The 125754-nt window shown below is 44.8% G+C and overlaps 1 protein-coding gene and 1 long non-coding RNA gene across 8 annotated transcripts; one reads left to right on the forward strand and one right to left on the reverse strand.

Annotated features, from left to right (window-relative positions):
- Positions 1–81277: 81277 nt before the first annotated feature.
- LOC112305868 (uncharacterized) lies at positions 81278–82998 on the reverse strand. 4 transcript variants are annotated; one of them, XR_008425326.1, is made up of 4 exons: positions 82918–82994; positions 82543–82767; positions 82189–82299; positions 81278–81939 (listed from the first exon to the last, which is right to left on the reverse strand). It is a non-coding gene; the product is annotated as an uncharacterized lncRNA (long non-coding RNA). The 4 variants fall into 4 exon arrangements; XR_006655639.3 differs by having other exon boundaries at positions 81278–82299; positions 82895–82998; XR_008425325.2 differs by lacking the exon at positions 82189–82299 and having other exon boundaries at positions 82918–82991.
- A 67-nt stretch (positions 82999–83065) lies between these two features.
- TUBGCP5 (tubulin gamma complex component 5) lies at positions 83066–120074 on the forward strand. 4 transcript variants are annotated; one of them, XM_053912961.2, is made up of 23 exons: positions 83066–83238; positions 87553–87606; positions 87698–87806; positions 93091–93187; positions 93557–93636; positions 94229–94364; positions 95405–95522; positions 99153–99242; positions 100608–100701; positions 101286–101532; positions 103847–104049; positions 105014–105129; positions 106612–106880; positions 108631–108829; positions 109933–110121; positions 111233–111415; positions 112822–112906; positions 113267–113387; positions 113987–114132; positions 115071–115196; positions 116016–116104; positions 116786–116886; positions 118439–120074. In XM_053912961.2, exons 1-23 carry the CDS (start codon positions 83093–83095, stop codon positions 118483–118485), a joined length of 3045 nt encoding a protein of 1014 aa, XP_053768936.1. In that variant the 5' UTR covers positions 83066–83092; the 3' UTR covers positions 118486–120074. The 4 variants fall into 4 exon arrangements, with proteins under 4 accessions (XP_053768936.1, XP_053768938.1, XP_053768937.1 ...); XM_053912962.1 differs by lacking the exon at positions 115071–115196 and having other exon boundaries at positions 83093–83238; XM_053912964.1 differs by lacking the exons at positions 83066–83238; positions 93091–93187 and adding an exon at positions 83595–83767.
- Positions 120075–125754: the final 5680 nt, after the last annotated feature.

A 125754-nucleotide genomic window follows, 5' to 3' on the forward strand; every position in this document is an offset into this window, starting at 1 on the left:
TTTAAGGGTACCTGGGATTTATTTTAATCAGATATTGTAAGGCACGTAGACCCAGAAATGATTGTCATGAAGAGGGAAATTATTTATACTCACTGATCTCTAGAAATAGGAGGTCCAGGAGGCCACGCATATAGGGAAACAGTGAAGAAGGTCGCGAGCGAGGGAAGAACGTGGGCCTTTACCGTGGTTTCTTCGGGAAGGAATGGGCGCAACAAGCGAAGTGTTTAGGATTGACTAGTTTGAATAATTTCAGTGGGCTCTGGGGCCCAGCCGTCTGGTACCTGGCGGTGGGTGATTAGGGCAGGTAGACAGTAGTAGCCTGACAGAGGAGGTCGTTGGGGTTGCCAGGGGAAATATGGAATGCCCAATTAAACTTCAATTGCACAAAAACAACAAAAATGTTTACTATATGTATGTCCCCCAAAATTATTCATCATTTTCCTAAAATTCAAATTTAAACAGATAGCCCATACTTTTTGCTTCTGAGTCTGATACCTTAATATGGTAGGCAGAATTATAAAAAGATCTCCCTCCCTCCACGACTCCACACTATAATCGCTGGGATCTGTGACTATGGTGAAGTTCCACTCCCATTTTTATGCTTCTCTATACTGTTCTGTGGAACAGAGCTGCCCTTCAGGTGGGAAGGTTTTCCGGTGGGACTGGTCTAGGGAAATAAGGCTTTAAAAGCAGAGGGCTTTCTCTGGCTGACAGAAAAGAGGGCACAGGAGGACATCAGAGAGTTTCAAAGTGTGAGAACCTGACCTTGTGGCTGACTTCAAAGAGGGAAGAGGCCATAGAAGAAGGACTGTGGGCAGCTTCAAGGAACTAAGGATGTCCTTAGCTGCCAGCCAGCCAGCAAGGAAATAGGGACTTTGGCATAAAAACTGCAAAGACTGTAACTTAATTTTCAAATAGAGTAACAGACTGAGTCTTATCGCAAAATTGTGTATAAATCCACTGATATTCAGAAAACCTAAATGAGTTCCTTAAAGTCCACTGCCTTTGGAGCCACAAATAGAAACCAGGTTTCAGTAAGGGTTGGTTTGTTTGTTTTTATTTTTAAACAACAAATGTTGCAATAAAATATCCGAAATGAGGCATGGGGATTTGCGAACACCTAGATCTTTTCGCTCTTTGCTTTCTTTGTCTCTCCCTTCTCTTTTCAGGTATGGAAACCTTTTGGAGAGGGTTTTTCTCTCTCTTAGTGCCATGGAAGAGTTTTTAGAAGAAGAGAGCTTTAACAGGGGATTGAAAACTAACAGGAGAGTCAGTTTGGAGGCCTACAGTCCAAGAGATATTAGGGGTTAAGGGCCTATGTACAAAATACCAGGAGAATATATCCAAAATCCTTCTGTCATGTTGGTGGGAGAGATAACCCAAGGCTTTGCGTGTGTTCAATAGACTCCTATCTCAGCATTAACTCGAAAGCAGGCGGCTCCACTCTTCATTCCCTATCTGCACACGGCTGAGGAGCAGGATGTGGGGGGTAGGAAGGGGCTGGGGCTAATCCTCTGACCTATGGGCTCTGAGAACATGATCTGTGCTTTCACAGAGGGAGACTGCCCATGGGAGGCCTGCCTGTGCTGGCCGAAGGACTCAGGCTGCCTCCACACACTGTGTTCTGGCCACACCAGCCACTTGTCTCTAGGCTCACCCCAAGTGGCTTCTCAGAAGGAGGGGCACAGCAATTATCCCACCCCAGCTGCCTCCCATTCTGAGCAAATTCCCTCTGATTTCCAGGATCTAGAAAATCTATAGTTTCTTTTCTTCTGTGCTTCCTTTAACCCAGTAATTAAGATCATAAGCCCTAGAGGCAGAGGAACTTGAATCCAAATGCTGGATCTAGAATTAACTGTCTCTGTGACCGTTTGGCAAGTTGCTTAACTCCTTCGAGTCTCGGTTTTCACATCTGTAAAGTCAGAATAATAATTGAACTCCTAGGGTGTTGTAAGAATCAAATAATGTATAAGTGAGGTGAACACTATGCCTGGTACGTGTTATATTTTTAGTAATTGCTGCCCTCTGTCTTTACTGATGTTATTATTGTTTTGTTATTTTGTCATTAACGGTTCGTTTATATCCCTGGCCTTTCAGGCTACGATCAAGCCTGGAGAGCAGTCATATCTTATTTGCACTAATTTCCCTGAGCGTCTGTCATGGTGTCTGGCACGTGATAGGCGCTCAGTGAGTATGTGCTGAATGAACAGACTGATGAATCAGCAGTCGCTTTGAAGTGTCCCTGTTGGAAAATGTGTTTGGCTGCTTTTTTAAAAAATGGAAAGTATGCAATGGGTTTGGGGCAAGGCCAGGGGTTTTTCCTTACCGGGTCTGGGACAACACATTGTCAGCATCTTCGCAAACTTGGACAGAGAGAACTGGACAGCGTACCTTCCAGATATAGCACATTAAGTGACAAAAGGCCAGCTTTGTCCAGTCTTATCCTCCATGGCCTTTTTTTTTTTTTAATGGACCAGCTGTGGCAACTGCCGTATCCAATGCTTTGCCTTCTCTCTGCCCACAGTCTGTTTCCCTAATTTTATCTCCACCATCGAAGCGAGAAAACTGCTCCCAAACTCATGGCCATGTGGAGTTTGGTGTTGGTTCATATTTTGCATGAGGTGTTAGAACCATGTGGATGCACTGGAATACGAGGAAAGGCAAAACGATTCCCAAAGGGTTCCAGAAATTACTTTTGGAGGCACATTTTTAAAAATCCCTAAATGGATGTGCCCAGTGTAGAAACAAAAGCCAGCGGCAAGCGTATATGTCCACCTTCGAAGCTGAAGTCCCTGTGTCTCCACTGCAAGCTTGTGGGCTCGCTGTTTCCAGGTGTCTGGTAAGATGCCTTAAACTGTGTGCGTAGTGTCACACATATCTATGTATTTAAGTGCAATTTTCTATTTTAAAATATTCCACATTTCCCCATGGAAATACTGCAGTTTTCCTATATCCACAAGTACCCATTACCCCCAGAAAGGAAGTATATTTGTGTCCCTGTGTACATGTGTGTGTGCACACCGGCATGGGTGTAAGGTGGAAAGGTAGTGCTGTGGGTGAATTTTCAATGAGTCTCACTGACTTTTTAATCTCATTTCTAGAAGAAGTATGTCCTCTTTCACAGATATGTTCATGCTGCAAAGGTTCATCTGGTCCCAGACTGATCAATCACTTATGCCTTAGGGGTATTGATTTGTCCAACAAAAATTCATTGAACACTTCTGTGCACGGAACCCTGATTAGAATTCTGAAAGAATGCAAAGGGATACTACAAAGAATTCTGTATAATTACCTAGCATACAAGCAAAAGCAGGAATTATATAGGCTGTGGAGTTCAGCAGAGAGTGATTATTTCTGGCTTCATTGAGCTGGAAAGGCTTCAGAGGGGGTGAAATTTGAACTTGAAGTATGCGCAGGATTTTGGTTGGTGGCCTAGAAGAAGTGTGGCATAAGAACATTCCAGGAAGGTAGAACAACAAAGGACAGACAGAGCTGGCGGGCTACAAGGGTGCCCAGGGACCCATGCAGGCCTGTTTATCCAAAGTAGAGCTTTTGTGTTGGGAAGAAATAGGGCGAATACTTGCAAAGTGGGCAAGGGTCACTAGAAAAGTCAGGAATGGAATTAATCAGGATTCGTTCGTTTATAAGTGACTAAATATAAAATAAATTAAGTAATGGCTTACAGCCCTTCAGAAAAACAGGAAACAATACAAAACAACAACAACACAACTCCAAACTTATGGAAAATAAGGTGTGTGTGAGGGGAGCTGGGAAAGAAGAATCTTCATTTAGCTTGGAAACACCCTACAGCACTTTAAAGAATCAAGAGAAGAGCACAGGAACCAGGAGAGTATAACATGGATTCAGTGGCTATAGGACTCCAAATTCCCTTTTTTTTTTTTTTAACTTTCTTTCCTTTGTTTAATTGCATTTTCTTCTATAATACAAATTTTTGCAAATCAGAGTTGAAAGCAATGCCCCCCCCCCACCGCCCGTAGCCCCAACTACACACTCCTCTTTTACTGCTCTTTTAGAGGCAAAGCTGCCTCTTCTCCTTCCTTAAATGAAGAAACAAAGAGCCCTGGCTGGTGTGGCTCAGTGGGTTGAGTGCCAGCCTGCCAAGCAAAGGGTCACTGGTTCAATTCCCAGTCTGGGCACATGCCTGGGTTGCGGGCCAGGTTCCCCCCAATAGGGGGTGCCCAAGAGGCAACTGCACATTGATGTTTCTCTTCCTATCTTTCTCCCTCCCTCCCCCTCTCTCTAAAAATAAATAAATAAATAAAATCTTTAAAAAAAGAAAAGAAACAAAGGGACTGGGCTCTGATTTACTTGGCTGCAGTCATGTGGCCACCCTAGTCCAACCACATGGTAATGGGAGACATCAAACAAGCTTCCTGGACTGGCAAGTGCAACAACAGCCACAATTTATTGCACCAGCCTAAGAATCTTATTCTTTCTTTTTTAAAAATAATATATTTATTGATTATGCTATTACAGTTGTCCCATTTCCCCCCTTTCACTCCACTCCATCCTGTCCAACCCCTCCCTCCCACATTCCCCTACTATAGTTCATGTCCACAGGTCATACTTGTAAGTTCTTTGGCTTCTACATTTCCTATACTGTTCTTACCCTCCCCTGTCTATTTTCTACCTACCATTTATGCTACTTATTTTCTGTACCTTTCCCCCCTCTCTCCCCCTCCCACTCCCCTGTTGATAACCCTCCATGTGATCTCCATTTCTGTGGTTCTCTTCCTGTTCTAGTTGTTGGCTTAGTTTGCTTTTGTTTTGGTTTTAGGTGTGGTTGTTAATAACTGTGAGTTTGCTGTCATTTTTTACTGTTCATATTTTTTATCTTCTTTTTATTAGATAAATCCCTTTAACATTTCATATAATAAGGGCTTGGTGATGATGAACTCTTTTAACTTGACCTTATCTGAGAAGCACTTTATCTGCCCTTCCATTCTAAATAATAGCTTTGCTGGGTAGAGTAATCTTGGATGGAGGTCCTTGCCTTTCATGGCTTCAAATACTTCTTTCCAGCCCCTTCTTGCCTATAAGGTCTCTTTTGAGAAGTCAGCTGACAGTCTTATGGGAACTCCTTTGTAGGTAACTGTGTCCTTTTCTCTTGCTGCTTCTAAGATTCTCACCTTATGTTTAATCTTGGGTAATGTAATTATGATGTGCCTTGGTGTGTTCCTCCTTGGGTCCAGCTTCTTTGGGACTCTCTGAGCTTCCTGGACTTCCTGGAAATCTATTTCCTTTGCCAGATCAGGGAAGTTCTCCTTCATTATTTGTTCAAATAAATTTTCAATTTTGTGCTCTTCCTCTTCTCCTTCTGGTACCCCTACAATTTGGATGTTGGAACGTTTCAAGCTGTCCTGGAGGTTCCTAAGCCTCTCCTCATTTTTCTGAATTCTTGTTTCTTCATTCTTTTCTGCTTGGATGTTTCTTTCTTCCTTCTGGTCCACACCGTTGATTTGAGTTCCAGTTTCCTTCGCATCACTATTGGTTCCCTGTACATTTTCCTTTGTTTCTCTTAGCATAGGCTTCATTTTTTCATCTGGTTTTTGAACAGATTCAACCAATTCTGTGAGCATCTTGATAACCAGTGTTTTGAACTGTGCATCCCATAGGTTGGCTATCTCTTCCTCGCTTAGTTGTATTTTTTCTGGAGCTTTGATCTGTTCTTTCATTTGGGCCATTTTTTTTTGTTTTGGAGCTCCTGTTATGTAGTAAGGGGCGGGGCCTTAGGTGTTCACGGGGCGGGGCCATGGTGGTCGCTGCGCTGTGACGCTGTATGTGGGGGAGGGACCGATAGGGAGCAATGGCACTTGCTCCGCTCTCTGCTGGTTTTCAGTTACTTCTCCCACTACCCACAACCGAATTGGGCCCCTCTGGTGCTGATTCCCAAGTGGGTGGGCTTGTGTATGTTCTGGGACCCTGTGGGTCTCTCCAACAACCTCTCCTGTGAGGCTGGGGGTTTCTCCTGCTGCCGCCTCAACCCCCATGGGTGTTTTCAATCAGAGGTTTGAGGCTTTATTTCCCCAAGCTGGAGCCCTGGGTTGCATGGTCTGTCGCCCAGTCCACCAGCTGCTGCCTCGCTGTCCAGCTGCATCTTTGCCCGCCCTGCTCCACAATCCACCACCTCGCTGGGTCTGGCAGCCACCACCTTGCCACAAGTCCTCTCCAGCCAGCTGCCCGTCTCCACCCCTCCTACCGGTCTGGGTGAGTGTTTCTTCTTTATCTTCCTGGTTGTCGGACTTCCATACAGTTTGATTTTCTGTCAGTTATGGTTTTTTGTTTTTAAATTGTTGTTGTCCTTCTCTTGGTTGTGTGAAGAGGCACAGTGTGTCTACCTAAGCCACCATCTTGGCCGGAAGTCAGAATCTTATTCTTTCATGAGTATATTCACTCATTCATGTATTCATTTATTTGATTTCATCATATAGAAAATGGGAAATTATGAAAGATATTTTACTTAGTAAGTAACCCAATCAAAGTAAAAATTGTAGTGATCTCCTATCATACAAAAAGTAATGCAACCCAAACCAGGATCCAGTCATACAAAAGAAGAGGAAGAAAGCAACAAATTGGATAATTAAGAGATAAATCGCCACAGAAGAGATGAGAACACTGGGACCGAAAATGTGAGAAACAAAGGAATCAAAGACGACTCTTTAGTGGCCAGAATAAGGGGGATGATTAAGGCAGTATTAACTAAAATCAGAAAGTCAAAATAAAAATTAGATTGCAAAAAATAACATTTCAGGATAATAGTACTCTGGAAATAAGGGGTTTGAAGTGGCAATGAGTCACCTAGGAGATATTTCTCACAGGTAGTTTACCAAGTGCACAGGAGGGAAGTTGAGCTGAGAATTCACACTGGTCATCTGAATGGAGGTGCACGTCGACGGGAGGGAACTCAAGTTCCATACTTTCCTTTTTGTCTCTCCTGCATGTGGGCTCTCTGACTCTCTCATATGTGGGGTTCCCATACCTATGTATGTGTTAAATTTGGTTCTTTCCTCTAGCTAATCTCTCTCGTATCCATTTGATTAGTAGACCAGCCAGAAGAACCCTGAGGGGGAAGCGCGTTCCTCCCTCACAGCTGGTGCTGTGAGCAGGATAAACTCTTCCCCATGAGGCTGCTGCAAATGAGGAGGCTTCTGACACAGGCTGGCCGTAGGTAAAGATTTTTCCCAAGTTAGCACATCCCAAGATCTCTGTGGCAAAATCCAGTGGAAGCAGAAAGTGGTGAGAATCTTTTTCTCTGTTCTAAATTTAGATTGGCAGCAGAAAGTATTTGTGAAATGAGTTTCTTGGGTTAGTGACTCTTGGTTACTTGGTTGGAGTGCTCATGGGTTTTATTTTTTATTTTTTCTGTATCTGTCTGATTTCTTCCCTTTCATCTTATTACATGTCCCAAGAGCTCAGCCTTACGACCACTGAGAATATTTTCTCTTTGGTCTCCACTACCCAGAGGGTGCACCTGCCAAGGTGCACCTTGCTCTCTATCCACCATGACGAGCTTTCAAAGGAGTTTTCTGTGTCTGTGCTATTCTTCCCAGAGATGGCCTATTATCTCCACCAGGTGGAGGATGCTTGTGCATCTGGTGGGAAACCAAATAGGCTGTGGACCCAAATTTAGGGAATCTGAAATTTTACTCTGTTCGAGGGGGGAAAAGTCCAGGATACTCTGAGTTTTGGAACAGCTGTCTCATTTTCCTTAATTTTAAAATTTTTTTCTATTAAAACTTTTTTAAAATTACAGTTTACATTCAATATGATTTTGTATTAGTTTCAGGTGTTGGGCATAGTGGTTAGAGAGTCATGTACTTTACAAAGTGCTCCCCTGATATTTCCAGTACCCACCCGACACCATGCATAGTTATTACAATGTTATTGACTGTATTTTCTATGCTCTAATTTACATCCCCATGGAACAGCTGTTTTTAAAGGCAGATTCCCCATCTTTCGTACGCTAATTGTGGATTGTTGTTTTTTTTTTCATTTCCCTCGGGGATTTCTCTTGAGTCCATCATATTAGAAAAGAAATTTTTTTAGAGGGCTCGCATATTGTTATAATAGCTGGTCATTAAGATTCCCTTAATAAGATGGAAGAACAAAAATTACGCATAAACAAAAATCAAAGTCCACTCAGACCCCTCCCTATTTGCCTTCAGACATTTGCAGGCATGTAAAAAAAAACAAAAATCAGGACATTGGACGCACCATCGCCCTGCACTTCACTTACGAAGAAAAATTGCAAAATCTTACTTAAAGACAACCCAAAATTTTGTAATTTTATGTCCTAAGAATTTGGCTTGGTGTAACTGTCAGGTTGGAAACCCAAAAATAAAGCCAGACAGAAACAAGGGCTAACTTCATTTATGGCTAATCCAATTAGAGAAAAAATATTGGAATAAATATGAAAGGCATTGAAGGGGTTAAAGCAAAGGTTTTAGCACAGTGCTACCATAGGTCAAATGAGCAAAATTGACCCTCTATTGTCGTTCACCATTGTGGGGTGCCCCAGGTTACGGTATTTACCCCAGTGTGGAGAATTTAAAAGACTGGAAGGCCGAGATTACAATGACAAACCTGACCTACAATCATTTGGTGCCAGGGTCAGGCATGTTCAATCAAGTCAAGACTGGTAACAGGACCAGGATCTGTGGCTTCAACTCTTGCTTCAAACCCAAAGCCTTTTTTCTTGAGTGGATAGAATGGTCAGGGGATAAAAAAAAAAAAGACATTTTCAGAACTCCTTGATATGGGGATTCAAGGACCGAAAGTCATTGGTGAATTTCTGACTCAGGCTACAATTAGATGAAAAGAAAATGGAAAAGTAATTAAGCAGCAGAAATTATAAATAATAGGAAAAATAACTGTGCATGCAGAAGAATAAGATAAGTTTTGGCTAAAAAAAGGTTTGAAGTACACGGAGATGTTTTTGTTAAGGGAAGGGAGGTGATTTTGTCACGATCGTTTCTGAATGAATGAGAGACCAACTAGAGTGTGTTCTAAAAAAGACACAGAAAGCTGTAGTAAGTTTATTTAAAAAAAGAAATTCTGAGAAAGGAAATTTTATGTGAGGTCAAGCTGAATTAAGATCCCAATAAATTTAATCAAGTAAGTTTAACTAGCACCAGTAAGCTGATGCCAAATTAGACTTTGGTTTTCTCTCCCTGCTAAAAGGACTGTTGGTCTGCCGCTGACAACATGAAACATTTTCCGACTAGAAAGCAAAGACTGTATTTTATTGAAATAATTTTCTGTGTTTTACGTTGTCATCATCAGGTCCTCAATTACTTAAGAAAACTGATATCCTCAGTATTAGAGAGTAAGTTTTGCTAAAAATTATGTAAAGTTCTATATTTGTGTATGAAATCTTCTATTGTCACTTTGGTTAACTAGATAATCAAGTATTGTTTCATAATGAATTATGATTCTATTTAGTCAAAAGTAAAAGCCTTTAATATATTTCAACAAACTTCCCCAAATTTAAGTTATAAATAAAATTTTGAGCTGGGGATAACTTAGGGATATTCTGGAAGGGCCTCTGGAACATCTCAAATGGTTAGTTTCCTCTTCTTACAAAAGAGAAATAGTAAGTTAATTCGGCTTCTTTTGGTGTATGAAAATTACGGGGGAAGTACTGTCAAAGAAAAAAGTACCATTGAGCCTCCTTTGTGTTGTAAGTGTTCCCAGAATTGTGTGGAATTCCCCAAAAATCTGAGACGTCCTGGCGTAAGATGTCTGTCATCAAAACTGTGGCACGTGTGGCTAAAGTTCATTCTATTTTTGCAAAAATGACCCCTATTGCCAGATTTTTGCCATTCTGATGTCCTTATTACATGGGAACAGTCTGCTCCTGAATCGGAGAAATGAAGATGTGTAAACAAGGGCTGTAAAGTACAAGACTAATCTGCGCTACAGGAAACCTAAGACAGCTGCTCCATTCCTCCCAGCTCCTGGCATTTCTTCAGTTGCTGCTTTTCTTCATCCACCATAGTCCTTTTGCACCGGACTTCATTCAACTGCCACTTACTTTTTATCAATATGTTCTTGTTGTATGTATGTTTTCTGGATGCACTGAAGCTTTCTCCTGCCACAAGGCAGTCAATGCCTTTACGATGACACAAAAATCTATTACAACATGTGTTTCCTGCTTGGGGTACACCTTCCAAAATCTCCAGTGGGTGGGGAACCCCCTTCACTGAGCAAATGATGCAAATCTTACCAACAACGTTGCAAACTTCTTCGAATTATCACTGACCCGACACCCTGAATTATCAGGCAAGCTCTCGAGAACTCATAGAAAATCTGGATTGAAGCTGTATACGTTTAATCACACAGGACTAAGAACTGATGAGAAGGACTACAATGCTACAATTGGATGACTTTTGATTTGAACTGTTGCTGATTTGAAAACCTTTTGTCTTTTGGATATAAGGAATTTTTCTTTCTCTTAAGCTATGACTTAGAGACATTTGGTACATTATACCTTCACAAGCAGAATTGAAACATGTATTTTTCTCTCAACCTGATCCCTCCAGAATTTGAAAACTCACAAGGACTAGTTTTATTTTTATAACAATATGTGTGTGTCCATAAGTTCGATAAAAATTGCTTCTCTTTATAGCAGGGCATAAATAGAACCTGGAGTTTTACCAAGGCTTTGACTAGAATTCGTATTTGAGAGAGACATGCAGAGATTCGGATATGACCACAAAGCCTAAGGAATTAAGCCATTAATAGCCACTTGGGAAAATGGCCTGGTACCTAACTTACTGGTTCATAGCAGTCTTTCTGGGTAAAGGGCAAAGGTTGCTTCCTGGGAGATGCAGAGGAAGAACTTCAGGATACATGGGGCACCTCAAGAAGAGAGGAGTTACCCCAGATCTAGAGGGGCTGCAGACGAAGCCTGAGGCCAAGCGTGTGACTTGGCTTCTGGGCCCAGAGAGGCCTTTTTTTAGTTCAGTCTGATGATTTGCTATGAAAAATTCCAATAAAATGAATTTAAAGGAGCTTATGTGGTTATTATTCTTGCTGGTCTTGCATAAATTACCAAGCCAATTTTATCAGTCAAAACTAGACTTACTTTACAAATAAATGAGTCTCAATTTGACTATCTTTGGTAAAAATGGGGGTGCTTTTAGAGAGAAACATTGTTTCAGTGAAGACCATAATATATATGTGTGGATATTAGATTCTAGTGCTAGTCATTGTATTTTAAGTATTTAAAAATTTTTTACCTGTAAACTGGATCCTCAATGTTCCTAGTTTTCTTAAATATTTGTCTGCAACACCTCGAAACCAGCATGTTCACTTTCCCATCCTTTGACTTGGGATCATTGAGAGCTGAAACTGCCCTTTCCCAGACCAGGCTCGCTCCAGCTGGTCAACTTGATGTAGACTTCAGATAACTCACAGCAGCTCATCTGCGGGCAGTCTTCGCACCTGTTGCAGAGAGTTCACCAGACACATTCAAACGGCAGACCAGGAGACTATCGGACTGCGAAAGCCTGCTCCCACTCCGTCTGGAAGTAATTCCAGGCAGACCTCTAGAACCCTTCTTGACTACCTGCTCTTCAAACTCAGAAACTGAGATCATAGTCTGCTCCGATCATTAACCTTTTTTTTTCCCTTTATTTCTTATTAAATCCAACACCTAATTGTTTGCACCCTAGACTTAGCTTCGGGAGCCCATTGGCATCACCACATCCTAAAATGAGACACAACCGGTAACCGAACTAAACTTTGAGCAAGCCAGACTGGTTTAATGGTAGAATGATTAATGTGAAATTTCCAGGGAAGTTTCGGAGAAGGGGACTGTGCGGGTTCAGAGTGGGCCACTCGGTGCCTCAGCGGTACGCGGGTTACTTGGAACCAGAGGCAATTTTAGCTTCAGGATCAGGAGAAACTTTGGACTCTCTGGCAACTGCTATCTATAGGGCAGGGCAAACGCCTGTTTACTAGATGTCTGTTCTAATTATCATCCTGCAGTGACCCTCTGAAGCACCCCCACCCCCACCCTGCCCCGCCCCAGGCATATTGTATTACCTGTCCCTAGCTCACCATCTCTTAGGTACTTCAATCCCCATTTCTCTCTCTGAACCCCTCCTGTGTGTGGGGGTCTCTGACTCTCTCATGTGTGTGGCGTCCCCACACATATGTGTGTGTTAAATTTGGTTATTTCCTCTTGCTGATCTGTCCCATGTCTCTTTGATTATTAGACCAGCCAGAAGAACCCCAAGGGTAGAGGAAAGGCTGTCCCTCCCCGAAACCAGGAATAGGCTCACTCCAGCCTGCACCCAGGCTGAAAGCCCCCCCACCCCCGCCCCCCGCAGGATGCCCAGATGGTCAGTTTTACTTGAGAGGGAGCCAATATCAGGGTCAAATCAGGATGTTTCCTCTCGGATATATGCATTTCCTTAATGAATGAAGGAATCCGTCTATAGCTCAAGCCTCAGGAAACAGATTACTCTCTTGGAAGTGTTTTCCTTAAGTTTTTACTCAAGAAGTTTAAGAATTTCATGGTAGGAAAGTGAAAGATTTCTTCTGAGACTGATAGGGGACTCAAGAGTTGGAAAATTTTGGTTTAAGTAATAGCTAGTAAGCTTAGTAATCAAGGCATGTAAAAGCTTTTGTTCCAGGAACTGAAGGTAGGACCCACCCTGACTCCAGGAGACCCTAAGCAGTCCCACCTTTGTGCCTCTGGAGGACTGCAAGCAATTCAAGATGATATCTGAGCCATTGTGCCCCAGGGTGAGATGACCTCCACCCAGGACACAGCTAAAGGCCACCGCCTGGGGCACCACTTAAGACCACTCACTGCCCAGGACAGGAATGCTGAAGTTGTTTTTTTAATCCAATTAACTTTCCTCTGAATTTCAAAACCCCTCACCTCACCTTGTTTATTCCCTGCTATAAAAACCTTGGCCTGGAAAGGAAAGACAACGTGGTCTGTTAGGGTATGAACCTGCCATCTTCTCAAATCTCCGGCATTTGAATAAAGCACCAGAAAGACTCAATCCCTGCCTCTGCTTATTGGGTTTGGTAGTGACAGGCAGCCCGAACTCCGGTGTCTTTTCCGGTTTCAAGACCTCAGCAGAAAGGAAAGGTCATGCTGCCATTTGGAATGAAAACCATTCTTTGATTTGAGAAACGTCTGTTGAAGCACCCCTGCATGTATTAGCTGTGTGACTTTGGGCAGGTCTGTTCCCTGCTCCTGGCCAGCTGTTCCCCATCTGTAAATTCCTGAGCAGGTCGATTGTACAATTCACTTTGTAGAGTAAAAGGGGAAGTTACAGCAGGACCACGGGTATCAGCTGGGGCTCCCCTGAGGGAACTAGAACATCTGGTCCTGCCTTGCTAGGCAGTTTTGAAGCTTTATAACTGTACAGTTCTCAGGTTCGCTGTCTGCGCCCAAGTCTAACTGCTAGAATGGCCTTTACGTTACAATGTTCCTGCGCGCAATGTACGTCCCTTGTCCTTTGGAGAATAGTTCCACTTGATGGAAGTGCTATCTGTTAAGGTGCTTGGTGACTCAGGCTGTGAAAGAATTCACAAGGAGGAGAAAGTGTAGAGAATGGAGCTTTTATTCTCTTCCACGCCCCTCTCCAAGAAAGGAGAGGGGCATGGTGTGGAGAGAGATATACCAGCTTTGAGGGGTGGGGGGGGCTTTGAGCTTTTATTGGATTATAACTGGATTAAAAAGAGTGGGGGGTTGCTGCTGTGTGGCCCCTGGGCTTTTAAGGGTTGTAACAGTTTGTTCCAACATTATCTTCTGCCTGTGGCTGTGGGGAGACCGTTAGTTCTGTTCCTGCTTCCAGTCTTTCCAGTCCTTTCCAGTCCTTTCCGGTCCTGGGGACAAGCTCAGAAGAAGGCAGTCACGTTTAACAAGGTCATAGGCCTGCTAGGCAAATGGTGCCACGATAGCAAACGGGGCTGGCTTTGTTCTTTCATTACCCGTCTTTTACAGCAACAGCAGAAGTAAATGCTCAGACTTGGGTGTTGCTGGGGAAGAGTCAGCTCTCTTCTGTCTTATCTGAGCAAAGCCCAACTCTCTCAAGTTGATATATCCCAAGAGAGAATGTTCTTTTTCACAACCTGGGAGCTGGGTGATTGTGAGCCAGTCCTAATACTTCGCTGTTCTGAGAGTGAAGTTCAAAACCATCACAGTTAGGACTGTGTGCATGTCATTGTTTTTTATTTGTGGTGAGGATGGTGATTCTTGCTCTCCTGTGCTTATCATTGGAGGAAGCACTGGGGTGGAAAGGAAAGGGGAGTCTTAGTTTATCACCTGATGCGGGAGGCTGGAATTGCAAGTTTCCGCCAAGAACTACCCTACTTCACTTACTATTCATTCATTCATTCAGCAAATCATACTTAATGAGCATAACTATGTACCAAACATTGTATAGGAGACCCTGTACAGGCTGGGATGTAGGTCAGTGAAATAAGTGGTAAATTGATAATTACAGCATCATAATTGACGGGACAGAACTCTCAACAAAATGTTGAAAGACCACATACTTTGTGAAATGGTTTTTCTTTGTCCTTGATGTGCTTTTTCCAGTCCACAGTATTTAAATTACCTCAGTTGCCCCAGGTCTAGTATCCTTCACAATCCAGAGGAGTTTGGTTGAATTAAGAACAAACTTCTTGTCAGTGGCATTGAGCTGACATTCAATGAAGTTACACTAAAGTGATGTCATATATATACTAATTCCCTCTTGCTGGGAAGAACCTCGATGTCATTCATATTTTTTCTCTTTTCTCATTGCTTTCACGTCTCTTCCTTCTGTTCTTTCACACAATCGGTCACACATATGGTGCCACTCTGGGACCCGTAACCATCCTTGTCTCATTCGCTCTCTCACACTCACTGGCCTGGGCACACACATCCTCTTCTCTCATTCTGCCAAAGACTCTCCCTGCTGCATTTCTCACTCACTTAAAATACACATGATCTCAAACTTGTAATTTCCCACAGATGCTCTCTGTCCCTGGAGACACATTCTCCTTCTTTCGAGTTCAAGGCCTTTCTGCAGCAGCCTTGCCCTGGTCGGCACACACCCACATCCGTAGGCGGTCAGGCTTTTGCTGCCTGCCTGCCCCTCCCTCACCTCAGGCTGCTGCTCGCTGGGGACCAGCACGGGACGAGAGACCGGAAGGGCGGAGGAGATACCAATGTCATCTGCCCTCCTCCCATATTTTCTGATTTATTTGCTTGCTTTGTTTTTCTGCCTCTCTGGTGGGCAGAGAGAGAGAACTCTCTGAGTTGTGTGGTATGGCTTTTTTCCAAATGCACCTGTGGTACTGAGGAAGGATGGAGGTAAAAAGGCAGTTGAGGACCTTGCAGGGGTGTCCAACCCACGGCCCAGGATGGCTATGAATGCAGCCCAACACAAAATCATAAATTCACTTAAGACCTTTTTTTTGCTTAGTTTTCATTAGTGTTTATGTATTGAATGCGTGGCCCAAGACAAACCTTCTTCTTCCAATGTGGCCCAGAGATGGCAAAAGGTTGCACACCCCTGGTAGAGTGACGTCACCGGAGGGGCAGGGTACCATCTCCCTGTTCCCAAGGAGGGAGACCTGGCTCACTACATGGTTACTTTCCTAAGGGTGCTTGTCTCTACAAAACTACTGTAACTCTAGGACAGCACTCATCAAATTATTCCAATTGTCAGAAGTCATTACTGAATATTGATCTATGTCCGGGACTGGCAAACCTTTTATGCAGTAAAGGACCAGAGAGTAAACATTTCATTATGTTCAGCTGCAACTACCCAACTCTGCCCTCATAGACAGAGAGCAGCCATAGACGATACATAAGTGAACGTGTATGGCTGCATGTCAATGGACCTGTACTTATAAAACAGGCAGTGGGCTGGATTAGGACCATGGTCCGTCATAGGCAGGTCCCTGATCTATATAAGTAACATCCTGTATAGCTCTATTTCCCCCTTTCTTTTCCTCTTTCTGTTTCTTTTTCCTTCCCTCTCCCCCTCCCTCCCTTCCTTTCTTTCTTGTTACCATGTAACTTGCAAATGGCTAGAAGAAATTTTTTTAACAAACTTGCAAGATTTATTTAGATGGTCAGATATCAAAAACCGGTACCTTTTTGAAAAATTCTCTTCTGGTGGCCCTAGAGCATGCTAAAGAGATGAGATCATTTGCTACAGTGGTGACTATATCATACAACCAGAAAAGAGAAATAATTGGTTCACTAGAATCCCCACCTGGGTTTTCATCCAAATCAGGCTGTTTCTCCTTAGGTAGGCAACATTGTAGGATGCTCTGGTGTGTGAGGCAACATGGTATGGATGGCACAAGCCCTAGGATAGAGAAGCTGGGACATCGGGAGGGGGTGGCTTCAGGACTGCGTGTGTCTAGGAGGGGCACACCCCAGAAGTGGAATTGGGGAGTAGAGCAACGTGAGGTATGCAGTGTATCAGGGTGGGAGCGTAAAGAGTGGGGCCAGCAAAAGCCGGGTTCAGGCGCACCTCAGGGCCTACCTCTGACTCCAGGGATGGGTGGTCCAAGTAAGGTCTTTCTTATTTTTTTTTCTCCTCCAGTAAGATCTCATCTGAAAGTGTCTGGTCCTTAAGCCAACTCGCTGTTGAGTAGTGGCAGGTTTGCATGTTGCTACACTCCTCATTAGCTTTCTTTTGCTCTTGAAACGCTATTGAAATTTGGCAAACACATCTGAATAACAGATACAGTAAAACTTGCAAAGAATTTGGTGGATGTGTGCCTATGGGCACGTTCACACAATATATTGTCAAAGGAAGAGAAAAGCAGGTTGAGTGGAAGTCCTTGTGGGAAAATCTCACTTGCGTGTGTCTCTGTGTGTGTACATACACACACACATTTGTGCAGGAGAAAGTTCATACAATTATGTGCAAATTTTCAACAATGGTAATTTCCGGGCAGCATGGGACTACCCAAGTACTGTACTTTCTCCTTGTCCACGTGTCTGTCTGTCTGTCTCTGTTTCTGTCTCTTTCCCTCTGCATAAGCAAGGGTTAGACATAAATCATAAGGACAACGAGGATACTTCCATTTAGAATATTTTTAAAGTTTAATAGGCGTGACCTCATTTCTAAAAGGAGGGAGTATTCATACATGGAGAATGGGGAGAGAAAGCCTTGCTCTTTTTCACCCCACTAGTTCTGCGCTGCCTTTCCCACGTGGGTTGTTGGAGCACAGCTCACTTCCAGAGAAGGCGCACCTGTCCGTGCAGTTCCCACTGTCCGTGTTGACAGCTGACTGGTCCGAGGAAGGGGGAGATAGGTTTGGAAAGCAGCGCCCTGTGCAGTTTTAGGCAAATCGCTTCTCCAAAACGCTGTTTCTTCATTTCTGTAAGAGGGTTCATAACCACAGCGTGCAAGCATTTGAGCATTAAATGACAATAGAAGAAAAACACCTATAAAATGTTAACTTTTCCCCCTTTCTCACATTTTCCTTCTCCTCTTGCAACAGCTTTCCCAAATGAAAAGAGAAAGAACTAGGCGATGCTACCATCTTTAGTAAATCCTATTGTATCTTCTTCCCCCAAACCCAGGCCATTTGCTTCCTCTGTCTCTTTCCTCTCAAGAGGCAAACACCCAGACAGCAGAGTCCACCAGAGCAGAAAACAGACGGCGATCCAGTCTGGGCTTTGCGTGGCCAATATAATTTTATTTTAAAACGAAACTCTAGAAATAACATTCGAAACAATCCAATTACGCCTGATAATATCGTGTTTGAAAAAAAAAAGAAACTCGATTCAGGCAGGTTTTATTTTAAGTCACAGATTTGGCTCACTACATGTTAACATCACGCTCCCTCCTTCCCCAGTTCCCGCTGAGTCACCGTCCCCAGGCCCCACCCCCACCCCATACCCAGAGCCCTCCAGGGCTGGCATACGATCCAGTTTCTTTCTACCGATGACAGACTGTCATTCAAATGTGTTCATGTTTTCTGATCTTTAGTGCCCTACACATCACTGCCTCATGGTGTGAACTGGTCTGTTACATGTCTTTATGGGGGGGCGGGGTTAACTGTACACAAAGATATTAATACTAATGATATGATGCTTCATATAAAAGCAAAGCAGTTTCAGTTTCAACATATGCCAAGCTGAACTCAGACATTTCCCTTACAATCCTTTTCTTCTTCTGCCTATGCTTTCTCTTGTGGAGGTATCACGTTTCATCACATCATCCAGTTACAGAGTTATGGGGCTGTGCATCCATTCTTTCCCCCTTTGCTTTTCTCCAAACCATCCTCTGCCAGGGGAGTCCAACCTTTTGGTGTTTCTGGGCCACACTGGAAGCAGAAGAGTTGTCTTGGGCCCCACATTCAGTAAACAAACATTAACGAAAACTGATGAGCAAAATAAAAAAAAGGTTTTAAGTAAATTTATGATTTTGTGTTGGGCCTCCTTCATAGCTATTCTGGGCCACATGCGGCACTCAGGCTGGGGATTGGACATCCCTGCTAGTCCCCCTCGGCATCCCTGACACCAATGCCGAATTGAGGCCCTGTCAACTCTTATCTGACAACTGCAGGACCAGCGTCTCAACTAATGTCCTTGCTGCCAGCCCTTTTGTCCTCAAACCCATCCTTCATCTTACTGTTGCCCACTGTAAATCTGATGACGTTTTGGTTTTGTTGAAAACTTGTGTTTTTGAATACGAATACGTTTGTGTTTATAAATATTGGTCCTTAAGCTCTGTCAGATAAACGGTAACAACCCTTTGTGAGTTTGTCGGCCCATCCACTGAATACTTCTTGCCATTTTCTGCTTCCAATGTTCCACTCCAGGAGCGTGAAACTGATCCCAAATCCCTGAACACTCCCTGCTATCTCACGAATTCCACATTTGGCTCATTTCTGCTCCTTCTTTGGAATGCGTAGTTTTTTCTCTGTTGGCTAACGTTTACTTGTTCTTTAAGACATTATTCAAGTATAACAATTCTATGAAGCTTTACCAAACTCTGCTGGGCAAGTCTCTCTTTTTGCGTGCGTTCTTCTGTAGCTTTTCCATTGCTCTCATCAACTTGAATTACAACTATCTGTGCTTCCACATTCCACATGATTCTATTAGCTCCTTGAGGGCGGATGCCTTGTTTCCTTATGTCTCTGAAGTGCCTGTCACAGAGATGGAAAGACCGTGGATGTCAGCAGATACCAGTTGAGTCAATGAGTCAAATCATGGGTAGTATATTAGTTATCTGTTGCTTCTTAACAAATTACTTCAAAACTTAGAGGCTTTGAACAGCAGACGTTCATTATCTCCTATAGTTTCTGAGAGTTGGGAATTCAGGAGTGGCTTAGCTGGATGGTTTTGACTCAAGGTGTTCCATGGAGTTGTGGTCAAGATGTCAGCTGGTGCTGCAGTACCCTGAAGGCTTGGCTGGCGCTGGGGCACCCAGTTCCAAGCTCACCCATGTGGCTGTTGGCAGGAGGCTGTAGCGTGTCCTTACATGGGCCTCTCCATAGGGACCCTCATGGCAGGGCTTCTGGTTTCCCCAGAGCGAGTGATCTGAAAGAGAGAGACAGCACAATCTAGATGAAGTCTTGACCTTGTCTTATAACCTAACTTCAGAAGTGCCATACCATATAGGCTGCTGAACACAGACCGACCTCAGTACAACGTGGGAGGGAGCTACACGTGGTGTGAATATCAGGGGTCATCGGGTCATTTGGGAGCTGGCTCCCACGGGCAGCAAGTATTTGAAATGCTCCTAACATTTTCATTCATAGGACTTTGCTCTTTTGCCTACTAGTAAGGCCATTTCTGGACATAGATATCATTCCAAGTGTGAATCATACTGAGTAAAGCTTCTGTAAGTTCTCGAAACTTTATTTTGTAATTAGAGAGAGAGAGATTTGGGGAGGAAGAAAAATTTCTATTGATATTATTAATTCAGAAGCACTGTTCAAGTTTATTAGTCCAACAATAAGGTATTTATTACTATTGGTTCTAAAGGCTCATGGTTGATATTTATGCATTTTTTTTCCTCAATTTATGCTCACGAGACATAATCCCAGAATGCCCTGAATGGATGGACATTAAGGAATGGCCCAATGGAACTGGATTGACTGCTATAAGCAGGAGGCAGGACTAGTAATAGAAATGACAACAAAGATGGGCCAGCGAGGTTCCTAATTAAAGGATGCTCAGGTCAGGGCTACAGAGAGTTAGTCAAGAGTATAGCAAAGGATGCAATTTATAACACCCTCTGTAGACAGCAGGTCAGCTCGCCAAGCTGGAATCTGCTTGTTTAAGATATGAATGTATCTACGTCACATATAACCACATGATGAAGGTTGAAATAGTTTCCTAGAGAAAGATACACTCCCATTCTTGTTCTTGGAAAAACTTTTTTTTTTTTTTTTAATAAAAAGGCAAGATGGCATCTAGCCCTGCAGGGGGAGTATGGCTAAGTTCGCGGCTCAAGCCCACCTTTCTCCCCGAGACGTTCATTCTCTCTAGTCCCATCTTCCCCTTCAGGTTTATCTGTATTTTTCCAATTCCTTCCTTAATCTCAGTCTCATGACCGACCAAGATTCTCCCTACAATGTTGTAGTGAGATAATAAATGCCTTTGATTAGATAAGGTTGAAAACGTTTGGACATCTAAACGTTTGCTTGTCTCAAATTGTTTTATTTTCCCAAACAGTTTGGATTTGGGAAAACACATCTCAGCTCTTGTCAAATAGTTTTCCCTTGAACTCAAAACCTCTGGTTATTTTTTTTTATAATTTATTTACCTAAATAATTTACATTTTTAATCGGTATTTGCTCACAATGAGTAACTCAAGGATAACATTGGAGAATATTTCATAATAGATGATTCTTTTTAGAATATATAAATAATTGCTTCTTTGCGTCTTCTTCTCTTCAACGATACCTTAATTTACAAACACAGTTTCTACTAAGGCACAATTTCAGGTAGAATCTAGGAAACAGATAAGTGAGGCATGATTTTTGTTTTTAATTATGGAATATCTTTTTCCTTTTCTTTCTTTTTCCATGATGCTTTGAAGTATACATTTCTCACCATTTACTCACAAGGTTTATCTGAAAAGAATGTATCACAACAAATATCATTGAATAGAATCAGGTTTTAAACATAGCATGCTTCTGATTATCAGAGGGGCCCCAAGTCTTCCCTCCGCCCCCCATGAGGTTAATTCTGCTGTATCTCCCAGCGATCAGCCTATAGGTTGCTATTCTCCTGGTAGACGCTGAGTTCCATGCCTCACATTTCCAGCAAGGAGTGGGTGGAGCTGTCTTCCCGGAAGGAGTGGTATTTTCCATTCATGTTCCTTCCTAGCTTCCCGCCACAGGAGCAGTAACTTCCCTGGCTGGAAACTTTGGGGAAACAGTGGCCCCGTGTGCAGCTCTCCATCTCTCTGGCTTTCTCTGGTGATCCAGTGAATCATGCCTTCAGTCACATTCTTTTAACATCAACCCAATAAAGTGAGCCACAGGGCTATGGATTTTTAGGTGATATCGCTGACGAGAGTGAAGTGTGTCATCCATTGGACCAGAGGTCAAGGTGATACAGTTCAGAATCCCATCTTCTGTCTGGTGTGCTTCCACAAAGGGGTGAATTTCAGAGCAACCAGACAAATGATTGCACACATTATCTTAAAACCATCTCCCCATTCTGCAAAGTATTTCTCTCTGCACTTGTTTCTAGATCTTGGGGGGCAATAAGCTGAGATCAGTGATGTAGTACCCAGTGACTAGGGACTATATGCTGGTTTCTACATCGTCACTATGAGGACTTCCCTGCCACCAGCTCAGTTTAGACCCACCACCTCGCACCTGCTTGATTGCATCAGCCTTCTCATGGGTACCTCTGCCAGCAAACTGTCTTGCACATTCTCCCAGACTAATCTTTTAACACTTGCCTCTGATCACTCTACTCTCTGTTTATAAAGCTTAAGTAGTTTCCCTATTGCTTGAAGATTGGGGCTCGTAAATCTCTCAGCAGGTAAGACCTCTCATAAACTCGCTGTTACAGACTTATTCATTGCATCTCTCTGCACAAAGGCTTGCATTGCCTGTGACTATAGGCCATTGCGAAAAGCTTTTTTCTTGCATTGCAGTCTTATTCACAGCCTCTTACATTCACCACTGAACCCACAGAAAATGTATCACTTCTTCACATTTCATTTTACATAACAACAGCTCATCCATGGTATTTTGTGGATACTGCTTCCTCTCTTGTTCTCTACATTCTCACGGGGCTTGCACCTCTCAAAGGCCTGATATGGCTGCCCTTTGCCCTTTCCCCTCACGGCAAGTGGCCCACCCCATCCGTGCTTGCTGTAACCCAGCCACGCCGGCTGTCCTGCAGTCCCCAGGACTGTTGTATTCTTTCCTGCCTTGGGAGGCTTTTCCCTGGCTCTCCTGTCTGCTGGGCCGTGTGGCTCTTGATTCTTCACAGGGTGGGAGCGGCCCCAGTTCTCAAGATATCCTTCCCACAGCCCTTCCTTAACAAGGCTCATATAAGTGAGGTCCCTCTTTATTCTCTGTTTTACTGAATGATGCACTTCCCACAATGGAATTACAGCTGTGTTTCCGGGGGGGGGGGGGGGTCCTATTAATTATCTTTCTTCTTCCACCAGGATTGTGAACTTCAAAGGATAGGTTTGTAACAAAATTTTCTTCAGTGAATGAATAACATATATCATGTATACTACTCAGTGAATAAGATGTCTCATGCATGTTATTATATTGAAATATTGGATCTTGTTTTTATTAAATCCCACAATGCCCCTGTGCCTCGTACAGTATTAAAAATAGAAGGCGGTTAATAAAGATATTTGTTGAACTCAGGCGAACGTGTGATTTTTACTCCTTCATGGTTTATGAAACTTTTGGGGGCAACAGTGTCATTCCTGTGTCCCCTACTTCCTATAAAAGGTTACACATATGCATTATAGTGCTTATTGTTTTTATATGTCAACTGATGGTTGTTGACACCAAGTCAACGCCAACAGGAACCCCCAATCTGGAGTGTGTGAAGAAGGAAATTTTACTCAGTGCAAACAGCTCGGTTCTGATACAGCAGGGCTGTGGACCAGTTCAATGGTGTTATAGTTGAATAATAACGCTGCATGACTGGGAGGTGACCCTCGGGGGAGGTGGCCCTCAGGTGAGGCCTGTATCCTGCTAGACAGCTCTGCTCCACTCTGGTTCGGTGCACTCCCATCTCCCTGCTTTGATCTGCTCCACACACTCTACTCCCACCTGATCTGGTCTGGTCCTGCGAGACATCTTCAGTATTTCAGCTAAGGCTGGGGAATTGTGGTCATCAGTCTTCAGTGAAAAAGAAAGTGTGCTCCCTGAGCCAAATGAGGACTCCAAATCCTCACAGTTTGATTGGTCCAAAATACACTGTCCTGGTTGGTTGGACTGGAGCTGCTCTGATTGGTCAGTGAAGATTCTATTGGTGATACAGCTGCACAGCTCTAATTGGATCAGGGAAAGTCTCAGTCTTATTGTTTGAAGCACAATCCTCCTTTATAAGCTTTGGCTCAGGCAGCGGGAACACAGTAGGTAGGAGGTTCAATGAAGGCTTTTCCCTAAAGTGTGGGGCATCAGAGGCCTTTAGAAATGTCCGCTAGGCTCTGTTTTTAAATCTGAGCCCAGTTAACTACTAGCAACCCTTCTGGGTGTCTTTTTTCTTGGGGTTAACATGTGGAATCAATGGATAGAATGTTGGATAATATTTGGTAAAATGGTGTAGTGGGAAGAGTTTTGGCTTGTACATATCTAAAGCAATTTTAAGTTGTGTCTTTAGCCCTGGCTGGTGTGGCTTAGTGGATTGAGTGCTAGCCTGAGAAAAGAAAGGTCACTGGTTCGATTCCCAATCAGGGCACATGCCTAAGTTGTGTGCCCGGTCCCCAGTGTGAGAAGCAACCAACTGATGTATCTCTTGCACATCAGTGTTTCTCTCTCTCTCTCTTTCTCCCTCCCTCCCCAATTTCTCCAAAATAAATACATTTAAAAAATTTATAAATTGTGGCTTTACAATAAACAAGTTTGACGCCCCCAAATAATTTGTCTCTTTTCAACCAGTATTCTTTGTTCCTCTCTTTTAGACTTGCACACAAAAAGGCATCTTGCATATTGCCTAGCACACAGTAAGTGTTCATTAAGTATTATTTTCCAAATAATAAATGGGAAAATGAATGATTTTTTTATAATAAAAAACTAGCTAATTTACAAGGCTCAAGATAAACCTCCATTTTATGTATGTCAATATTTCTGTTTAAAGATATATTATCTGCTTTGGGCTTTTTTCTCAAACTTCGTCTCTGGCAACACTCTTTAGCATAATTGCTTCATTTCCGGGCAAATCATGAGAGAAATCTCTATCTATGTATCTAATCTATATCTAATCTATATCAAGTTCTCAACACCTCTGTTGTCACATCAGATGAAGTCCATTCTGAGCCCAGCAATTGCCCCGGAGTAATGATTTGATCTGCAAACCGAAAAATCCACTTGATTTTTAAAAATCTGTCCTCTTGATGTGATCAATGATTCAGAATGGCCTGAAAATGTCAGCTGTGTGGTCCCAGCTCCAGTCAAATGAAGTGAGTAATTTTCAGTCACTTGTCCGTTGGTTGAGCCAAGAAGATAGTAAATATTTATGGGCTTATTTTAGGGCCCTGGCTAACAGAGGGCCTGGACTGCTTCTTCGAGTGAATAAACAAAAATCCCCTGTGGTATTTAAGCTCGTCCAGTGTTTCTCAGCCAGCTTCTCTCTTTCCTCTTCACAGTAATTATATACCACTCGTTTCCAACCGCGTTTTAATTGTTCTGCTGCTGCATTTTGACAAGTATTTGAGAGGAGATAGAGTTGTTTTTCTTATTTTTTGACCACATATTTAGATTCTCTGAGCCATTGTGTTTATCCAACATTTTTAATCCTTAGTTTGCTTATTTCGTCTCAATAGGCGACAACGATGTTTGCTTTTGCTCATTGAGCTTTTGAACATCACACAAAGTATTACAACAGAAAAGTATTTAAACAGTAGAACATATAAACTTATCAAGTAACTTCATCTGAAATCAAATATCTAACTTTTCAGTTAACGACTTGCTAACTAAGAGACTTGAAATTGAGAAACAACTGATCTTATTCAATTCCAAGAACTCACAGAGCCTCATTTCCTGTTTAAATATTTAATTGATTGTGTTAATAAAATCATGTTTGTTGCAAGGGTTTTCTAACCATGTGATTTGTTGATTTATTTAAAGAGAGTTTGTATGTGAATCTTCATGACTTGTCCTAAAATTTCATAGCTGGGAGAAGTCTTAGAACTCATCCATCTCTTCCAAACTCCTCATTTTACAGATAAGGCCACTGAAGCCCTGGGACATTAGGAAGAGACAGAACTGCAGACCCAGAGATTATTAGTGATAATATGGTATGTTTTTCTGAGATGAGCCTCCTGGCCTTCCTAATAACAGTTTGATTATTGTTTTATCGGCGTTACATTCATCATTTCAAATTTTTTTTTTAAAAGCTTGCTATCAAAATATTTTTTTTAAAGCCCCTACAAATGGGCCTGGCTGGTGTGGCTCAGTGATTTGAGCCCTGGCCTGTGAACCAAAGAGCCACCATCTTGATTCCCAGTCAGAGCACGTGCCTGGGTTGCGGGCCAGGTCCCCAGTAGGGGGAGCTCCAGAGGCAACCACACATTGATATTTCTCTCCCTCTCTCCCACCCTTCCCCTCTTAAAAATAAATACATAAAATCTTTTTTTAAAAAAGGCCCTAGACATGGTTTTTAACCTACTTGTGTTCACGAATCCCTCTGAGAATCTGCTGAAAACTCTGGACCTTCTGGGTAGAAAAACTCACATGCACATAGGAATTCACATCCCATTTTATGAAATTCATAGACTCCTGAAACCTTAATTCTACATTTATTTATTTTTTAACAAATGTTTATGAGAATGATGGTACAGGCCTAATTATATATAGTCCTGTATTTGAATCCATTTAGATACTAAATGCAATTTGAAATATTGTGATGTTTATTCATTAAATGATAGTTATGATTACTAATAAGAGCAAATGAACACACTCAGCAAAAAAAAATTGTTTTCTCTCCCTATGAACAAAGTCATAAATAATACAACTATTTCCTATCAATTTCAACTCATTCAAGTAAATAGGTATATTGTTTGACACAGTGGGATGCTTTATACAGTGGGTGACACATAAGAAAGATTCTAGAGCTTCCCTAATACATATTAAGAGATGTCAACAGCAAACACTATTGGTCGGCGTTCAGGAGCGCACCGGAGAGGAGCTGTGCATCACAGCAGTGTGTGCTATCTGATATTCAGCGGCCAGAGAGTGAGGACGCTTGTTTGGAGTGGGGGAGGCTGGCCTGACTCTCTTACAGTGAGGCTGGTCATATCATCTCCAGAGCGGTACCGCTCCAAGATTCATGCCTCAGAGCTGAGCCACGGCCGTGTCAGGGAAGCTTCCGGAAAGACATTCACACTTAAAGACGTGAAGAGAGGCCCAAAGTTACAAGGGCATCCGGTTAGCAGCTGCTAATCCAGCCTCTCCTAATGAACCTCTCAGCAAGATACCAAAGAAAACAAGAAAACCAGCCTATGGAAAATACATAAATCTGCATGAAATTTCTGCTACGTGAAAAATCTACGGAATTCAGTTAATTTAAAAAATGCCTCATTACAAATATGCAGGTGCCAGTGTTATTCCACCAAACAGAGCAAGACTGCTTGCCTGAAATTAGGTGGGGAAACAATTCGGCTTGCCCCAACTGTTTTGCCCCTAGTTTTCTGTAACAACTAGACAACTTGCCTGTATTTTGCTCTCGAAGGCAGGCTCATACTCCCCGTGCCTTTCCTCACAGTTCTTCTCCTGCACCCAGTCGGAGGCTAACTCCAGAATGGAAGAAGCAGGAGGAGGAAGGGGGAGGAGGCAGCAGTGTATTGTTGCCCCAGACAGGTGGACTTGCTGAGAACTGCGTTCGCCCAGAGCTGAGTCCACTCCCAAGTGAGAGAGAAAATCCAGCTCCATGCCAGCTGCGTGAGACTAGATGGAAGAAAGCCTCCCAGACTTTCGCAGTTGGTTGAGGGGCTTTGCACATCAACCTGCTTTTGTTCAATGACTAGAAAGAGTGGATTTGACCTGAGCCGACACGAGTGCAGCGAGCCAAGAGTCATCCGGGTAGGCTGCTGAGTGTGAAGTGGTGAGAGTCGCTGTCATTCTGGGATGAAGGGAGAAGGGTGGACGTGATAAAATACTGCAGGGCCAGGGAACAGAACTCTCAGCCTCCCGAAGAATCCCAGTAAAAGAGCAAACGTCTGACCATGATTTAACCCAGATACAGGAAACGTCTTTGGCAAACCACTAAATAGTTTGGCAAGAGGTTAGAAGACAGAACCTTATATAACAGAAGGGGAAAGCCATAACGATGGAGGGGTTTGAAATAAAAGGTGCTGGGCAGGATTAAAAAGTAGCCTGGGTGAGAGAGAGGAAGCAAGAGACTCCAGATCCCATTCGGACGTATAATTCACATGGGACGTAGAAAAACTGAAATGACACACCAGAGAAAAACAACGTGGAAGACAAACTTTTCCCTCTCCAGAAGACAGAGGAAAATAAAATATGTGAAAATAACGAGAGTGAAGATGGAGTGAGGCAGGGAAGAGGGGATAATCTGAGGTTTTGCGTATCCTTGAGGAAAACACCCCCCCAAATTGTAAGCAGCACCCAAAAATGTATTTAGGGAAAACATCTGACCTGATTAAAATCTGTGTATGTATGTAGACTGAAAGGCTGACAATATTTCTGAGAAAAAAATGAATAAATGGTAAGAGAAATACCCTAGGCAAAATAAGGTAAATTGTTTGAAAATGATAATGTTCCAGAAAAATGCTTAAAAGTATTCGAATGGAGATAGTAAATCTTTACTTTGAAATGTACATATATCAGGCTGATCTCAAACTTCTCTATGCAGTGGAGGGACTTATAAATGTTGGATTAAAAAATGCTGTGATTTAGAATTTTATTACAAGCCACGTTGATTTTTATATGGGAGGGAACCAGAAATACATTATCAAATATACTGTGGGTAAGCTTGGAAAATACTTGAAAACCGTGAAGAAGTTAAAGCATGCATGGCCTAAAAGACTTTAAAGTATGTATTAAAAATGATTTAAGTCTAAAAAACTATTATATATTCAGTTACAAATCAAAATTATAAGTGCTGAAGGAAGAAAATGTCTTGTTAAAATAATCATTTAAAAAATTATCTTCCCTTGGTGCCTTTAGGGTTATTCTGAACAGACTCTGTGGACAAGACAAAAAACTGCCACCAAGCAAATGGTCTTTGTTACAAACACACACACACACACAATTAAACAGCAAAAAAGCATTAAAAAACCCATAGAATGTTAAATTACATATGAATGTGTCCATGATATGATATTAAGTGTAAAAATCAGGGCACAAATCTGTATACACTGTGAACTCGATTTCATTTTAAAATTCTATACACCTACATACTCAAATATACGCCCAGATATTACATGGTAAAATTGCAGATTATTTTTAGTTTTATTATAGTTTCCTATATGTTTTTCTATAATAAACATGTATTATATTTCTATCCCCCCCCCAAAAAAAACCCAGAATAGGTTTCTAAGAACATTGGCAATGAGGAATTTAAGAATTGACTTTTAAAAAAAAAAGAGCTCTCCAACCCTGTGTCCGCTCTTCGGGCTAAAGAGAGCGCAAGAAGACTGACTATCCTGTGCTTGACATCTTGCCCTTGACTGCGGTGAGTTTCAGACCCAGGGGTGAATACCTCAGTGCTTACTTCTTCTGAGTCCCCAGCACTAAATAGTTAGAAATTCACTTTCAAAGCACGACTCATTTTTGGTAACAAATATTTTTCTAACAAATCAACAGTTCGTTAAGTGTGTTTCGTTGCTTCACACAATGCTACGTAGGCCTGTGTTTTACGGTTTGAGCGTTTTTTTCATGAAGCCCACTGCTCTGGGATTCCTGTGGCGTGCTGTTCCGCGTCTTAAATTCCGTGCTTTGGCCAAAGCGTCAGATTCCACTGAGGAACATTGGGTCTATTATCAGCAATAATCTTTCTCAGGCGTTCATGATGGGCACACTTCGACTTCGAATGGAGATGGTTGCGATATTTGTGGTACCATTCAGTCTTTCCTACCCAAAGAACCTAGCAGGGATAATGGGACTTTCTCGTTCCCTGCAGAAAGAGATCCAAGCTAATGGTGTACTACTGGGTTTCATTGGCTTGCAGGCAGTTCAGTATTTGCACTTATTAGAAACAATTGGATGCTTCCAGATAAATCAGGGAATTCTCAGACACAATACAAGCCATGAGAATAGATCCAAAATTTTGGTTTGCATTTTTCCAGACCCATGGGCTTATGTTAACATAACTAATCTCTGTGCATGTGAGATATCAATTTTCATCCCGCTTTAGAACAATAACCCTTCTGATCAGATTTAAAAGTCGGCAACACTGAAGTCTGTCCTGCTGACTTGTCCAACTCGTTTATTTTCCAACGGTTGTTTAGAACTACAAAAAAAAAAAAATCCTTATACATTGAATCTCTTTTCTATTATTGAGAAAAAAACTGATTAAAAACTGAAAATAAATCTGTGTTAAGTGATGTATATGTGGAATATAAAAACGACTAGTAAACTTGCAAAACAGAGATTAGCATGATGGTTACCAGGGGCAGGGGTGGGGGACCTGGGGCGATGTGTTTTAAGGGTACAGACGTATAACTAGCAGGTACGGGCTAGAGATCTAATGCACAGCATGGTGCTTATAGTCAACATGCTGTATTACACACTTCAAAGTCTAAGAGACTGGACCTTAATTGCTCTCAACACACACACGAAAGATAAAGACCATGGTAATGGTACTAGAATAGTCAGATCGCAATACATACATGCACCAAGCCAACACGTTGCACACCATAAACTTACACACTGTCATACGTCAATCATATCTCAGTTTTTTTAAAAAGCCCGTGTATTTGTATCTTCAAATTCTATTTGCGAAAAAGTAGATGATGTTTTTCAGTCTATATAGAGAGAGGGAGACAGCGGGGGGATTGTTAAATTGAGTAGGGAGTTATCAAACTTCCACGGTCCCTTAGCCCCACTGTCCCACTTCCAAATGTGATCGCGTGTTCACAGGAAGCTGATTGTGCTGTAGGTGAAGGGAAGGAAATTACAAACTACTTAAAAGAAAGTCAATAATGCTACATACATTATCAATATCTTAACAACCATAATGATTTATTTTCAAGGGTGCTGGGTGGCTAGGGCTCCGCTGTTTGTGGCTGAACTGCTTCTTGAGTCTGTGACTGGGGGCCTTCCTTCCTCTCCTTCCTTCCTTCCTTCCTCTCCTTCCTTCCTTCCTTCCTTCCTTCCATCCTTCCTTCCTTCCTTCCTTCCTCCCTTCCTCCCTCCCTCCCTCCCTCCCTCTCCTTCTTTCTCTCTCTCTCTTATTTTTCAATTGCAGTTTGCTTTCAAGATTACTCTATATTAGTTTCAGATGTACAGATCAGAAAATGACATACTTTACAGAGTGGTCCCCCTGATGTTTTAAGCACCCACCTGGCTCCATACAGAGACATCATGGTGTCACTGGCCACATTTCCCCTGCTGTAGTCTACATCTCTGTGACCATTCTGTAGCTACCTATCTGTACTGCTTCATCCTCTCACCTTTGTCACTCAGTCCCCCAAAGCCCTTCCCCTCTGTCAACTGTCAGTGTGTTCTCTGTATCTATGAATCTGTTCCTAGTTTGTTTGTTTATTTTGTCTTTAGATTCCACATATAAGCGAGATCATATGGTGTTTGTCTTTCTCTGACTGATTTATTTCACTGAGCATAATACCTGCCTGATCCGGGGCACAGAGGGGCAGCTCTGCTTTCAGCTGCAGGCCTGTGCGAGCTCAGCAGGCCAGGGAGGCGACTCCTTCTGACTGTATAGCAGGGGTCTGAGAGGGTTTGCTTCATCAAGTGAACACATCTCAAGCCTCTGCTTGCATCATGCCTGCCAATAGCCCAATAGCCAAAGAGAATCACAAGGCCAAACCCAAGGCCAGCCTCAGAAAGGAAAGCAAATTTCTCCCAAAGCAGATAGCAGGGGAAGTAGAATGTTTTGAACAATACTAAAATCCATCACACTTTGGTAGAAAGAAACCTGTTTCTGGCCACAGCAAAGTAGCTTCTATAAAACTAAGTCTCTCACTGGGAGTTACTATAAAACTAGATAAAATATAAAAGCAGCTGTTTGAAAACATCTATAAGCAACTAAGGCAGCCAGGACTCAAGAGGCCAAAGTCCCAAAGACATGAGAAGCACGCTGAGCTGAGCAACGTGCTTACCTTTGCCTTCTCTCCCTGGAGCACATGCTCATTGGCAGCCCAGTGGAGAGCAGGGTGTGGTCTTGCCTGGCGGTGCCTGGGCTGGACGGACAGAGATCTGAGGTCACTGCTTCCAAGGCCTCTGGTTCTTATGGAACCACATGTTGGAGAGAAGGAAATGGAACTTCAGATACTTGAACTTAAAATTCTGTATGAACTTTTTCCTCAAGTGTTTTGTTGATGCTTAACATGTGCACAGATGTGGAAAGGAACTCCTGGGACATTCAGGAGCTAAGCAAAGACATTGGCAGTGTTGGGAAGACAGAAGTAAGGAGTGGGAGTTTAGGGTGTGCCAGGGAGAAGGAGCTTCAGTGAATACTTAGAGTCTTGAGTCCTCTGGTAAAAAAACTAGAAAGTCCATAAAGATTTGGAATGAGGCAGTACATTCTAAATGACCCATGGGTTAAAGATGACATCAAACAGGAATTAGAGTATCAATGAGTAAGGAAATATTTGAAATGAATGATAATGACAAATAATATATAACTTGTGAGATGTGGTTAAGCAGGGTCTAGAGGAAAACATAAATGCTTATGTTAAAACAGAAGAAATATCAAAAGGAATTAATCATTAATTCATCAAATGGGCAAGGTAAGGATAGCAAATCAAACCCAAAGAAAGGATAATTACATAAGAAAGCTAATGGAAAATAGCGGTGAAATAGCGAACATAATTTAGAGAAAAATCAATAAAGCCAAAAGTTGGTTTTTTTGAACAACCCAATAAAATAAATAAACTACTAGAAAGACTGATATCATCAAATACCCCCACAAAGTACCAGCATAACCGTACATCCTACAGATATTAAGGAGATTAGTAAAAAGATACATAATGAACAACGTATGGCAAAATTTGGAGAGTTGTGGTTAAACGGACAAAATCCTTCACACAAAAAGAGCAATTCACTAAAACCAAAGCAGAAAACACAGAAATTCTAAATTGTGTACTACCTAGTAAAAATTGAATCTGTAATTATAAACCTTTCCACATGCCCACACAAAAACACAAACATCAACAACAAAAACAAATCTAGGCCCAGATGTTCTCATGGTAAATTCTTCTGAGATCGAAGGAGGAAATAATGCCGATGCTTCGGAAGCTCCCCCAGAGCATAGGAAGTGTGCGCACGCTTCCTAACTCATTTTCAGAGACCACTGTAACCTTACTTACCGAGACAAGACATAAGAAAGTGAAAGCCAATCTCTCCCACGAACAGATATGAAAATATTGTCACCAAAGTAGCAGTGAGTTGATTTCAGTAACATATCAACTGGCTAATAGATCATGACCGAGTTCACTGGATTCCAGGACTAAAAGCTTGTTAAATATTTAGAAAATAATGTAATTCACTTCATTAATAGAATAAAGGGAAAAAGTCATCTCAAAGATTCAATGAAATATTTGGTAAATTTAACATTTCTTAGCAATTAGGAATACAATTGAATATAAATGAGTTTTCTACATGTAACTGACAGAAATTTTGAAAGGTCAAAATAAATAGAGACATGAATCATGTCCATCTCAGAAAGCTATAAATTGATCCCAAATTTGCTAATAGACTGAATATAATCTCTGCAAGATCCCTGTACTATTATTATTATTATTGTTTTGTTGCATACAGGGAAAGTGACAAACTGACTTTAAAGTTCATTCCCAAATGAAAAGGGCAAGGATAGTTAAGTCAGTTTTGAAGGAAAAAACCACAGTCGAAGGACGGGAAGCATACCAACAGATATCAAGAATTATTTAAAGCTACAGTAATTAAAATAGTGTGGTACTGGTAGAAACAGAAAGAGACCAGAGTAATTGTATAGAGTCCAAAAGCAGAACTCCTCCTACACAATTAGCTAATTTGCAAAAAGTGCTATTGCAACGCTGTAGAGAAAAACTAGTCTTTCAAGTAGGTGCTGCTGAATAAATCGGATGTATATTTCATTCCTATTTCACGTAATATAAAAGCCAAATCCAAGTGGATCAAAGACATACACTTTGCTAAAAGACAAATATTTCTTGTTATCAAATAGCTATAAGAGATTGATAACTAGAGTTTATTAAAATTAAAAACTTCTGCTCATCAACAGACATCATTAAGAAAATTTTAAGGCAAGCCAGTGTGGGAGAAGACATGTGTAATACCTATAAAGGATTCATTGTCAGCCTATATAATAAACTTTTACAAAGAAATAAGAAAAAAACAGACAATTTGTTGGATGAATGGAGAAAAGATTTAAACAGCCACTTCACAAAAGAAGATACTCATGTGGACAACTTTGAAAATATTCCCTACATTATTATAGATGAGGGAGAAGCAAATGAAACCAAGAAGCAAATGGAACCAAGAGGCAATTCCACTACAAACCTGTAAGAATGCTAAAATAAAACTACTGGCACCAAGCGTTGGCAAGGATTTGGAGCAACTGAAAATATCACACCTGCTGAAGAGAATAGAGAGATTATCAATTGGTGTGATCGCTTTGTATCTACTAAGGTGGGATCTATGAATATGCTATGACACAGTAATTTCCCTTCTAGGTACAGAAACGTTCATTGTGTCCCTATTTTGAATTGTTCAGAACTAGAACAAAAACAAGAACCCATAAATTGTGTTATACTCATACGATGGAATACTAGACAGCAATGAAAAATACACATGTGCCATTCACAAACAAGATCATCAAATTTACAGACAAAATATTAAGTGAAAGAAGAATTCATTTACACAAAGTTTTTAAAGAGACGAATTTGATCTATGGAGCTAGAAATAAAATATTTACTGTTTTCAGTAAGATAATAATGGTGAACTGACATGGAAGAGGCACCAGGGTTGTTGTTAATATTCTGTCTTGATAGTTCACAAGTGTATTCACTTTTTAAAATCCACTGAGATGCACACGCGGCTTAATATCTGTGTGCTTTGCGTGTGTTACATTTCTATAAAAAGTTTCATCAAAATATGAGTGTGATATAATTTTATATATATGAAAAACTTCTTATAAGGAGGAACCAATGACATTTTCTCTCTTATGCTACCGGTGTGATTTTTATTGCCTAGTATGACAGCATTTTTAATTAAGAGCCAGTGCCTTAATTAAAAACAGGACTCTTCCTTTAATCGTTGCGTGATATGATGAATACCATGCCTTTATAGTAACAAATATTCTCTAGAAATATTTCTTAATTATACTCTGAACATAAAAATTTGATCCAACGTTCCTAGAGATAACGGAAATCAGTGATGACTGTGACTGTAACTTGCTCGTCCACGTAAATGATCCCGTATACAGATCGGCCACGTGTAGGTAAAGCCTGTTGCGTGGAAATTAGCTTCGAGATAGTGCCAGTAACAATCAATGCACGGAGGGCAGCAGGAAAACAAGTTGTTCTTGCTTACGGCTTCACTGGAAGACAGAAGAATGACAGGAATTGGTTTTTGATCATCAAAAACTTCACGCCCCTTTGCAATCAAAGGCATCATTGGTTGATACCTGAAGCGTTCATTCACCTCTTTAAAAAAGCAGTCACAGTTTAATTATAGTTTTGACAAGCCCCCAAAGGACACTAAGTTTTCTAATTGCTGATCACTTTTGCACTTTTGAAATAAGGATGGGACAAAGAAGTCTCTCTCACACACAAAGGGACATCCAGGGCTAAAATGATGTCCTTGTTTGACTTTGCAATGAACCAAAACGGAAAAAGCCTCCAGTCTCGTGGTACAGGCCTTTGGACTTCAGACCAAGTGCCTTGCACTTGGACGCTTTAGACCTCTCATGATAGACTGGATTTTGACAACCTCGAGTCTATTACAATTTTTAGCTGGCACCAGGAGAAAAGACTGCGAAATGCCTCAGTTGGCTGTCAGAACAGGTATTGGAATTGGTCTGAAGGCCACGCTTTCTCCAATTTCCAGCAAAATAAAAGAGGTTTTTGGCTTTTTAATTTTGTAAGTCATTTCAGGTAACAGCTCTCCAGACCTATGATGCTCCCCTGGAACTAGCCTTTGTCCTTGGTTTTAACTTGACCAAGTGCCAACAAGGAAACAGACACAGTTTGTCTGGTTGTAGTTTCCACGTGAAATCTCTGCCCACAATTCCCACGTAAATCGCTGTTCCGCGAGCTGTGCTGAATCTATTTGTCCACGCGCAAATGGTAAGCACTCGGGCCTAGTGTCCATTCTTGTGTCAAACAGCCCTGCTTGGCCCGGGTAAGAGAAAAAGATGGTGTTTCTGCTCGACTGTTATTTAGCTATTTGGGGTCAAAAGCTCGGAGCATCCACACGCTGATGTTAAATTGGCGAAGCAGATCATTTTAGCGGATTTCCCTTTGCTTCTCAGGAACCCAATATGTCAAGAAGAACTCCATTAATTAAAGAGAGATGAAGCTTCAACTGTTTTCAAGGCTTTGGAGGCTGCCATTGAATGCACAGGCTGCAAAGTCAACCCCGCTACCTTTTTGTTCTGAGGTTTTGACTCATTTAAATTTTTTATCCTCACCTGAGGACTTAGGACCTACTTACTGATTTTAGAGAAGGGGAGAAAGAGGGAGAGAAACATCAGTGGGAGAAACATTGACCGGTTGCCTGTCACACAGACCCTGAGCTGGGATCAAACCTGCAGCCCAGGTATGTGCCCTGACCAGGAATTGAACCTGCAACCTTTCAGTTTATGGGACTATGCTCCAACCCACTGAGCTACACCAGCCAGAGCTGTATGTTTTGGCTTTAAATAGGAGGCATGTCATAGCAGAAAAACAGAAGAGTGTTGCTGAGTAGTAAGTCAGTTAAAAACTAAGGGGTTCTTGAGGCTGTTGCTGCTTTGCATGAAATTTGCAACTAGGAAACCCTGGATAAGTGCCTCAGGCACCACACGTGTTTCCTATTTGCCAGATAGACTTGTGATACCACCGTTGACTCTTGTTCACTGGCTTCCTGCCTGTGAGGTGCATCTCTTCCTTCTTCTCTGAACGACAGTGGTAAATCCTTGTGCTCTTTCCCCTGAGATTAGAATCTTAAAGTGACTGGGACTTGGCTTTGAAAGGGCTTCTCTCCCGCTCCTGCCTCTGGAATGTGACCAGACACCTAGACCACTCCCACTGGAAACTATGATTGAGAATGTCTGAATGCCTGGGAGATGCTGTTGACAGGTGACTGCCTTAGGCAAGAGGCAGGAAGAGTGACACCACCATGCAATGCTTCTTAGAGATCTGAATGACTCAAAGCAAAGCTACCAGTAAGTAGAGGCAGAAGGAAAGTGCCCAAATGCTTAAGTGCCCGTTTGCATTGACGAGCATTTGAAATTCCCCACTTCTTGTTAATGCATGTGTTCTCTTAGTCTATTTACCTAGTTTTCCTTTAAGGCAAGATAGAAATAAAGGGCCCATCATTATTAGTTCTGTAGGACACAGTCGATCACTCCCTCTCTCTCTCCAATAACCTTGCCTCGCCCTACCTTCTCAAGGATTTGCAAAACTCATTTTGAAAAAAGAAGACTCTGGTGTGTGCAGGAGTTATTAACCTGTATGTGCAAGAGAATGATAGTGTCAGTGAGACTTAGCGGACTGGAATCCAAGTCAGGCATAGATGCAAACATTTCTATTCCTGGGAAGAGGATGCTTAGCTTTCTTCAGATTCTCCCACACGGTTAAGAGCCTCTGCAATTGGAATTGCTTCTTTCTTCAAGCACACCCAGTGTCTGGGGTTTACATAAAGTCTTGAAGTTGTAGGCCTCTGCTTCTTGCCTGAGCTACCGGCATTTCTTTTTATTTTCTGAACTATTTAGAGTAAAGGGATCATATGGTTTCACACTTTGTGCTTTCTGTTTTATTCCTGTTCATGTCTGGGTGACTTTCACAAAAGCAGAAATCTGTGCTGGCCTCTCGTCTGGCTATTTTAGGGCTTTCAGAATGGTGACAGCCCGCCCTGGTTGTCACAGGACTTTGTCGGTGTTGTTATTAACTCCTATCTGTTTCTGGGAAGCTTTTAAACTCGTCATATGTTCTCCTTTTCTCTCAAATATTATCAGCTTCCCTGGCTCACAGGAATTCATATAAGTTGTATGTTCTCTGGGGATTTTATGCCAATAGATTCGAGTAAGTTCTTATCTGGCTTCATCTCTCCATTCTCAGATACAATGATCACTTCAGGCTTATCTTAAGGGGCTTTCTGCGTCCATAATTCACTTCAGTGAAACTTCCAAATCTGTAGGGATTTGCCGTCCAGCTCCGGGAGGTCAGAGAGTAAAACTGCTGTATTCCATTTAGTAAAGAAAGATGGAGGCCCCTTCATCTACCCTGGCTTTGCTAAGCTCACTGACCACAACGCCCACAGCCTGGCAATATTTTCCAAGTTCGTGCTTGATTTAGGCAAAGATACCAGCTTAGGGCCACCCATAGTTTCTACCACATCCCCTGGGGCAAATGATTTGTCAATAGTTGGGCCAGAAGACAATGGACTGGGACCAAATTCAAAGTTTGAAAATTAGATTCTTCAGAGTGCTTTTAAAACATTTGCAAAGACTATTAGGGAATATCTTTTGTTGACTTGGGTTTTTTTTTTTTCTTTTGGTTACTAGGTTCCCATTTTGAAGTGGCAAAATCGACATGAATATCATTTCATAATTAGTATATGAGGGTGGATGAAAGTTGATTATTTAGTTAACACTACCCACCTTCCTAATCAGTTAATATTTACTTGGAGGAGACCCAGAGACATAGCCAAATGGCTCATCAGCTAATGTGGCAGGGCAGAGAAGTGGCTCCAAGGAACATTCTTTCTCTCTCCCAACTTTTGCTAGGACTTCAAGTGACTATGAACAACTTAACTTTGCTTCACTTGAAAATATATTTGGGAGTGCTTTTCTCAAAACCAGTTTTTCTCTATTCAGGGTTCATACTCTGAACCCAATATTTGGAAATGCATAGGCTCAGGTTTTGATAAAATGGTTGCCCTTTTTCTGAAAATGGAAAGCCAAGGTCGGTTAAAACTAAGTGCATACAAAAGCCTGAACTCTAGCTGGGTCCTGGGTGAGGGACCTAGCTAAAAGCGATCCCTGCTCAGTAATGAAGTTATTTCAATAATCTTGAACTTAAGTTAAAAGTGTTGGATCCATAATCCTATTTTCTTACAGGCCTGATTGCATGAAAAAAAAAAAAATTAACCTAAAATAACCCAGGTTTGAAATATCTGATCACAAAACTGAATGATCAGGATAAGTACATATACCGGTGATTAAAAAAAATAAGCCAGGCTATTGTTAAGTTATGAAAAGCACGCAAAAACAAATCTACCTTCTGGATTTTAGCACACAGAAGAAAAGATACAGGTTTTCTAATAAATCGCAAAAGATAAGAGCAGCTATCCCATCTCGCACACCGTGTTCCTGTTGTTCACTTGAGACCCAAAGGTAAACAGGTCCCCAAATGCCAACATCAGTGACAAGGCTCATAACTCACTGACTTCAACACAGATAAATGGGCCCATTAATGTCCAGGCAGTTCTGTTTGTCTTTCTACAGAATATACGTCTGCATTTTCAATTGCATCATCCAGTTTATCCATGGGATAAGGGTTGTTTACCTTCGCAAATTCCAGGCTTCTGAGCTGAACTAAACAGGGCAAGTGTAAAGGCAGGAGCTCAGAGCAGTTCATAGCCTTGAGACAGCTCTCCTCTCCGTGGTCTGCCAAGGCCGGAATAGTAAAATCCAGGTTTCTCTCTTGGCTTCAGGGCTGAGTGCTGGGTGCTCTCAGGTCTTTTCTGCTATCTGCAGCTCCACTGAACTCTTTGCAAAGCTGGTAGTTTGCAAAGTTGATGAAATATGTTTCCAAGCATTGTTCGGCGTGGGATTAGCCTTCATAGATGCGGGGCCAAGGAATTGCTCAACAGTGCATGGACGCCAAGGAAGATCGGCCACGACAGCATGGCCGCGCCTTGCTGGGTCGACTCAGGCTGGGGTCCAGTTCGTCCTCTTGTTCCCAGTCACCTGTGCTTCTGCGAAATGAAGTGTTTCTTTATCACCGAGAAGGGCAGAAAGGTGGAGGTGAACAAGGTCTCTGAAAAATCAATGCCTTTGTTCCACCAGGCTTGGCAATGAGCTGCTGACTGACCTCTGTGGAGAGCAGCAGCTACTTGCTGCCATCTGCTGTACTCACTGTTGCTAGCAAGCCCATACCAGGCTCACAGCAAGGGAGAAGGAATGGAAGAAAGGATGGAGTGTGGGCACGGGATAGGGAGCACCCTCACCAGCCAGGAAATCCCCACAATCCTGTAGCTGTGGGTTCACCTCCCAAAAGCAGCCACCTTTTTTCCATTACACATGAAACAGTGATTTTTCAGGTCTTAGAATATACTTTTATTTGCACTAAAATGTGGTTATTTCTTCAATATTATATTGATGGAAGGAGAAAGAAAGGGTATGAGCCAATAAATATAGGTTTGGTTCAATAAAATTTAAGGTGTCTTACATATTTAAAATAGAATCAATGGACCATTATTAGAAGTCTTCCCATTTGAACTTCTCAAAAAACATTGAATTAAAATATGAGGTAAAGAATTACTGCTGAGTAAGATACTGGGCATAAATCTATGAGGTGCACAGCTGAAGATGATCAACACTTTTGTTCCTGAAAAGGAATCGCTTCATTCTCCCTCCCTTCCAACAGCGCCATTGCTTAACTGCCTGTCTACACCTGAATCCTTAAATGATTCCATTCATTTCCTGTTGGTGACTTGACTTCCAGATGCTCAGCCTAATGTATTCCCAGTACAACTCCCAAGCAAAACAGATAGATGTTTATCTGAGTTCAATGATGATCTACTTAGTACTTCACACAGAAAACGCCCTCCTTGGCTTATTCCAGGTTCAGTTTCCTAAACGTAACGTAGTCTGCTGCTGGTCTCTGGAAAACCCTGATCTCTCCCTGTTTCCTGCAATGGTCTTTTCACTTTTTCCCCCAGCTGTCCGTTAACAATGTAAATTCAAAGGGAAGACTCAGTTTTGCCTGCACTGACTGCAGGTAATAGGAATGTTTCTGAGCTTGGACTGCAATAGGTTGGTTTTACAACTCTGAACTTATTTTTTTTTCTGTCCATTTATTATTTCAATAATGAGGCCTTTGCTAACTACATATAGAAAATCTCAGTATCGCCATCCTCAGCATCGGGTTTCTCACTTCCCGACACTGTTTCTGGAGATAAAAACGTCTTGTCCCGTTAAGTGAGTAGCATACACCATACACGTTCTGTAATACAGATTGCAGAATACATTGAAGAGAATTAGCAGGTATTGGCAACACTTGGCTTTTGAGACATAATGGTGTATATGATTGTATTACCCAGTGTTCAGTATGCACCTCACTGAAGTATCATCACTCTAAAGAGTTATACTATCTTTACGTGTTCAACTGAGAATGAGGAAGATTTTTTCTTTTTTCTTTTTTTTTAAATTTGAATCCATTTTATTTTTTAAAAATTTTTATTGTTATTCAACTACAGTTGTATGCCTTTTCTCCCCATCCCTCCACCCCATTCCAGCCGAACCTCCCCCTCCCGCACCTCCACCCTCCCCCTTGATTTTGTCCATGTGTCCTTTATAGTAGTTCCTGTAATCCCCTCTCCTCACTGTCCCCTCCCCACTCCCCCCTGGCTATTGTTAGATTGTTCTTAACTTCAATGTCTCTGGTTATATTTTGTTTGCTTTTTTCTTCTATTGATTATGTTCCAGCTAAAGGTGAGATCATATGGTATTTGTCCCTCACTGCCTGGCTTATTTCACTTAGCATAATGCTCTCCAGATCCATCCATGCCATTGCAAAGGGTATAAGCTCCTTCTTTCTCTCTGCTGTGTAGAATTCCATTGTGTAAATATACCATAGTTTTGGGATCCACTCATTTGCTGATGGGCACTTAGGTTGCTTCCAGTACTTGGCTATTGTAAATTGTGCTGCTATGAACATTGGGGTGCATAGGTTCTTTTGGATTGGTGTTTCAAGGTTCTTAGGGTATAATCCCAGCAGCAGAATTGCTGGGTCAAAGGGCAGTTCCATTTTTAGTTTTCTGAGGAAATTCCATACTGTTTTCCACAGTGGCCGCACCAGTCTGCATTCCCACCAATAGTGCACTAGGGTTCCCTTTTCTCCGCATCCTCTCCAACATTTGTTTGTGGATTTGTTTATGTTGGCCACTCTGACTGGTATGAGGTGGTACCTCACTGTGGTTTTAATTTGCATCTCTCTGATGGCTAGTGATGCTGAGCATCTTTTCATATGTCTCTGGGCCCTCTGTATGTCTTCCTCGGAGAAGTGTCTGTTCAAGTCCTTTGCCCATTTTTTAATTGGGTTGTTTGTCTTCCTGGAGTGGAGTCGTGCGAGTTCTTTATATATTTTGGAGATCAGGCCCTTGTCTGAGGTATCATTGGCAAATATGTTTTCCCATACTGTTGGTTCTCTTTTTATTTTAATGCTGTTTTCTTTAGCTATGCAGAAGCTTTTTATTTTGATGAGGTCCCATTTGTTTATTCTTTGAGAATGAGGAAGATTTTTTCATTCTTACTCTTGCATAGGATGGCATGAAATGTTTCTCCAACTGCATGTTGCTAACACAGATCTATCCTCTGATCGTTTATTTGGTAGCTCGTCAATATCAGGCAAACTGAGGACAAGACACCAGTAACTTGATGAGCAATTGGTCTTTTGTGAATTGAATAGACAGTGTTATAGAAGGGAAACGAGAATTCTGCTGTTGTGGACAGGCTGTTGTGGTGTGTAATCTACAGAGAAGAAGAGATTAAGCAAAGGAAAAGAAAAACTCATAGACACAGACAACAGTCTGGCGATTACCAGAGGGAAAAGGGGTGGGGGGAGGTAGAAGAGGGCACTGGGGGACTAAATGGTGTTGGAAGGAGACTCGACTTGAGGTGGTACATACACAATACAATGTACAGACGATGTGTTATAGAATTGTACACCTGATACCTACATACTTTTATTAACTAATGGGACCCTAATAAATTCAATTTTAAAAAACACACAAAAAAGAAAGCTTGGGTATGTACAATGAACCCCATATCTAAATTATCCAGTGACGCATATGTTGACTACTTATTGGGTTTTTCACTTATAATCGAAGTGCCATTAATGTTCTTACCACACACACAAAAAGTGATAATGTAATGCGATGGAGGTGTTAGTTTGCTATAGTGACAATCATTTTGCAATATATATCTGTATACCATACATGTACACAATGTTATATGTCAACTACATCTCAATAAAGCAGGGGGGAGTGTTAAACACTACAATTGACACTGATGGAACTAGAATGATAAAATAAGCACAGAGTTCACTTCCTTTTTGAGAGTTACCAGTGCTCTCTCAAAATGCAGTTTCATTCTTCTGTGCTTCGACCGTACTCCGTGTAGACTCCTATTGCAGACCCGTAACGCCGGAACTTTGTTTACATGTGTCTCTCGCATATTAGACTAATTTTATGGAAGAGAGAAGTTGTTTGAATTGCACTAAACTTCCAGGTTCCGTTGCCTTGCACATAGCAGGTGTTAAATAAATCCATTGGCTAAATCAATGACCAGTTTCTCGTCTCAAACTAAATGGTGGAAAAGGTTCAAGCACATGAACTGCAAAAGAGGAAAGCGAAGATACGTGTCAAATCCTCCTGTAGATGAATGTGTCAAGATCAGAACCGGAAAACAATTACTATTGCAGTTTTTTTTTTCTTGGAGTCCTCGATTCTTTAAGGAAGAAAGGATGATGTAGTCTAATATCTTTAGTTTGCAAAGAGGAAAAGAGAGACCTGTATAGGTCAAAAGACTTATCTAAGATGAACAGATGCTTTATCTGTTTAGAATTAGTACTTGAGTCTCCTTCTGCTCTGAAAATTCAACATATTTTTCATGTTGCTAGGTGTGTGTTTGCAGCGGGATATTTATTGGAGCTCTGCCTTGGTTCATCCTTGAAGCATGCATTTCTGAGATGTGTGAATAGATGTGATCATTCGTTAAAAATTGTAGCTTTTATTAAATCAAATTAAATTAAAAATAGTAATAATTATTATTATGTCATTCATTGTCATTTATGAGGACCTAAAATTAATAATAGCAACTTACCTTTCTTGAGGGCTTGCATATTACTATGTGCCATGGGCTCTTCTAAATGTTATACATATGTTAGTTTATTAATCCTGTTAACAACCCCTTAGGTACATGAAGGTGCAGGAACAGGACTAGAACAGTTATGTGCATTGGCCAATAACACAATTTAGTCAATGGCAGGAGGATTTGAACCCAGTCTTGCCCTAGAACCCAAGCTATTAACTTGTAGAACATACTCCTTCCAATCAGACATGGTTCTCACCATCAAAGTAGGCATGTAAATTGTGAACACAGCAGAATCCAAAAGAAGGAATAAATAGATAGTATTCATTAAGCTTTTCGATGTGGCCATAAACCAGCGTGGAGCTACACACACGTTGCCATCCGTCCACCTTAGATGATGAGACTATTACTTGACTTCTTTCTCTGGGAGCCCACTTCACTCTCCTTGATTTCCTCTCCCATTTCACTAATGTTCATGTTGAGTAACCACATAACTGGATCCTGAGGCAAGCGTCACTCATCTGTGGGGTGTGCCTTTTATTAACTCTCTGTCATAAAGAATTGTGTTCACTGGTGCAGAGTTCTGGCACTTGGAAACAAGGAAGAGGAAATTTACTAGTTCCATTTCTTTCTGGATGTCTCTCTTTATGAGTTCCTTCATCCTTTATCTTTCCCCTTTCAAAACTGCCCACATATCGCATATTTTAAGTGATCTTCTTGACAGGAGATCAATATTTATAGAATTTTGATTTAGAGTTTAGGGAGTTTGCCATCGAGAATGATGTAGTCAAACACATATCAGAATTGCTCTGTAATATCGTTGAGGTCCTGGTAACATATTGACCGTGAGTTAGCTTTGAAACGTGTCCCTGAATTTTCCCACCTGGCAACGTTGTCAGTTTCTTCTTTATTTAAATTTACCCATTGGAAATTATAATTTCCATGGAAAGTTGAAATATATTATCGACACTATTTTGTATAACATTACTTCATCTGTTTATTATTTTTGTATTTATTTATTTTTAGAAAGGGAAAAAGAGGGAGAAAGAGGGAGAGAAACACCAAGGTGCCATTGCCTCTCTGGCACCCCCCACGGGGCACCTGGCCCACAACCCAGGCATGTGCTCAAACTGGGAATCGAACCAAGGTTTGCAGGCCAGCACTCAATCCACTGAGCCACACCAGCCAGATCATACTTCATCTGTGTTTAAATAGCAAAGCCGTAACCTGGGAAAAAAGCATACTGTATTTACTTGCTTGTTCTTCTGCTGTTCTCTATCCATCCCTGAGAGGAATAATGCCAGTCTCACAAGGCTGGTAGAGAGATAACTGGACTTGCAGAGATGGGGCTACATGTGCCCCAGGGTAAGGAGTGAAATAGTTAAAATGGATGTAAGAAATCGAATCATCCCATTGCAGACAAGGTTTGCTGATTTTAAACTCAACATGGCACTTAACAAAACAACCAGAGGGATTTAATTTATACCTCGAATTCTGCATTTCATATTAAAATAGCATTATGACTCAATGGATTGGCCATTTTAAATCTTTCCTTACTCCGCCACTAAGAAGCAATATGACTGAATACATTCCTTAACCTGATTGCACATGATTCCTCTTCTGTAAACCAAAGGGATTGGTCATAGATGATGTCTGAGGATCTACTAGCTTTCAGATTCTGCCTCAAGTGACAGGAGGCATTTAATGAGAATCTTGAGGTGTAGATGCATTTTTCAAGACTCCAGATCTCAGTCAAACAAACCTGGATTTAAGCTCAACTCAGCCACTGCCTTACTCGGTGATCTTGGATAACTTGCTTAAAATTTCTGAGTCACTGATTTCTCATCTATAAAATAGTGAGCCCCTTACCCAACTCCCTCACTGTGTATAATAACAAGGGAATGTACACAAAGCTGTTAACATAGGATCTAAGATGTAATGAATTCCAAATCAATGATGGTTTCTCCTTTCCCACAAATCCTAGGGCAAATAATTCCTCTTGAAAAATCTAGGGCATTATAAAGCCATATGAACCAAGAGTCAATATCATTAAGTTTTATTTCTATTGATTAGAGAACACATTCTCTCAAGGTTTAGTCATCCATGAATTGGGTTAAACAATTAATTCCACGACATGTGAACCAGGCATAATCAGCAGAGAACTGAAAACTGCTCCTGATAATCAAGCACATCTTGTTAATTAGCTTGATTGAAATTCGCTTTTTGATATTATGAAAGATTAAGATATTCAAATCATTGTCTAATTAATACTCATACCCACCACTGATACTTTACCTTAAATGTTTTAATCCACTTACTTTATCTAATTTCTTTTTTTCTTTTTTCTTCCTCTCTTTTCTCTCTCTCTTTCTTTTTCTTTCTTTCGAGAGATGGGAAGGGAGGGAGAGAGAGAAGGAAAGAAATAACAATGTGAGAGAGAGGCATCAATCCATTGCCTCTCCTGCACGGCCCAACCATGGATGGAACCCACAACCCAGGCATGTGCCCTGCCCAGGAATTGAACCCACAGCATTCAGCTTATGGGATGATGTTCCAACCAACTGAGCCACACCAGCTGGGCACTTTTATTTCATATCTATATATGAATTTCTCTCTATATCCACCTGATTGTATCTATTGCTAAATTAAAGTAAGTTACCTTTATTAAAATCCTGAGGATAAAAATAAGAACGAAAAAATGCTTCTCCTAGAACCAGATCAAAACAAAGAGCAATGTTTCAAAACTCTTAAAAATAATGTTTCATGTTTCATAAAATTGGTAGATTAATTTTTTTACCTCTAGAATGTTCATTTTAATTATTTTAATAAGTGAGAATATTTAGAATTGTGGACCTGAAATGTACATGGTTGGGCAAAAGTAGGTTTAAGTTGTTCACATGGAAGATAATACAATAATTCATAAATAGTAACACAGGAATAAACTCTGCGTTTCACACACTCACAACCGTGAACCTACATTTCCCCAACTGTGTATCATAAAATTAGGGTTTAGCCATCACAGCAGAAGATACATATGTGCCTTATTTTTCTAATTTGGGCGTGAAGCTAATTAATTACATATTCTGTATTCTATAAAAATTACCTCAAAAAAGTATTTTTGTGTGCACTGAAAATATCACATTGCAAATGGCATATTTTGACAACTTGCCCCAAAGTATGCCTTTCACATGCAAACTAACAAATCCAGGACAAACCCCCTCCGCCCAGTCTGGCTCTTACCCTGCAGCCACTATTCCCCCGCTCCAATCACGCCAGGGCCAGGTACCAGACAACCCGGGGCAGTCCCTCCACCCCAGAGTTTAATGTGAATATTCAAAACAGCCTGTCTGTAGTTGGCTTACCCTACCGAGCCTGTTCCTTCACATGGGAAAGCATAATAAATGGACAAGCCATGTTTTCCTCCCCCTTCCCTCTGCTTCCTCACTGACTCTGGGGCTTCCCGTGTACCCTCTCCCCCCACCACGATGTGCTGCTTCCTCTCAGGACCTACGAGTAACAAACTGCCTTTTCAATGGAAGTCATAGCCTGAACTGTTGGCCCCACCATCCTTGAATGGTAATAAAACCTACATTTCAAAACAGCATGGGAGCAAAAACGGCCTCGTCTTGGGAAGGTCCCGGAGGAAGCAGGGATCTCGGGGGCAGTAAGGTTTTGGTTGGTAAGAAAGTGAAGCGGAGTCTGAGTTCATAGCAGAGTTTGGGGATGCTGGGGAGTTTCCCAGGGGACTAAGGAAAGCTTTGGGAGGCCGGAGAGGGTGGAAGATGGGGGCAAATTAGTGAATGTTACCTACAGATGCATGTAGACTGATGGGGTGTCTGTGTAATACTATGTAACCTGAGTCTGAGCCTTCTGATTGGACAGATGAGAGAGGAGGTGAGGGGGGTGTGTTGGGTGTGGGGAGTGAGGCACTTGGATGCAGACAAGGGAATGGCTCTTGCTCACGGGTTGCATCCTGAGTATGAATCTCAGTTTTCCCATGGCTGAGGTGGTTGACTTTGACATTTCAACTCAGTTTCCTCATTTATAAACTGTTTAATAATATCCATATTTTTACATGTATAAGAAGGATGAGATATAAGGTATATAAAGGGGTCAGTGCAGCTTAGGTGGTCCCACCAAATTAATTGTGATAGTGATGTTGCAGACAGAGATGATGACAACGATAATGACAAATGACGATGATGTAATTTAAGACATAGTCTAAAAAACTTCAATATATATTTATTTTGACCACATTTCTTGCTGTTATGTCCAAGTTTAGTGGAACCACACTGGGCTAAGAATCAGAGATGTGGCCTCGGGACACCTTTCAGGGGGAGAAGGATAGTTCAGGTAAGCAGGAGGAGAGCAGGAACTCATAAATTCCACGTGAAAAGATACTATGGCTCTTCTAAGGGATAGGGAGCCAAACAAATAGATCTAAGAAAGAACTTAGTCCAGAATAAGAGGGAACAGTATCAAAAAGACAGAAAAAGTGCAAGTGCACCAAACACACAACTTCTGGCACATCATGCCTGCAACCTCCGCCTGCAGAGACGTCGAGAAGGCAGAACCAAAAACTGTGGGGCACCAAGAAGAAGAGCTACACTCCAAGTCACAGGGGTCTTTCCTCTTCACACTTCCTTTGGTGAACATCGCGGAGACACGGGCACAGGCCAGCGTGGGAGAGGACTCAGCCTCCCGCTCCTCTGATGTTCACCCACACCTGCGTGCTTATGTTAGTGTAATCAATTATAAGTCAAAAAATAATTTTTTTCCAGTAAGGTGTTGATATTATTGCTAGTATTTATATAACATTTTTTCGCTTATAGAAAGCATTTCCTCATACGTTACCTGAATGACCATTAACATAACGCCAATGACAGTATAAGTAAGAGAGGGAGAAAGATATTTGGACTGCAAGGCAGAATAGCGTGGTGTGAAGTCTGGCTTTGCAACTCAGGACATTGTTGCTCTTTGGAGTGTGTTTTCACCCCTCTGTGCTCCATTTCCTGTAAGGAGACTGACTACCTGCCTCAAAGCTTGTTGTTTTTCACAGTGGTAATGGATAAGAAGAAATCTACAAATTTCCTAGTACACAATGGATGTGTGACCACGTTGATTATTTATGCATCTATGTGTATAGACCTATAAGTATATGTAATATTGAAATATAAATCGTTGGATGTGATAATGGACCAGTAGCCTTTTGGTGGACCAGGTCACCAAAGCTCAGTGATTTCTAAGCAGCCTTGATTGAGGGCAGAGTTGGTATTTTCTCTTCCTGTGGTACAACTATCAATTTATTTAAATCTATAAAGTAGCATATGGGGCTGGGGTGAAAAATAGAAAAAGACTTATATGTGCCCCAAACATAAAAGCAAACTAATGAGTCAGTATGAAGGCAATGTAAATGGAGAGCCAAAAGCCCAGAAAATAAGGGAAGAAGTAATAAAGAAAAAAAATCAGTATCGTTGGAAAACTCGTTGAAAAAGCAGAATATTTATGGCAGACGAAAGGAAGACAATGCCTTCTGCATGAACACAGGCCACAAAGCAGCCCGGCTGCAGGAGAGGACAAAGCATGTCTAAGAAACATGGAGCAAAGCCAGGGAAAAGGGAACTCGTGAAAGAAAAACCAGTGGACTAGAACAATTGGAGAGGAGTACGGAAACCAGTGAAAACCGGGTCAGAATAGGAATCAGAGATAAAAACAGTTCTTAAACATTTTGTTAGTAGCATAATAAACTGCCTAAGAAGTCAAAATTAAAAGATTAAAAACAAAATCTTCAACTGTAAAATCTTCTCTTCCTTTCCGACGTTATCTAGAGCCGCTGGGGAACCTGGATGAAGAGTTGGCCATAGTGTTGTCACCAACGAACATTGTCACACTTTGATGTTTGACTCTCTTGAGGTCAGAGTGTCACCAATTTTTAAATTTTAGTTTGATAATTTTGGGGGGGTGTCATTAGGGTATTGTGAATTGGTTTACATGCCTGCTCTTATTTAACATAGTTGCCAACGATTTCAGAATTCCTTGACTGCCAAAAGCTGTTGCCAGAACATTTTCCCTGACTGGCCTTCCCTGGGTTTATCCCTCTTCACAGACATAAAACTGGGAAGGAGCCAAGCGTGCCAGCTATTTGCATCCCTTTGTTCTCTCTATGCAATATTTAATCAACACACTTAGTTAAATCACTAGATGAACTTATTGAAGCCGAGACGCAGAGACGGATGGATGCTCCGAAGGACAAGTCTCTGAAACTGTTTCTTATGTGATGTCAGAAAGCACTTTGACTAATGGTAGATTTCTAGGGGGACATTCACGCAGGACTCTTTACAGCTAGCTCTTTGCCTAATTCCCACTCTTCTTTCAAGTCAAAGTTTACTTACCGCTTTATCCAGCAAGGCTTTTCTGATGCCCCTCAGCCAAGTTAGGGCCACCTGTTTTGTGCCTCCTTACCACCCTGATTCCTTAGGAATGCACATCATTCTTACAATGACTTACTCAGTGTACAACTTCCCAGCCCAATGATAAGATTCTGTGACTCATTCAATGCTGAAATCCCAGCATCAAACACATTGGCCTGGAAGATGGTCATCCCTGAACAAGTATTAATGTGTGATTTAGTAAATGGGTAAATCCAGGAATAAAATCTAAAGAAAAATTTGATAGTCTTATGAAACACAAGGAAAATTTTTCATTTTTTAAAAAAAATCATTGGACCTGTCTAGCAGTGCTTTGAGGCTGAGGTAGGCCATCTTATACACAAGGATATGGTTAAATTACCCCATTTGAATGTGGTCACAGACTTCATACTTTTGTGGCAAGGAAAATGTTCATCTCACAGAATTCATGTGGGGCTGTTTGGACATGTTATGACTGCGAAGCTACATGTGTGCATTTTTATTTGACTTCCAACCTAAGCAAATTTCCTATCAGCTCCTCATATTTGGTTTATCACTTTCTAAATTTAGTTTGAGGTTCAGTCTGGTATGTTGCTCTCCAACCAACCCACTAAAAAGGAGAAGGGCAAACTTCCAGCAATCCCGAAGAACTTTCACATTGATCTGAAGGGCCGAGTTGCGACAGACCTGGATAGAACCAGAGTTCATTCAATTAAAGCTTCTTCGAACACAAATGGCAAGAAAATGGACGGGATTGAGAAGAGACACTGTTGCTTCCCTAACTAAGCAGCCAATTGTATGTATTGCCTTTAAATCTCGGCAGATGCTGGAATTTTCAGTCACAAAAAGTATTTGAAAGCTTGTGGAAATCATCTAATAGCTCCCTTGTTGCCTGTAGAATGAAGTTCTTGGCCCGGAATACAAGATCTTTCCCAGTCTCCCTAGAACTAACCTCTCTATTCTCACAACCTGCCTGTCCCCTTCAAGTACTGTGTTCTGCACTCCGATCACACCAGGTCAAGATCACGTGCCCTTTGCCATTCTGGGTCTCTGCAAGAGCTCATTGTTCTCTCTCCCTAGAAGTTTCTTCTTGCAACACTCTGCTGTTATTAGTTTGCTCAGGCTGCTATACAGAATAATCACAGACTGGGTGACTTAAAAAAAAATAGCAATCTATTTTCCTACAGATCTGGAGACTAGAAGTCCAAGATCAAGGTGCCGTTGAGGTTGGTTTCTAGTGACCTCACTTCTATTCTTGCAGAAAACATGTTCTCTTTGCATTGCCAGGTGGTCTTCTCTCTTGGCACATGTGAAGAGAGCGTGATCTCTGGGGTCCCAACCTCTTTTTGTAAGAACTCCATTCCTATAGAATTGCCTTTCTCCTTAGTTAACCTCCTTAAAGACCCTATATCAAAATAGGGTCACATTGAGGGTTAGGGCTTCAAAATTTGAATTTTGAGAGGAACACAATTCAGTTCATAACAACTCTTCTCCAAAACAAGAACCAGTAAGTACCATGAAAGGAAAGGGGAGAGACAGTGGCAGAGGGGTAGCAGTTGAGTGAGCGGTCAGTGCAAAGGCATCTTGGCTTAGTAACCAGACTTCTTGACTGACAAAATGAAAGAGACTGAACCCACCAGGGAATAACATACCCTAAATATAGATCTTCTTTGCTTTCTGAACATTGGTTATTAAACATCTTGGGAAACCCGAGACAGCAATACAGCCTCTGCACTTTCTCTGAAAAAATTCCTGACCTTACGCCCCGGAAAGTCATTACAACTTTCTAAGGTGGACATAATTACTACTAATAATGAACCACCAAGCACATACACATTTGTAGATTTAAATCTAAAGATGCTAGATGACCCCTTAGAAATCCATTGCCACAAGTTCCAAGAACAGATATGTGAGACCTATACACCCTCGTTCCCTCTCCTTAGCCAATTACACACAAAAAAAATCCTATTTCATCTCCTCTGTGGGTTCAGGAGTCCCATTCAAAGTCAATTTTGTGGGTTGAAAGTCATTGGTGAAGGTTGACTGAGAGAGGTTGACATCTGGCATGAACTGCTAGTTGTCGTTACAAAGCAGATTCTCCATCTCCAAGGCTAAAATGAATTACGTTCTCAGGATTAGAAAATGCTCTGAGTAAAGGGTAAAATGATAATTTCCAGAAGGAAGAAGTTATCTGGGAGAAGCTGTTTCTTCTTTTTTTGGAAGTTTCTCTACCCTTAGAACAGACATTCAAGAAAAGCTTCACTCGATGGTGTCATGAACAAAATGAACAAAAACCAGAGATGCTTTTCAAGAGACAAAATTTCCATTCCATTTCCTCCCAGACGGGCTTTGACCAGAAACATTGATCACGAAGGCACCAGCCTTAGTTTTCGAAGCTTCACAATTTAAAATAAACAACGATCGGTCTCTTGTCTCTCTTTGTACCCTTCCTACTGTGGAAACTTAAATAGCACATTCTTTCCCACTAAACCAGAAGCAACATAACACAGAAATTTAACTGACAGTTTTAAAATGAATTACTGGGTACAAAAATAACAAAAATAGTCCCACAGTTTCGTCAACCAGTCAAATGTTTTGCATGTATAAAATATGGGCACAGCCAAATCCCAGACTTAGAAGAAATAATATTTAGACGCTATTAGAATTTCCATTTTGTAAAGTAAATCCTCTGTACTGGCTGTTATCCTCAGCAACTAAGGCTTTTCTCTCCAGCTCTTACTACCTGTCTGTGCAAGGTCAGGCTCATCATTTCATGCTTAAGTTATCGCCTTTTCATTCCATTCTGAAGTCTTGCTTCCAACCTTTCTTCTCTTAAATTCTTCATCGGATTAATCAATAGGGAACAATGACTTCCTGCTTTGAATGGTGTGAACTTGGGAGGTAAAGATTCTTCACAGTCTACTCCAGGCTCGTGAGCACCTTGTCTCCTCCCACTCAAGTCCCCAGACCCCCAGACACTCCCTCCCACACGCTCTGGTTGATGCCTTTCTCTGAACATCCCAGGCTATAAATAACGCTCAGCACCGCTCTGCCTTGGCCCAGAGTCCTTCCTGAGTTGGTTCTAGTGAACTTTTTCTCTTCTTTTGCAGTTGCTATTTATCTTTTTTCTCTTATATTTTACTCAGTGTCAATACTGTTTTCTCTCTTCTCGTCATTTTATGCTTACATATTTGTCATCCTGGTTAGATTGTAAGAGCCCTGTTGATTTCAAAGTAGTTTTTTCCCCTCCAATACTACATATACAGGGTGGGGCAAAAGTAGGTTTACAGTTGTGAGTATGCAAAACACAGAGTTTGTTCTTGTATTATTTACTAATTATTGTATTGTTTCCTGTATGAACAACTGTAAACCTACTTTTGCCCTTCCCTGCATAGTGTGCATTCCAAATTAACTCAGGCTCAGCCAAGAGTTCCAAAGCCCTTATTTTCCACTGTTCTCAAACCTCACTGGGCAATAGCAAACAACAGACACTGATTTTTCTCACCTCTTTATCTCTAGTGTTGTCCAAAAAAGTTTAACAAGACAAATTAGTTGAGTAGAGAGCACAATAAGAACATTGAGGAGGAGATGAACTCTACTGTCCTAGCAGAAGTTAATTCGTGAATTCTGAGATAAAGCGAGAGAGCTTCGTTCGCCTTTGGAACATTTTCCATGTTGTAATCTTCTGGAGTAGAGATTCCACCCCCAACAGCTCTGGGGTGGTTTTATGATTCCACACCCTCATTCCACCCTCTCTCCCTGTCATGTTCCCTCTGCTGTTTTCCATGCTGAACCCCTCCCCCACATCCCCTGATCTATAGATGTCATCCACATGTGCCCTTCTTTGCTGCTTATTTGGGGGCGCTACCTGGATGTGTAGAAGACAAGGTCTAGGGATTGAATGAAGATGCTTAGCACTTTGGGAGTAGACTATAAAGAATCTTTACATCCAAATTTGATGCCAGTCAAAGCAGAGAGTCATGCTCCAAACCCTTAGTGCTTTGGAGGACTCCCAGAAATGTCTTCCCACACAAACCGCAGGCACAGGGGATTTGGAGGGACCAAGATCATGGTAAGATTGAAAGAAAGTCAAGCAGTTTGCCCACTGACTGTGCTAAACATCTCCACCCAGCTAACTTGGATCATTTTGATAAAGGAGAATTTATTGGATCTAAATTTTCCAAGCCCTGTCTGAATAAGCTGGATGATGATCGTCTGTGGATGATGTCAGAAAATTGGGTCAACATCAACTTGACTTTGACTGGGAGGCGCAGCGTTATCTTGGATACAGAGACATTCTAGGCTAGTGGCAAATCACACTACACATCTCCAAATCAGATCGATTGATCTGTCCATTCACAGTCTATACCATTTACTGTATCATCTCAAAGTCATCATGATTTCCCACCCTTTCCACTAGGCTCTTAATTCTTCTGGAATCTAAAGAAAGAGACAGCATCTTCTCTGAGAAGAACCCTCTCTTGCATGCTCTCCTTGGTCCTCCCCAAACTAACCATTCCAAGCTGCTTTATCACTTCCTTTTACCTACTGAATAGCTTCTGAATCCAAACCTTCTTCAGGAAATTTTCAGGTTAAAGGAAATACAAGTGACTACTTACTCTCATGAAATCTGCCATAGAATGAATATCTTGGGTCCCCCACAATTTCTATGTTCAACACAATGGTATTTGGATGTGGGGTCTTTGAGAGATGATTAGGGGCATGAGTGGCACTAGTGGTGGTATGAAAGAGACTCCAGAAAGCCCCCTCATCCCAGGTGAAAACACCGTGAGAAGACAGGTGTCTATGGACCAGGAAGTAGCACCTCAGCAGACATTGAATGTGCCAGCGCCACACATGGTCTTGAACTTCTCAGCCTCCAGAACAATGAGAAATTACTTTCTATTGTCTATAAGACACCCAGTGCCTCTCTTCTGTTACAGGAACCCAAGTAGACTAAAACACAATCTCATCTTGTCTCATTGTGGGTTAGCCTTATTTTTGTCCTTTCTGTGTTTTTTTTTTCCTTAGATGTAATTTAACTGTAGCATTTATTTATTTTGCAGGATAATCTGTTCAGAGAGTTTATAGTGATCTCATCTGTTTCAATGCCAGTGCCCTGTCTATTGATATCTCCATAGCAAGAAGGGATGCTGTAACCTAGCTTGAAAAACTAAGTGCCAGGCACCACGCTAGCTGCTTGTACATGCAACACTTGCTTGGTTTCCATTACATGAGACTACGTTCATTTTTCTGTACACTGTAGCATGTCCAGTACATCACCATGGACTGACTGATGGGTACACAGTCGTCAGGTGGAAGAGAAAGAAGGTGACGTAGTTGGAATGATGAACCACTTTATTAAAGCAAAACAACCAGTAACAGCAGCCAGAGAGCAGTAACGGATGACATCTCCTCTCTCATAACATGTCTCCCGGATTGGAGAAGGCATCTTCCCAGAGAGAAAGAAAAATCCTTTGAAGTCACGTAGGTCCGTGAGTGTCCTCAGGGCACATTGTTTCTCCATGACTCTAAGTGGCTGGCAGAGCCTGGAGCCCTCGGTTCTGCACTCCTGGAGACCTTGAGCAGAAGGCTGGAGGAAGGGGAACAGGGCAATAGGCCCAGATCCCGCAGGGGCCGGCCACCCTCTGAGCCTGGAGCCTCCGGCGGTTCAAAGTTAACAAAGCAATAGCTTCCCCCAAAGCCTTTCTGTAACAGAGTTATTTACGCCTCTTTTACCTTTCAATCTGTCTTTCTTCTCCCTGCCTCTGCCCTCCCCCACCGCCCTATTCACATCCTTCTCCAAAGTTGGTTATAAAAGACTTTGCATCTTGGTTTAGGGCTGGAGTCACATCAATTGCCAACACAGCAGGCAGGCTCCAAGCCTGTCTATTTCCAAGAGGAGGCTGTCAGAAGCAAGGCTGCCTCTGTGTACAGGAGACCAGCGCACGAGGGGAAGCCACATATTTCAGGCGTGGAGGGGGAAGAGACTGGCTCCGCTGTGGCGGAGGACGAGATTCCAAAGCCTGCTAAACAACGCGGGGCTGGTGAAGCCGGCACCCTGCTGCTTGGGGAAGCGGCGCTCCGCACAGTTTCACTGGACTTTGTCCCCTGCTGCAGACACTGAAGCCAGTGGTTGATGGTGGGATCCAGGGATCTGAAAGTTATGCAAATGTTCTGTGGTCTCCAGGGAAACGGGTGCCAATTCCATGAAAGACATTTCGTGAGATGGAGCCTCTATGAGGCACTTGTAACTGAGCTAGGTATTTGGGGGCAGAGAAGGCAAAAGAGGGAACTTATGTCATCTCTAATTTCCAGGATTGCTGTGCGGATCACAGATAGTATTTTTAAATTTCTCAATAGCAGTCACGTTGTTAAAAAGAGCTTTGAGAATCTGAATAGCATGCGTAAGTCAACTAGGCTGGGTGGAAATATCGCCACCTGCCTTACAAAAGTGTGTAGGTAGAAAAAAGAATAAAAGGGTAGAAAGTAAGTTTTGCTCCCAAAGCCTGGGGTGTGTGATCATACGTACCTTAAAGAAAACCTTATTCCAGATAACCCGATGGTGTGTTGGGGAGGAAGCATGATAGGAATTCTCGCAGCCAGGTGGAACAGCTGGGATTGTCAATTTGGGAATTAAACAGAACTTGCTTCCAGATGGGTCTAAGCTACATCACTTCTTCCGGCTTAGTTTCCTCATCTGTGAAAGAAGAAATAACTACCTCGTAGAGCTGTGGTAAGAATTTAAATGAGAGAAAGGCGGCTAGGGTAGCACCCTGCAGTTATCCCGGCGGCAGCAGGGCCGGGGGGGATGGACCGGAAGGAGAGAATAAGGCCAGTTGAAGGTGCATTAAGTACAGAAATATCGAGACCTGTGTTCAGCAGCTCAGCAGGCCACCCATTCACTGGGTGATCCTGGACGGCTGACGTCATCTTTCTGGTGTCAGTGACTCCTGAAAATATATGGACAGAGCACATGTTCGTGTTCCCTGTGTTCAGCTCCGATGTTCTGGGAATCTTTAAATTGTTGTTCTGTTCCCTAGAATTCTCTCCTCTCCAAGCCAGGTATTGGAGGTACTGGAAAAATAATTGGAAAGGTTCCAATTTTCACTCACTCCCTGACACTAACGAGGATTTAATTCTGTCTTCCTGAGGTGAAAAGGGGGCTAGAATCTTTCCTAATCTCACATTCTGCTGCGGACCAGGCATGTGTCGTTATTATTCTTTGCTGTCTCTGCAGATTATTAAATAGCCTCCGAATTCAACTTGGCGTTTCCAAACAAGGGTTTCAGAAATGGAGACTGCCTTGGGAGGTTAAGATTTTTATGCAAATAGAATACATGAATACATTTCAAAACTTCGAGCGCTTCAGTTTCCAGGACAGAAATCTTATTTTTGGTGCTCAATTCCAGATTTCGTACTAAGTATTTAATAGCTATGAGGCAGATGCTTTAACCCCCCATAACTCCTTCCTTTCTGGGTAATGGAAGAGAGGTACCAGTTCTGCAATGGTCTTCTTGAGATCTGGAGGGAGGGTGTGGATAGGCTTAGCCTTTCTACCACCTACTTGTGAGGAGTGGGCCTGCGTGTTCAATGGCCCCAGGACAGGAGTAATCATGGAATGTAGAAGAGGAGGCCCCTGAGATCTGTGGGACCACCTGTTACCATGGCAACGCCATAGAGTCGTCTTTGCTGCTTCTTCCCCATCAACTCTATGGAATAGTTTTTTGATTTATGTCACACAACTAACTCCCAGGAATGTTGTAGCAATTTGCTTTCCCAAACGTAAGTGAATACAGAGTCCTCCAAACTGAGGAAAACCAATTTCTTTTTTTCCTGGAGGTGAAAAGAGAAATGGAGCAAAAATTAAATTAAGAAAAAAAAAACAAATGGGTGATTTCTTGTGCCCTTTGAGACTCCCCACCCCCACCCCCCGCCCAAAGATTGATGCTCTTCACTCACACATGCAGCTGGACCCCGTGTGTGGGGCGGTGCGGGGGGGGGGGGGGGGGGGGGGGAGAGGTTAGGGGCCAGGTTTGGGTTGCAAGTCAGAAAATATGGGTTTGGGTTGCAACTAAATCCAAATAAAAATGTACCTTGCAGGAACTGGTAATCAGGAACTAGTGTTCACATGTAACATGGATGATTTATTTATTAATTTATTAATAATTAACATTTATTAATATGTTTTACTGCTTTAAAAATAATATATACGCATTATAAAAAGTTTGGATAGAACAGAGAAGAAAAAAGAAAAAGACACTGTAATCCCAACATCTTGAAATAACATTTTATGTTGATAGATTTTTGATGTAATGTATACATATATTTCAGATTATAGTTAAACAACAATTAAATAGATGTGTATGTTAATGTATATTAAAATTTACATGAGGCTTTTTTCTATTTTGTATTCTGCTTTAAATTTAATAATAAGTTATAAACATTTCTCTGGCCACTGAATATTCTACCATAACATAGCAACAAACACTTTTATTTTATTTTATTGATTTGACAGAGAGAGAGAGAGAGAGATTGAATTGTGGTTCCACTTATTTATTCATTCATTGGTTGATTCTTGTATGTGCCCTGACTGGGGATTGAACCCACAACCTTGGTCCACCAGGCTGATGCTCCAACCAACTGAGCTACCTGGCCATGGCAGCAAACCTTTCCTGAAGGACACACACAGTAAATATTTTTGACTTTTGGGGCCACAAATTCTCTGCCACATCAAGTAGTTAGCTTGGCTGTTGTTGAGAGAAAACAGCCACAGACGATATGTAAATGAGTGATCTTGGCTGTCTTCCAATAAAACTTTATTTACAAGAAACGGCAGCAGGCCAGGTTTAAACCCTGCTATTAGAGCATGATTGTACGCGACAACATAGTTTATTCTATGTATGGGCTGAAATGAAAGGAAAATACATAATCCCCTATCGTGGAGCACTGGACTTTTTCAGCATAGTGGCAATGAGTATTTCTGTAAACAAATCTTTCTGTGGGTCTACAAGAGTCTTTCCTTACAGAGGGATTATTTGGGGGCAAGAGCTGTGGAACAGGTCGTGATACGTACCGAAAGAGCACCCTCCAGAAAGGTTCTGACAGTTCCTATTGGAAGAGAGAAGGAGCTGTGTGGAGACCCACGAGTGACAGAGTATAAAGCCTTTTTGAGCTGAAAGAGATTCACTATGACTAGATCCTGGAGTTCACAGCCAGAAATGGCAATGAAACTTACCCACTGTCATTCTTGCTGCAAATATTTACGTGTGGTGTTTCTTTTTTCTCTATGGGAAGCTCGAAAACTTTATCAATTCATCAGTCTATTCCTTCATTGATTCATGTTAAGAAAGTTTTCCAGCCTCCAATATTAAAAAGACATTCTCTTATAGTTCCAAAACTGCTCTTTAATTTTCATTTTCATATTGAATACTTCAATGCATTTGCAATTTACTTTGTGGTTGGGTATTAAAGTCAAACTTTTTCTGTCTTCTTTCTTTTTCTCTATTCTTCTTTTTCTCTCCTTCCTTCCTTCCTTCCTTCCTGCTGAGAGTTAACCAGTAATTGCACAGTATTGAATAGTCCATATTTTTTTTACTTATTAGAAATGCCATTTAACAATATTAGATATTCGTGGGTTTGTTTCTGAGATATCCAATATTGAATTTTTTATAATGATAGCTTTAATATGTCTTTTAATACCAGTGTTCTTTTTGAAAGTTGTCTTCATTGGCTTCAGTAATTTATTCTTTAAGAGCTCTGGGAAAATTCAGTTTAAAAAGCCAATCAGAATTTTACAGTAATTGTATTACTTTATAAATTGATTACGGAAAAATCAACACACTTGCAGTCTCAACTTACCCATCTAGTACACAGTATGTTTCTTAATTTAATAAACTCATCTCTTTTGGTAATGTTTTATGTTTTATTTCTAAAAATGTCACATGTTTTTATTAAATTTATTAAAAAGAATTTTGTACATTTTTGTACTGTTGTGAACTGTATCACTTTCTTTGATATATTATATTTTTAAAATTGTAGCCGATATAAACAAAACATTGAGATTTTGTATATTTTTGTAATTAGCCAGCTTATTGAACTGTCTAATATTTGTTATAATACTTTTTTAACTAATTTTCTTGGGTGTTCTGTTACAGTTCATCTCCTTTTATATATGAATGTTTTCATTTTTCTCATAGTACATTGTAGAGAGCTTTCAAAAAATGTTAAACTGGTAATAGTAAAAATTATATTTTTTCTCATATATTTAGATTGACTATTGTTTTTGACATTTAAGATGAGGTTGCCTATTATTTGCTCATATATACTTTCTCATGTTAAAAAAGAATCCTTCTGTTCCTGGCTTTCAAAGAGATATTTTTAAATTATAAATTGATGTTAAGTGTTATCAAAAGAATTTTTGTTCTCTTTCAAAGTGAGCATATAACTTGTCTGCTTTGATCTATTGATAAACATATGAATATATTTAATTTTAAACCATCAATATTATAACCATTATTGCATTTTTATTAAATATTTCCACTATTCTTTTATTATAGTATTTAATTTAGATGTTGGTATCTATGTTCATAGTAATGTACAATTCTTGAAAATTAAAATCAGTTAAAATGTCTTTTGCTCCTAGTAATTAAAGGAAAGAAATGCAAGATATAGAATTATATTTATATATATAATTACCTTACTTTCATTTTCAAATGCCCCTATACATGAATATATTTGCATAAATATAGAAAAGCGTAGAAGGATGCATTTCAAACCACTGTTTGCCATCCGTGAGGGATAAGAGAGAAGAGTTAGAAAGCAGAAAGGGGGGTCTCTTAGGTATATATTGTGTACTTCTACGTGGCTTGATTTGAAATGAACATGTGACATTGTGTATTATTTATGTAATAAAAGAGGCTGATATATCTCTTTAAAAAATAAAATTAAATGAAATACTCATGACAACTTCATTTGTCCCCAGTAAAGCCTTCCTAAGCAGTTGTAAACTGGCACTTCTTGCCAAGTAAACATCTGCAATATAACTTTTCTTTTCATCCGAACCTCTGAGATATGAGGCATTATCCTCATTTTACAAGTGAAAAAATGAATTGTGCCCTGTGTTCACAAGTAGATGTTGTTGTAGGGTCCTCCTACGCCAAATCCACTTTCTGGCCCCCCACACCCCTCGGCGGTCCTGCAAAGTGTGAGCCAGGGTGTTTTTTCAACTTCCTACATCTCTCTTCCGTCTTGCTATTCTATGTATCTCTGCGCTGTGGCCTAGTAGTTTTCAGTCTAACGGGCACGTCAATTAGGCACTACTGTATGAATTGGGGACAGAAAATGAGTCATCTTGCTTTCAGAACACATAGAAAAGGATAGGTACCCACATAATAATGACTGAATTATAAAGGTTTTCTTTTTTTTAAATTCCTTCTCCTTTACCTATTCCTCTTCGGAGACAGAAAGGGTAAATCTTGAATATGTGTGATTCACGTTCTTTCTCCCCAAACACTGCTCATGGTCTCCCTCCCCCGCAACTCCCAAACCTTTCACAGTGACCCTCATTAATTGTTCTGACCCCCCAACAGCCCTCATTTGTTCCCCAGAGGACCCCCTTAGATCTGTAGATCATTTTGATTACTTCCACATCTGGGATTCGTCACACGCTCGTGTTAACCACGACCATGTGCAGCATTACCCAGCAGGATTTAGGAGACACTCGGTCAGAAAAATCGTCCCTACTAAGAACAACATCTGGAGAAAATTAAGAGCAGCCATTTCTCATTGGGAATCCTTTGGAAATGTATTTATGATGTAGAGACAGACAGACGGACACTCGCACACAGGCAGAAGCGTGTGCTGCCTTCTCTCTCCTCAGTGCTAAGGAAGAGTACTATTTCTTCAGAAGATTCTTGAATTAATAATGCAAATGGCTGGCAAGGTCACAAATAAACAAGGGATTGTCTCACGAAGCCTTGTTTAGAACCGGGGGTTGTCTCCATGGGAAATGTCTCCGTGGGCTTTTGTGATACCGTGTGTGTGAACATTTCAAATAAAGATTTTATAAAAGCGAGGGGGCAGTGGGCCACATTTGCCTGAGTTGGATCACTGAACATCTCCAACGATTTTTTTCCAAACCTTGGGAGTTGGCAAAAGCCAAAATTTCCTTTGCCAAGCATTTTCCCCTTAATTTTTCACTCCATGTGCATTAAAGGAAATTTAATCCATATGTTTCTGATTCATTTACAGTTAACTCATCAAAATAGTGTTTTGTAAGAGTCGTTTGGCCCTCGACAGGACTTGAGAGCCTCTCAGCAGGACACAAGCATGCATTCGCCGCACGTGGGGTCGCCAGAGTACCCAGGCTCCCAGCCTCGGTTGCCTGCAGTCGAGAGTCATTGTGTAAGGGTGCAGCCAAGAGGGGGGCCCCAAATAGGGATTTGTAATGGGGTCCAGAACGCAAGTGTTCAGGAAATATTAGAAAAATATATATAGGATGTCCTCACCCCCATGAGCCTGAGCTGGGGGAAGGGACACATGGAGCAGGGCCAGTCAGAGCTGTTTTGTACAGTAACAGTTCTGCAGATAACCTCTAGAATGGTCATTTAACATACCTATAACCTTTAACTGGTTTCATAGATATGTTAAATAGCTGTGGCCACGCTTTGAGCCAGGGAGCTGGGAGTGACTTCCACCCAAGATGTAACTGGGAAGCAACTCCCCCTGGTTACAGCACCTGCGTGACAGCTTGGAGAAGATTGGCTCCACGCCATGGGGCCACACCTGCCCAGACTTAACTATGGCAGCCCAGTAAAGCTGGAAGGATAGGGAATGCTGGCAGGTGTAACTGATTGTAGGAGAAGAGAGAGGACCACGCAGTTTTGGAGGAGAGGAGAGAGGACCACTCAGCTTTGGTGGAGAAGGGGGAGAAGACCACGCAGCTTTGGCAGAGTGGGGACCCCATGGCAGCGACACAGCTGATGGTGCCAGGAGCCTGAATCACGGACTTCTACTTCTTTTCCTGAGATACGGTACCCCAGACTGGGCAGAGGGAGAAGGAAGGACTGTGTGCCTCTGTGGGTATTCTAAAGTGCTTTAGTATTTTAATGAAGACATTATATTAAGTCATTACTCTAAGTCTGTATAACTTTTAAATAAATAATTTCTTTCCTTTTCTCCAGTCTCTGGCATTGAGAGACGCCTTTCCTCTGGTGGCGGGCAAGGCGAACCTAGTAGGTGTGGGGGGGGGGACCCCCAGAGAGAGAAAAGGGGGGTCCTTTCCGTAGTAGTATATTGTTCACCACCCCCGCCCAGGTCTGTTCTGTAACGATTGTGTCTCCCTGAACCCACGTCTGAATGGCTTTGTTCTGGCAAATCATGAGCGTTTAATGATATGTCAGGGGGCAGCAAGATGTGCTCTTTACTCTTCTGAGAGTATTTGGAATGAATTATCTCAGGAGTCCCCTACTTCAGGCGTTCAACCGGGCTCTCAGTGAGGGGCTTCTTGAAAGAGCTAATGCTGGGCGGGGTCTGGGCGAAGGGGGACAACGAGTGTGTGGAAATGGGAGACACCTGAAACAGTCAATAATAAAAAAAATAAGAAATTAGGACACCTTGTGTATGTGCTGCTGCCACCTGGGAGCGTGTCCTTGACACCCACTCAGGAGATGGTGTAAGTAAAAAGGACTAAAAACAAAATACTACTTGTTAATTTAAAACAAAAAGAACTAATGTTCAGCAGCTTCCCTGTGTTTCTTTAGTTCAAATTACAATGTAATTTGTGTTAATTTTTAAAAAGTGGATCACAGTGAGTTCAGAGGAGATCAATGTTGGCGGTGAAGATTTAGGGAAAGATGGATACGAGTACCTCCATGGAGACGGGGGACGAGGAAAGCCAAGAAATGTACAGGAAGGTGTAGAATTTTGGCGGAATGTGCAAAGGTCTTGTTTTTATTTTCTCAATGCCTCTGCCTAAGGAAATGATTTACCTGTAGCCCCAGTTTATGAGAAGCATCAGCAAAGCGTTGTTGATGTTAAGAGTTGGAAACTAACCCTCGCTGGTGTGGCTCAGTGGATTGAGTACCGGCCTGCAAACCAAAGGGTTGCGGGTTCGATTCCCAGGCAGGGCACATGCCTGGGTTGCAGGCCAGGTCCCCAGTAGGGGGCCCGTGAGAGGCAACCAGCGTTAATGTTTCTTCTCTTTCTCCCTCCCTTCCCCTCTCTCTACAAGTAAATAAAATAAATAAATAAGTAGAGTTGGAAACTGTTAGAAAGTTATCTTACCAGAAATAGTGAAATACGCGGGGCCCCCTAACTACATCTCGATGCAGCACAACGAGGCCCAGTGTGTCTGCAAGCCTCATACATTTTTACTGAACCCCATTCACCTGTGGGGCAGGTGGAAATTTGGGGCAGTAGCTAAGAAGGCAGAAGAGGACTCACCCGGTCTGCGAGGTTGCAGAATGACCTCCCTGCCCTTTCCCGTGACCACCACAAGAGAGGTGGTGAGTGCAGCTGCATGGTTTGCAAACCTACCCTGGAAGAAACAGGCTATTTGCAAAAACACGTCTGCGACCGGTGACGGCATCTTTTACAAAGGGATCTGTCTTTTCTGTTAATAACATGAAATCATTTGTTTTCCCTCCCTTCACAACTGATGTTTTTCTCTTCTCGGGGAAATGACTATTGTTTAATTGTATTTTTCTAGTTTGACAGCCTACAGTCTTTCTTCTCGGACCTGGCATTTTACTGTGGGCAATTTTGTAAGGCTTGCACAGATTTCATTTTTTTGAAGTTTTGTAAGATTTTCTAAATATTTATTTCCAAATGAAATTATCCTTGTTTAATTTTGCTTAGGATTAAATACTATTTATATTTCCCTTCCAAAGCTATGAGACAGAGTATCACATAATGGTTTTGGTAAAGGAAATACATTTAATAGCCAATTAGATTAACTATCAAATCTGTTTCAGGAAGAAAAAAAAAAAGAATCTGGCAATGGTTTGATTTTACCAAACTGTGTTGTATATTTTTATTTTCAAAAAAAATAAAATCTTATTTCCTGAAGCTTAAATTCTTCAAGTTTGTTTCCCTCGTTTAATTGAAACCACTATTTCCAAGGGAAATCGAATTAAAAAAAGATGACATTTTCTCACTCAGTAGAAACTTGTGTTATGTGAATAACACATTCTGTACTGACGTAATTTTACCTTTATTATTTCGCGTGAATTAAAAACTAAAAACTATAGCAGTCCAGAAGTCCTTCTTTTCTTGAAGCACAGACAATAAAAAATTCTGAACATTCAAGTTTTTTTTTCCCTTGGTCTCCCGCTTTTACCCCCAAACCTGGGCTATTATATTCCCCATGCTGCGTACTTGATACCTTCAAGCAATGTGGCTGGGAGCCCTGGAGCTACAGTGCCTTCCTCTCCTTTTCCACCAGGAAATCTCCGCTTAGCCCATGACGACTGGCTCAAAGATCATACAAGGTGTTCTTTTCTCACCTTGCAGAACAATTCACCTGTCTTCTGACCCTCCACAAGAGAACACCAGCCACCATTTACAGAGTGCTCTGCACGTGGCAGCATTTACCGCAGGTAAGGGTGCTGTTCGCCCTCCCACATGTGGGCAAGCTTTCCGTGTTAGAATAAATTCACCACAGAATCATTTGAGATCGGGACTTCCTGAGATCAGGGACTGGCATGCTATCCCGCATACCTGCCACATGTTAACCGAGTTCCATATCAGTATAAAAGTTGTAGCCATGAAGCTTTGAGATATTATCCTTTTGAAGTGGGATGATTCAGTCAGGACCAGGACAGACTGATTGCATGTCACATATCTAAGGGATAAATTAAACATTGAGTCCATTGTTGTTTCATTAAAGAATTTATTCTCATTTTTCACGGCTGAGTCTTTTATTCAGTACCTATTAGCTGAGCACCTACCAGGCACTGTTTAAGGTCCTGGAGATATATAGCTGCAGAAAAATTCTTTAGCTTCCTGCGTCTTACATTTCATTCGAAAGAGTCAGGCAATAGTAATTAATAATAAATAAATTCTGTACCAGATCCCGTGGAGAAAAATAAGACAGTGCAAAAAGACAAAGCAAATGCAAGGAGTGGGTGGAGGTCGGAGTCTTGCTATGGAGGGAAGGAGGAAGCCCCAACAGACCGTAAGGGGATATTTGAGCAGAAGCACAAAGAGAGTAGGGATGCTGGCCACACCCATACCTGGGGGCACACATCAGAGGAACAGGAAGCAGGGGAGAGGAGGTGTTGGGAGGAGGGTAGAGGGGAAAGAGAACAGTGAGGGGGTTGGGCTGCCGTGGGAGTTGAGCTCAGAGAGGATGGAGGCTGGTCGTGGAGAGATTTTCGGTGATGAGATGGGAAGCGGGGGGCTCCGACTTATCGCTGAAAAGAAACCTGCTGGACCCTGTGCAGAGAAAAGAGTGAAGAGGAGCAAGGAGTGAGCATGGGGACCTCATAGGGGGCTAATGCAGTAATCCTGGTGAGAGAAGCTCGCTGGCTGTATTGCACATGATGAGAAACAGTCAGACTCTGGGTGTATTTTTGCAATCTGAGTCAATAGGACCTAGGTTATCAGCTCTCTAAGAGCAAGGGAGGAACCAAAAACATCTCCGAGCTTTGGGCCTTGGGAAACTTGAATGCTGGTGTTGCAATTTATTGTGGTGGAGAAGATTGCGGAGGAAGGAAGCTGGCGGGAGGGTGGGGTGGGAATTGTCAATGTCACACACACAAGATAAGCCAAGGCCAAGGCCTGGATTTGACTGACTGTACTGGTGAAAAGACACTTAGATTTCGACATTGCTGCATAGATGGTGAAAGAGTAAGTCAAAGGTGCCAGTTCCTTATCCCACACACCACAGCAATGACCTAGAACAAAAAGGGGCTGGAGGATAGCGATGTGGGTGTGGGACAGCTCTGTCCTGAGAGGCCAAAATCTCTTCTGTAGCAAAGCGCCTTTAGAGCCTGCCGCTCTGTTCTCACAGTGACCTGGCAGAACGTTCCAGATCTCAGCAGAACCTGGAAGTCAATGAGAAACTGTCTCATCAGCCTTCCAGGTGCAATGGGGCAGCCAGAAGGGAGGCCTCTCATCATCCTGTGTTGCGGGGGAATCATAGGGCATTCTGCCAAGACCTAATCAGCTGTGGTTCAAGCCTTTGCCTACGTGGCTTATTTGGTTACGTGCAATGTCACCAGGGTGTCACGGCCCAGCCCTTAATCTATGGGAATCCAGAGTTTGATTTCAAATATGTTCGACGTCCACACGGATGTTTGAGACTGGGGTTTGGAAGGGGGATGTGGGGCGGGGGTGCTGCAGTTGGTCAGAAGATTATGCATGTGGGAGTATTGGCAAATATATTTGAAATGAAAGCCAGGAATCTCGGTGAGATCACCTAGAAATAAAATGAAGACAAGAGAGGAGCTGAATTCTAAGTTCAGTATAAGCTTATGCACTCACATTTATTCAATCGCATGCTTACTGGGAGGTGATGTCTAGGTGCGCTATAAATTTATTTGTTAATGTGCATTTATTCCATTCTATGTTCATTTTTCATACCAAAGCATATAAACACAGAATTAAGATTCAGACTACTTCGCTTCTAATTTAAATAATAGTTAGCAAAAATAGGGAACTGAAAGGACTTGGAATTGGTCAAAGGAACCACAGAGAACCAAACGTGAGCTAAACAAGGCTTAAGACCCGCTTCAGGAAAGAGGGGAACCGGGGTGGGGAGCCGAGGACCCAGATGAACCTCTGCAGAAATGCGGGCGATCTCATTTGCAGTGCACTGTCGTTGCAGATTTAAAAAATATTGACTACACCGCAGAGGTATTTTTCACTTTATCTAACTTTCTTCCAAGTATCTTTTTTCAAAAGTTATTTGAGGCACAGGCCAGGGTCAGAGGTACGTACTTCAAGAATGAGGGTATATCCCCGGTGCTTTGAAAGAATGAAAGCCATTTTTGAAAAACGCCAAGGAAGACAAGTACTTCTAGAGAAATCTATTTGATTTTTTAGCCTCCCTCCTTATGCATTTTTATTAGTGTGAAAGCCCTCGGGCTCTGCAGTTACATTCCTGCGGCCCCTGTAGTGAGAAGGTAGATGGTAATTAGAATTGAAAGCACCCGTCCCAGTTACCTGTGGCTCTTGTGAGTAAGCACATGAACACAGCAAGTTCAGACAGATGGTCGGTACTCAAACTAAGTCTTGACTATTTTATTTATCTTTTTTTTTTTTTTGCCAATAATACCTAAGTCATGACTTTTAATGGGCGGAAAATGGGATTACAACCCTGCCTCCCCTGCTTTAGGCATAACAGGAAGGCTCATCAACTCCTAGATCCAAATCAAGTGTGTCCAGGCTGTTAGGCTGCTGCGGTGAGAATGTCTGTCTCTGTCTGCAGAGCCCCACCTTGCTAGGGTCATCTACAAAAGCCTCGGGGACATTTCTCAGTCCAAGGGGTCAGTCCTAGGTATTAGCCATTTCACTGGGTGATGCTGCTGTTTTCACCCTTGTGGCTGTTGAAAGCATCTCCGACAGCCCAGTGCAGGCACTGGCCCCTGGGTTAGCCTGCAGGTGACCTATGATGCCATAGAAATGTGTCCCAGTGGTCGGACCTCAGCTGAAGCAATGGCCCTGGACCACGGCTGTGGGGCAGCGATTGTTTCTCAGCATGGAGGGGCATCAAGAAGCCCCTCCCTCCCTCTTAGCATTAAACTTAGACACCACTGCACGTGGAGCACGAGCCTGGGCTTCCGGTCCCAGGGCTTTCAGCCACACGGCTCTGCCAGCAGAAAGGCTTCACGGTCCCAGGCGTGGGAGGCACTGTCCCCCGAAGTCAGGCGACTTGCCCGAGCTCACTCAGCCCCTCGCATGAAGCAACATCCTGGCCTGACAAGAGACAAAAGAGAAAGATTCTCCCTGTCCTGATCCAAGGCCTGCTAATTTCCTGCCTGGCTAGCTTTCCAGGGCAGGCAGCCCGTCCTTAAACAACCAATGGCCGTCGTTAGCAAGTGCCCGTGCCATGGCCTAATAAGCTCCTGGCTCCCTCCCCTGGGCTTCCCCGCCCCCCCTCCCCCGCCCGTCACCACCCACTCCTCCCTTGTTATCACACTTAGGAACGCTTGGGGCATCCGGTCCATGTCTTTTAGGGTCCCGTTGCCCCTGGAAGCTGCACTCCAGCTAATTTGGACTCTGACTCAGGGAGGGATCTGGGAGGGCCCTCTGGGACGTTCTTAGCCATCATGGGGATTCAGTTCTTCCAGAAACTATGAGCTACAAACTGAACAGGGTCATTGGTCTTTCTAGAGTGACTCAAAACAGCCTGCAAAGCAGTTCAGGTCCAGGGTGCTTGTGGCCTGGGGCCTGGAATCTTTTTTTTTTTTTTTTTTGCTTGCTTATTTTATTTTATTTTAATTTTTTATTGAATATATTGGTGTGACATTGGTTAATAAAATTATATAGGTTTTAGGTATACAGTTCTATAATACATCATCCGTACGCTGTTGTGTGTTCACCACCCCAAGTCAAGTCTCCTTCTCTCCCCATTTATCCCCCTTCACCGTTCTTCTACAGCCCCCACCCTCCTTACTCTCTGGTAATCACCACATTGTTCCTGTCACCTTTTCCACCCAGTTCCCCAGGCCCCGTCCCCTCTGCCAGCTGTCAGTCTGCTCTCTGTCTCTGTTTCTATTTCGTGTGCTAGATTATTAATTTAAAATCTTAAGAGTAAGTCACGGAGCTTCCCCAGGGCTGGACCTAGAGGAGAAGGGTGCTCAGAGCCCCGTTGTAGTTATCAAGCGTGCAGCAGGGACGGAGCCTCCCAAAGGCTCCTGCGAGAGTGAAGGGTCACTGTGACTTCAAGTGACAAGTACTCTGTGCCTTGAAATTTGCCCTCTGGTCAGGAAAAAGGGCATATGGAGGGAGTAAGGACTTCTTTGCTTGTCCTTTCTGTTCTAATACATCTCCGGATAGGAATTATAATGTCCTCAAGGAGCAAAACCAAACAGGATCCAAGAGATATTCTCATGTAGTTCATAATGGACGCTAACTAAACTCACTGAGGCAATCATCCGGCAATATATCAAAATATCACGCTGTACACCTAAAACAAGCCCAATGCTGTATGCCAGTCATAGCTCCATAAAACTGGGGAATAAATTAAAACATGAAAAAAGTAATTCACACCCACTTGCCAATCAAATAGCAAATAAAATCAGGAGGTTCTTATAGTTGTCTTCCTCTATTTATGGATAATTATTTTTAATAATATCAATTCACAATATTATTTATACTTAATAATATAATTATTGTTTATTATTACCCCATAATTATGCCATACTCAGAGAAGAACTGTTGCTCTTACCCCCTCCCTGTGCCTATTATGGTATGCAGGGCTATTATCGTCTAAGTACAAAGTAAAGGATTTAGGCCCCGGCTGGTGTGGCTCAGTGGATTGAGTGCTGGCCTGCAAACCAAGGGGTCACCGGCTCAATTCCCAGTCAGGGCATACGCCTGGGTTGCAGGCTGGGTCCCCGGTAGGGGGTGCATGAGAGGCAACCACACATTGATGCTTCTCTCCCTCTTAAAAAAAAAAAAAATACAAAGTAAAGGATTTGGATCTACTAACATTTGTTAGAATTTGGGCAACTCGGCAAGTCACAGAGCCTCTCAATTTCATCAGCTTTAAGTATACTTGTTTTTCAAGGTTGCTGAGGAGACAGTGATGCTTCAAGCATTTAGCGTGAGGCCTATCATACGATATCATGTAAACTAGTTCTCATTGACATTATCATTAGAAACATACATGTCCTCCTTTCTCGGTCCCCCTTTTCCTTGTGAAGTGACTGCCTGGAACTCGTGTCTTTGAGTCCACATCACTTAAAGTACAAAAAACATCTGAGTGCCTTTCATAATTCAACCTGGTTGCACTGATGCTGATTCCATCAGTGAGAGCTGTCTTGTCTTTAAGATTTTATTTATGGGATGGGGAGAGGGAGAGAAATCTCAGTGCCTGAGAGATACATTGATTGGTTTCCTCTATCCCACCCCCAACTGGTGGCCTGGCCTGCAACCCAGTCATGGGCCCTAACTGGGAGTTGAACCAGCGACCTTTCGGTTCACAGGTCAGTGCTCAAACTAGTGAGCCATACCAGCCAGAGCTGTGCTTTCCTTGTCCTCACGTTTCCCACACGGTTAAACTGGAACTAATCTAATTTAGCTACCTTAGAAACTACCAATTGACCACTAGATGGCAGGCTTGTTAAACAGTTAAAAACTCACTCCATGTTTTTGGGTTTTTTTTTTTTTTTTTTTCCTACCTCTAGGACTCAGAAACCACATTTATTTTTTCTCCTTTTTAAGACATCTTCTGTGACTTTGACAACACTTTCATGAGGGGTTACGCTTTTACCGGCTCAGAATGTTTCAATATTCAGAGCAAAAGCGGCCTCTAAAAGCAAACATCAGTATGATTAAAACTAAGTAACCAAACTCTATGCTTTAGACCTCAAGGCTCTTGGACTGACAGGTCTCTTTTTTTCCTATAATGGGGCCAGGACCCTGAAGCTGGGCAGTGGGCATGGCAGTGTGGGATGACAAAGGAACTGGTTAAAGAGCCCGTTCAGAGGACAGCCTAGGCAGGAGCCTTAGTGAGCAACTTTGCTGTCTAGTCCGAAATGTCACCTATGCATTGTCTGAACACAGTGATGGAAATAAGCCAAAACAGGACCGAGTAAAGAGTAACAGGAGGAGAATGAGGCCTGAAGAGAGACCTCTGGGATCCGAATAAACTGGCCAAGGCACAAGAGTGGGAGAACATTATGGGGTTTTTTTAAATTATGTAAATACCTCTATTTGAACGAATACATTGCTACCAGATTACGTCACTTTTCAGTTACCATGGCATTGTGATCTTGAAAATGGTAGCAAACAGCTTGACAAAGCAAGAGCACCGAGGGCTACACCTAGATTTTTATTCTTTTAGTGACCACATCTCCTTGTCTTAATACGTGTAAACTTAGAAAGTCTGTTGTACGCTTAGCACACCTGGCCTACCGTATCCTGCCTAAGTTCTGAGCACACTCGCTCCTCAGAAGCGTCATATTTAACGGCATTTTGACGTTTTATAAATTATGTCAATTCCTAGGCTCTAAGAGTGCATATATCAAGAAAGCAAATGAACTTGATGAGAAAATTATTTGTCTTCATTTTTCCCTGCATACGTTTATAAGCTGTGAATCAAAGATACAACTTACTCATATTTTTCGGACAGTCACGCCCAAACTTACAGTGCATGTCAAAGCCCAGAGACACCCAGCACTCTGTGGAGTCCCGCAAAGCACATTCAACGCAGTTGTCACACTGTCTCTTAAAGGGCAACCTTACTCAAATGTATCAGCCCCATGTAGTGTCTTCAGTCCTTGGAGCCCAAACCCACTCACACAGTCTGGGGCTTTAAATACTGAGGACATGGTTTCCTCACTCCATAATCAGGGAGCTTGGATTTCGGAGGGGTAGGCTTTAAATCCCAGGCAAAAACTCCGAGAGACTGAAAGCGCTATAGGTCATCCTCAGCTAACTGGGAATCCCGGAGACTAGGGTGCATTTGGCTACACAACGCCTAGTGAAGCCTGCAGGAAGCTCTGCTGATCCCACAATTAGTTTGTCACTATTCCTTCAGAGCTGGAAGCCAGGAGCAAAACGGACTTGGACTGCACAAAGATTCAGTGTATTAAGTACTCAAGCGCCGGCCAGGCACGTGCTGTAAATGGAATACAGAAACTTCAGGACACAATCTGTAGAGAATACATTAAATAGATAATTGCCTCTATTCCCCCCCTTCCCCATTCCCAATCCTCAAAACACTAGGCTTTCTTTTTGCAACACGCAATGAATTATATTTATTAGTAATAATGAAGCATTTGATTTTTAATTTTGATAACTGATCTGAAATGCAACATATTCAAATTCTTTAATATGCATGCTGAAATTGACCTTGAGTTGGAAACAGGAAAGAAAGGTCCAAGGTAAACGGAAACTTTTGGTAATTCAGCCTTTTTATTTCGGGCAGGACTTAAAAAGGTTTATATCTGAAAGAATTTATAAAATTATTTGAAACCAGATAAATATTAGAAATTATGTATTTTCAACCTGAGCAACTTCACTTTTACTGGAAACAGGGAAAAGAGAATATGTACATGCTGAAGGTGGACAAGAAAACTCCGTATTTCTACCTGTTGGAGTTAGCCGATGTTAACTTTTAGGCGTATTAGCTCTTGGTCTGCTTTCCTAGGCACAAAAAGCCTTACACCCCCTGAGAGTCATTTGAGATGAAGATGCTGGCAGGACACTCATCACCCCCAAATATTTCAGTGCGTATTTCCTACAAACAGGAACATTCTACGTATCAACAATCCTGCCGTCAGCATTAGGAAACTGTCCCTGATTTATTAGGAAAATCTATGTCACAAAGCCAGTCCAAGCATTGCCAATGGCCCACGATCATGCTTGAGAGCAAAAGGACCCAGTCCAGAACCACGCATTGCATTTAGTCATGTGGCTTCAGTTGCCTTCAATCTGGGGTGGTCTCCTGAGTCTTCCCTTGAGTTTTTGGATAACTTTATTATAAGTCAGTGATTCATGGCATGTTCTTCAATCTGAGTTTGATGTTTACACATGATTCGATTCAGGTTGTGGGGGACAATCACTGAAGTGATGCTGTATTCTTCTCATTGTGTGCTAGAGAGTGGGGACCTGTGTGCCTAGTTCTGGTGTCACCCCACAGAACCGATTTCAACTCTGTGGTCTGTAGGCAACTATCCTAGGTACACTTTCCATCTATGGCCTAACATTCCCTCAGTCTGTATAGTGCAACCACACCTCCCACTGCCCAGCTACTACTGGAGCGACACCACCCCGCAGCCTGGATGGGACAGCTCACTTAGCAAATGCCCTGGCTGTTGTATCATGGAATCAGATTACAGAGCTCCCAAGACAAACCATGCATCTTCCTATTCTCCCTCCCCCTCCCCCACGTCTTTCCAGGAGCGCTCTGGAAATTAGTGTGTCAGGGGTTGACAAAGTTCCTGTACTCGTGGTGTGGGGCTGAACATACCTCTGGGTGCCCTGCACTGGGAAAAATGTGTGATTTCACCCTACTGTGTTTTTACCATACTCTCCCTTTACCTATAGCTCACATTGGATAGACTCCCACAGGTATTTCTGTTCTATGCACACGTGAGGCCTCAAGTGCTCTTTAAAAAGCCCCGTTTACTCTTGCTACTGTGGCTAAGTGGATTGAACACCGGCCTGTAAACCAAGGGTCGCTGGTTCGATTCCCAATCAGGACATAAGCCTGCATTATGGACCAGGTACACGCTAGGGGGCGCACAAAAGGCAACCACGCATTGATGTTTCTCTCCCTCACCCCTCCTCTGTCCAAAAATAAATAAAACCTATTAAAAAAATTAAAAGCCCCATTTATATATTCTAGAGCTGCAGTTTCCAGAATCCACTTGTTCAGGACAGTCTCCTTGACTTACCAGGTTCATGTCTCTGTCAGCCTTTGGTCCAGATTCTTTATGGACCGTATCTGGTTGGTCCACAACCCCCGACAAACCTGACTGGTCTGCATGCAGATCCTTCTCCTGGTCTTTGGGATCCTGACCGGTCACTAGGCTTTGACCCACTGAACTTCACCCCTGATTCCTGCCTGGCTGGGAAGGGTATTTGGGCCTGTCTTTCCATCCATTTACAAAGATGACCTTTTGGAGGAAAAGACAGGAAAGAGGGGAAGGGAAACATTCTTTCCCAGCTGCTAATTGTGTACCAAATCCCACGCTTGCTGAGTTAGTACGTTGTCTTAATCATTTCAACCAATGCTGGAGTGAGATGCTATTAACCTTTAAAAAGACATAAAACGCACTCCAATTAATTTGATTTCTGAACAAGTGTGAAATAATGAAGGCCCTATAACCTAAAAAATCAAGATTTATTAATCAATGTATTAATCAAGAGGTGCTCATGTCTACCAAGGGACCGATAAGCTTTTTGAAAAGAACGTTACCGATGCTGTGTTTCAGCCCCAGGAAAACCTCCCAAGGCATTCAAAGGCATTTATAACAGTTTGTCTTAATATTATTTAAAAATAAGGTTATCTGATGTTGGCTACACTGTCTGGTGCCTTTTTAAAGGTTAATTTGGGTAATAAAGATCTCAGTAAGTACACAGGTACACGGTTGAACAACAAAATATGTGAGATACCTCAGTGTGATGCATGAGTTTAGTTATCTCTCCCTCGTCTCTGTACATCAAATTCTCATCTTCTGCGGATCCCGGCCCGAGGGATCCAGGTGCTGTGGCAGCAATAGCCCAGTTCACACGGACAACAGAAATCCTGAGGAGGAAAAGGGACAGCATGGCCACTCTCTAAGTGGGAGAGGGTGTGAGGGCAGGAGAGGACAAGAGAGAGCACCCGATAAAGCCCCGACCCCTGTCTTGACAGGCTTTTCTTACCTCTCTGGGCAAATTACCTCCGGGATGGTGCTCATTTACTGTGCACAGGTTCACCACAGGTGATTACCTCTTATAGACAACCAAGGGCAGAATGCCACTGGCTGATCACTTCCAAGACAAGGATGTTACAGCTCCAGGTGGAAAGTGGTTGAACTGGTTCCACTCCATACTTGGGAGGTTTAGCACAGACTTTAGGAAGTTGAAGATACTCAGTAAACCTTTACTGCCCCAATGCAGGGTGAGGGCTTTTCAGAGAAAGCAAGGCTCATAGCAGTCCAGGTAAAGTGCAGGCCTGATTCCCCACAGGAGAACCTGTCCATGGGCATGGTCCACGCCCATCGGGCCTCATTCCCACTGGCTTTACCGAGTGGGAACTGGGCTACATTTCCCCTGCGTGGAACAGTTGCCTATATTCCCACTTGACAGGAGGTCCTTGGTTCTTTCCTATTGCACTCTGCCATTATGTGCGTGGAGACGTGCTTGGAAGTGTGGTCTCCAGAAAAATGTGTGGTCCTCTGGACAGTAGGGAAAGCATCCAGTTCTATGAACTCAGTCACAGCGACCCAGTGAACATGGAATGATGACTCCGGGTGGGGGGCAATGTCCCTGGGAAGGGAGGCATTGTCTGTGGGGAGGATTCTTGTCTGAGAAGCCCCATACCTGGCCCTCGGCATGCCCTGAAATTAGCTAGCCATGTCTTTGGCAAAAGCCATCTCCAGAGATCCTCCTCTGTTTTTCCATCCATAAGAGAGTCCCCTTATGGATGGAAAAACAGAGAGATCCTCACAGTGGTGAGGACTGGAGTGGAGGATCCATGTAGTTTCCCAGAAGTTAGGTGAGAGATGCGCGTCTGGGCCTGCGGGATTCGGGTGCTGGGCGGCAATAGAGCCATTGAGACAGAAAGCAAAAATCCTGTGGAGAAAAAGGGACGGCATGGCCACTGTCTAAGTGAGAAAAGGGCGACAGGGCGAGAGAGCTGCCAAGAAATTTGGTCTCTTGGAAAAAACACGGATCCGCCACTCAAGTCATCCCCAACGCGAGGACCACATTGTTTTTCCATCCATAAGGGAGTCCCCTAACGGATGGAAAAACAGGGGGAGACCCCCAGGAGATGGCTCCCATCAGAGCCATGGCTAGCTCGTTTTGGGCCCAGATGCCAGGCTGGGCAGCCCCACGGACAGCCAGCCCACTAGAAGCCTCCCTGGGGGCAAGGTGCTCCACCCTGAAGATATCATGCCAGGATCACAAGGTCCCTGTGACTGTGTCCGTAGAATTGGACGCTTTCCCTGCCGTCCAGAGCACCGCGCATTTTCCTGGAGACCACACTTCCCAGCAGGTCTCCCACCTCGCAAAGGCACAGTACTCAGGGAAAAAGGAGGGATCTGGGGCCAGGACAGGGTGCCGGCCACTGTTGCGCGCCTGGTGGAGTGGGTTCGGGTCGGCGGGACCCACGCCCACGGATAGGTTCTCCTGTGGGGAGTCAGGCCTGAGCTCTGTGTGGGCACCTAAGAGACTTGCTTTGGCTGAAACTCGCCCCGAACTGGCAGTGAGGCAGCAAACGTTGACCGAGCTCTTGAACTCCCTAAAGACCACCCCAGAAGGGACTGTATCCGCTTCGACCACAGTCCCCCCAGAGCTCTGACACCCTTCTTGGCAAAGGAATCAGCGGCCTGCTGCCCTTGGTGTCTGCAAAAGGCATTCACCTGCGGTGAACCTCAACATGGGTGAGGAGCATCATGCCCCATGGTGGGAGACCTGGGAGGAAACAGGTTACTCTGAGGACAGAGCTTGTGTTTTCCTGGGGACTCTCCTGGGGCCCTGGTACCCTCACTCGCCTACAGAGTGCCCATGCCGTCCCTTGATCCCCCACAGGACGCCTGGAGACTGCGGGAAGCGGTCCTGTGCCTACATGGAACTCAGTCCCCGGGGGCCAGGGAGCACATCAAACGTGTAAATTACGGGAAACCTGATGGCTTCTCCACACAAGGCCTCCCCAATGTGAGGATCACCCTGGTTTTCCATCCATAAGGAGTCCCCTTACAGCTGAAGAAAACAGCGGAGACCCCCAGGAGATGGCTTCAGAAGGAGCCACGGCTAGCTCGTTCAGGGCCAAGATGCGGGGCCCGGAAGGCAAGTAGCCGGCCCTCCCACCAGAAGCATCCACCTGGGTGACCTGCCCCACCCTGGAGAGTTCATGCCAGGTTCACAGGGTCCCTGTGACTGTGTTCCTGGAACTAGACACTTTCCCTTATGTCCACAGGACCACGCGATTCCCTAGAGACCACACTTCTGAGCAGATCTCCCACCCCCCGAGAAGGCAGAGTGCCCAGGGAAGACCCGGGGGCCAGGACGGGGTGCCTGCCAATGTTTGGCACCCGGGGGGAGCGGCATGGAGCGTGCGGGACCCACAACCATGGATGGGTTCTCCAGTGGGGAGTAAGGCCTACGTTCCACCTGGGGGGAGAGAAAAACAGGGCAATCCTCGCAGTGGGGAGGCCTGGAGTGGAGGAGAATGCACCCTTCCCACAAGTCAGGCGAGTGACGCACCCCCCAGACCCCGGGGTCTGAGCTCCAGGGAAGAAGAATAACACTTCCCTCGGTCTACAGGAGTCCTGCTGGGGATCAAGGCATGGCATGGGCATTCTCTAGGCGAGAGAGAGCACCAGGGCCATGAGAGAGCCCTGGGGAAAGCCAGAGCCCCATCAGCAGGGCTCCTATTGCCTCCTCAGGCTCCTACCATGGGGCCTGGTCCTTTTTGCCTGGGCCCAGGTTCACGGGAGGTGAATACCCTTTGCGGACACCAAGGACAGGAGGCCGCCGATTCCTTCACAGACAAGGGGGTTCGAGCTCTGGGGGACTGAGGTCGAAGCGGTCACACTCCCTTCTTGGGTGGTTCAGCACAGACCAGAGGGTTGAAGCCACTGGATCCAAGTCGGCCGCCTAGGGCAGGGTGTGGGAGTTTCAGCCAAAGAAAGGCTCTTAGCCCCTCAGGAAAGGCACAGGCCTGACTCCCCACCGGAGAACTCATCCATGGACGTGGGTCAGGCCCGCCCAGACCCACGCCACCTGGCGCGGAACAGTGGCTGGCACCCCGCCCAGGCCCCAAGCCCCTAGTTCTTCCCTGGCACTCTGCCGCGGGGCGGGGGGGACGTGCTGGGACGTGTGGTCCACGGGAAATCGCGTGGTCCTCTGGGGGGCAGGGAGAGCTTCGAGTTTACGAACTCGAGCCCAGGGACCCTGTGAACCTGGCCTGATATGTCCAGGGTGAGGCTCGTTGCCCCGAGGGAGGCTTCTGGTGGGGGTGCCTGCCCTGAGCCTGCTGGGCCCCGTGTCTTGGCCCAAAACCAGCTACCCGTGGCTCTGACAAAAGCCATCTCCTGGGGGCCGCCCCCCTGTTCTTCCATCCGTAAGGGGGTACCCAGGCACGGGGCCGTGAATCGAACCCGAGATCTCGCGGTTTGCGGGAGGACGCTCAACCCGCCGAGCCAAAGCGGTCGGTCGGTCGGTCGGTCAGGGCGCCCAGGCCCACGTCTTCGGCGTGATAGGTGGTGTCTCTTCTGTCCGGGTGCCTAAGACCGAATGGGAGGCAGAGCCCTACGCTCGTGAAGCCGACACGGGAACCGGAGAGAGGGGAGCCCCGGCCCCTCGGTGTGTCCCCGCGGGCGAGGCATCGTCCCCGCAGAGCGAGAGGTCGCCGCCGCCTCCCTTCCCGCCGCGGGCCAGGGTCCACGCCCGAGTCGCAGGTCCGGTCACAGAACCGCCTCCCCCTCCCTTCCCTCTGCCCGGTAGGGAAACGAAACGTTTCAACACGGCCGTTGGGCGCTGTACCGCAGCCCGAGGTGGTCGGCAGAAGGGGTCATGTCTCCCTTCCGCCTCCCGCAGTCCGACCACGGGGGCGTCCACGTCGCGTCGGCGCGCGCCCGCAGGGTCCGTGCGGGGCTGGGAGCGTCGGGCTGGGGGACGAGGGTTCCAGGCCCCAGAGGACGACCCCTGAGCCGGGACTCCAGAACTCAGCGTGCCAGGGAGACTCGGCTCAGCACCTGCAGGAGGAACGGGGTCCGGAGCGCGCAGCTGGCAGCGCGCGATCGCGGTGCGACTTGGGCTCGCGCGGCAGGCCCACCTCGGGGACCCGGAGGGCGCCGGCCTTGTGCGCAGAGCAGAGCCCGCCGGCACTCGCGGGAGCGCGGTCACAGGCGGGTGCGGGGCCCACCGGGCCGAGGTCCCCCGGGAGTCCCAGGGGAGCGCGTGGGGCCCGTGGGGCGGGAACGGAGCAGGGCGCAGGTGGGAGGGGCTGGGGGCGAGGCCCGAGCTCCGCAGAGCCTGCCGGGCTGCCGAGGGACAGCGGACCCGTGTCCAAGTGCACAGGGAGGGGCTCCGGCAGAACAGCGGCGTCCGCCGATCTCCCTGAGGCAGGGAGGCTGTGGGAACTCACCCCCACCAGAAGCCTCCCTCGGAGCAACGAGCCCCACCCTGGACGTATCAGGCCAGGTTCACAGGGTCCCTGGGGTCGTGTCCGTAAACTCAAAGCTCTCCCTGCCCCCCAGAGGACCGCGCGATTTTCCGTGGACCACACCTGCCAGCACGTCTCCCACCCGCGCCGCGGCAGAGCGCCAGGGAAGAACTAGGGACCCGGGGCCGGGTCGGGGTGCCGGCCACGGTTCTGCGCCAGGTGCCGCGGGTCCGGGCGGGCCTCACCCACGTCCACGGATGGGTTCTCCCGTGGGGAGTCAGGCCTGTGCCTTTCCTGAGCGGCTAAGAGCTTTTCTTTGGCTGAAATCCCCCACCCTGCCCCCAGGCAGCAGATTTGGACCCAGCGGCTTCAACCCTCTGGTCTGTGCTGAACCACCGGAGAGGAGTGTGACCACTTCGACCTCAGTCCCCCAGAGCTCGAACCCCCTTGTCTGTGAAGGAATCGATGGCCTCCTTGTTGTGAGAGGCTGTGTTCAGCTTCGGTAAAATATTTGAAGGGAGGGTGGGGCATGATGGTCATGCCCATTTCATGACCGGTGATTTCCTAGTGTAAGTGCGGAGAACGTACTGAGTGTTCAGCAGTTTTTGATCAAAAATGGGCTGACCCCTGTGCCCCATCCTCCTAATCACCAAATCTCTCCCAGAGCGACTTTTTGTTTGTTTTCCTAAATGAAAAAAGTCCTCAAAGGGAAGTGTGTTCCCGATGTGGAAGAAGTGAAACGATAAAAGGTAGGAGCATAAAAGGCATCAAAATTGAGTTCAAAAACTGTTTTGAGCAGTGGAGAAAAGCCTCCATAGGTGTATTGCATCAAATGGAGAGTACTTTGAAGGTAAGTGAAGTTTAAACATGTTAGAACAAATGCACAATTTTTTATAAATAAATTCTGGGCCTTTTGGGGTCCCCCACTCATATAAGTGAAATCTATTGTTTGTCTTTCTCCGACTGGCTTATTGGACTTAGCATAATACTGTTCAGGTGCATCCATGCTGTTGCAAAAGGTTAGGTTTCCTTCTTTTTAACAGCTGAGTAGTATTCCGTTGTGTGAATGTACCACAGCTGTTTCGTCTTTTCTACTGATGGTACTTGGGCTGCTTCCAAAATTTTAGCTACTGTACATCACACTGCAATGTGCAGGTGCATATATTCTTTCAAATTAGTGTTTCAAGTTTCTTCAGATATATTCCTTCCCGGACCAACGTGGCGTGGGGGTTCCTGAGTGGGGGCGATGGGGGATTAAGAAAGACACAACACAGGTTAAGGAAAAGTGGGGACCAGGTGGGATATTGTCCTCTGATGGAGAGACAATGACCTTGAACATGGTCTCTGCGTTTATTGTATAGGGGTTGGTTAGACAGAGCTCAAGGACGTTTTGTAAACTTAGGGAGACGCCGCAGGCAGACTGTTCCGTTCCCAGGCTATCTGATACATATGTCTTCTGCAAAAGTTACAGTGCATACAGTTGAAGCACGCGGCTACTATTTCATTCTCACCCCCCGCAGCTTCTGGCTATGTCAGCTGCTGGCTTGATGCGCCTTGCAGATGCAAGCAGTCAAGTGACGCTTTGTTAGGCACTCAACCTTGGCCGTGATGCCAGCCTTCACCGTCCCCCACATATTCCCAGAAGCGAAATCACTGGGTCATAAGGTAGCTCCATTTTTAATATTTTGAGGAAACTCCATACTGGCTCTCATGGGGGCTGTACCAGTCTGCACTCCCACCAACAATGCATGAGGGTCCCCTTTCTCCACATCCAAGCCAGCACTTTGTTGATTTATTGCTGATGGCCATTCTGACAGGTGTGAGGTGATACCTCATTGTGGTTTTAATTTCCATTTCCATGATGATGAGTGACGTTGAGCATGTTTGCACGTCTATTAGCCATCCAATGAGCTTTTTCTATACGTCAGCTACAAGAACTGCAAAAAAAGTTGTGAGGGGTTTTGGAAGAACTTACATTGGCTACAGAGAAGGGGGAGAGGTGAAGCAGGGCTCTTCACAGTCTACAGGAAGAAATATTTACTGCTTTTGATTGGTTACAGACAAGAGTCACTGAGTTCACGCACACGTGGGATGCGGCGGTCCACCCAGTGGCAGGGATTCACAGCTCTGACCTAGGTTCACGAAAGTGAGTGGTGTTTTGTCAGGGGGCTCACAGCTAATGTTACCTGGTCAAGTACCCCTGTCTCTTCTCTCACTATTCAGATGCTGTCATTTAATTCACAACATTCCATTACTACAGGGATGCAATGTAATAAACCACAGGAAAACCTAGATCCCTAAAAGAACAAATAAAGAAGTGTATGTAATAGGCTTCCGAATGGTTATGAGCAATATTTAACAGAAACAGGTCCGAGCCTGGCTGGTGAGGCTCAGTGATTTGAGCGCTTGGATTCCCAGTCAGGGCACAGGCCTGGGTCCCCAGTAGGGGGCGCGCGAGAGGCAACTACCCACTGATGTTTCCCTCTTTCTCCCTCCCTCCCTCTCTAAAAAGAAATAAATAAAATCCAAAAAATAAAAACCTTGAAAGAAACAGGTTCGAGGTAGAGTTTTAATCACGAACGAAGAGACAGCTTTGGCTGCTGGGGTTTATCAAGTCCTGCCGCGTTGCTGACATCCGCTGCAGTGCGGACTGTGCCGCGTGGCCCGTGCAGACAGACAGGGGGAAACTAGAGAGATAATTAGAGATCACCTCGGGAAGGACCAGCGAGCCTGGAGAAGAACGGACAACTGCCATTTTCCGGTACCTGAAAAGGCAGGGGCAAACAGGAACACTGAATGACAACTAGCCGCCTGCTCTGAAAACATCAGAAGTTAAAATCATCAACCAAGATTTCAATCCGATGTACAAAACCACCTAACTCCTAAAGCCACCAAGGGAAAAGTGGAAAACGCACACTGTAGCTACCAACCAGGGTCAACCCCTCATCTCAGGCAGGCGGGAGCGCGAGTTCTCGCGAGAACTGCCTCAGCACGCGCGCGCGGCCCCCCCCACTGCCCCACGCGCAATGCAGAGAGGGCGCGAACTCTCGCGAGAGCGTCTCAGACTCGGCGCCCGGGAGGCGGAGAAACATGGCGCGGCCGAGCCCGTCCTGGAGCCGGCTGGACAAACAGCAGGAGCGCGATGTGCGCGAGCTCGTGGGCCACGTGGCAGGCCTCCGGGATGAGGCGGACCCCAACTTCCAGCTCTGCCTCAACTTCGCCTGGTCCAACTTCAGGTGTGAGGCGTGGCGGTGGGCGGGGCCAGGGAGGGGTCAGACGGGGTCTGCAGGGCCCTGGTGGCCGCGGGGCCGGGTCGCCGGCGACACGCGCCTGTGGAGACCGGCTGTGCGTAGTGCAGGGCGTCAGTCTTTCGGGTGGGTGGCCCCCGCCTCACGGAGCGCCGTACCCGACGCAGGACGCTCTTGAATGGATGGGCCAGTGACGTTTAGGGCAAAGTAATGGTCGCGCCTAGTTTAAAACGGTGATCTCAGCGCGCCTTGTCCCTGCTGGGTTCGCTCCAGGCCGCTCACTCCCGGGTCTCCTTTTTCCTTCCGCCCGAGGGCTGAGCAGGACTCGAGGGTCACTTGCGTGCGGCCGACTGTCGCTTCCAGCCTCGCACTCCAGCCCGGAGGTCCGTCCCGCCATGGGGGTCTGTTTGGGTCTTTTCGCACCCCAACATCTGCAACAGTTCCTGCCATGGAGTAACGAAGCCGCCTAATACACCCTCTAGTACAATCCCGAGATTCACGGAGTTTAGATACTTAGGTGAATTCCGAGTTCTTATTTTAATTTATGCACAATGAAAATTAGCACTGTTACGATAATTACGTATAATGGAATTTTACTACGAAAAGAATGTTAGTCGTCGTTAATACTCTACTGTTTAATTTCAGTAGAAATCTTGAGGACTAAACAGTTTTTCAAAATGAGTAATCTGGAGTTTCAACCTTAATGATCATATATAAAGTGCCTACTTGGTTTACAAAGACTAGCCACTGAGGGAAAAGCCCGCCGAGTTTATGAAATAAACTCAATTTTTAAGCATAACATAAATATTACAATGTGTGAATAGGTCGAATAAAACAATGCGTTTCCTACAGATTGAATGAATTCCTTTTCCTTTTTAAGATTTTCTCTTTTTTTTAAGATTTTATTTATTTTAGACAGGGGAAGGGAGAGAGACATACAAGGGTGGTTGTATCTCGTGCGCCCCCTACTGGGCACCTGGCCCACAACACAGGCATGTGTCCTGACGGGTAATTGAGCCAGTGACCCTTTGGTTTGCAGGCTGGCACTCAATCCACAGAGCCACAGCAGCCAGGGCTTCCTTTTTAAGATTTTCTTTTTCTTTTTTTAAATTGACTTCATTGGGTTGACATTGGTTAATAAAATTATATAGGTTTCAGCTGTACAGTTCTATAATACATCATCTGTCTATTGTATTGTGTCTTCGCCACCCTGAGTCGTCTCCTTCCATTTCCACTTGCCCCCTGGCACCCTCTTCTACCTCCACCCTTATTCTCATTTTTCAATTACAGTTGACATTCAATATTATTTTGTATTACTTTCAATTGTACAGCATACTGCAGGGGTGTCAAACTCATTTTCACCGGGGGCCACATCAGCCTCGCGGTTGCCTTCAAAGGGCCAAAATAACTTCAGGACTGTATAAAGGTAACTACTCCTTAACTGTTAAGGAGCTGAAATTACATGCGGCCCTTTGAAGGCAACCTCAAGGCTGATGTGGCCCCCTGGTGAGAATGAGTTTGACACCCCTGGCCGAGTGGTTAGATATTTATATAATTTAAAAAGTGATCTTCCTATAAGTTTAGCACCCACCTGGCACCATGCACAGTAATTACAATATTATTGACTGTGTTTCCTGTACTGTATTTCACATCCCTGTGACTACTTCGTAACTGTCCATTTGTGCTGTTTAATCCCCCCCCTTTGACACCCAGTCCCCCAACCCCCTCCCCTTTGGCAAACTTCAGTTTGTTCTCTGTGTCTCCGGGTTTGTTTCTGGTTTTATGTGTTTGTTTATTTTGCTCTTTAGATTCCACATATAAATGAAATCGTATGGTATTTGTCTCTCTCTGACTGACTTTTTCACTTTGCATGATACCTTCTAGGTCCATCCCTGTTGTCACAAGTGGTAAGATTTCATTTTTGAAAAAATTTTCTTTCATTGACATTTTAGAGAGAGAGAAAGGAAAGGGAAGAGAGAGAAACATCAATTTGTTGTACTGATGTATTCATTGGTTGCTTCTTGTATGTGCCCTAACTGGGGATCGAACCCTCAACCTTGGTGTTACCAGGAAGGAGCTCCAACAAACTGAGCTATCTAGCCAGGGCAAGATTTCATTCTCTTTTATTATGGCTGAGTCATAGTCCACTGTGCATACGTACCACATATTTTTTCTTCAGTCCTCTATTCGTGGGCATTCGGGTTGCTTCCATAGCTCGGCTATTGTAAAGAGTGCTGCAAAGTCAGGAATTTAAATGCTGTACCCCGAATAATTTCTCTGTTGATCTTTAAATGGCAGTAAGTGGATGGACATCATTTTAAGGTTGGGAAGGATGCTAAAAGTTATATTCTCCTTCTACACATTGAGAAACTAAATACATTTTAATAGGTAAAGTACTGTTCCGCTCAGCCATTTAGAGGATAGAATTAATGTTACTTGTTAGTGTAATTTACTTCTTTTAAATACAAATTGTTGACTCTGATACTGAAAAATGGAAAACAAGAGTCATTGTGCTATACTATAATTTTATAGTTTTATAAGTCTTTAATCCATCAGAAAAATGAACAATTTTTTTTTGGCTTTTAAAAATTGAGGCCATGCTGTAAGCCCTAGAGATTCAGAGATAGGTGAGAGAGTCTGTCCTTGAGGGAGAGAGAAACCAAAGTTGCTCACATGTGATCTAGAATATGCCTTTTTTTTTTTTAAGGATTTTATGTATTTAGTTTTGGAGAGAGGGGAAGGGAGGGAGAAAGAGAGTGAGAGAAACATCAATGTGTGGTTGCGTCTCATGTGCCCCCTACTGGGGACCTGGCCCACAACCCAGGCATGTGCCCTGATTGGGAATTGAACCAGCAACCTTTTGGTTCACAGGCTGACACTCAGTCCACTGAGCCACACCAGCCAGGGCTGCCTTTTTAACACATGGGCCTGAAGATAGAATTCAGGTGTTACAAATGTGGACAAGAAAAAATTTCCAGTCACTTCTAACCAAAAAGTAGCATTTCTTTCAATTATGAATAGAAGCAACAAGCAATGTTAGCTTACCTATGAGTGTATTGCCAGTAGAAATCCGATCTTTAACATTGTATTTTAGTTGTAGATATATCTACATGTTGTTTACGTCACTTTAATGTTAGTTATGGACCCACTGCTAGACCTTGTTACTTCATGCTTTAATAAAGAAATTCCTTGCCCTGGCTGATGTGGCTCAGTAGATTGAGCACTGGTCTGCGAACCACAGAGTCGCAAGTTCGATTCCCAGTCAGGGCACGTGCCTGAGTTGTGGGTCAGGTCCCCAGTAAGGGGCACATGAGAGGCAACCACACATTGATGTTTCTCTCCCTCTCGTTCTCCCTCCCTTCCCCCCTGCCTAAAAATAAAAAAATAAACAAAATCATTAAATAAAATAAAATAAAATAAAATAAAATAAATGCCTTGCCGTTGGTTGGAGGTACACCAGAAGGTCGGTGGGTTCCACCCTCCATTAGGTAGGTTGTGGGTTCAATCCCTGGTCGGGATGCATAGGAGAGGCAACCAGTCGGTGTGTGTAGTGTGTGTATGTCTGTCTCTCTCTCTCCCCCGCTTCCTGAAAGCAATGAAAAGATGTCCTCGGGTGAGCATTAAAGGAAAAAAAGGGAATGTCTCATTATATCACACACTTGTAGGAACACTTCACAAGTGTATTACACTATTTTTAGTTACCTTTGTATATTTTACGATTTAAAAAACATTCAGCCCTGGCTGGCGTGACTCAGTGGATTGAGCGCTGGCCTGTGAACCAAAGGGTCACCAGCATGATTCCCAGTCAGGGCACATGCCTGGGTTATGGGCTGGGCCTGTGGTTGGGGGTGTGAAAGAGGCAACCAACTGATGTTTCTCTTGCACACTGTTGTTTCTCTCCCTCTCACTCTCCCCCCTCCCCTCTCTCTGGAAATATATAAATAAGATCTTAAAAAAACACATTCTGAGAAGGGGTCTCATCTTCACTGGGCTCCCAATAGCATAGAAAGATTAGGCTGGAAACTGGATGTGCTGTGTTGGGCTCAGACACAGGGCATTGTGGGAAGACAGAGGAGCCAGAGGACAGGGTGGGGGCAGCTCAGGAGGACCTGTGTCCTGTTGGAAGGAGCCCTTAGCACTCTCAGATGCCGTGGTCATTCCCTGAATGGCGAGGGGACACAGCGACAGGTACTTTCCTGCGTGTCGCTGAGTGTAGGGTATGTCCGGGATACGGAGGGCAGTGATGCTGGTCTGCTTAGCGAGGTGACAGGGTTGATGTGAGAACTGCATTTTATCTTCTAGATTCCATCGTTTCTTGGATGTCAACAGTCACAAAGTAGAAAAGACAATAGAAGGGTAAGTTGGTTATATATATACGTCTATACATGTAGATCTTTAATTCATACAGCTTTATGACTGTCTGTTGACTTTCAAAACTGTATTTTAGAATTTATGAAAAATTCATCATTCATTCCGATCTTGGTAAAGCTGCTAGTTGGAAGAGATTAACTGAGGAATTTCTCAATGCATCACTTCCGAGTACAAAGGAGACAAAGGTAGGCATGATAATATCGGCAAATCTCTGTTGTGAATTTTACCGTTTCCAGTCCGATTATTGACAGCTTGTTTCTGCTAAACATTCGTTCTATTTAGTATCGTTCACAACCTAGAGCAGAATACCCTGGAAACTGACCTAAGTATTGCCTGGAACCTGATGTGGCTCAGGCTTGAAGAGAATGAAGAAGCCCTTGGTTAATCGTTTCAGCCCCAGCCTACTAGGAAAATTGAGATCAGAGATTGGCATGAATAATAGCACTATCTGGCTATCCTAAGTCTTTTTGTTTCTTAATTTTTATTTTGTTTTTTTTTAAAGATTTTATTTATTCATTTTTAGAGAGAGGGGAAGGGAGGGAGAGAGGGAGAGAAACATCAATGTGTGGTTGCCTCTCGCACGCCCCCTACTGGGGACCTGGCCTGCAACCCAGGCATGTGCCCTGACTGGGAATTGAACCAGCGACCCCTTGGTTCACAGCCGGCGCTCAATCCACTGAGCTATACCAGCCAGGGCTATTTTATTTTATTTTTAGAAAGAGAAGAAGGGAGGGAGAAAGAGAGAAACACTGATATGTAATTAAACCAGCGACCTTTAGATTTGCAGGAGGACGCCCAACCAACCGAGCCACACTGGCTGTGGCTAGCTTAAGTGTTTTAAATCAGTGGTCCCCAACCTTTTTGGCACTAGGGACAGGTTTTGTGGAAGACCGTTCTTCCACAGACCAGGGTAGGTGGGATGGTTTCAGGATGCTTCAAGCACATTACATTCAAGCTCACCTCCTGCTGGGTGGCCCGGTTCATAACAGGCCCAGACCAGTACCCGTCTGTAGCCTGGAGGTGGACGCCTGTGTTAAGTAGCTTCGTAGCACTGGGTAATAACAACGACCTATGTAATGGTGTCATAAGCATTTTCAGATTCCATCGTAGGTCCCCAAGTCCACCCTTAGGCTCGAGGATTCTCTACTAGAGGGGGGTTTACAAAACTTTACAAAAGCTGCCCCTCACCATCAAGGTTTATTCCAGTGCAGTGATACATATTGGGAAGGAGCAAAGGAAAACGATGCCCCGGGTGAGGGCCAGGAGAAACCAGGCACCCACTTTCCAGTGCTCCTTCCCAGTGGAGTCACAAGGGAATGCCTTTGGTTCGCGTAGTGACAATGTGTGACCACAAACACACACAGTGCGGTGAACCAGGGAAGCTAAGCTCCCCGGCGCCTTGGTGCTCAGGCCCTTTGTTTGGGGTCTGTCACACAGCTGTGCAGGGCCCATGTGGCTGACCTTGCCACTCGGTCTCCAGCCCCACAGAGGTCAAGCTGACGACCTCAGGCAGATGAAAGCAGGTGTTCACTGTAAGGCGCATTGGCAGCGTGAATGGTCTAGTGTGTGGCCAGAAGCCTTCAGCATACACACCCCCACTTCTCCTCAGGGCTCCCCAAGGGCTCTGGTTCTCTGTTCAGAGCCAGTGGAGCACCAGTCCTGAAGACCTTTCGGGTGTTCCCAGTTGGGGCAGCCTGGCATCCGAGTTAGCTGGCTTGATCTTCCCAGTAACCTCAGTTATGTGTGGCTTTCTCTTTGTCTGACAGGGGTGTCCACTCTGCAGTCAAGGGCCACATGCGGCCCAGGATGGCTGTGAATGCAGCCCAACACAATTTTTTTTTTTTTTCTCATCCGTTTTTGTTACTGTTTGTGTATTGAAAGTGTGGCCCAAGACAACTCTTCTTATTCCAGTGTGGCTCAGAGATGCCAAAAGGTTGGACGCCCCTGGGCCACTCTGCACTGTGGAACTTGGTGTCCTAAGGAAGAGAGCCTCAGACAACTTCAGGGAAGGCTGTCAAGGTATTTCTGGAGAAGAGAGAGCTGCAGTCTGCATGCCGTCAGGGGAGAAATGCTCCCTGAGACCTGTAGCTTTCTGGGGAGCCTGTGCAATTGAGTAAACAGTTCCTATGATACCGTAGTATTGATATACCCTCGGTACATGCCAGGTCTCGGTGCACACCAGGCCCCGTGAGTCCGTCAGTAGATACCAGTACTCCTCCACTGGGGAAGGGCCTTAAGCTCGCAGTCACAAACATCTAGACCAATGGCAACATCCAACGTTCAGAATTAACTCGATGAACCAGTGAGTGTCACTTCCGACTTGACTTTGACCTTTTGATTCCCATCTGCATTTGTTTTTCTGTGCATCCCCAGCCAGGGACCTGGCCCACAACCCAGGCATGTGCCCTGACTGGGAATCGAACCAGCAACGCCTTGGTTCGAAGGCCAGCACTCAATCCACTAAGCTGCACCAGCCAGGGCTCTCTCTTTATCTTTAAATTTGGCATTTTAATTATGATGTGTTTTGGTGTGGTCCTCTTTGGGTCCATCTTGTTTGGAACGCTCTGTGCTTCCTGGACTTGCATGTCTATTTCCTTCACCAAATAAGGGAAGTTTTCTTTCATTATTTTTTCAAGTAGATTTCCAATTTCTTGCTCTTTCTCTTCTCCTTCTGACACCCCTATGATTTTAATGTTGGTATGTTTGAACTTGTCCCAGAGGTTCCTAACCCTATCCTCATTTTTGGGGGGGATTCTTTTTCCTTCTTGCTGTTCTGATTGAATGTTTTTTTTCTCCCTTATATTCCAAATCATTGATTTGACTCTCGGCTTCATCCATTCTACTGTTTATTCCCTGTAAATTTTTCTTTATTTCATTTTGTGTAACCTTCATTACTGACTGACTCTTTTATGCTGCTGAGGTCCGCACTCAGGTCCTTGAGCATCCTTATAACCAGTGTTTTGAACTCTGCATCTGATAGATTGCTTGTCTCCATTTTGTTCAGTTCTTTTTCTGGAGCTTTGATCTGCTCTTTCATTTGGGCCGTGTTTCTTTGTCTCCTCACTTTGGCAGCCTCCCTGAGTGTGTTTCTGTGTATTGGGTGGAGCTGCCTTAACTCCCTGTGTAGCAGTGCAGCCTAATGTAGAAAAGCACACCCTTAAGTTGAATGGGCTGGAGCCTTAGGTAATCGCCAAAGCGGGCAACCCGTGCAAACCACGTGGGTGGAGTTGAAGATATGGCGTAGCTGCTCTGTGGCTCTGCCTTGGCAAGCACTTAGAAAAGAGACAATTGCCACTGCCTGGCCTCTGGAGTTTTGTCTGGGAGGAAGCCGTCCCCCAGCACTCGCCCTGATGCCAGACACTTCAGTTTCTCCCCGTATACCACTGGTGCTGTTCAGCTGCTGCCCTAGAGCTGGACCCCTGAGGGAGTGAGTCTGTGTTAGTTCTAAGTCTGTTGAGGACCCTTTAAGAGGAAACACCTAAGAATCCTGCAGTTTATTCCGCTGCCCCAACTACTTCCTGGTTTTTATGGCCAGGAGTTATGGGGACTTATCTTCCTGGCACTGGAGCCCTGGGCTGGGGCTGGGCGGTCTGCTGTGGGGCTGAGACCCCCTGCTCCTGAGGTATCCCTCCCTATTTTTATGCATCACTCGTGGGTGTGGGACCAGCTGTTCCGCATCTCCTCATTTCTGCCCCTCCTATCCATCTGGTTGAATGTGAGTTCTTTCATTCCTTGGTTTTAAGACTTCCATACAGCTCAATTATGCTGGATGATCGTTGGTTTGTAGTTGGAATTACTGTTGTGCTGCGCGAGGAGGCGAGCCCTGTGTACCTATGCCTCCCTCTGCGCCAGAAGTGTCCAGCAGTTTTAAGCAGGTGAGGACTTATGAAATAATTGGCAGCTCCTTGGAACCTTCTTAGTGATTTATTACTTTCTCATTTCCAGGAAAGTTTACCAAGTGTCTACTCAGTCCCTAGCTTCATACTAAGTGGTAGGAATACAGAGTAAAGAAGACATGGCGTCACCAATGACGATGTCACCAGTGACGATGGCCAACGCTAGGAGACACACGGAAGGTGCTCTGCACCAGAGAGCGGGCAGAGTGAACTTGGCTTTGCGCGTGACACTTCCTTCACCCTCCTTGCATGCATAGTTTATGACTTTTAGCACAATGGGGGTGTTTCTATACTTTTAGTCAATTTTTATGCATTGTTTGTAAAATATAATCTACGTCTTTAAGAAAACACAAAGAAAGGTTAAAGAATAGTAAAAGGAACTCCTGTGCTCCCTTGCCTCAGGTTCTTCCACTGACATCTAATCTGGAACAGTTCCTTGGCCTTTCTTCTTCTTGACCTTGACATTCTGAATTATGCAGGCCAGTTACTTGGTAGCATGTCCCTCTTTTAGGTTTGTCAGATGATTCCTCATTACGTTTTAGATGATGCATTTTTGACAGGATCCCCATGTACACATTTGAACTCTAAAAGTAGTTTTGAGCAGTACATATATCCAATGGAATACTCCTCAGCCAAAAGAAAAGAAAGAAATCTTAGCCTTTGCAACAGCGTGGAAGGACCTAGAGGGCGTTATGCTCAGTGAAATAACCCAGGCACGAAAAAGACAAATACCATATGACTTCATTGATGTGCAGACTGTGAAGGAGAAGATAAACGAAACAGAAGCAGAGTCACAGATACAGAGGACAGACCAGTCATTGCCACAGGAGCGGGAGGTTGGGGTGAAAAGGTGAAGGAATTGAGAAGTGCAAATTGACCGTTACAAACCAGTCACGGGTCCCTGCCCGGCATGGCTCATTTGGTTGGGCATCATCCCTTAAAGCGAAAGGTCGCTGGTTCAATCCCCTCGCTCTAACAAACAAATATATGGTCACAGGGATGTAAAGTACAGCATAGGAAACATGGTCAATGATATTGTAATAACTACGATGCCAGGTGGGTACTTGAAATATCAGGGGGACACTTGGTAAAATATATGACTGTCTACCCACCATGCTGTACACCTGAAACCCACACAAAATATTATTGAATGTCAGCTGCAACTGAAAAATAAAATCTAAAACAATAGTTTAGAGATTAGGAGTCATTTCAGTATAATTCCCGTTTTCTCACCCAGAAAAATGATTGAGGGCATACTGTCATGGCATTATCTTTTCTTTATTTTTTTTTTAAGATTTTACTTGTTTATTTTCAGAGAGAGGGGAAGGGAAGGAGAAAGAGAGGGAGAGAATCATCAGTGTGTGGTTGCCTCTCAAGCGCCCCCTACTGGGGACCTGACCTGCAACCCAGGCATGTGCCCTGACTGGGAATTGAAACGGCGGCCCTTCGATTCACAGGCCTATGCTCAATCCACTGAGCTGAACCAGCCAGGGACTATCTTTTCTTTACTCAAACTACTCTTAAAAGCTCTTAGCAACCTCAGTGGCTCACATTCTTCACTTTTGTTTTCAAGACGGATGCGCATTACTCGATACTGTCCCTTCTTCTGTGCCTGTCTGACTCCCCTTCAAACTGCAGCTATGTGGAAACACCGAGAGAAAAAGAAGTGGGTGCGTTATCAGATGCCTTAATCTATAAAACTAAAAGAGAGCTTAGTTTCACTGCCTACTTGTTAGACATTGAGATTTTATGAAACCTGGTAAAAATCTATGAAACTAAAAATATTTCTGTTGCATTGGATACCCTTGCAATGGCAAATTTTCATGTAAAATATAAATTCTAACTTTGTAAGTTGAACCACTTTCAATGAAACTCTTATAAAGAGAAAACTTACGTTTGAAGATAAAGAAATTTAAAATGTATTTAAATTGTTTCCCAAGTGCATGTTGTTTTGAGTCTTAGAAGACTTTTTTCTTACAGTTTTGCATATTTTCACACATATTTGGAAACGCTGATGAGATTCTTCTGTTACACTTTAGAAAAGAAAGATGACTTTGACTGGGGCAAATACTTGATGGAAGGTGAAGAAATTGACCTTAGTCCAAATGCAGACACGCCGGTAAGTGGCAATAGTTTTGCTATTGAAAAACAAATGTATTCCAAGTGACATAGGTGACTCTTATGGGTCCTCTGTCCTGCAGCAAGTTAGCTGAAATAGGAACACTCTTCAGTGAACAGAATAATTTCTGGTTTTTTACATATTTTATTTATTTTCAGAGAGGGGAGAAAAACATGAATATGTGGTTGCTTCTCATGCACCCCCTACTGGGGACCTGGCCCACAACCCAGTCATGTGCCCAGACTGGGAATCGAACTGGTGACCCTTTGGTTCGCATGCCGGCACTCAGTCCACTGTGCCACACCAGCCAGGCCAGAATAGTTTCTTATGGAAGATTTATTAAGGTCTTGCATCAAATCATTAGTACTGGGGAGCTGAACAGAATGCATATACTTAAAGTATCCTTTGAGGAGCTGTGAATGTTGGGATTTCTAGCACCAGAAATAATCTCATCCCGTTACAGTGACTTTCCAGACATTTAGGAGAAGTTTCATTCGGTATAGTTGCTGCTTTTCTTCTGAAGTTTTCCTGATCTTTTAATAGAAATAGCTTCAGGTGTGTTAGGGTAAGGCGTATTTCCTCTTCTAATCAGAACTGGTCTGAAGAAAGTGAGGACGAAGACGATCAGCAGCCCTTGAGCAGAGAGGACTCTGGGATTCAGGTGGACAGGACACCTTTAGAAGAACAGGATCACCACAGAAAACCGGGGCCACGTGTCGGCTGGAAAGGTACTGTGTTCGTGGATGCTGGCATTTGCTGTTGTTGGTTTTTTAAGAATTTATTTTTAGAGAGAGGGGGAGGGAGGGAGAGACACATCCCTGTGGCAGAGAAACATCAATAGGTTGCCTCTCACATGCCCTCAGCCAGGGACCCGGCCTGCAACCCAGGCATGTGTCTATGAGTCTGTTTCTGTTCTGTTCATTTATTTTGTTTCTTGATTCCACATATAAGTGAAATCACATGGTATTTGTATGACTTACTCCATGTAGCATGAGGAAGGCCCATCCATGTTGTCAAAAATGGTAAGATTTCATTCTTTTTATGGCCAGGTAATATTCCATTGTACCTCTGCTCCATTTCTTTATCCAGTCATCTACCTGTGGACACTTAGGTTGCTTCCATATCTTGGCAAGTGAGTCTGTGTGCAGGCCCTTTACGTGGGCGCCTTGGTTTCTGCCAGAGTCCCATCTCACCTGGATGGTCGGAATCCCTGCTGGTTTTCACATTCAGTTCAGTGGGGTCTCCTCTTTCCGGCACTGGAGCTGGGACTTCACACTCCTCAGGGGAGACCGTGGCAACCGAGACATCGCTCCTGATTCTCAGCTACCACATGTGGGTGTGGGACCAGCTCATCCTGTCTCTCTACCACTTGACGTGACTTCTTTCCACAGGATTTCTGTTCACCTAGAGGCAGTTCTCAGTGACACAGATGGCGGCTCTATAGTCTAGTTGTTGTTTTAGATTTTTATCCTTAGATAGGGGAAGTGAGGGAGAGAAAGATCAATGTGTGTGGTTGCCCCTGGCGCACCCCCTACTCGGTACCTGGCTCGCAACCCAGGCATGGGCCCTGACTGGGAATCGAACCGGCAGCTCTGGTTCACAAGCCAGCACTCCATCCACTTAGCCACACCAGCCAGGGCAGTAGCTGTCATTTTACAGAGCCTTTTCCTATTGAATATTCGAATGGAGTCATGAGTTCAGATACTGTTGCAAAGCTGGCCGTGTGTTGTTGTTAGCGCATAACGTACCCATGCTAACTTTCCTCCAGCGGATGAGCCAGATGCCCGCAGCTGGCTGGAGCAGCACGTGGTCCGTCAGTACTGGACAGCACGCAACTCGAGGTTCCCGCACAGTCTGCATTTGCACTCCAATTTGGCTGCTGTCTGGTAAGAGCCCAGAGTTTCATTTTGTGTGTTAACCAAAGAAACTTTGGCTGGGGCCTGCTGGAGCTGAATCTCTGGCAGCCATCCAGTTTGGGTCTAGGTTGGAACTGGAACAGAGAGGATGCCTGGGGAGATCTCAGGGGAGATCCTGTCGCCGAGCGGCTGCCAGTGGAACCTCCCCCCTAACTCGCCCACGTGTATGGAGTGGCGGTTTGCAGCTGCGTGGTGTGTGTCAAATAGGGCGCTGCTGCCTGGGGCCACTGGCGTCCAACAGAGGCTAGAGTGGTGACCGCCCTTAGGTGGCAGCAGACATGTCCCAGTGGCTTCCAGTGACATGCTGTGGAATTGCGGGAGCTGATGAAAATTGTCATTGTCAGCAAGTTCTGCAAGTGTGAGCCCAATGACACAGTGTCTGCGGTCACCGTGGGATGGGACCCCTACTGCGTTCACTCTGTGCAGGTTGCCAGGTGTGGCCTCTCTCCACAGGGGCCCTGTGTTTCTTCCCTGCAGTGTGGACCTCAGAACTTTCTTCTGGGAGACCCGTGTCCCAGGCCAGCATCACAGGTGGGCCACACGGCCCAAGGCCGCCTTCGTCCGTCATGGGCTCGGCCCCTCAGCACACTGGCACATTGGCCACTGGGAACGGGACTGGGCCCCTTGTGGGCGCCCAGGCTGCCTGCTGTGCACTTGCTCATGGGCCGGCGCTCTGCCCACACGCCGCTGCCTTCCTGGGCCCGCTCTGCAATCACTGCCCCCGACTGTGCCGCACCCAGGCCTCTGCTGCTGGGTCCCCACCCAGTCACCCCTCTCACCACAGTGGACTGGGACCATCCAGTGGCCTACCACATGGGGACGGAGAGGGGCCTCGTGCCTGACCAGCTCAGCAGAGGCCAGCGTGGCAGCCTTGCAAACTCAGAGACCGAAAGTGACTGCACAAGACTGTCAAACATGAAAACTTAGTAACTAAAAGCAGGTCACGGTGGGCGGTCATGTCCTGGGCTGGAATCTGCCCCCACAAAGGTCAGTCTTCACCTCATGAAGCCTGTCTGTTGTATTTGCATCTAAGATAACCTACCTTTGGAATTTCCTTTTTCCGGACCCCTCAAAGCAGAGGCACCTCACCAGAGGGAGGCCACAAATCCCTCATTATTATTTTTTATAAAGATTTTATTTATTTATTTTTAGAGAGAGGAGAAGGGAGGGAGAAAGAGAGGGAAAGAAACATCAATGTGTGGTTGCCTCTCACGCCCACCCCCCCCCCCCACCCCCCCGAGGATCTGGCCCGCAACCCAGGCATGTGCCCTGACTGGGAATGGAACCGGCAACCTTTTGGTTTTCAGGCCTGCACTCAGTCCACTGAGCTACACCAGCCAGGGTTAATCCCCTCGTTATTAATGTTATCGTGTTAGTTGTTGCCTGTCAACTGTCCTGTCCCCAGCTATGTAAAAGAAGTGCATGTCTATCATTTTACCTTTTGTCCAATGCCAGAGGTCCCCTCTCCTCCCCACCCCAGTCTTCTACTTTCTCCCGCCTCCCTAATCTCTCCCCAGTGGATTTCATGCAGCCTACTTACATCTTCTGTTCTGAGTCCAGTGTATAAAATAAGGTACAAAACTGCCATTTTCTGGAGCATTTTCTCAATCTATTGAAGTTTGGCTTCCTGGCAGTTGTTGTCAGTTTCAGATTTGGACGTTTCTTATGTTGACAACATCATGCCCACACAGCCTGGACGTAACAGTGGACAAAAAGCAAGTCCGCCACGAGTGACAACCCCTCTTCCCCTGCCCTCTCCCCTTGTGAGACAGCACAGAAGCCTCCTACGTGTCGCTGTGCCAGATCTGTGCGGTCGCTGGATTATCTCAGCCCCGGGGATGGCTGGATTCTGGGATTCTGTGGTTATAGGCAAGAAAATTTTTTTAAAAAACGAACATATATGTGTGTTGATACATGATTTATTTTTATTTATTGATTTGAGAGAGAGAGAGAAGAAGGGAAAGAGAGAGAAATATTGATGTGTTGTTCCACTTATTGACACATTCATTGGTTACTTCTTGTATGTGCCCTGACCAGGGATCAAACCTGCAACCTTGGCATATTGGGACAATGTTCTAACCAACTGAGCTACCTGGCCCGGTACTGTAGATACATATTTTTTGCTAGTGGGGGAATAAAAAATCCATTGCAAACATTTCCTAAGTTCCCCTGGAAAAAAAAAAAAAAATTCTGCCCTGGCTGGTGTGGCTCAGTGGATTGAGCACTGGCCTACGAACCTAAAGGTCACTGGTTCAATTCCCGGTCAGGGCACATGCCTGGGTTGCAAGCCAGGTCTCCAGCTGGGGGCATGGGAAAGGCAACCAGTCAGTATATCTCTCCACATTGATGTTTCTCTCCATCTTTGTCCCTCCTTTCCTCTCTCTAAAAATGAATAAATAAAATCTTAATTTTAAAAAAAAGCGTTCAGAAAGGGGTTTATGTTTCCCATGTAGCTATGCATGAGCACCTGGCAGTGTCTGGAAGAGGAGCGGGTGTGGGCCTTACTGGATACTAGGGGCAGCTCACCTGCCACTCACAGAGATAGTAGCGGCTTCATTTTTTAAATTTCTTTTTAGAGAGGTAAAGGAGAGATAAAGTAATGGAGAGAAACATCAATGTGTGGTTGCCTCTCACGCGCCCCCCAGCAGAGACCTGGCCCACAACCCAGGTGTGTGCCCTGACTGGGAATTGAACCAACAATCCTTTGGTTCACAGGCCGGCACTCAATCCACTGGCCACAGCAACCAGAGTGAAGTGGCTTCATTTTCTATACTGAGCTTAATTCACTTGACTGTGAGCAATGCCTCCATTCACAAATATCCAGCCCAGCTCACCCGGAGGGAGACCCTGGACACTCACCACAGGATTACACGCATCCCCTTGCCATTAAACTGAGAAATGTGTTCTCGGGCTGAAGAGGAAGTTTGGCTGGTACCTGAGTAACAGAGGCTCTAGAGACATGTCTGCTACTTGTCCTGCCTGCAGACAGCCTGAGCTGGCCCCTCCTGCCCCTGGCCCCTTGCCCATGCCGCAGGAAGTCCCAATGCAGTTTTTGTGGACCTTGGAGACATCAAACCACAGCATTAGACTGGCTGGTGAAATAAAAAGTTATTTTTCATTGGTTTGCCCTTTGGGGGAAAAAAACTTTGATGTTAATATTTGGTTTGATGTGCGATTCACACTGACTGTGTTTTTAACAATGTGAATTGACCAGTTTTCAATTATTTTTTACCTTTAACAGGAAATTCTTATTTTAATTATAAGCTGCCTCTTGATTTTCAAAGGTAATGGATTGCTATACTGCCATTTATTTGATCTCCATTTCAGTGCACTCACTGCAAAAATACCCTTGCCATTTTGATAAAAGAAAAAGATACGTAGTTTAAGTGTTTGTCTGAACCAGCAATAAACATAACAGTGCCATCATTCCGAAGTTGCTTTTCGAGAAAATGAATAGGGCAGGGCATTGAGAGCCTGAGGTATGTTGACTGGCTTACTGAGATTTGGGTAAATTACCACTCAGTTGCATCTGTTCTTTGAGAACTACTTTCACTAAAGGAGAAACCTTTTCACTGACATTTGATATTTTCTTTCTAATAGGGACCAACACTTGTATAGCAGTGACCCCTTGTACATTCCAGATGACAGAGTTTTTGTTACCGAGACACAGGTTATCCGGGAAACGCTCTGGTAGGTCCTATCACCTGATCAATAGTCTAGATTGATTTATTTTTAGAGAGAGGGGAAGGGAGGGAAAGAGAGGGAGAGAAACATCAACGTGTTGCCTCTCGTGCACCTCCTACTGGGGACCAGACCTGCAACCCAGGCATGTGCCCTGACTGGGAATTGAACCGGTGACCCTTTGTTTCACAGTCTGGTGCTCAACCCACTGAGCCACACCAGCCAGGGCTAGATGACTTTATTAGTGGTGTAAAGAAAAGCATCCAGGGGTTTTCACATGGGAACTAGAAACAGGCCTCTAGGTGTGAACCCTAGCAGTTCCCAGTGGGCACCCGACTTGCACTGGGGCCTCCAGAAACCCAAACTTGATTTTCCACTGTGGAGATTAAGATGTTGATGCGTTTACTTCTCTTTCATTTTAAATAGCTTCATATACAGGGTCCGGCACAAGTAAGGCCTGCTTGATCACGTGTGGTTGGTAGGGTAATCACATGGGTGTACCAATTTATAGTTTAAATTTGAACATTTCACCTTAAATGTCCTTTGGTGTGCTTGAGTGTGACATTGTCATATTACAGAATGACACGCTTATGATTTTGTAGTAAGGAGGGGCGTTATTTGTGCCAGACACTGTTTATATGATTAGACTAAGTTACACCATCACTTCGCTAATGTCTGGGCTCGACGCAAGGCTCCTCGTGTGCTGCCTACCGCTTGTAACAGGCGGAGGGCCTCAATGGCAGTCTGCCTGTGCCCCAGCCCCGGGAACCAGGAAGCTAAAATATTAGAGTGTGTTCCCACAAAAGGACAGTGACCAGTGCGACCCATAGAGCCGTCACTCGGATCTCCAGCTTCCGGTCCCCTCTGCCCAGAAGCATAATGTTGACACTCTTTTTCTTTTCTTTTTTTAAGATAATATTTTTCAAAGATTTTATTTATTTTTAGAGGGAGTGGAAGAGGGGGAGAAACATCCATGTGTGGTTGCCTCTCACGCGCCCCCTGCTGGGGACCTGGCCCAAAACCCAGGCATGTGCCCTTACTGGGAATCGAACCAGCAACTCAACCCTTTGGTTCCCAGGCCGGCACTCAGTCCACTGAGCCACACCAGCCAGGGTTAACGTTGATATTCTTAAAACCAGGAAGGTCTTTTCGAACCGCCTCCCATGGGAGGAAACGCTTTGACAACGCTGTGTGAACTTCACTCTGAGATGATCGTGTCTTGAGTCTTAACATAATCAGATGAGAAGAGGAATGTCTTCTGTTTTCTACTCACTGGACCTCTCTGCTCCGTCTTTTATTAAAAATTCTTAATCATTACTGTAGCGAACATTTTAATATACTTAAAGTATACTTAGATTTCTTATTTCATTTCAGGTTACTTTCAGGAGTCAAAAAGCTCTTTATCTTTCAGTTGATAGATGGGAAGATAACTGTGAGGAACAACATCACAGTCACCCATTTGACCCACGTGAGTTGACCTGAGTTGACCATATACGATAATTAAATCATGGGATTTGTGTAAACCATGGGTGTATAATTTTAGAGCACTTTTCAACAGTAAAACTACTAAATATATCTTAAGATCCAAAAGGCAAAATTAATTTGTTCATCTTCACAGTGCTTAGAGAATTCTTTAGTGTTGTTGTAATGTTATATTTAGTTTTAATTGGTGTTTTTCCTTTTTCTTTGTCTTTCTATACTGGGAAAGCTGTATACTGTAAATTTTTTGCCTGTAGTGCATTTACCTGGAACCAAGTCTTCAAAAAGTATAAGCCTTGAAAAAAATATTAAGGAAAAAAATGAAGTTATTACAATCCAATAAAAAAAAGTGTAAGCCTTGATTCCATATCCTGTAGATATTAACGTTCATACTACCTTTTGGATCTGAAGCTAAGTATTTGTCTTATTATTTTGTCATCTCATAAGCCTACCGTTCCAAACGGGCACAAAGGAGCTATGTTACAGCGAGGGGATGTGGATTTGAAGCTCGCAGAGACTGGTTTGAAATAATCCCGTGCCTCATTTATATCCCATTACCGTTTGCCCTGGCAGAGCTGTCTGCGGTCGGTGCTGGAGCAGATGGCGGCCTATGGGCAGGTCGTGTTCCAGCTCCAGGAGTTCATCGACGAGGTCATGGGCCACGGCCCCGAGAGCTCGCTGCCTGGGAACGGGAATGGCCACAAGAAGCTCACGGAAGCCCCCTTCCGAACCTACCAGGCTTTCATGTGGGCCCTGTACAAATACTTCATTACTTTCAAAGAAGAACTTACAGAAATTGAGAAGTGCATCATCAATAATGGTATTTAAATATTCTTCGCTTTTACTCGTGAGACACGCAACTCACACTTGGAATGACATTTAGGTTATTAATTGTCAATACCTGAGGACATATTTTCATTGCTTTTAAAGAGAGAGAGAGAGAAACATCAATTGATTGCCTTCCATACGTGCCCGTGCTGGGGGCAGAACGTAGGTATGTGCCCTGACTGGGAATCGAACCTGAAACCTTTCAGTGCGTGGTACAGTGCTCGAACCAACTGAGCCACACTGCCCAGGGCCAAAATTATTTTAAATTTGTATTTTAAGCCATATGTACCATTAAAAATTCAAATAATAACGAAACACGGTGAAAATTTTTCGACCATGGCATGTGTGGCTCAGTTGATTAAGAGCCTTGTCCCGTAGGCCAAAGGGTTGCAGGTTCAATTCCCAGTCAGGACACATGCCTAGGTTCCGGTTCAGGCACAGTTCAGTCCCAGTCGGGGCACATGTGGGAGGCAGCCATTTGATATTTCTCTCTCATATCAGTGTTTCTCTCCCTGTCTCCCTCCCTCCCTTCGCCTCTCTGTAAAGTCAATAAGCGTGTCCTCGGGTGAGGATAAAAATAAAGAAAATTTTTCCTCCTACTCCAGTTCTTCAGGCGAGAACTCAGTTCCTCTCCCCAGAGGGAACCAAGTCTTAGTCGCTTGTGTACCCTCTCAGAAATAATTGTTTTTAAAGATTTTATTTATTTATTTTTAGAGATAGGAGAAGGGAGGGAGAAAGAGTGAGAAAGAAATATCAATGTATGGTTGCCTCTCTCTCGCCCCCTACTGGGGATCTGGCCCGTAACCCAAACATGTGCCCTGACTGGTACTCAAACTAGTGACCCGTTGGTTCACAGGCCGGCACTCAATCCACTGAGCCACACCAGCCAGGGCCAGAAATAATTTAGACAATGCAATCAGTGCATTTTTGTATAGGTAGATCTGGAAGTCTATTCACTGTTCCCTTCAAATCGTATTTTTATTTAAATTTTGAGGATCATTACCTTGTAAGTATATAAAGAGCCTCCTGATTCTTTTTCACAAACTCTGTGTTTTGCTGGGCGGATGCATCACAGACCAGTCCCCTTGTGGACACCCAGGTTGCTTCTGAACCTTTGCTGTTGCTGTCAGCGCGGCAGTGGTAACCACTGCCACGTCATTGGTTGTAGGCGGGCAGCAAGCTGTCTGTAGTGTAAGTTCTTCAGAGCTGGAACTCCGACGCCCTGGCTGGTGTGGCTCAGTGGGTTGGGTGCCAGCCTGCCAACCCAAGGGTCCCTGGTTTGATTCCCAGTCAGGGCACATGCCTGGGTTGTGGGCCAGGTCCCCAGCAGGAGGCGCATGAGAGGCTACCACACATTGATGTTTCTCTTCTTCTCTTTCTCCCTCCCTTCCCTTCTCTCTAAACATAAATAAATTAAATATTTAATTAAACAAAGGCGTGGGAGTGCTGGGCAGAGGCGGCAGCGGGGTGATTTGGGTAGATCCCACATTGTTCGACAGGAACCACTGAGTGTCTTGCCGCCCTTGCAGGCAGCACCTAACGGAAACTTGTGGTCCTCACCTGTGTGACTGGAGTGAAATGGCCGCCTGGTGCGGTTTCGTCCCCCTCCGCTCTGATGGCAGCTGCTGCTCCACCTACTTCTCAGTCCCCTGTGCCCATCCCCCGACTCCCCCCCCCCCACCCCACCCGACCCCGCACGTCACTACAGTCTGTTATCAAAACCAGGACCTGCCCCTCACAACACACTGAGGAGCCTGCAGACCTGCTGCAGGCGTTACCGCTCTGCGGGCACTTGCTTTTTTGTTGGGGGGGACTGGGGGTAAGATGTGTGTGTCGTTCTGTGACATGTGGTCCTGTGTGCAGATTCCCACAGCCCCCTCCACGTTCAGGAGTCAGAGCTGGCTCTTGCCGCCCCTTCGTAGCCAGTGCCCACCCCCCGGCCCCTGAAACAGCAGCCCCACTGTAGTCTGGGAAATTTTTTTTTTTTTGTCCATAAGTTTTAATTTGCATTCTTTGGTTAAAAGTGAGGTCCAGTGCCTTTCTGTCTAAGAATCACTATGCTTCCTTCCCCATCAGCTCCTTTATACATTGTTTTTCCCCATCAGCTCCTTTATACATTGTTTTTCTGGGAGTTCGGTTTTTTTCCCCCTTAGAAAGTGGTTTCTTTGGGGACATGAACCTGTGCGACAGGAGAGGAAACCGCAGCCCCCTCCTGTCGGTTGTGCCTTCCCTCGTGGCTGAGCATTTCTGTCGTATCCGACTGCATGGTTTTCGTGGCTAACAAGTGTGACCCTTGACTCTTGCAGATACCACAGTAACTCTTGCCATCGTGGTAGACAAGCTGTCGCCCCGACTGGGGCAGCTGAAGGTTCTGCACAGAGTCTTTAGCACCGGGATAGCCGAGGTCCCTCCGGACACGCGAAACGTCGTTCGGGCATCTCACCTGCTTAACACCCTGTACAAGGCCATTCTCGAGTATGACAACGTGGGGGAAGCCTCTGAGCAAACGGTACGTGGCCCTTTGTCTGGTCTCAAGCATGTGGCTCTGTTCTGCCCTGGCACAGCTGCCGCAGCTCTTTCTAGAAACATCGCTTAAGTCACAGCATGTCTGATATTTGTGCAAGGTTTTGAAATGAGCTTCTCAGTGTGTTTGTCTTTTAAGATTTTCAGAGAGAGAGGAAGGGAGGGAAAAAGAGAGGGAGAGAAACATCAGTGTTCAATTGCCTCTCGCGCGCCCCCTACTGGGGACCTGGCACACAACACAGGCACGTGCCCTGACTGGGAATCAAACCAGTGACCCTTTGGTTCACAGGCCGGCACTCAACCCACTGAGCCATACCAGCCAGAGCAAGAGTTGCGGTTTTGAGCGTGAAAATGTTCTGGGGATCTATTCTCACAACAGTGTGAATATACTTATCTTACACTTAAAAATGGTGTGCGGTATATTTTATGTTATATATTTTTTACCACAGTTTAATAAAACACAGCGCTCACTAGAGACTACACTCTGGAAAGCCGCAGGTTTGTCTGGGCACGTGTTTTAACTATGTTTCCCTGCCCATTGGTGTACTGTTGTTTTCTCTCCATTTTGGCCCTGCGGCTCCACATAAAAGAGGCCGGTTTCTTTCGGCCGCGCAGTTTTTTCCTCCTGCAAAGTGCAGTAGAATGAAACCATATCCTCATTCCTTGTGTCCGACACCTTGCTCACAGCTCCATTTAGATAGGAAAACTGTGTCCCTGTTGTCCCTGGGTAACCGTCACTCACAGGGGTCCTACAGACATGAGCTCATCTTGTGAATAGGTGAGTTCCTCACAAGGATCTTATAACACATGGTTTGGGGTTTTAATTTCTTATTTTGCTTCAAAAAGCAGAAACCTGGTCACTCTTTAGAAGGGGTCTCCAAAGCACATCAGCCTTGTCTCATGCCAAGACGAGGGCGCGCTGACAGTGGCCTGTGTGTGTGTCCCCGCAGGTCTCCCTGCTCTTCTCTCTCTGGGTGGAGACTGTGCGGCCCTACCTGCAGATCGTGGACGAGTGGATCGCGCACGGCCACCTGGGCGACTGCGCGCGCGAGTTCATCATTCAGAGGTGACCTTGGCTGCGCACGGGGCATGCGGGGTGTGTTCGCTTGGTTCAGGTGCTACTGAGGGAGAGCAGTTCAGCCAAGTGAGCTCTGTGCTCACCATAGGGGACATCGGGGTGCAGCCCCCAAACATCTTTCTGCTGGCGTTGTGTCGGTTCACGGCTCCACTCTGCAGACTGCCTCTCTGAATGGTAGTGTGTCCGTATCGGGCTGGCCTGGGGAAAGGCGCAGCACTTCCCTGAAAGCGAGCGCTGGCAACAACCAGCCGCTCCAGTCATTCCAGGGTAAAGCATTGGTCAGACAAAGTATGAACACGTTACCGAAGAGGCCTCTAATGTATTTATTTCTCCAAATTAGCTGCTCTTGTTTTTTTTTTTTTAATCCTCGCCTGAGGATATATTCATTGATTTCAAAGAGAGAGGAAGAGGAAGGGGAAGGGAGAGTGAGAGACACACACAAGCATTGATGTGAGAAAGAAACATTGATTGGCTACGCACCCCGCCCAGGACTAAACCTGCAACCCAGGCATGTGCCCTGACTGGGAATCAAACCTTCGACCTTTCAGTGTGTGGGATGACACTCCCAAGTATGGACCCACAGGAGCCAGCATGCTACTTTTTCTTTCCTTTTTTTTTTTTTTTTTTACCCTTTAGTTAATTGATTTTTCTGAATACAATCATAGAATCTGCATCTCAACTCCGTGCGAAGTTGGCTGCTCTGTGTGGGTGTGTGGTTTTATTGACAGCTGTTCATTTCCCTCGGCAGGAAGGGTGCGGTAACTCCTCTGAGCTCTGGAAAGATGGCGCTGTTTCCGGTGCTCAGATACAGGAGGCAGCCCTTCCCCTAGTCCAGCTTTTGTCTCTCATTCTGTCCTGTTTCACCTTTGTCACTATTCTTCGGTGATAAGGAGTATCTATCATTTCATTACTCAAAGCAGTCCTGTTAATAACCTGTGCAGACCCTGCCTGGTGTGGCTCAGTGGATTGAGCACCAGCCTGTGAACCAAAGGGTTGCCGGTTCGATTCCCAGTCAGGGCACAAGCCTGGGTTGTGTACCAGGTCCCCAGTGGGGGGCGCAGAAGACACAACCGTACATTGATGTTTCTCTCCCTCTCTTTCTCCCTCCCTCCCCCTCTCTCTAAAAAAATAAATAAAAACTTTTTTTAAAAAAAGAATCTTATGTGGAGGGAGAAGTCTGGAGCTTACTCTCGCAGGAGATGAACAGATTAATCATATTTTGTTTAATTCCACTTCAGGCAACTTTCTACTTAGATGTTTATCTCAGCCATTCAGAGTATTTAGCCACATTTCCATGTTAAGCTGAAGCCAGATAAACTCTTCCCATTTTGCGCGGACATTGCTTCGTTTTAGCAATAACGGAAGTTACCATGTCTGGGAATGTCTGGCTCACACGTGGCTAAGCTAAAACAGACATACTGTTGTTTTGGAAGAAGAATGAACGTTTACCATTCTTGGGAATCTCTACAGAAACAAAAACGTTCCAGTAAATCACAGAGACTTCTGGTACGCAACCTACACGCTCTACAGTGTGTCGGAAAAGACAGAAAACGAAGAGAAAATGAGTGACAATGCCAGCGCGAGCTCGGGCAGTGAGCAGGGGCCCTGCAGCCGGCAGCACACCATGGTGTCCTTCCTCAGGCCCGTCCTGAAGCACATCATCATGGCCGGCAAGTCCATGCAGCTGCTGAAGCACCTGCAGGCCGGGGACAGCACCGCGGGCCAGGCCACGGCCAGAGGTGGGCCCTTCCCACTCGCCTGTCCGCGGCAGGAGGGGCTCTGCTGCTGTCTTTGCCCTTGTCATCCAAGATACAAAATGATGCTGTAGTTTTCTGTTTGTTTTGTTTTTTTCATTTTTTGATTGAGGGGAAGGGAGGGAGAAAGAGAGAGGAACATCGATTGTTTGGTTGCTTCTCATATGTGCCCCAAATGGGGACAGAACCCGCAACCCAGGCTTGTGCCCTGACTGGGAATCGAATCCGCGACCTTTGGCTTGCAAGACTACGCCCAAGCAAGCCACACCGGTAGTTTGAAAATCATCGAAACCTTCTAGTTACATGGAAATTAGCACCATGATGAAGTGAGTAGATCATGCCGCTTCTAATAGAAAAAAAATGTTGTCCTCATTGGAAATGTCTAGCATTTGCTCTGGCCAGTGTGGCTCAGTGGAGGGAACACCAGCCTGCCGAACAAAAGGTCCCTGGTTCGATTCCCAGCCAGGGCACATGCCTGGTTGTGGGCTTGGTCCCTAGTTGGGGGTGTGTTAGAGGCAAATGATTGATATTTCTCTCCCTCCCTTCCCTTCTCTCTAAAAATAAATACATAAAATCTTTAAGAAAAAGACAAAGAAATTTGTAGCACTGTATTTGAAAGGCAGTGATAATAAGTTCCACATGTATTTTCCTTACTCTTGATTCCTGAGGACTGATCCTTTTGGGTTTTTTTAGATTTTTATTTATTTTTAGACACAGAGGGGAAGGAGAAAGAGAGGGAAACATCAATGTGTGGTTGCCTCTCGTGAGCCCCCCACTGGGTTCCTGGCCCGAAACCCAGACATGTGCCCTGACTGGGAATTGAACCGGTGACCCTTTGGTTCGTAGGCCCGTGCTGAATCCACTGAACTACGCCACCCAGGGCAAGACTGGTCCTTGCATATCGTGCAGCATGTCACTCTTGAAGACCACAAACCTTGGCAGATAGGAATTCATTGCTGAGCAATTCAGACTGGACTGTAGATTTCAAGAAAATCTTGATGTTATTTCTAGTCTTTTTTGATGCTATTTAAACAGCGTACTTAAAGTTTAATCAACTGTCTGAAAAGATTTGATAGGCATAAATGTGACCCATGGTCGTTTTGTTTATAAATCAGCTTAGTGTTACATCAGTTTGTATCTTTTTTAATAATAATTTCAGTTGTCCCGGGTGGGTAGCTCAATTGGTTAGAGCATCATCCAGATACACCAAGGTTATGGGTTTGATCCCTGGTCAGGGCACATGCAGGAATCAACCAATGAATGTATAGATAAGTGGAACAACAAATTGAATCCCCTACCCCTTCTCTTTCCCTTCTCCCCCTCTAAAATCAGTAAATAAAAATTTAAAAAATAAGAATAATATTTTCACTTTGGGATATTTCCCTTTTGATGGAATAATACAATGTAATGAGCTTTCCAGGGCCAATCTTGGGAGTGTTTTTTTCCGATAAAATTCTGAAGTGCTGTACATGGTAACTTAACTTTCAAGTGTCCTGCTTATGGTACACCTTGTTCAGAAAAGAGTTAGGTTACACTTTCATGTTTAACCTTGAACTTCACGGTTGTCTGACAGGGCGTAAAAATGTGTGGTGGCACCGTGTTATAAAAGTAACGACGCAGGAATACGCTCTCATAGTATTTCCAGAGGGAAAATACCAGGCTACCATTGGATTAAGTCACATGATATATCTGAATGTTACTTAATATTAAGTAACCTGACATCTGTATGTTTCAGATGCAGAAAGGAAAAGCCTGTACACCCTCTTTCTGGAGTCGGTACAGTCACGCCTTCGACATGGAGAAGATGCCCCCGCACAGCCCCGCACGGAGCAGCAGGCAACCAAAGAGAACCTCATTAAGATGCAGTGCATCGCCGGGAGACACCCTGAACTGGACGACGTTCACGACCCGCTGCTGGCTGTCAATTTTGCCAGGTGAATCCCAGCTGCAATATTTGTTGTTTTATTTTTATTTTTGGAGATTGTATTTATTTATTTCTAGAGAGGGGAAGGGAAGGAGAAAGCGGGAAAGAAACAGTGTGTGGTTGCCTCTTGCGTACCCCCTACTGGGGCCTGGCCCACAACCCAGGCATGTGCCCTGACTGGGAATCGAACTGGCGACCCTTTGGTTTGCAGACCTAGGCTTAATCCACTGAGCCACACTAGTCCAGGCCCAGCCCCAACATTTCTGGTGGTTGAAATAGCAGGATCTATGCCCTATTTAGTACCATTTATTTCTGCCAGGCGGGGGCTTCCCGGACTTAAAGATAAAAACCTTTGGAGCCTATCCTACCTTATGAATGAATGGAGCACAAGAAGACACTGTGCTCACTTATTTCAGATGTGTCCTTTGGCCTCCCTGATGTTTGTGAACGTCCCCAGGCTGTCACATGCCCTAGACCCATGGGAGTGCTGTCACTGGGACAGAAGACACTCTAAGAAGTCTGGGTTGTGGGCGGGCAGACACACCCAGTGAGCAAGACCCTCCCTATGCGTAACATGCGTTTTGGCTCTGCAGGGCTTTTAGGTGCTTGGTACCCACACAGCGCCGTTACCAGAGGATGTCACTCACTGCCAGTGGCCCTGGTGTCCAGAAAGGGCCAAAGTGCTTGACCATGAAGGCAGAAGGGACTCTGAACAGCTGGTTCACTCAAGGTGTATTTTGAGAAAAAAGATTTCTCTGTTTCTGTCCTGGCTGGTATGGCTCAGTGGATGGAGTGCTGGCCTGCAAACCAAAGGGTCACTGGTTTGATTCCCAGTCAGGGTACATGGCTGGGTTGCAGGCCAGGTTCCCAGTAGGGGGCGCGCGAGAGGCAACCACACATTGATGTTTCTCTCCTTCTCCCCGTCCCCTCTCTCTAAAAATAAATAAATAAAGTCTTTAAAAATAAATATTAAAAAAGAAAGATTTCTCTCTTTCTATAATAGTTGGTCATTTTAAAACTAGCGGTTAAAATGGCTCTCTGAAGTTTTGCTTTCAGAGAATCCTGTTGATAGCTGCTCTTAAAAGGAGACTTTTTTTTTTTTTTATGTTAAAGGTTGTATTTGGAACAGAGCGACTTTCATGAGAAATTTGCAGGTGGAGATATCTGTGTGGATAGGTCCTCGGAGTCTGTGACGTGCCAGACGTTTGAGTTAACACTGAGATCTTGCCTCTACCCCCACATCGACAAGCAGTATCTCGAGTGCTGCGGAAACCTCATGCGGACGCTGAAGAAAGATTACAGGTCTGGGGGAGTTGCGTTTCAGAAGTCGTCTGCAGTTTATCGCGCTTCAAGAACCGTTGCGATTATGTTAAAACCTGTATTTCCAGTCAGTTTTTATTACAGTGGGAAATACATATGCAGTTAACAATTTTCTTTTGAGAGAAGCAGTTAACCTTAATGTTTTCTTAACTGTCTTATGAAATGTAATTGTTCGTTTATGTCTGAGATGCTATCCCAAAAGAAAAACGGAAAAAGTTTTGCACAAAAATGCCCATCACAAAATTTGCCATCAGAGGGGAAAATGTGCAGTTACCAGTTCTTTAAATTCTGGCATCTCAATAAATATGGCACAGTCGTATCATGTATGAACTTAGTAAAGTTAACACAAATGTTTACACAGAGTATTAAATAACATATTTTGTTTGTGTTTTAATTTAATCTTTGTTTATTGTTTAAGATTTTATTTATTTATTTTTAGACAAAGAGAGGGAGAAAGAGGGAGAGAAAAATCAATATGTGGTTGCCTCTTGTGCACCCCCTACTGGCAACCTGACTTGGTGCCCTGACTGAGAATCGAACTGGCAACCCTTTGGTTCGCGGGCTGGTGCTCAATCCACTGAGCCACACCAGCCAGAGCTAAATTAATCTTTATTGCACTTTTTTCCATTACCGTTTACTCCCCTTATACCCCCCTTTCCCCAGCAATCACCATATTTGTTGTGCACATCCACGAATCCTGTTTCCTTTTTGCTCAATCCCTCCGCCCTCTACCCTCCCCCACATATTTTGTTCCTAAAGCTTAAAAAGCAGCATAATGTGATGAGGACTATATATTTTTAAGGCACAGAAAAAGAAGACTGGAAAGAAATACCCCAAACAGTAACAGTGAAAATTCACTATGAATGGTAGGATTTTGATTTCCTTTTTTTTGTTTTTGGGTCACACTTTTTGACTGCCCAGTTTTCTGTGTTCAGGAAAAAGAACACCTATTATGGACAAGGCACCTAAGAGGCGTTAGTATTTCTGACCACTATCAGCGCAGAGTGTAAGCTGCGTCACTGCGAACGCTGGCGCACGAAGCCTGTGATGGATGGGACGGCCCCCCTCACATGCCTCCTGCCTCTCCTTGCAGGTTGGTGGAGTACTTGCAGGCCATGAGGAATTTCTTCCTGATGGAAGGTGGAGATACCATGTATGACTTCTACACATCGATTTTTGATAAAATAAGAGAAAAGGAACCCTGGCAAAACGTGTCTTTTCTTAACGTCCAGCTCCAAGAGGCAGTCGGACAGCGTTATCCCGAAGACAGTTCACGGTAAAGTATGGGAGGCACCTTCTATTTAGTTTTTTTGAGAGAGAAAGGGAGGGAGAAAGAAAGGGAGAGAAACATCAGTGTGTGGTTGCCTCTTGCGCTCCCCCTACTGGGGACCTGGCCCGCAACCCAGGCATGGGCCCTGACTGGGAATAGAACCAGCGACCCTTTGGTTCGCAGGCCAGCACTCCATCCACTGAGCCATGCCAGCCATCATTTGACCCCAGGGAGCCCCCATCTCTCAGGTCCAGTGTCCAGGCCCGTCCTGTTCTCTTCCTGCCCGGGCCCATGTGCCTCTCCTACGAGCACTTGTCACGGCTCTTTGGTGGCTTCAGAGGCCCTTGATCTGGTGCTGGAATAGATCCATCAGCCCTGGGTAGTTACCACCTCTGGGCTCTCAGCAGACGGAGCTAGGACATCCATAGGAAGAGCAGAATGAAGCATAAGCTCACACTGATGTTTTCGGCGTATGTGAAGGAGGACCGATTCCACTTTGGTTTTCCTTTGAGCGTCACTAACACGTTACCCTAACACGTGCCTGGTTTGCTCTATAATAAGTAGTAAGAGTTCCAAAGTCACAGCAGCAGCCGCGGCCCCTGAGAGTTCACTGCGGGCTGGGACTATGGTCCTGCGATGCCGCCTCTGATCCTCCGTGGGATCGAACCAGCGCCAACAGACACTGGGCCAGCTTTGTTCTGACAGCCCATGCCCCTCTTCCAGGACTGCTTTGCTGCTCCCCCGCCCCCAGTGTCATTTATTTTTCAATTAGTTAAACAGCTGTGCCTTTATGAAGTTGAAATCATTGGTACCAAGGTTCTTTTAGGGAGAACCAGCTTCCGTTTCTGTCCCTGCAAGCCTCCTCCCTTCCCAGAAGGTAACTGTGGTGGTTGCATTTCCATGTGCCCACGTAGCTCCCGGCACAGGGACATTCCCATGCGCTGGGGCAGTTGCTTGCTTTCTGTCAAGAGGTACATTCGAAGCAGTGTTAGGGACGTGTGCGCGACACTTTGTTTCAGAAGCAGACCCCACCCTGGTCACCCGCACGCGCCCGGACTGAGCAGAGAGGTCCGCTTCTGAGCCCTGGTTGCCTGGGCTTTTCCAGATTGAGCTCCCTGCCTTCATCCTTTTTCCTAATTAACCAACGACAGCTATGGAGTATCTCGTCTTTTTTATACGACTAAACTCAATATTTGAAAACTTTTCCTTATTTCCAAAACTAAATTTCTGTTCTGGAATATATGCCAGAAAATATGACTATATTGAAACATCGGCACTCCCTTTGTAAAATACAGTGTCTTTTTTGGAATACGATGTAAATAAAATAAATGTTAAAATGATGATGGTTTTTTTGAAAGAGCCTTTTATACGAGCATATTTGCACCCACTGAAACTGAAATTTCTTTTTCTAGTCTCTCTATATCTTTTGAAAACGTGGACACAGCTAAGAAGAAACTCCCTGTTCATATCCTCGATGGCCTGACCCTGAGCTACAAGGTATGTGCTGACACCCTTTGTAAGAACACTGTTGGATGTTAGAATTAAAAAGTGCAAGCCCTGCCTGGCGTGGCTCAGTGAGTCAGAGCACCGTCCCGTACAACGAAAGGTTGCGGGTTCCATTCCTACCCAGGGCAAATACCTACATTGCTGGTTCGATCCCTGGTCGGGGCACATACAGGAGGCAACTGAGTGATGTTTCTCTCAGATTGATGTCTCTCTCTATTTCTCTGTCTGTCTTCCCCCCTTCTTTTCTCTTTAAAAGGAATGAAAAAATGTGCTAGGGTGAGGATAAAAACAGTTAAGACGTGCAGGTAGTGGGTTACCTTCTATTCTAATTTTCCATTTTTGTTTTCATAGGTCCCATGGCCTGTGGACATTGTTATAAGCTCAGAATGTCAAAAAATTTACAACCAGGTGTTCCTTCTCCTGCTGCAAATCAAGTGGGCAAAATACAGTCTGGATGTGTTACTATTTGGTGGTAAGATTATAATTGAACATTGAATTATCAACTGTAATTATAATTGAAATTAAATTATAGTTTAATTTGAGCCCTGAAAAGGAGAAGTTGGTGGTCTGGCCATTTTTAATGCATACACAAGGACCAAAAATAACGTGTATCTCTAGCAGCATTTTTATAGACGTTAGAGTTAACATTATTTTAAAAACATTTTATTTCTTTTTAGAGGCGGGGAGAGAGGTAGAAAGAGAGGGAGAGAGACGTCAGTCTATCTGCTGCCTCTCCCATGCCCAACCATGGACCTGGCCCACAACCCAGGCATGTCCCCTGCCTGGGAATCGAACCAGCAACCCTTTGGTTCGCAGGCCGGTGCTCAATCCACTGAGCTACACCAGCCAGGGCTACGTGATAGTTTTTAATGACAAGTTCCTGGGACTTTGCCTTTGCATTTCCATGACAGCGACCATCCAGGTGTTCTGGGAACTTTTCAGGGCGTCCTCTCCCAGAGACACTGAAGGTGGGGTCCCTGCTGCGACCGTGGTGGCCTTGCTGCAGGGGCCCCACCCTCAGCAGCTGGGAGCGGAGCTCGCCACCCATGCCGCTCTGGGACTCTCTCACAGAGCTAGCCGAGAAACCACACCTGCAGGAAGGACTCCATTGCGGCCCACAGAGGAAACCAGTGCGACAGCAGATTCACCGCATGCTCCTGTTGCGGGTGAAGCTCATGCACTTCGTGAACAGCCTACACAACTACATCATGACCAGGGTTCGTGTCTGTCTGTCTGTCCACCTCGTACCCGGCCGCTCATAGGGAATCACGGGTCGTGGAATCGGAAACCTGGAAGAGCCCACCGCGTAGCTCCAGGCTGCGGACTGCAGCACGTGTGTCTGCGTGAAAATAGCACGTGTTCACACTTTGATTGTAAAACGCTGGGGCAGCGGGCTTTGGGGGTGGGGGGGCAGTTTTACACCTGCCCGGGCACGTGTATCCCAGGTCCACTGCCCCTCCTGTCCCCCTGGGATGGGCACGGCCAGACCCCCTCTTTTGCATTGCCTTCTGAACTTGCTCCATGGTCCTCTGACTTTTGGTCAGTGGTGACAGCTGCCCCTGGGAAATGGCTTCAATCTTTAGTGACAGCCAGATTCTGCCAGGCTGGTGGGCACTGTCCGTAGGAAGTTACAGGCAGATTATGTGCTTTTTTTCTTCAAAACAGAAGTAGGTCGTTACAAAGTACATTTTTCTTACACGTAAGGGAGACAGAGAAACATCGATTGGTGCCTCTCACATGCTCCTCAGCTGGGGACTGAACCCGCAACCTGGGTCCGTGCCCTGACTGGGGGTCCCACCCACAACCTTTTGGTTGACACCCCACCAACTGAGCCACCTGGACAGAGCTACCTGATGGATTTTATTTCAAAAAAATATCAGTACACTTTTCCGTCTGGTTGCATATACGTGCCCCTCCCTACCCAGAATGGTCTGTTGGTCAAAGTGAGGCGTCCAGTTGCTGGGCAACTGGAGGTCCCCACAGATGGGCCCCCAACAGTGTAGGAGGAGAATGCCACCCCTGAAAGAGCTGTCTTTCATCAGCTTGGCAGATGGAACTGTTGAAGGAAGCAGAAGGGTTTGGTGAAGACTTTTGTGTGGGGCCCACAGTTCTCAGAGAAGCAATCTGATGAAACCTTTTTACCTTTTCTTCCAAGATCCTTCACAGTACAGGGCTGGAATTTCAACACCAAATCGAGGAAGCCAAGGACTTAGATCAGCTGATTAAAATCCACTATAGGTATCTGTCAACCATCCACGATCGATGTCTGCTGAGAGAAAAGGTACGTGAGAAGTCACCCGCGAGCTCGTCCACTTAGGCGGGAGTGAGGCTGGCCAAGCCAGCTTGTCTCTCTGCTTTGGGACTTTATAGTCACTAAGCTTCTGTTCTGTAGAATATTCCTTTTTTTTTTCTTTAAAGATTTTATTTATTTATTTTTAGAGGGGAAGGGACCGAGAAAGAGAGGGAGAGAACTATCAATGTGTGGTTGCCTCTCGTGCACCCCCTACTGTGGGGACCTGGCCCACAACCCAGGCAGGTGCCCTGATTGGGAATCGAACCGGCAGCCCCTTGCTTCTCAGGTCAATGCTCAGTCCACTGAGCCACACCAGCCAGGGCTGTTCTGTAGAATATTCTTTAAGGAAAGTCCAGATCACGTGAGGTTACAAATTTAGGCCGCATGACCAGCCTCTGTACGAGAAACAGGTGGGGCCCGTGCAGGCAGCCCGCCCTTCCTCTGCTCTGCACTCGGATGCAGCTGGACGGTTTACCTGCACGTGGGGCCCAGGCAGGAGGCACGTCCCCCTGCGTGTGACTACTTGGGTGGATTCCCCTCACAGCCGTGGGAATCACCTGCCCCATTTCACCGGGGAATTTCGGCGGCCGTCCCAGGAGACGGCAGCTGCTCCGTGGGGCGGGCGGCGCTGCCAGTGCCTACATGATGGGTACAGCGTGCATGGCCAGTCCCAGGCTGCGTTGTTCAGAGCCAGATGGCCATTGTGCTGGTGAGCCGTCTCAGTGACATTGGAATCAGGGAATGAGTGTGGTGTCCGTGTCCAAACGCAGTCACAGAGCTGCATTCTGCCCCGGCTTGGCTCTGCAGGTCAGCTTTGTGAAGGAAGCCATCACGAAGGTGTTGAACTTGGCGCTCCTGTTTGCGGACGGTTGGCAGGCGGGGCTGGGGGCCTGGCGGTAAGCATGTGGCTCCTGCGATTTCCGCGTTGTGAGCGTTTCAATGGGCTTCATCCTGGGAGGCTTTTTCATCTCGGCTAAACATCCCATACCAATTAAGTTTAAGGAAAGAATTGAAGAATCTGCTCACCTTGGGTTGTATGATTCGTTTATGAGCCCTAAAATAATAAGACACAGCGGAAGTCTTTTAATGAGGACAAGCAAAAATATCCTTAGATTACTTTCATGTGTAGTTCTGTAGGTTTTACCTTTTTTGTAGGATTTTATTTATTTTTTATTTAGAGAGAGGGGAAGGGAGGGAAAAGGAGAGGGAGGGAAACATCAATGTGTGGTTGCCTCTCATGTGCCCCCTACTGGGGACCTGGCCCGAAACCCAGGCATGTGCCCTGACTGGGAATCAAACTGGGGACCTTTTAGTTCACAGGCCGGCACTCAATCCACTGGGCCACACCAGCCTTGGCCTGGGATTCTTTTTCTAGGGATGTAATACATATCTGCAAATAGAATGCCTCGATGGACAAAAAGTAGGGCAGGAAAATTTATATTTTATTTTACAGTCTTTATACTTAGCATTCTGAATAGTTAAACTGAGGTACATTTGAAATTACTCCAGAGATATCTTGTAACCTACCTGTTAACCCCACATGCACTCACTTAACTGAAATGTACTTTCTTTCCTAGGATGGAATCTATAGAGAAAATGGAGTCCGATTTTAAAAACTGCCACGTGTTCCTGGTCACGATATTAAACAAAGCCGTCTGCAGGGGGTCCTTTCCGCACTGTGAGTATGCGCGTGACAATCCCGCTGCTCTTCCGCTTTCCCGTGCAAAGGCTGCACGTTGTCTCATGAGGAATGGGATTTCTCCCCTTTCACAGCTGGAAGGTCCTTCAGCAGCTGTACCACGCCTCGATTGTTTTTTCAGAATTACTTTGGGAGGAGTGAATATTAAGATGTAAAACACAGACACTACAGATTTTGCTTTCTAGCATATACCAGTGGGTTTCTGAAACTATTATTACTGTTATCTTTTAAGATTTTGTTTATTTATTTTTAAAGAGGGGGAGAGAGGGAGAGAAACATCAGTGTGTGGTTGCCTCTCTCACATCCCCTACTGGGGACCTGGCCTGCAACCGAGGCCTGTGCCTTGACCGGGAATCGAACTGGCGACCTTCTGGTTTGTAGGCCAGTGCTCAATCCACTGAGCCGCACCAGCCAGGGCTGAAACCATTATTAAAAAAGCAGAGGGCAGAATAGATTTCAGTCATACTTTCCTATTGTGTGTAGCCCTTGCAACTCTTCCTTTTGAAAAGCCGAGGGGTTTTTCTGAGCAGTTTTAAAGCTCCCTAGGCTTCCTAACAGACACGTCAGAGCAAGCAGTCATCTGCAGGCTGAGGCAGGAGGAGAGAGCTGTGGGATTTGCAGAAACAAAGGCCTGAGTGTTCTCTTTGCAGCGGTTTTGGAAAAGGATTCAGGATTAATCTGTTCCTTGTGCCCCTTGCAAAGAGCTGACCATTTTGTTTCAGATTTCATTTGTTTATTTTTAGATAAGGGAAGGGAGGGAGAAAGAGAGGGAAATATCATTGTGCAGGTGCCTCTCGAGCACCCCCTACTGGGGACCTGCCCCATAGCCCAGCCATGTGCCCTGACTGGGAATCGAACTTGCAACCCTTTGGTTCGCAGGCCGCCACTCAATCCACTGAGCCACACCAGCCCGGGCGAACAGCTGAACTTTTTAGAAGCGCTGCGTTAGAATGTGGAAGAGGAACACAGGGATCTCTTCCTTTTTAAACTGGTGGTCATAGATCAGAACTTGGCATTTTGTTACACACAGACTGCAGATTTTACGACACGAGGAACAAATATGATTTCTTCAGTGACATGCACAGATTGGTTTGCTTTCAAAATTAAAATGATCCAAAATAGAAATAAATCAGCCCTGGCTGGTGTGGCTCAGTGAATTGAGCTCTGGCTTCTGAACCAAAAGGTGGCCAATTTGATTCCCAGTCAGGGCACATGCCTGGGTTGCAGGCCAGGTCCCCAGTAGGGGGCGCATGAGAGGCAACCACACATTGATGTTTCTCTCCTTTCCTTCCCCTCTCTAAAAATAAATAAAGAAAATCTGTTTTTAAAAAAAGAAATAAAGCATACTTTTTCAATTTGCATTTAATAGATAAAGATTATCATCTTTATCACACATTAAAAATAATCACTGTTTTAATTCAAAACAGAAAACGTCTTTAAATACTCCTCAGTTTTGTGTTGATTAATACCTTTCTCCGACATTTTCAAATATTTCAACCTATTTTTTTTAACCTTGTCATTCTTCCCGCAGTGGAGTCCCTAGCCCTGTCCCTCATGGCCGGCATGGAGCAAAGTTAGATGTGCCCACGTGATAAACACCTCGCACTTGACCTCCACGTGTGTATATCTGCACCACGTGCAGCTGAGAAGTAGGAACCGTTTCAAAACTGTTGTCTACCGTCTAGACAAGGAAGCACGTGGAGGTGTTTTCTCTGAGGCTTTTCGGGTAGTGTGTAGGTTTGTGTGTATAAAATTATGTCCATGATGGAAACTGTACATAGGTCGTTCACACTTACATGTCCTATTGTAAGCTGTGCGCTCATGGTATCGATACCTTAGGTGTGAATTGTATCATTTTTGTAAATGGACTTGTTAGTATTAAACATAAAGCACTTTACATTTTTTTATTCTCCTTTTGCACGGTCCCAGTTTTTTGGATAGAGTTTTACACACTGTTTTCCCTAAAGCTTGTGTTACATTGACCTGTTTGAAAAATGAATTTTAGGTACCTGGAGAGTTCCAAAAAGGACAGTGACTTCAACCAATACCAGTAAGGTAGAGGCCAACTGGACATGGGACCAGCTGTCGGCCCGTACTATCGTTGGCCATGTCTGAGCCATTTTTGTTGGCTAAAATTGTGCTTACTATTCCATTTTTCCACATTTCCTCTGCGTACTTTCTGTACGTCCCTAGCATTTATGGCTGAGCACTTATTTACTGTTTGTTTTTCACAAACAAGCACTGAACCAAACAGCGGCAGAGCTAAGCACCTGGGCCCTTTTCCTCGGACGCCGTCCCGGTCACCCTGCTGCGCCAGGGTGTGTCCGCGGGAACAGCAGCCCCTCTGGGAGCCAGCCCAGCTGTGAGGCTTCCCGCTCAAATTGGAAGAAATTCACAGAGGTGACCTTCAGATGCTAGGGGCCGCACAGCTACTCCCAGGTCTAAAGAAAATGTCACAGCGTCACCTGACCACTGAGAGACAGGCAGTGGCTGCGCCCCATGCCCATGGACAGTAGCTCGAGTCCCCGAGGCTCTAAACAGTGGTGGCCTGGCTCTTCTGGCCTACAGATCTTCATACGTCACCAAACTCATCACACCCAATGGACGAAAGCGTCCCTTGTGACCTGATGCAGCCTCTGATGCCCACAGCTCTGGCAGATGCTGAAACAGACACAGCTCCCACCCAGAGACACCTCAAAGGTCCCCCTAAAGTCCTGTCTACCTCAGTGCTTTTACCCAGTAAGTGCATCACGTCCGTCGTTTTTTTAAGTGAATTTATTCATCTATTTCTGGAGAGAGTGGAAGGGAGGGAAAAAGGGAGAGAGGGAAAGAAACATCGTTCAGTTGCTTTCTGCGTGCCCCCAACCTGGGACCTAGCGTGCAACTCAGGCATGTGCCCTGACCGGGAATCGAACCTGTGGCCTTTTGTTTCACAGACCGGCACTCAACCCACTGAGCCACACCAGCCAGGGCAAACATGGAATTTCCAGTATACAAAAAGACAGAATACAGAGCAGGCACAGAACCAGACGCAAATTGGGCAGAGGTGTCGGGATTACCAGACTGGGAGATTCAAACAACTCGGGTGAGCGTGCTGGGGCTCTGGTGAAGAAAGTGCGCATGTGGGAGAACAGACGGGCCTGTGAGCTCAGCAAAGACAGGTGTGACCTGAACGTCGCCCAGGTCTGGTTGGACACCAGTTACAACAGAGCACACCTCAGCTTACAGAACCATCACCAAGATAGGCCACATTCCTGGACCATAAAATACACCTTGATGATTTTTAAAAAGTAGAAGTCATACAAATCTGCCCTGGCTGGGGTGGCTCAGTGGACTGAGTGCCGGCCTGCAAACCTGAGGGTCGCTGGTTCGATCCCCAGTCAGGGCACATGCCTGTGTTATGGGCCAGGTCCCCAGTAGGGGATACGTGAGAGGCAACCACACCTTGATATTTCTCTCCCTCTCTGTCTCCTTCCCTGCCCCTCTGTCTAAAAATAAATACATAAAATCTTTACAAAGCACGTTCTCAGACAACAGTGTGAGCGTGAGTAGAAACCCAGCAGGGACTGTGCTGGGGGGAGTGACCAGGTTGTAGTGACCCCTGGGTCCCTTAGGAGGATGTGCTTGTGTGGACAGTGCTGAGACCCGGCAGGGAGGGCAGCCTGTTAGGTCCAAGTCAGGTGCTGCTGGACCAGCTGATAGGGGAGCCAGCTGGATGGGTACCTACCTGGAGAGCGAGGGGACGGTCGGCCTTGGCGAGGCAGCACGTGAGAGTTCAGGCCTGACCACAGGTGTGAAGGAAGGGTCCCATCCCATCCTTGCACGTGTGGGTGTGTAGTCACAGCGTGACTTGTTGGAAAGACTGCTCTTTTCTGTCGTATTGTCTTAGCACTCTCATCAGGAATCACTGCTTTCTGCCCCCTCAGTTCTGTCTCAGTCGTTGCTATGTCGGGTCTTGAGTCACTGCCACGGTGTTACGATTGTTGCAGCTGCCTGGCAAGTTTCGAAGTCAGGACATGTGACTCCTCCAGGTTTGTAAATTTGTTGAGATTGTTTTCCACATCCTGGATCCCTTGCATTTCTATGTGGACTTTAGGGTCAGCTTGTCAAATTCGGGGGCGGGGAAAGGCTGTTGGAATTTTCGTAGGGATTGCACTGAATCTGTGGATCAGTTGCAGAAGTGTTACCGTTTTCAGTATCTTTACCAAATTCTGCTGTGTATAATGCGCACCCACGTTTCGGTGAGCATTATACATGGGATTATTGTGCCATGGCATGTAAATATTCTACCCATGTATAATGCGCATCCTTATTTTTCGCTCAAAACTTTGGTTAAAAAAGTGTGCATTATACACAGCAAAATGCAATAATTTCTAGTCCATGAACAGGGGATGTCTATAAAATCAGCACAATCCAAATTAATCTCAGCAGGCACTATTTTTTTAAAATTTTTATTTACTTATTTTTAGAGAGGGGAAGGGAAGGAGAAAGGGAAAAGGAAACATCAATGTATGGTTGGCCCTCATGTGCTCCCCACCAGGCACGTGGCCCCCAATCCTGGCCTATGCCCTGACTGGGAATCGAACTGGCATCTCTGCATTGCAGGCCGGTGCTCAATCTGCTGAGCCACACCAGCTAGGGCTCAGCAGGCACTTTGTAGACAGGCTGATTCTAGAGTTCATGTGACTATACAAAGGACTGAGACTAATGAATGCAAGTCTGAAAGACAGATATGTCAGGGCTTACATCATCTGCTTTCAGGGCTTCATATGAAGCTAGTGACAAAGATTAGTGTGCAACTGGCAAAATGGTAAACAGGTAGATTAATGGAATAAGACAGAGTCAAGAAATAGATTTATACCTGGATAGTCGTCTGATTTTTTTTTCTCTAAAAAATTCAATGGAGAAAGGAAAATTTTTAAACAAATGGTTCTAGAACAAGTGGATGATTCCAACTATATGACATTCTGAAAAAGGGAAAAATATGGAGACAGTAAAAAGATCAGGTGTTGAGCCCTGGCTGGTGTGGCTCAGTGGACTGAGCGTGGGCCTGTGAACCAAAGGGTTGTGGGTTCAATTCCCAGGCAGGGCACATGCCTGGGTTGCGGGCCAGGTCCCCAGTAGGGGGCATGTGAGAGGCAGCCACACATGGATGTTTCTCTCCCTCTCTCCCTCCCTTCCCCTCTCTCTAAAAATACAAAATCTTTAAAAGAAAAAAAAGATCAGGCGTAGTGAGAAGAGAGAATTTGGGGGCAGGGAAACAATTCATGTCCCCGTATCGTGGTGGACACGTCATTTTACATTCGTCAAAACCCATAGCAAGTACGACAGCAGGAGCGAGCCCTCATGTGAACTACGGACTTCGCGTGACAATGTGTCAATCAGTGTAGGTTCATTGACTGTCCCCGGTGTACCTCTGGTGCGCGATGCCGAGCGTGAGGGAGGCTGTGCGTGTGTGGGAATTCTCAGTACCTTCTGCTCACTTTTGCTGTGAGCCCAAAATTGCTTTAAAAAATAAAGTCAGGTTTTTTTAAGGTTTATTTTATACTCATTCAAGACAGGAAGGGAAAGAGAGAGAAACATCAATGTTTCTTATTTGAGAGAGAGAAACCAATCAGCCACCTCCTGCACAAGCCCCAGCCAAGGATAGAGCTCGCAACCTGGATGTGTGCCCCAACCAGGAATCGAACCAGTGACCTTTGGGTTGTAAGACGACACTCCAGCCAACTGAGCCACACCGTCCAGGGCGAAAGTCCATTGTTTTAAGTAACACGCTTAAACACTTAACAACAGAGATGAATTTCAAGCAGTCTGCTAATAAAAAAAGAAGCCGGATTTAAGAGGATTCATATTGTATGGTTCCATTTATAAAACTAACAGACAAAACTAATGTATAGCGATGCACATTGGAACGGCGGCGGGCTCTGGGCAGGGCTCGGTGCCTCATACGGGGCAAAGGGGACCTGGGCGTGTTCCATGGCTTCATGGGTTCCACATGTGTGTACATTTGTCAAAACTCATTAAACTATAGATTTAAGATCTGTGTTCTTTCTGTATATAAATGATACCTCAATTCTTTTCCCTAATTTTACTTATTTTTAGAAATAGGGGAACAGAAGGAGAAAGGGAGAGAAAGAAGCATCAATGTGTTGTTGTCCCTCTTGCGCGCCCCCTACTGGGGAATCTGTCCTGCAACACAGGCATGTGCCCCAAATGGGAATCAAACCTGAGATAGTTTGGTTCTCAGGCCAGGGTTCAATCCACTGAGCCACATACATCAGCCAGGGCATATTCCCATTATTTTTTAAAATATATATTTATTGATTTTATCGAGGAAGAGAGAGAGAGACATCAATTTGTTGTTCCACTTTTTGATGCATTCACTGGTTGATTCCTGTATGTGCTCTGACTGGGGATCAAACCCACAACCTTGGCGTATCAGGATGATGCCCCAAACCAACCAAACTACCCGGCCAGGGCAGAATTCACTGTTTTGAAAGAAAGGCACAGGGGTTTCAGAAGACCCTGAGACTCTTTTCCTGCAGCTCAATTGTCGCCCCCACCCCCCATCCCTGTCCCCGCCACATCTCTGACCCCGTGTTCTGCATCTCCTTAGCTTGACATGGATGTTAGTACATACTACCCAAATCGTTGTTTTCTTTCCTGCCACCTAACAGATGTTATTAATAGTAAACACTCTGTCTCAGTGTGTACGTTACAGCGCACAAAGGAGGAGAGAGGACTTCACCCTGGGACGCAGGGTCCAGTCACCAGACTTCGATGGCAAAGGGAACTGGTCGCACCCCTGACCGCCTGGCTGCTCTCTGCTGTCCGCTCCAGCCTGTCCTCTGCAAATCCAGAAATCTCTGATTGCTGCGTTTGTAGGCTGGGGGCTGCTGGAGGGCCACCAGGGTGTCATCCTCAGCGATTCTGGGACGGGAGGGGCCACATGGACCACAACCAACCGTCCCCAGGTTCCCAGGAATTACAATATCTACACAGGCTCAGGTGGCGGGAGCCGGCTCTGGACTCCCAAAGGCACAGTTGTTGGGGGAGGGGGGTGATGGGACCGTCTCCATAGGCTCAGGTGGGCCGAGGAGCCGCTCCCCCCACCCCAGCTGGGACAGCCCTGCACCCTGGGAAGACGCGGGGCCATTCCCAAGGTCTCATTCTAAGAAGGGCTCCAGGCAGCAGCAGGTAAACGGGTCAGGTAACCAGCCTCTTCGGTCCGTCGGACACCGTTCGTGGGTACAGAAACATTATTCAGTGTTGTATAGCAACAATAATAAGTAATAATGATAAAAAGAGTGATAAAGAGCACAACCCTGATAAGAAGTAGACGGGGGAGCGAGAGAAGGAAGGGGCAGAAAAGAGAATAAAACAGCCCCTCCCCCCCCAGGGAATGATCACGCACCCACGCGGGGTAGTGACTTGAAACCAGGTCTCAGGTTCGCACCGCGATCCGTGTTCCTTGAAGGCAAAGGATGAGCAGCAGGGGACGGAGGGAGAGCCTCCTGGAGGAGGGCGTGCTGGGCGGGACTCGAGCTCAGTCAGACCCCGGGGAAGTGTGGCATGGAGGCCCAAGGGGATGCGAGGAAGGCGCCTTCATCTGGCACCTGCGAGGCCACCCTATGCTTCTGCGGGACTCAGCTGCAGGTGTGCGGCCCACGCCCCGCCCCAAGCCTGAAGCCACTCCCCAGGCATGAAGCCCCGCCCATGACCAACCTCAGTTCGCCCCGCATTCTAGGCCCAGGCCCCGCAAGGCCCTGTCAGAGGATGTCTCCAGCCGGCTCGGTGGTGGCTCTGAGCCCCAGGAGCGGGGGGACGGCCACGGAGGGCCCCCTGGGGACTCCCAGTTCCTGAACCCGTACAGAATTAGGTCATTTCCATAGTCTCAGGCCTGTTGAGGACACCTTCCTTGGGACCCCCCAAGCCCGTAGGGGCCGGTTCCGGCCTCGGAGGGGGCTGGGAGGGTGGCTGGGAGCGTTTTCAGGATCCTCCTGCGGGAGCCCGGGAACGGCTGTGTGCAAATCGGGGAGCTCTCCGTTAAATTCTTCATTAAAGTGAACACTCTCCACGGATAGAGAAACGCTCTCAATGTGTTATAGCAACAATTAATAATAACAATAGATAAATGGGTCAATAAGGAAAGAACAAACGGGATTTGATTATAAAAGGCGGATGAGGAGGGAGCGGAGTCAAGGAGGGGGCTTCAGAAACTGGGCTCGATGAGTCGGTGACAAAGGTGACCCGGCAGAGTTGGCGAAGGGCGGACAAGAGGCAGAGGCGAGAACAGGGTTAAAGAAGGTTTGACTTGAGTGCCTCCAAGACAGAAATATCCACGAGGCAGTGAGCCGCAGGTCTGGCCAAGACAAGTAGGTGGAAAAGAGGCCGACCGTTGTCATGGAAACAGTTCACTGAGAAAAGTGCCGGTGGCCGCCACCGGGGCTGCATGCCTCTCTCTCCCACACACCGATGGCCTTGGCCGAGGCAGAAAACACGACCTAGTTTACCACCTAGCGTAAAGGCCCACTCAGAAGTGCATAGCTGTAAGTTCCCATCAAGATGGCGCAGTGTTTGTGTGTAAGTAATCCTTGACTTACAGGATGAATTGATACCTTCTCCCTCAAAAAATTAAATAAAAGGCCCTGGGTGGTGTGGCTCCGTGGATTAAGTGCCCGCCTGAGAACCAAAAGGTCGCTGGTTTGATTCCCAGTCAGTGCACCTGCCTGGGTTGCAGGCCAGGTTCCCAGTAGGGGGCGAGCGAGAGGCAACCACACATTGATGTGTCTCTCCCTCTCTTTCTCCTGCCTTCCCCTCTCTCTAAAAATGAATAAATAAAAGTAC

Source organism: Desmodus rotundus, chromosome 10, assembly GCF_022682495.2.
Source record: "Desmodus rotundus isolate HL8 chromosome 10, HLdesRot8A.1, whole genome shotgun sequence".
Taxonomy (NCBI): domain Eukaryota; kingdom Metazoa; phylum Chordata; class Mammalia; order Chiroptera; family Phyllostomidae; genus Desmodus; species Desmodus rotundus.

Bases quoted from the DNA above. Each gene is read 5' to 3' on its own strand.
- TUBGCP5 (XM_053912961.2), top strand. From the start codon at position 83,093: ATGGCGCGGCCGAGCCCGTCCTGGAGCCGGCTGGACAAACAGCAGGAG. The intron at 116,105-116,785 runs GTAAGCATGTGG...TTTCTTTCCTAG, and splicing joins GCGGGGCTGGGGGCCTGGCG to GATGGAATCTATAGAGAAAA. The intron at 116,887-118,438 runs GTGAGTATGCGC...TTCTTCCCGCAG, and splicing joins CAGGGGGTCCTTTCCGCACT to TGGAGTCCCTAGCCCTGTCC.